Source organism: Hemiscyllium ocellatum, chromosome 16 (genome assembly GCF_020745735.1).
Source record: "Hemiscyllium ocellatum isolate sHemOce1 chromosome 16, sHemOce1.pat.X.cur, whole genome shotgun sequence".
Taxonomy (NCBI): domain Eukaryota; kingdom Metazoa; phylum Chordata; class Chondrichthyes; order Orectolobiformes; family Hemiscylliidae; genus Hemiscyllium; species Hemiscyllium ocellatum.
The window spans coordinates 53,512,457-53,656,635 of record NC_083416.1 but is presented as its reverse complement, the minus strand read 5'-3'; the positions used below and the strand labels follow the sequence as shown (position 1 = coordinate 53,656,635).

The 144,179-nt window shown below is 40.0% G+C and overlaps 3 protein-coding genes across 5 annotated transcripts in view; 2 read left to right on the top strand and 1 right to left on the bottom strand.

The window, feature by feature from the left end:
• Positions 1 to 7,377: 7,377 nt before the first annotated feature.
• On the bottom strand, positions 7,378 to 36,920 carry sar1b (secretion associated, Ras related GTPase 1B). The gene is made up of 7 exons (XM_060836830.1): positions 36,745 to 36,920; positions 23,571 to 23,658; positions 15,703 to 15,822; positions 13,733 to 13,798; positions 13,533 to 13,636; positions 10,656 to 10,787; positions 7,378 to 7,958 (listed from the first exon to the last, which is right to left on the bottom strand). The coding sequence occupies exons 2-7, from the start codon at positions 23,638 to 23,640 to the stop codon at positions 7,842 to 7,844; spliced, it is 609 nt and encodes a 202-aa protein (XP_060692813.1). The 5' UTR covers positions 23,641 to 23,658; positions 36,745 to 36,920; the 3' UTR covers positions 7,378 to 7,841.
• A 9,606-nt stretch (positions 36,921 to 46,526) lies between these two features.
• sec24a (SEC24 homolog A, COPII coat complex component) lies at positions 46,527 to 109,273 on the top strand. Its single transcript, XM_060837268.1, has 23 exons — positions 46,527 to 46,726; positions 55,255 to 55,800; positions 61,759 to 61,929; positions 67,636 to 67,710; positions 68,479 to 68,624; positions 70,397 to 70,578; positions 71,382 to 71,484; positions 71,821 to 71,947; positions 73,640 to 73,749; positions 78,876 to 78,988; positions 82,027 to 82,145; positions 83,908 to 83,963; positions 84,657 to 84,863; positions 85,751 to 85,874; positions 86,655 to 86,813; positions 87,007 to 87,180; positions 92,228 to 92,338; positions 93,197 to 93,381; positions 98,133 to 98,270; positions 98,355 to 98,459; positions 103,566 to 103,658; positions 104,304 to 104,407; positions 107,928 to 109,273. Exons 1-23 carry the CDS (start codon positions 46,639 to 46,641, stop codon positions 108,040 to 108,042), a joined length of 3,351 nt encoding a protein of 1,116 aa, XP_060693251.1. The 5' UTR covers positions 46,527 to 46,638; the 3' UTR covers positions 108,043 to 109,273.
• Positions 109,274 to 140,754: 31,481 nt separating this feature from the next.
• camlg (calcium modulating ligand) overlaps positions 140,755 to 144,179 on the top strand; it is an 8,679-nt gene continuing 5,254 nt past the window's right edge. The window contains exons 1-2 of one of the 3 annotated variants that reach the window (XM_060836829.1): positions 140,755 to 140,939; positions 144,083 to 144,179. The exon at positions 144,083 to 144,179 is cut by the window's right edge and continues 376 nt beyond it. In XM_060836829.1, coding sequence (XP_060692812.1) covers positions 140,801 to 140,939; positions 144,083 to 144,179 — 236 coding nt within the window. In that variant the 5' untranslated portion in view covers positions 140,755 to 140,800. Of the gene's footprint in view, positions 140,961 to 144,082 lie in introns of all 3 variants that reach the window. The other 2 variants (XM_060836828.1, XM_060836827.1) reach the window with 2 other exon arrangements.

Below are 144,179 nucleotides of genomic sequence, written 5' to 3'. Positions count from 1 at the left end.
GGTAAATAGGCAAAGTCTTTTCCCTGGGGTCAGGGAGTTTAGAGGTGAGAGGGGAAAGACATAAAGGAGACCTAAGGGGCAACATTTTCCACACTGAGGGTGGTATGTGCAGCCAGAGGATGTGGTGGAGGCTGGTACAATTGCAACATTTAAGAGGCATTTGGATGGATATGTGAATAGGAAGGGTTTGGAGGGATATGGGCCGAGTGCTGGCAAGTGGGACTAGATCAGGTTGGGATATCTGGTCGGCGTGGACAGGTTGGACCGAAGGGTCTGTTTCCATGCTGTACATCTCTATGGCTCTATAAGATGCATAGCCACCGCAGACTAAAAATCTGCCGAGACACCATCAGAACTATGCTAGCAGTTGGAGCAGGACCTGAAGCATAGATGACCATCATATCTGGGAGCTCCTGAAGGTGACAGCTGCACGGAATGTTTGTGCAACTGGTTGCCTCCAAGGATCTACTGGGGATTTGTGTGGAATCTCTCAGTCCTCAAATCCCCCCAAATGAGGCAAGGTTGTCACAGATGCCAATTGTGACAGATCAAACCACTGCATCTCATTTTGTCCATGATGAGGTCAGTGCTCAAACCCAGGCAGTTGGCTTTCTAACATAACTGCTTGTTCCCAGAGCATTATAGGATATACTCACGTTATGCTGCGAGTATCAATATCATCACATTGCAGACCTATCAACAGAAAAGTGCCAGATTTTAAATGTTTCTGTGCCTGGTACCCTGAATGCTGTCAAGATATCATTGAGAACCCTTACATTCCTGCTACATTTCAAGGGCTGAACGTCTTACAGAAATGATTACGGTGTCATAAGGCCAAGCCAGTGCTATCATGGCTGATAGTCCGTCATGCAACTGCCAAACTGGGGTTGAACATAGATACAATTGTTGAATATTGAAGTCCCTTAAAAACGGAATTTTCCCAGTGTGTACTACATCACACGGGATTTCATTTAAGAGCTATTATAGCAGAATGTAAATTTGCAAAAATCTAACATACAAAAGTAAAGGGAAGAATTATAAAAATGCCCAAAACTAGCACCAACAATTCATCTGGTGCCAAACATATCCTATTGTCAGTGTGTTATTTTTGAAAATAAGTTAAAAACAAACTGTAAACTAACCCTCAAGTGAAGGCAGACAATGATCATCTGATATCATGAGTGGCTGTCTCATGGCCATTGGCCAAAAGGGCTCCGACAATTGATTGACACTGTGTAAACTACCTGCTCATAGAAATATGAGATTACAATTAGTACCACTCAGAGAGGATTACTCAGGATAGAAGGCACCAGGGGAAACCTGTTGGGCTAGACCCCATCCTCAGCTGAAATAACTGTGCAGGGGTCAAAGAAGTGACAGAAGCCAAATCTGTATTGGAAAAGCCGCACAGAGAGAGAATTAAGGAGCCAGATTCTGTGCTGGATAACAAGGCCGGGGCTTGGACAAATCTGCACTGAGGATCAGTGCAGGAACCAAGAGTAATCTGGACTCAGAGCAGAGACAAGATCCTCTCAGAGAGTAGTTCTCATCAAGCAGAACTTGTAGGTAGCAATCTTCATCCAGTGGTTTTTTTTAGATTAGACTACTTAGGTTCCTTACAGTGTGGAAACAGGCCCTTTGGCCCACCAAGTCCCCAGCAACCCACTGAAGCACAACCCACCCAGACCTATTCCCCTACATTTACCCCTTCACCTAACACTACGGGCAATTTATCTATGGCTAATTCATCTAACCTGCACATTTTTGGATTGTGGGAGGAAACCAGAGCACCCAGAGGAAACCCACACAGACACAGGGAGAACATGCAAACTCCACATGCAACTGCGAGGCTGGAATTGAACCTAGGACCCTGGTGCAGTGAGGCAGCAGTGCTCACCACTGAACCACCATGCCACCCTAAGGGTTCTATTGGTTTATGCTGTTTTCAGATATTTCGAGATCATTCTAGTTAACATTTTCAGTGAGCCTCTGAATGAAGCACTGGTGGTATAGCCCACTTTCTATTTATATGTTTGGGTTTCCTTGGGTTGTTGATGTCATTTCCTATAGGGATGATATTTCCTGTTCATTTTCTCAGGGGGTGATAAATGGGATCCATGTCAATGTATTTGTTGATGGAGTTCCAGTTGGAATGCTATGCTTCTAGGAATTCTCATGCATGTCTCTGTTTGGTTTGTCCTAGGATGGATGTGTTGTCCAGTCAAAGTGGTGTCCTTCCTCATCCATATGTTAAGATACTAGTGAGAGTGGGTCATGTCTTTTTGTGGTTAGTTGATGTCCATGTATCCTGGTGGCTAATTTTCTGCTTGTTTGTCCAATGTCATGTTTGTTACAGTTCTAGGATATAATACCTTGTGAGAATTGTAACAAACACTACATTGGACAAACAGGCAGAAAACTAGCCACCAGAATACATGAGCATCAACTAGCCATAAATATACATGACCCACTCTCACTAGTATCTTTACATATGGATGAGGAAGGACACCACTTCGACTGAGACAACACATCCATCCTAGGACGAGACAAACAGAGACATGCAGGAGAATTCCTAGAAGCATGGCATTCCAACTGAAACTCTATCAACAAACACATTGACTTGGATCCCATTTACCACCCCCAGAGAAAAAGAACGGAAAATGACATCACCAACCCAAGGAAATCCAAACATATAAATAGAAAGCAGGTTATATCACCAGTGCTTCGTGTGGAGGCTCACTGAAGATGTTACCCAGTATGGTGACGAAACATCTGAAAACAAACTGTCCACCTCAGCGAGCAAACCTACATCCAGAGAAGGGACAGATATGTAGAATAATTCTAAAGAGGTTAGGTATAGATATACAAAAATGGCAGGGTGTCCTTAATAAGCCACTGAATGTTAACATGCATGTGCAGCAAGCAATTAGGAGTTATTAGAAGAGGATTTGATATCAGAAGTCTTGCTTCATTATATAGAACCTTGGTTAAACCATATCTGAAGTACTGTGTCAAGCTTTTGTCCCTTTACCTTAGGAAGGATATTATTTCATTTCAAAGAAAATTTATTGAAATCTACAAATCATTTCAAATGTAGATCGAGGGAAGATGGCTCTCCGGATTGTGGATTTTAGAAGCTGAGGACAGAATTCCAAAAAAAGGGGAGAGCCAGAGAACGGAAATGAGGATAAATTTGGTTTATGAATTCTTGGAATTATCTAACCCAGATGTCCGAGAGTTTTTGTCTACCACATTGAACAGACAATAAATACCTATGACATAAAGGAAATTAGTGACAATATAAAGCAAAAAGCATTGAAGTACATGATCAGCCACAATTATATTACAAGAAGGAGCAGTTCAATTCTTGCTACTAGGTTCCCATTAGTTATGTGTAAGATATTGGGCGGCACAGTGGTTAGCACTGCTGCCTCACAGTGCCAGGGACCTGGGTTCAATTCCCGCCTCAGGCGACTGACTGTGTGGAGTTTGCACGTTCTTCCCCGTGTCTGCGTGGGTTTCCTCCCACAGTCCAAAGATGTGCGGGTCAGGTGAATTGGCTATGCTAAATTGCCCGTAGTGTTAGGTAAGGGGTATATGTAGGGGTATGGGTGGGTTGCGCTTCGGCGGGTCGGTGTGGACTTGTTGGGCCGAAGGGCCTGTTTCCACACTGTAAGTAATCTAATCTAATATTGGGAGCCATGCCTATGTTAAAGTGTGTAGTAGACTCAATTTATTGTGATACGGTTATTATGTTATTTCACACAATGTTTCTCTTTATTGTTTATGTTTGTATCAAAGCAATATTATCATTTGCATTAAAATTAATGTCAATTTATTAGTTCCCTAGCCCTGCTGGCATTTCAGAGATAAATGTTAACCTTCCCTCATCAGGCAGAAATACATAGCTGGGCAGTCAAAAAAAACCCAATTGTTTTGCTTTCCTGTGGGACCCCAATGTGATAACACTGCCAAAAAGACAGGCCTGCTTCAAATGAGCAGATCAAGCTCTGACGGCATAACTTGGTTCAGTCTTTCTGGATATCCAGCCCATTCCTGTCAATCAGTCGGGGGCACAAGAGCCAGAAGGCAGATTTGCTGTTTTCTTTGCTCCTTTATAGACTAGAAGCAGCATCAGTGTTCTTCCAATCCTCAATGAAACCTGTCTCCTGTTCACCCTTGTGCCAAGAAACATTGCGATTTCTGACAAGTTTGGGCAAGTGACTATTGGAAGTTCAGAAATTTAAAATAAAGAGAGAGAATTTCCACCCACTTCACCCTCAATACCATGTATTGAGTCAATACTAACAAGATCGACTCCTTTGTACAAAGTACTTTCAACACACCTGTAGAAGCTGGGCAGGTCATAACTGCTGTGTTTTATATTTTTGCAGCTGAGAAGCAAGCTGCTTAATTACCTTAAAGCCTGGAAAATTCCACATTCGTAGTGCTTTAGGTAGATTAATAACAAAGCTTGTGTTAGTACATCTCAATACACTGCTTTACAAATGAGTAGTACAGTATTAGGGCGGCATGAAGTAGGTGCAACGGTATCAAAGTCATGAATCAGGGACAATGAAAAAATTCCTGTCAGTTTGTCTTGCAGTATTCTTGCACTGTAGTCATACTGAAGAATTATAAACATTATCCTAAACTCTGTTGTGGTCTACAGGTTATGCCCTTTTGTTCTTGATTTAACCATAAATGCTGTTTCTCCCTTTCAATTCTATGGAACACTTCTAACATTTTAAAAACCCACATTAGATCTCCCACCTCTCTTCCACCAAAAAATGCTTTAACTTGCTCAATGTTTTTTTTGATTGTTGCATTCTCTTCATTCTGGCAATATTTTATAAATAATTTCTCCCATTTGTCAATAATATTTCCATCAGCTGGAGACCAGAATTACACAAACTATGTTTTTTGTCAAGAGTCCACAAAAAAAGTAAATATTTTATGTTGACATTTTGTTATACAACTCTCTCAAAATGAACAGTCACTTTCTTCACTCATCTTGCACCAATACCTTTAAATGATTTACTATCTACATTTCCAGATTTCTTCCCTGCTATACTCCAATCAGGTGGGTGGGTGGAACTGGGAGAGAGTTTGAAGAGAATCTGATGGAGCATTGTAATAATGTCACTGAATAAATCTAGAACCAAATCTTGTGCTAATGTTTTGGGGACACTGGTTCAAATCCCACCTTAGTAAACTGGCTTAATTGCAATAAAAATGTGGAATTAAATGAAAGCTTAATGAGCATGTAACCGCAATGGATTCTAACCAAAAATAATCTGGCTCACTAATGCCCATTGAATAAGGAAATTTGCTATCCTATTCTGGCCCAGCCCAGGTGACTCCAAACCCGTAGCCATTTTGTTTCCTTAGCTTTCTTCTGCTCTCTGGGTAATTAGGAATGGACAATAAATGTTGGTCTAGCCAACAATGTCCACACCCCATAAAGGAATATTTTAAAATAAGTAACTGCACTGGTAAACCTGGTTAGTGCTCTGGGGACAGCAGCTTCAATTTAAATTCCATTATGTAATCTGGAATACAGGTATAAAGCCAGTCTCAGTAATGGGGACCATCACAATTATCATCAATTGTTCTATAAATTAATCTTGTTCACTGAAGAAATCAGCTATTTTCCTGTCTAGCCTACACATTTAACTCCAGGCTTGCAACAATATATTTGATTGCCCTCAAATATCCTTGCAGGTCACTCAGCTCAATGAGCAATTAACGATGGGTACCAAATGCTAGCTTTACCAGGAATGTCCACATCCCACAAAGCAAGAAAAAAATACTTCCACTAAATGAGTAACTCCTTTCCTCTTCTCACCAAGAAGTACACTCTCACTCCTTCCCATGCTGGAGATGTTTGCCAGTTTCTTCTGATAACCTTTTTGTAACCAAACTATCCTCAGAAGTTGCATGATAAGGTACAAAAGACCAGGATGTTGATGATTTAAAGCAAAATCTCAGCTGGAGTGATAGATTGGAAAATATCCCAATCTCCTAGATTAGGAAAGTGAATAAGATTCCAGTCTTGGTTGATATTCAACAACCACTACCAAAAACGTACATGACTATAGATGGCAGGCAAGGATAGAATCAACTTTGACTGTGACAGCTTTCACAAGAGGTTTGTAACAGTTAACAGTCCAAGCTTGAACATTTATAAATGGCCACTTGTGAGAGATATGAATGAACCCATTATTAGGTTTGTGTCTGTGTGCGTTGTCACCATATGTTTAAATTCAAAGTAATATTATAAAGATTTTGGCACTTTGTTCATTGCTACTCATCTGATTAAGCATGGAAAACACAATTTAGCAAGAGACTAGTTTCTTCAAATTTGGTTGAGGTTACCACAAATACTACTCAATGTTTCCTTATTCAGTCTGCCTTACTGCTTGCCACCTTCCAGTTGAAACTCCCTCACAGAGAAATTGCAATCCATCATTTGATATCGAAGTACATTAATTCATATGCATGCTATATGTACACACTTTACTTCCACCAATTCTTGAGCCCTCACGTTCCCCTCTTGCAGGTGATCACACAATAAAACATCCATAGTGACCATTCTTCAAGTGCATTTTGGTCACTGTTGTCAGGCTATTCAACCAAGAGGCTTCAGAATGTACATTTAAAAAATGATTTAAATTACACTCGGCACAGACAAGTGTCATTTATTTCTTTCTTTGTGTCATGATCAAGCGCTTTTTTTAAAAAATCAGCTAGCTAAAGGCTAGTTGGTGTTGTCATGCTGAATAAATCCTACTGTAAAAATAGACTAACTATGCCTTTATAGGTTATTCTCCCAACTAATTAGGCAAGAGTTGTTGATTATGTTTTACATTTCTAATATAGTCTGTCTTGGCAAATGAATGCAGGAACAGCTATATTTAAGAACATTTAAGAAATTGTTCCATTGCAAGTTTTTTTTTTCAATAAGTGACATTCTTACTCCACAGACAAAAAAAACATAGGAAATAACCAGAGTTAAAAATCAATTCCTTATTTAAACAAATTCTGATAAGCTTAAGGAAAATGCCTATGGGATTATTTCATGCATGTATAATTTATTGGTGCTTTCCATATTATTTTGTGAAGATGTATAATTTAAATCTTTGAATAAAAACTAGGCGTGCTTACATTTTGCACAATACTCTTTAGAAGAATAACACGGAAATTGATAAAGAATGAGCATTTGTTTCTTCTACTTTCAAGCGAGGAATAAATTTGGTTATAGTCTAATTAGAGGGTGCTCCGGGATACTCTTGAAAATGTTAACAGTATCATGAGCAAGTATTAACAAATTGAAATCTCTAAAAATATTTGTAATCTTCAGATACTAAAAGGATGGGTGGTTACATGTTCTAAATTTATTGAACCGAACAATTTAAAAATAGTACATAAAAATTTTTACATGATCATTAAATACCGCTCACATGTACGTTGCTTTCCTGTTAAAAAGTGCATTCAGATGCTATGTTGGTCTAAGTACACTCTGTCCAAAACTGTACAGATTGATGGTTTGGTTAATGTTGTAAATCAAAGTAAGGAAACAGATATCCACTGAAATTAGAGTGTTACCATATTGTAACTTTAAACATACAAACTCTTAAAGAATATTTTTTTTGAGGCCTCATACGTACAGATGATTTTTTTTTCTCTTTTAGCGCAGCCAATGCTATTGTTATTCTTCTAGAAAAAACATCAAACTTTTATAACCAAACATATACCCAGAAAATGTCTATTAGGTTCAAGTTGTTTTATGTTGGTAGCTGATCTTCAGCCTTTGACAGATAATCTTCCCAAAGTCAACTTCAGTCTATGTACTGAGCTAGCCAGCGGAAACCTTCTCCATAACCTTGTCTCTTCAGGACACTACACATGAAGACTTCTAGTGGTCGTGCATTAAGCTCTTTCATGGAAATATTTCCCTGTTTTGGAGAGATGGAGTAATGAAAGAGAAAAAAAAAGGGAAGTTTAATCGATTGTAACATCATTCCACAGATCTCCATTAATGCAGATCAAGATACTGTGTAAACAAGTCATGTAATATAAGTATCTGCATACAAAAAGAAATTCCAAAATAAAGTTACTTTGCTTCCAAACTACCCTACATTTCATGCATATCCAAGCATGAAATGCGCTGACAAACAACTTGCACTTAAAATCCATGTTTAATCATAATATCCCATTGCACTTCATAGGATTGTTATCGGACAAAATTTTTATCTTGAATTACATACTGAATTAGGTGACCAAAAGCATGATCAATGAATAAGTTTTACAAAGCAACGCAAGGAAGGGAGGAGCAGCCATTTGTGGACCAGCACTTAAGTTTCAGATAACTGAATGCATGGTCAAAGATGAGACAAACAAAGTCAGCTGGACAAGAGGCTAGAATTAAACAAACAAGGATCATTGAAGCATAGTGGAAACAGGCTATTTGGCCCAACAAGTCTACACTAACTCACCAAAAAGCAACACACCCAGACCCATTCCCCTATCCAATTACTCTACACTTCCCCTGACTAAGGCACCTAACCTACACACCCCTGAACAATATGGGCAATTTAACGTGGCCAATTTACACAACCTGCACATCTTTGCACTGTGGGAGGAAGCCCATGCAGTAGGGGGAGAATGTGCAAACTCCACATAGTCACCCAAGGCCAGAATCATACCGGTGTTGCTGGTGCTGTGAGACAGTAGAGCTAACTACTGAGTCACCGTGCCACCAAAATTGTCAAAGGGTTGTAGGTCTGAAAGAGGTTAGTGTGGGGGAAGGGCATGGTCACGGAAGTATCTGACTAAGAAAGAAAACGAGATAAGCTCCAGCAAAAAAAAATGTAGATCACCAAGATATAGTGCTCCAGAAGTTTTTCCCCTTCCTCTGAGACCAGACTTGTGTGAGAGAATAAAAAAGGTAATGTTGTGTGAATCTGTTGGCACTGGCTGAAGACATAGAAGTCAGACCATAACAGAAGGAATAATTGGATGGTAAATATTTTGAAATAAAACATAAAAGCTCCTCCTATCCCAGTTGCTTTATAGGCTTTAATATAATGGCAAAGTACAACCGCCCACCAGTTGAAAAATGATGGGCTAGTCACTCCACACACACACAAGTTATGGTTAATTACACCAAATCTCTCTAATACAACTGTTTTCCAGATTGGCAAGATTATATTCACAAGGTTTCACTCTTGCATATCAGATTTGAGCTAGTATATCCTGAATACCTCTTCCTACCTAGTCATCTTGACAACCCCTAAGTATTATCCTTCACTTCCACTTCTTCCTCATCTACATAATGTGACTTCTTGATAACACCTGAAAATTAAGGTTAGTTATCACAGTTTTCAAAAGGAACTGAGTTACCTTAGGGCTATCAGGCTGTAAAATGTTCAGCTTTCGACGAAGGATAGTTTCTCCAGTTAAAGAATGTGAAGACTGTCAAACCTTCTTATGCCCATCACTGAATTTACCCATACCCCAGGGTTATTTTTTGGTAAATCAACATTTGCAATCCTTCGCCATATTCAAACCCAAAGAAAGCTAGTCACACTGTACCCCCTTCAATACAATAACCACCTCTGCCTTATTTTAACCCATGATACAGGAATCCTTTTTTTTTAATATATTTATCTTCAAACTAAACTAATTTGGTCCTAATTGGGCTCCTTTCCTCCAAACTTTGGTTAACTGCAGTTCATTGAAAACACTGTCAAAGCTCATCCTGCATTGTTGTACTCAATCACCAACTTTGTACTCGCTGATCTACACTAGATTTTGGATCATAAGTATCTCAATTTTAAAATTCTCATCCTTATACGCGAGTTGCTTTGCTGTTGCGAAATCATGAGGATTCAGCTGGATTAAAAGGTACACTAGAAATTACTAAGGCCTCCAAACGTTGGGCCCAGAAATATAGGCGAGCAACACAGTAGTTACAAGAGCAGTAATCTAACACGATTGCTGCTTTGGGAAGATTCAGGTTTTATTTCCTTCCAAACTCTCTCTTCTTGTCAATCCAGTTTCTCATAAATTACCACCCATTTCACCCCACATAAACATTTGACCAACCATTAAGGCTACATGCGTAGCTAACTGTCTCCTGTTCCTTTTTGGAATCTGCAACCAATTTTGCATTTCTTGGTTTGATATCCAATTTCCTTTTTGCCTGTCCGCACTATGAGAGTTTTCTTATTTTAAAGTTCAAGGTAAATGTAAGGTGTTAGTGAAATTAAAAAAAAGATGCTGCAAATACTCAATTAACAAACAAATGAATGTATGACTTACTGTCATGTGTATTTTACAGATAGCATCTGCAGACAGGTTTTTCCAATCTTGATGAATGGCCACAGGCCTAAAAGTCAGTTCTGCTTCACTGTTTCTTTTTCTGCAGATGCTACCTGACCTGCTGCATGTTTCCAGCATTTTCTGCTTTTAACTTCAGATTACCAATTCTATTTTGTTTTCATACTGTTGTTCTTGAATTTGCACTGGTGCACAAATATATAGGGAACTATTTCCAGATTAATAAATAATTGCTTTAATAGATTTCAATCAGAAAGTTAAATTTTTGTCACTCTGAAGATTAATTAAGCAGTTGTAGGTTTGAGCCTTACCTTCCCTGTTGTTTGTCCATATAACCCAAACAGCTCTCGAAACCTCTCTTCACTGATTGCCTCAGGTCGGTCAATTTTGTTACCAAGGATAAGAATAGGCACATTTCCAACTGTTTCATCTGTCATTAGTGCCTACAGGAAGCAGTTAACCAAATTAATGGCTACATTCATCCATGTGCTGTGTACATATACATATGCCAGATTTTAGTCCAATAGGATTATTTGAAAGCTTGTACTTTCAAATAAACTGGTTGGACTATAACCTATTGTGCGATTTTTGACTTTGTCCACCCCAGTTCAACACCAGTTCCTCCACATCATATATATATATGCAGCATTTTTCTTGAAGTTTACTCTTTTTAATTGTTTTAATTAGGAAGTAAGACTTTCTTTAAAAGGTATCCAAATGCACATCATTAGTCTGACTCTTCGAAGTACCAGTTCTAAGAATCTTATCTTATACCTTCAAGTCAGATTCTGATCATTAATGTTGGGTGTGCACATGTTATCAACCACAGAATGCTATACATTGGTGTTTACACTATAAAATGGAAGAGAAAGATTTTACAGAAACTTACTTAAACATGAGATTTATTATAAATTTATTGCTGAACAGTTCTGTATTTCAAGATACTTAGCGATCTGTGATAGGGGGAATTCTACGCCATGGTGACCTTAATAGCCATGTATCAAAGATACAGAATACACTAGCTATTGCATGTTCAGATGAATTTTGCTAATCATTTTAGTGTTTTGATTGTAAAGTTCTTATTCTCATTTCCAAATCCCTCATTTGCCTTCCCCTCCTCTTCATCTCTAACCTCGTTCAATTTCGAGATATGCGGTCTCCTGTGCATTCCCAATCATAACTAGGGCAGGCCTTCAGTTTCCTAGGCCCCTAGCTCTGGAATTCCTTTGCAAAATCTCTGCCCCATCACGTCTATATTCTGCTTTTAACACTTCACAAAACCAGCTTTGACTAAGCTTTTGGTCATCTGACCTCATTTATCTTGTGGCATTATCTCAAGTCAAACTTTAGATCATGAGACCGAGGAACAGAAGCTTGCACCTCAGCCTGCTGAGACTGCTTCATCAACCAGCAAGATCATGGTTGATCTGACAAATCACAACAACTCGACTTTCCTGTCTTTTCCCCATAATCCTGGATTCCCTTCCTGATTAAAAAATCTGCCTATTTCAGCCGTAAATATACTTAATTATAGTCTCTACAGATTTCTGCAATCAAGAATTTCACAGATTCACAACCTTCAGAGATGAAATTCCACCGTATCTCTCTCAAATGTACAATCACTGACTCATTGTACACTTCCGCGTCCCAGACACCCTGCCAAGAACCTTGTGCACTTAAAAGGTGAAGATTTATAATTGTGTATATAAACATTTCACACATGATACAAACATATATAGTATTACATATAGTCTGTTGCTTCTGTACCAGAATTCATGGACTCTACCTATATAAACAGACTGAGTGAGAAACTCAGTCACCGTTTAGAGGACTCAAATTCCGTTTCAATTTATTACCTCTTCCTTTTTGCCCTCAAAGTCATCAGATATTTCAGCTAGGCCCTGGTAATTTGCTGTCTTTAGCTTAACCAGTTGTTCAGAGTCTTCATTTTTATTTATTTCTCTTTATAAAAGTATTTGCAAAGTTTCCCTGTCAAGTTCCATTTATCCATGAAAATTACTCCCCCTCCTGATTCCCACTTTGGCAAGAAGAAATCTTTGCAATGTATTTATGGAATCTTTCTCTCTTTCTAAAAGGATAACACTGAAATTCTTACTTTGTTTTCCTCAACTATTATGATGTGGAGGTGCTGGTTTTTAAACCCGGATTTCTCTTCACAGACATAGCCAGATGTGCTGAGCTTTTCCAGTAATTTCTGTTTTTGTTGCTGATTTACAGCATCTGCAGGTTTTTTTCAGGTTTCATAGTCCAACAGGTTTATCTGAAATCACAAGCTTTTGGAGCGCTGCTCCTTTGTCAGTTGAGGTGACTTCACCTGACAAAGGAGCACTGTCCTGAAAGCTTGTGATTTTGTGATATTCCTGTTGCATTATAACTTGGGTGTCGTGTTATTTTTTCATCACACACACACACACACACAGTGAATAACCTGATTCAATTTTAATTTCTCTTCTTGCTTTACCTACAGCATTTTTACACTTGAATAAGTCATTTTTAATTGGAACATACAATCATATTGGGTGCCATCTTATTTACAACTATCTTCCAATCATACTTCAATTGGCGTACAAATTTCTGCCTAAAAATGCCCCATTCCAAATATATTTTTTTTCTGGAATTCATTCATTCTCCTTGGACTTTATTATGGTTGTTGCTCTGAAGATCATCACCTACATTTAACTCTCACAAATGACTAACACAATAGGAGGCATTTGTCAATTGAAAATATTTAAAACACTGTCAATGAAACCATCCAAAATGTAAGAAAAATCACTCCTGTATATATATTTTACCAATTAAATATTCTTTACTGGTTTTCATTTGAAAAGTTCTGTTCCACATTCTCATCCTACTCCATATTCTCACTTTAGCAAAACTCCCATTTTTGAATTTGCCTTCAATCTGTTACCAATTCATTTGCTGGTATGGAGTCTTATTGTAATCTAGTTGTAATGTCCCTAGTCCAAATAGAAATTACTCCAATTTTCCCACTCCTTATCACTTCTGCTGAAAAAGGAACAAGTTATGGATGACGATAAATTGAGGCTTGCTTATACCTCAGTAGTCAAATTCTCCAGCAAAACTCATTGTTCAATACCACTGTACAGACAACTAAAATGCATGGGTTCTAGGTGACATGGAGATATTTGCATCAAAAGTTTACTTACATCAAGCTCTGCTTTGGATTCTGCCAGACGCTCACAGTCTGCACAGTCAACCAGGAAGACAATAGCATTGATAGCCGGGAGGTAGTTTTTCCAGACTCTTCGGGCTTTGAGAAAATGAGAGAAAATATTTGATGACGACAAAAAAAAAACGCCACTTTAAAAAAAAATCTTTTAAGATCCCAATAACAAAAGATCTATACCTTGCGTATGGCCACCTAGATCAAAAGTAGTAAAAGTCATCCCGGCAATCGTCAGCTCTTCTGAGGCTTTATTAGAAAAGAAAAGGTTATTTATTTGAAAAATTTCCAGTTCTCGTTAAATATTCATATACCAATATCTTTAAAATCATTGCACAGTATTTTTAAAATTTGTTATTACTGTTCTGCAATGGTAGGTCCAGCATTTATTTTATACAATATGCTCGCAATTTAAGAGCTGTTTATTTATTTAGCCGTTGATTTGAATTTATAATTACTAATATTGAAGTAGGTTACTATAGAAATATACAAAATAGGAGAAGTAGGCTATTTGGCTTTTTGAGCCTGCTTTGCCATTCAATATGATCATGGCTGATCATCCAATTCAGTACTCCGTCCTGCTTTCTCTGTTTTTGACTCTTTAGTCCCAAGCACCGCATCCACCTCCTTGAAAACATTCAATGTTTTGGACTCAATTGTTTTCTGTGGCAGAGAACTCCATAGGCTCACTACACTGAACAGAGATTTTTTTTACCTCAGACATAAATGCCCTCCCCAATATCCTAAAACAGGAATAGGACAAGGCCATTCAGTCCTTTGAGCCAACTCTGCCATTCAACAGAATCATGGCTGATCAGGCATTCCCCATATCCACTTTCCTGCGATTCTCTGTAATCCTTACTTCCCCTATAGTGCCATTCAACACGATGAATCAGAAAGTGTATGAGGTTATAAATATGCAAGGCATATAACAGGTGTAATCTGAGCCTAAGAATATTACAAAACAGCTTACACTTTATAATTTTATAATTCATATTTACTTCATACAAGTGAAGCACTTTGGGGTATTCAGAAATTTTGAACAGTGCTCTCTGATTGCATCCCTAACTATTATAAGTAAGCACAAACCTAGACTGGACTCAAAACATTAACTCTTAACTCTACTTTCTCTTTACAAACACTGCCAGACCTGCTGAGTTTCTCCAATGATTGTTTTTTTGTTTCAGATTTTCAGCAAAGTGCTTCGTTTTATTTTATTATAGTAATCCAATCAGTTTTCAGAAAACATGAGCTCAAAGCCAGTCATGGCAGTTGACTAATTATGAACTCAGTAAAAATCTAGAAATAAAAGAACTAGTCCAATGGCAACCATGTAACCACTGCCGATTGTCATAAAAATCTATGTGGTTCTCTTAAGAACTTATTACTTTTCAGGATGTAATTAGATGCCAAATAATTGATGAAATGGGACATTACATAAATGCAGGATTGTTTTTCCATTCACAAAATACAGGCTTTGTGGAGAAAGTTTAATGTAATCACAAATCATGCTGTCATTGGTAATTACATACTTGGAAATCAATGATTTAATTTTTACATTGAACTTTGCATAAAATTATAATCAGCATATAATTTTCAATACCCCACATGGTCTGGTTGGTTCACTCCACAAACTACATAGATACCAGACTAGAATGAAGGATTCTTCTTTCAAAGTCCGTATGAGTTCTAAGGGAAACAAACTAAGTGCACTAAGAGATAAGGATCCATAGCTGAAAGCTCTCCAACAAATAACAAAGATCAGCAATTGTATTTATACTTTCACAAAGAATTGACACAAGAATAGAAAAATTCAAAATTATTTCACATGAGATAACCTTTTGAAGTTAAGGAAAAGAGTTGTCAGAAAAGAGCAAAGGGAATTCTAATCTGCACCTAACAATTATACACATTTGGAACTTGTATTGACCTTGATTACCCACTCCCGTAACGTGAAAAAGTTAAAGAGAGAACTGTATAAATAGAGTTCAATACAAGAGTCCTATTGACTTAATGTTAACTCTGCTCCGCTCTCCATAGATATTGTCAGACCTGCTGGGTTTTTCCAGCACTTCCTGTTTTTATTATTTATACATTGATGGTTTCTTGCAATCATAATCAGAAGGATGAATCCTTGATGCCACACAACTTACTTGGATGTAGCGTTGGCACATGTTGTGCCAGTCTATCATCTTTGAGCATGTGCAACAGAGTAGTCTTCCCAGCATTGTCCAGTCCTAGAAATACTAATTTTCCTGATTTCTTGTACAGTCCTAGAATAAATATTTCAACAGTTAAACAAAATATGCTGCGATTAAGTAAAATCTAGCAGATAACAGATATCGCCATCTCATCAAAGCCAAAATTGTTCTGAAAATACTGTACTTTATACTTACCAAAACAGAAAGGTTCAAGATGACATAAGACATGGAGGGGGATTGGGAGGTTAGAAAGTGTGATGGACGCAGGAGAGGGGTAAACAGTCCCTCTGCCAAAACGCATTCCCTCCTGCATTCAACAAATGGGCTGCACCCGGGGAAAGAGCAAAAGGGTCATGGTGGATGGGGAGGGTCCTGTCTTCCAAGTCTTGATCAATCTCCTCACCAGAAAACCACGTGAAATGTGCATTCACGATTTAAAGCAGCACATAGTTCACGTGCTGAAAATGTTTTGCTGGAAAAGCACAGCAGGTCAGGCAGCATCCAAGGAATAGGAAATTCGACGTTTCGGGCATAAGCCCTTCATCAGGAATGAAGGGCTTATGCCCGAAACGTCGAATTTCCTATTCCTTGGATGCTGCCTGACCTGCTGTGCTTTTCCAGCAACACATTTTCAGCTCTGATCTCCAGCATCTGCAGACCTCACTTTCTCCTCATAGTTCACGTGCACTGGCATCAGAAAACAAGTTTTCTTTTCTTGATGTCACAAGTTCCCTTCATGTTTGACTTATGCATGGATATTCTTTGAATGATGCAAGATTTCTTTCCTGCAGAATGTTTCATTTTCGTTACATAGTACATGGTAAGGTAAATTTGTCTATAGTCCCATACAGTTACAACTTCAATCCAACCATATTTCAACGTATTGACTGGGTAACAGAAGCATGCGTTTAACGACCAAAAAAGCCTTTTTTTCATACTTTGTTTCTGTTTTACATACAAATATGGTCCAGATCTACTGTACAACCATAACAATTCATAGGGTTTGACACAGTGAATTTCAAACCAGACGTTTTGCTATATACCTTAGGAAGATCAGCTTTTTTAATAATAAATTTTGAACAGAAACAATCTATACAAGTAATGACTTTCACATAGACCCCTGCCAACTAGCTATACTACAGAATAACAAGTCAAAAGCAAAAATAATGCAGTGCAATTATGGAAAATAATTAAGCACTAGTAATGCACTTGTAATTTTCTCATATTAGTCACATATCATGTAAAAAAACCAAATTATTGTTTCTGTTGAGCTTGCTGCTTCCAGAATCGTTAGTATTCAGCAGTAATCACTATTATACTGGATTTACACCTGACACACCCAATCCACGTATATAAAGTTGTTGAACAAGTTTGGGTACAACATGGTAACAAAAACCAATCTACTAGCTGTCACACTCCAATGACGTATACAATGAATCAGGTTTCAGTGAATTGAATCAAATTTTAAGTGAACAGCGAGGAATGAGCTAACATGACCACAGTATCAAAGAAATCGGAGATCATCAATTTCACTGGTCAGAAAAAAAATCGTTTGACTAAGAGACAGGGAAAATAAGTCAGTTCTCTTTTGCTAAATCTAATGTTAAAAGTTTCAATTCTACTAAGGCATCAAACACACAGCGCGTTCAAATAACATTACACATCTTTCACACACTGCACAGTCACTGAGTATAATCACCATCTCCTTTGCCAATCCCTTAGAGTTAACACTTTGGCAGGGTGTAGGGGATTCTGTAATGGATGGATAATTCAATTCTGGAGCCTCAGACTCTACCACAATGGGCACAGGTGGTGTTTGACAAGGTGGGTAGGTGGCACTTATAATAATAATCATGCATAAATGTTCCAAACTTATTTGATGTTATTGTAGCCTGCACCAGCTGTGGCTCAGTGGTAGCAGTCTTGTTCTGAATTGTAAGATTCCAAGTTCAAGGCCTACCTTAGGGCTAAAACCCAAAATTCTAGGCTGGCACTCCAATGAAGTGCTGCGATAGTAAGGTTGTAACTTTGGTTGGAGACATATGGCTGCCCAGCACCAATCTAGCCCACCACTATTCTTTCACAGTTGGTCACCTTTAATCTCACAGCTTTCCCATCTCAAACAGTGAACTGACTCTTCAATATTCAATAAGATCATTAATAGTTGTTTGGTAGTACAGAGCTCACGTTTTGCAGATATTTTGTTGAATCTTATCATTTATCACTCATCAGGACTTTTTACAAGGATACAAATTCACAGGGAAAAACCAATATTCTTAGTGCATAAGAGGGCTAATTGGATGGCAAGTAAAATGGCTGACAGAGACATTACAACAGAGAATGCATCCACTACACTAGATGTACAGCTAACTGCCATATCTTGCTTCAGTTACTCTCAGGTGAAATAAAGTTTGGCAGTTAACTGTCAATCAACATTGAGCTCATTCTTCATTGCAACACCTCTACTAGAGTGTATTTACCAATATTGATAAATATTCTTCTCTCCTGCAGTACAAATTTTTTTCCCTTGAATTTGCATTCTTGTGATATGTTCTCATGACTGCAAGATGCAAAGCTTCAACAAAATGCATTTTTTTCAATATAGCCCAAATTGGATTATTTTTGATCAGTGAACAGCAATTTTCTAGTATCCTGAATTTAACTATGAAATTAAACTTAAAATAAATCAAAATATACATATTTATTTTAATGCTAAGCTTCTTTAACTTGAATGTTGCTTTAATTCCTGGAAGCTCCAGTGCAATCACGGAGAACTGACAATCTTCTGACACACTGCTGTAGTGTGGAAGATGCAATTTTTTGGATGCAACATCGTTTGAGGTCTTGTTCGCTCTCTTGGATAGACTTAAAGAGCTAATCATGCTACTTTGAAGAGCAGTGAAGTTATTCTATGTATCCTAGCTAATATTTATTAATGAAGCAACATCACAAACACACAGTCTCACATTGCTTTCTGTTGGAGTTTGCTGTGCGCGAATTGGTCGTTGCTTTAGGACTGCTGTTCATTCTATCATTCCAGTGTCTTCATGAGTCGATTGTAAAGATTTGATTTGATTGAGGTAAATAACAGTTTATAATTTCTTCAAAATTAACAGAATTACTTGAATTGCATGCACTTTAAGAACAGAATATTTTTAGTGGCATTTTGACTAGATAGAATATTACAGAAGGAAAGAAAGCATACCTGGATTAGTAACTGGAAAGTCAGTATTGCAAATGGAAACCAGCAGATTACTTACACAAAATGCAAAAGAAAATCTCAAGTTAGCTAAATGCATGTTTCCAAAAAGCATTATCTTGTAAAGGAGTGGTTTGATGAGCCTCTTGAACCATATGTGAAATCTTGCTGCCTCATACAAAATATGGCTCTTCAATTTATATCAAAAACAGAAATTGTTGGAGAACTTCTCAATTCTGAAGGGTCAATAGACTCAAAATATTAACTCTGCTTTTTCTTTACACATGCCGTCAAACCTTCTGAATTTCTCCAGCAATTTCTGTTTTTGTTCCAGATATCTAGCATCTGCAATTCTTTAGTATTCAATTTTAATACTGCACTTCATGTAAAACAAATCATCACACCTTTTCTCTTCCTTCAGTGCAACAATAAAACTTGTGCTGCATACATCTCAGAAGTCAAGTACCAAAACTGGCGCTACATGCTCACAATCCTCTACTTTGGAGAGACTAGTGCCAATCAGTTGGTTGCTTTGCTAATTTAGTTCAGTGTGTGATCCTGACCTTCCACACACTTGCCATTCAGGTTTTTACTTGATAGAATGGTGCTGGAAAAGCACAGGTCAGGCAACATTCGAGGAGCAGGAGAACCTACGTTTCAGACATAAGCATTCCTAATGAAGGCCTTATGCTCAAAACATTGATTCTCCTCAGATGGTGCCTGACCTGCTGTGTTTTTCCAGCACCACACACACTCAACTCCAATCTCCAGCATCTGCGAGTTGACCTCAGGTTTTTATCCCAGAGCTACTCTACTTTATACACTATTTTAATAAGGTTCACTACAAGTTCAATATACATCTTCTTAACTTTGGAAGAGGCATGTTACAGACTTTCAATATCAACACTGTATTTAACCACTTTAGAAAATAGTGACCTCTCAACTTTTCAAGATTCTGGAAATATTTTATTCCAATCATCTGGTCCCATTTTGTTTTTTCTTCACTGACAAATATTTTACCTTTCCTCCTCAAAGGAGTACTGCAACTAATCTCAAAACATTCTGGTGGACAGGTCAGTTTGACATGGTCTCCAACTGTTTCTCTTTCCACAGATGAGTCATGATCGGTCAAATTCCAGTCTTTGCCATTTTATATTTTCAGCATCTATTTCGCTTTTGTTTCAGTTGATAACTCATTGCTTTGATCAGATTTCATTCCAATATACCTTGTAAAATCTGGTTTGATTTAACACAATTAGGGATGAATAATGGATAACTGCTGATGGGAAGCTGAAGCAATTTTTAATAACAGAACATAGGCACCACAGATATAAAGAAAATACTGCAGATGCTAGAAATCTGAAACAAGCACAGAATGCTAGAGAAATCAGTAGGGCTGGCAGCATCTGCGAAGAGAGAAACAGTTAAACTTGAGTCCAGTGTGCCTCTTCTTCAGAATAGGTTCTCTGTGTTTTTCTCTCCACAGATGCTGCCAAACTTGACGGGTTTCTTGAGCAATCTCTGTGTTTGTTACAAACAACACAGGTACCTTACTTTTGGAGGAATCAATTTTCTCATCTCTAATTCAGTAATTTTTTTTCCCCATGAGTATTACATCTTTTCTGGGCCCAATATGTGTTTATCTGGAGACGACATTAGAGGTGGCAGGATAGGTAGAGACAGCTGTTAATAAAATATAGAATATTAGAGATTTCATTAATAGTGGCAAGAAGTACAAGCACCAGGAAATTACACTGGATTTGTATAGGATACTGGTTCAACACAACCTGGAGTGTTGTGTACAACTCTGTCCATCCACATCAAGAAGAATGTGGATGCATTGTAGAGGATGCTGAAGAGGTTTACAAAAATAGGATGAGAAACTTCAGTTCTGAAGATAAATCAAAGTGGGGATTTTTTTCTTAGAAAAAAAAGGTAAACAAAGATGTGACAAATTTTCAAAATTACGAAGTTTCGGAGCAGAGTAGATATAGAAAAACTGTTCTTGTTCTTAAAAGGTTTGAGAAACAGAGGTTGCAAAAGTAGTGAAAAAAAACTTTCACACTGCATGTTGTCTGGGTTTGGAAAACTGCTCAGAAGAGAAGTTTCAATTGAGGCTTTCAAGTGGACATTGAAAGATTGTTTAAAAGGAAACAATGTGCAGGATTATGAAGAAAATACATACATTTGGCACTAATTCAAAACACTCAGGCAGTCAGAGCACACAATAGGCCTGATGAAGAATCACTGGACTCTAAACATTAACTCTGCTTTCTTCCAACAGATGCTGAGAGACCTAACATTCGAGGATTTTCTGTTTTTGTTTCAGATCGCCAGCATTTGCAGTTCTGGGTGCTATTTTAGTGCTGAAAACAAAATGGGCCAAATGGTCTCCTCCTATACTGTGACTATTCTGTGAGTTTCTATTGCTTTACTCACTTTATTATCACAGCCTGTCATTGACGCACTTTGCATTTCACTATCATAACAATTGAGCAGTTTGCTAGTCTCCATGGAATATGGAGAGAACACTTTGTACTTCAACTATAAAATATATATCTAGAATAAAGGGGACCAATAGTTCCCAGTTACAACAGGAATTGCATGATTTGTCACAGTGGTCTTTAGTACAACAATTTGGATGTTTGAATATTGTGTAGTCAAAGGAACCTTTTTTAAAGTAAGATGGCACAAAACATATACAAGGAAACACAAGGTGATCGAGATGTTCACCTTAGAATTTAATCTGCGACAAGTGGCATCAAGTGCAGGTCAGTATTACTTAGTTAACAGAAAAAATAAAAATAAACAAAATAAGTCAGCAATAACAGAGAATGATTGTGTGATCAGGATACTTCCAATCCCATTACGGCTGACCATTTGTATCGAGAATCCATGAAGATAATACACGCTGAGAGGTCGCAGATACAAAGATGTCAAACATTAGAAAGTGAGATATGTACAAAAAGCAATAAAGGCAAATGGAATGTCTGCCTTAACCTTGAACTGTTTATTGTGAGATTTGCATTTAATTCATGTTCGTTGGAAATATTTCCCTGGAAGAGTTTGGGAAAAGGAAGGAGGAAAAGAAATCAGAGTGGGGATGCATATTACAAAATTTACTTGTAAATTATATATGGCATTATGTTTTAGTAAACCATCTGAAGTTTAGACTTTCAGATGCCGGAGGACTGGACAGTTGTTAATGCTATGTCTTTATTTGAGAAGGAGTATAAGGAGAAGCTGGGACATCATAGATCTGTGAGCCTAACATTCGTAGTGGATAAGTTGGAGGAGGTAATTCTGAAAGAGAGCTTTTACATGCACTTGGAAAAGCAAGGACTAATTAGGGATAGTCAGTGTAATTTTGTGCAAGGGAAATAAAATCTCACAAACTTGATTCAGCTTTTTGAGGGAGTATCCAAAAAGACTGATGAAGGAACAGCAGTAGACTTTGTTTACATGGACATTTGTATACCCTTTGACAAGGTTCTACAGGGTAGACTAAGTGGCAAAGTTACATCACATGACATTCAGGTTGAGTTTGCCAGTTGGATACAAATCATCTTGATTCCAGGAGACAGAAGGTGGTGGTGGTGGGCTTTATTTTCAGACTGGAGGCCTGTGACCAATGGTTTTCCACAGGGATCAGTACTGGATCCACTTTTGTTTTTCATTTCATTGGATGAGAATGTAGGGGGCAAAGTTAGCATGTTTGCAGATGACACCAAAATTGGAGATATAGTGAACAAAGAGGTGGTTATTTAAGATCAATTCAGCCAATGGGCAGAGGAGTGTCAGATGGAGTGTATGTTGGATAAATGCAAGGTATTGTATTTTGGTAAAACAAACAAGAGCAGGACTTATACAATTCATGTTAAGGCCCTGGGTATGTTGTAGAACAAAGAGACCTAGGGGTTTAGGTACATAATTCTTTGAACTTTGCTTCACAAGCAGACAGGGTGGTTAAGAAGACATTTAGCATGCTTGCCTTCATTGCTTACACTTTTGAGTATAGGAGTTGGGACATCATGTTGAGGTTGTATAGGACGTTGATGAGGTCTCTACAAGAAAACTGAGAGAAGTTCTGGTCACCCTGCTATAGGAGGGATAGTATTAAATTGAAAAGGATTCAGAAAAGATTTACCAGGAAAGGAGGGCTCGAGTTATAAAAACAGACTGGATAGCCTGGGACTTTGTTTACTTAAGCTTGGCAGATTGAGGGATGAGCTTATTGAGGTTTATAAAATCATGAGGGGTACAGATAAGGTGAATAGCAAGGCTCCTTTCCCTAGACTGGGACAGTTCAAAACTAGGGGAGTTTTTTTTTTAATAGGGTGAGGGCAAGAAAGTTTTGAAAAGGACACGAGAGGCAACGTTTTTTTGGAAAAACAGAGTGGTTAGTTTGTGGAATGAACAACCAAAGGAAGTGGAGGATGCAGGTACAGCTACAACATTTGAGAGACTTTTGGATAAGTACATGAATAGGAAAGGTTTCAAGAATATGGGCCAAGCGCAGACAGGTGGGACGTTGTTTGGGAACATAGTTGGCATGGACTAGTTGGATTGAAGGGTCTGTTTCCATACTGTATGACTCTATAGGATAAGCAGAAATTCTTACCTAGAAACTGAAGTGCACTACAGAAACTATTAGTGAAACCATTATAAATCCATTCAAAAAAGGAGGTCATATCCGAGTCTTACGGAATCTGAAACAGAAAAAGAAATGGACATGTATTTTACACAACAGAATATGTACAGCACAAAGTTTCGATAATAATCTTTCTCAGTTACAGTTGGGTAACACTCAAATTTCCAAATGACACTTTGGGAAAAAAAAATGGGGAGTTTAAAAATCTCTTCTGAAACTGGTTCAAAAACAAATGCAAAACTTTACTCAACCAGTACTTTTTCTGAGAAGCAAATTGTCAATTTCAAATTTCAGCAGATACCCCAAAAACATGGTTATTCTTTTTAAAATTGTTAACTGAGACTCAGTTTTAAATACTTATCACTCTTTTCTATCTTTTAAAAACATAATTTCAGTTCTTTCCCAATGATTCAGGCGTTAGCTTCCAAGCAGAAACATTAGATCCTGTTGCAAGCAAAATGTCAAACCCAATACCGTAATGAAAGCTGTAATCTGAAGGAGTAATATTTAATTCAATAAAAACAAGGAGAGATATTTGGCCTAACCCACTTCTTCCAAAAGAGCATCTACACTCAACTTCAATAAATCTCCCAAAGAATATATGTATATAAAACCTTCTTCTGAAACTTCAAAATGATCAGGGACCAGAAAGAGTTGATTTTGAGAAGCTTAACTGGAATGGTTAAAGTTCATGAAAGTCAGAATGGTTATATCGTCTGAACTACAATATGCCCTTAAGTGGACCAATTCAAACCCAGAGGGCAGCAAAGACTTCACAGCAATATTTAGGTACTGTAGTAGCTTTATAAAATGAAAATCTCTCATACTAAGGCAAAAAACCAAGATCATTCAAAGTCTGCCAAAGACCTCAATGCAAAAATTGTCACTCCCCAGCGGTCATTAGACAGTGGCAAAAATATGAATATCCATTCTGTCATATCATGAACATGAATGAAACAATTCTTAAAATGGTTTTATTTTGTTTAATGTATGCATGTAAAATCAATTCACTCTATAAAATGTATTACATTGAATTAACTTAAACTGATATCAAGCGTTATTCTAGGCCGTCTACAGCAATATTGGCAATTGATATTTTATAGTCCGTATGAGTCAAAACTGCATTTTTGGGAGGAAACTGATGCTTCAATGATCAACACACACATGATCTCTGGTAACCTGTGCTTCAATTATAGCACAATAGTACTTTACAAAGCTGAAGGTGAAATAATTTATGACTCTGCAACTAAAACGTGACGTTCACTGCAAATATTTTTGACAATATTCAGTGACATTGAGGGAGAATTAGCAAAGATACAGGCCTTTCTCAGTCATCAATAATATACAAAATGACAAGAAGAAAATACAAACCCTACGCTGGACATTTGCAGTATAAAACATTGCCACAACAGGTGCAAACAATATTTTCCAGATTTGTTTACAATGTGGACAGTGCACAGTGCCTAAAGACACTTGATAAGATTATGCAAATCTTATAAAGGGCTTTTTGTATATTTATCAAACTGTGATAAGTGTTGATTGGAGAGTCAGGATTCTGCCAAAAGGTGTGCTTCATAAAAAGTCTACTCATCTATGAAAGAAGCAATTATGTCCAATATGAAAACTGATCTCAGCAGGTAGGTCCGTTTATGGCTGAGAGAATTTGATTAGCGATTCCATTGCCCATCATAATTCTATAATATCAACGGGGAGTATGCTTATGGAAATGTTACACCAGTTCAAGATTGGATTCAATTCTGATAGCTACCATGTCCTTAGCCAGGGTGGTGGGGTAAAGCCAGTCTATGCTTGCAACACATTTCTCAGTTTACTGGAGGGGAAAACTGAAGTATGTTAATTGTCCTGCTGAATTATCATCACTTCGGAGGGACCCTTGAGAGAAATATTACAGTGCAAAAGAAAGATACTGATACTTTCACTGAATCAAGGTCAAAATTACAAAAAAAGTCAAGGAATTCCCTCAGCCACATTAAGCTACTTAATATAAGAGTCCACTGGGTTGGATCTGGTATATTAGCATGGAGAGAGAGTTGAAAGATGTTAAAGAGTTAATTTGCTCTGCTGATCTGCAAGATGGGGCAGGAAGGGATGTCTGTTCTACAGGGAGAATGTAAGGAATTTACATTCCCATCCCTTGCCATTCAAAGCCATTTACATGACCATCTCCTATTATTGAGATAATTTACATTGGCATCATCCTATTCAAAATCAATAAGAACATCATAGTTGGAATTTTGACTACTCCCTGTAGTTAAGAAATGACTCACAACAGATTTGACCATTAAGGGATGATTTACATCACACTGTTTCTCGAGATGATGTGGTCACTGCATTGTGTCTTGAGTGGCATGTGACTGAGGGGAAGTGGCTGGGGGTTGTCTTGTGGGCATTACTGACTGTAATGTAAAGATTTCATATAAAGGAAGAACTGTTTCCTTCGTTTAGAGAGATTTCTCTAAAAGCTTCGCAAGCATGACGAAGTGTTAACAGATTCTCCATAGCTTGTACTGTATTGGCTTAATATTTTGGTTATTCACAGAGGTTGGCACATTGCAGTTGCATTAAGTGTGTAAGAATCTCAGGAAAAAGAACTTTACAATCGGCTAACCAACAGGAGAGAGAGAGAGCTGGGATAAAGGGGCATTTTCAGGCTGACGTTGTGCAACCAGTTGAGTGCCACAAAGATCAGTCTTGGGGGCATGTTATTTTTATTCTATAATAAGTACTTAGTTGAGGAAAGTGAATATATTATAGCCAGGTTTGCAATGCCAAAAATTGGTAAGGTAAGTGATTAAGATGACCCAAACAGTCTACAGAGGCATATAGACAGGGTAAGCAAGTGGGCAAAAACTTAATGGAACATAATGTGGGAAAATGTGATCCTTTACAGTTTGGAAAGAGCAGGAGTAACTGAGCATTAGTTAAAATGGACAAGACTGCAGAAAGCTACAGAACAGGTGGTTTTGGGAACCCACATTCATACATCACAAAAAGTGAGCATAGAAGTTTAGCAAATAACAAGAAAGGCAAATGGAATGTGGACCTTTATTTAAAAGTAAATGAAGCGCACAATGGGTACATGTTTTGCTAAAAGTGTACAAGGCACTAATCAGAAAGTTTACTCAGTTGATACCAGATATGGAAGGATCGTCGCATGAGGAGAGTTGAGGAGGTTGGGTCTGTACGTCTTGGAATACGAAAGAATGAGAAGTAACTTTATTGAAACATGCACGATTCTTAGGGGACTTATCAGGTTGGATGTTGAAAAGTTGTTTTCCCACGTGGGAAAGACGAGGACTAAAGAACATAATATCAGACTATGGGTCACACATTTAAGACATAGAGGAGAAGGAATTTCTTCTCTCAGAGAGTAGTGAATCTGTGAAATTCTTTACCAAAGCTGGGTCATTAAGTGTTTTCAAAATTGAAGCAGACAAATTTTTAATCAGTATGGGAATGAAGGGAAAAGGCAGAGAAGTGGAGTTGAGAATTATCAGTTGAGCCATGATCTCACTGAATGGTGCAGCAGACACAATGGCTGAATGGGCTACTTCTATTCCTAGATCTTATGTTCTAGCCTGCACAAAGTTAAATTCTCACACATTCATTATTAGGTCAACCAACTTTCATTAAAGTTGTATTTTCATTTTAATTAACCTAACGGTGCTGTGTACAGAGCCTTAGAACTGAACAATAAGCATGACACCCGAACAGCTATGAAACATTAGTGATTAATGCATCCTCACCCATGCACGTAGGCAAATGTGTCAACAGTGTGATCTCAAGTGACATAAGTTAGGAACATTTTAATCCCTGGCCTGAACTGGATAAATCTCAGCCAAATGGGTGGGAACAGCTGGAGCTTTTGCTCCTGATTGACAGATGGGGATACCAGATGAAGTAGTACAAGTTTGTGGATGCTACAAGGTTAAGATTAGTCTCAATGATAATAACCCATGCTCTAACAGAATGTAGATGCTGCCTGTTGAGTCACATGAGGAACCATATTACAGCAATAGAGAAAGAGGCAAGGTAAAAAATAAATCCAAAAAAATGGCAGTCAAACAACTTGGTTGTAAATAATAGATTTACAACTCCAGATGGAAATACGAGATGTAAATTTTCACTTGAATATTGTAGGCTTGGAGAATCCAGACAGCAGATTCGATTTGCAATTTATGTTGCCCTTGCAACCAAGGGGATCAAACCTTTCAGTGCCCCAAAATTGTCAGCTTTGCTCACCTATCAACTGCTGTAGTACTCCAAACCACTAAAAGATGATAGCTTTCATATTTCAAAGCTTTCTATTTCAGCAACGGAGACAGGAATCAATCTCTGCAATATTTCAAGTTGCCGTTTATATTTTACTGAACTTTAGGTGGGCATCTTCAGCAAAGGGGCATCAACTTTTCCAATATCTCTTGTATACAACAAAATTACAAACAGCAGTGGAGTGAGTTGATAAACATATTCTAAACAGCAGTTTGTGCACACAAAGGATGCACCTTTTTCTTAAGATAGCAAAGTATGCTGATCCATGTACAAAAATTGATCACAAAATTAAAACTACAATAAATGTTTGTCCTTATGTGTTCGCTGGATCACAGACAATCCCCACAGAAACATTTTCACATCAATACTGCTACTTCTGCTGAATAGTTAGTGCACCAAAGACAGAATCGAGAGATAGTGGCTACAACCTCATAATTTTGGCTAAGGTAACAATTATAAGATCGAACATTGCTGCATGCATATTTAATGAATTTTCAATTTTATTCACAAGCTCCTCCATCCCAAAGATGGACGTTTTAATTTGACACTTCTTGCACAGCCTCCATATGTTCTCCTCAACCACAATCCAACTATACCCAGGTGGTGAACACACATGTAATACAATGATGCATGACAACCCGCCCTTCCAAAGCACCACAAATTTCCTCGTACAAGATGTGTTTGTGCCTGGAGCTTTCACTTGGTACAGCTTCATCTAAACATAAACCAGACTGGGAGTTTTGATGAGGTAGGAAGAATAAAGCTTCATATAGGTATTTGAGGAATAAAAGGATGACTAGGATAGGAATCAGGCCAGAAGTGATTAGATTAGATTAGATTAGATTTACAGTGTGGAAACAGGCCCTTCGGCCCAACAAGTCCACACCGACCCGAAACCCACCCATACCCCTACATTTACCCCTTACCTAACACTACGGACAATTTAGCATGGCCAATTCACCTGACCCGCACATCTTTGGACTGTGGGAGGAAACCGGAGTACCCGGAGGAAACCCACGCTGACACGGGGAGAACGTGCAAACTCCACACAGTCAGTCGCCTGAGTCGGGAATTGAACCCAGGTCTTCAGGCGCTGTGAGGCAGCAGTGCTAACCACTGTGCCACCGTGCCGCCCACGGCACGGGAAGTTGAGTGTGGACACTGAAGATCAGAGAGGTGCTAAATGAATATTTTTCATCCGTTTTCACTCGGAAAAAAAAAGGAGAATATTGTAGAGAAGGATGAAATACAAGATATGAAACTGAAAGGATTGAGATAGTTATGAACAGATGTTATCAATTCTGGAAGGAGTGAATGTAGACAAGTCCCCTAGGCCGGATGGGATTTATCCAATGATTCTCTGGGAAGCGATAGTGATGCCTTTGGCTTTGATATTTGAGTCACCATTGTCTATAGGTTTAATACCAGAAGACTGGAGGATTGAAAACGTTGTGCCCTTGTTCAAGCCCAGTGAGCCTTACATCTGTTGTAGGAAAGGTTTTGGAAAGGATTATAAGAGATAGGATTTATAATAATCTAGCAAGCAAGAATTGGATTTCACATAATCAACATGGTTTCGTCAAGGCAGGTCATGTCTCACAAACCTCCAAGTTTTTTGAGAACGTGACCAAGCATGTAGATGAGGGTACAGCAGTTGACATGGTGTACATGGACTTCAGGAAAGCTTTTGATAAGGTTCCATATGGTAAGCTGTTGTAGAAAATGCAGAGGCATGGGATCGAGGGTGATTTAGTAGTTTGGATTAGAAACTGGTTTTCTGAAAGAAGGTAGTGAGTGGTTGATGGAAAATATTCTGCATGGAGTCCGGTTACTAGTGGTGTGCCACAATTATTGTTTTGGGACCACTGCTGTTTGTCATCTTTATAAATGACTTAGACATAGGCATAGGTGGATGAATTAGTAAATTTGCAGATGAGACTGAAGTCAGTGGAATAGTGGACAGTTTGGGAGAATGTTACAAGTTGCAGGGGGACTTGGATAAACTGCAGAATTGGGCTGAGAGGTGGCAAATGGAGTTCAATGCAGCTAAATGTGAGGTGATTCACTTTGGGAAGAATAACAGGAAGGCAGAATACTGGGTCAATGGAAAGATTCTTGGTAGTGTGGATGTGCAGGGGAATCTTGGTGTCTGTGTACATAGATCCCTGAAAGTTACCACCCAGGTTAATAGTGCTGTTAAGAAGGCTTACGGTGTGTTAGGTTTCATTGGTAGAGGGATTGAGTTCCGGAGCCGCAATGTCATGCTGCAGCTATACAAAACGCTAGTGCGGCCTCACTTGGAATATTGTATATGGTTCTGGTCGCCCCATTACAGGAAGGATGTAGACGCATTGGAAAACGTACAGAGGAGATTTTCCAGGAAGTTGCCTGGTCTGGAGGGAAACTCTTATGAGGAAAGACTGAGAGACTTGGGTCTATTCTCATTGGAAAGAAGAAGGCTAAGAGGGGATTTGGTAGAGACATACAAGATGATCAGAGGATTAGATAGGGTAGACAGTGAAAGTCTTTTTCCTAGGATGATAATGTCACCTTGTACTAGAGGGTACAACTACAAATTGAGGGGTGATAGATTTAAGACCGATGTCAGAGGCAGATTCTTCACTCAGAGAGTGGTAAGGGTGTGGAATGCCCTACCTGCCAATGGAGTTAACTCAGCCACATTAGGGAGATTTAAGCAATTCTTGAATAAGCATATGGATGTTGATGGGATGAGCTTAGAATAGTTCACAGGTCAGTGCAACATCAAGGGCCTGTTCTGCGTTGTATTGCTCTATGTTCTAACACCACACATTAAAAATGCATTCTATTCCCACACTACACATTGTTCAAAACAAGATAGTATTTCATATGTACAATCTTAATTGTTTCAAATGATCCCTGATAAAAGATGCATATCTCTGGCTATGTTTCAAGTGCTCCTACAAACAAATTGTCTGCCATCATACCAAACTGTTGTGAACAACTGCTTTGGCAACATTTCATTAAAGTTATTGGTAACTATGAAAATGTAGCATTTGTTAATGGCTTCATAAAATCATACCAAAACTTGGAAGAAAACTAAATATATGAATTCCCATTCAAATGACCGAAAAGAACTTTATACAATAGATTTAAAAATCTCAAATATGCATACTCTTCCATTGTGAAGGAAGCAAAACCATATAGCGCAGGAACATTCCATACACCTAGGCAATGTTCTTGCCAAGTTATACACGTGCATCGTGACACAGCGCTAGCTACACCACCTATTAGGTATTATGATGCGTGCGTGCAGGGAAACAACACCATGCAAAAGAAAACCCTTGCAGGTACTAGTCATTGAAAAAACTAAAAGCACAGTGCCAAACTTTACAGATACTGCACCTAAATAGATTAAATTTTGAATGCATCAGAATTCAAATTCATTTGCATTGCTATCACTATAGATTTCAGTAATGATAATTCCATTTGGACAGACAGAGGGAGCCCTTCCTGTCCTAACCTGATGCCTAAACAACATGTTTGAAGCTCAGAAATTGAAACGTTGACTTCTCATTTTCTCAACCTGGGGATGCTGAGGTCAATTACACCATTGCCCCAATTGAGTTCAAATAATCTAATATGAATTAGAGCAAGATTTTATTTTTCACCAATTTTCTCATTTGTAGGCAGAGAAAAAAAAGGTCAGTCACCGCAGTCTCACAGCACCTTTGGGCTGTTCTCTCATTAGAAAGAGATAATTGCCGATGGTTTAACCTGAGTCACCATATCTCAGGCAAAGTGTAAAAGTAGTCAACGTGGGAAGTTAATTCACGATGTTGGCATTAGTCTGCATTGCAAACTAGCCATCCAGCCAACTTACTTGGCATGGTTGTCTGACCACAATGACTTTATACATTGTGTGAGCCTTAACTGGAAATGCTCATGCAACAAGAGAGTCACTGTGAAGCCCCATATTTTCCTGCCCCTTTGGTCCCTTGCCACAGATTCATGGTTAGCAATCAGAGGTCAGCACTGTTGCCTCAGTGCCAGGGACCCGAGTTCAATTCCAGCTTTGGGGACTATTTGTACACAGTTTACACATTCTGCCCATGTCTGTGTGGGATTCCTCTGGGTACTGTGGTTTCCTCCCACAAAGATGAACAAGTTTGGTGAATTGGCCATGCTAAATTGTCTAAAGTGTTCAGGGATGTGTAGGTTAGGTGCATTAGTCATGGGAAATGTTGGGTTGGGGAATGGGTCTGGATGGGATACACTTCAGAAGGTCGGTGTGGACTTGTTGGGCCAGGTGGCCTGTTTCCACATTGTAGGGATTCTATGATCTATGAGAACCTTTTTTAGGTTTTCTCCTTTCCAGCGAAGAATTACTGAGATCAACTACAAATCAACACAGGCGACAGATCGGATCCTGGAACCATCCTGATTTGCATGACTCAATAGTGATTGGTTACTGGGAGTAATCAAGGAAGAGCACAGCAAAGAGGGTGATCATTTAGTTCAATGAGTGTTCTTGGCATTATTAACTAGTTTTTTTTATCCAACATGTTACTACCAAGTCTGCAAAACATAATCACAAATTATGCCTAAAGTGCAACAAAATTAATAGTACAACAATTCCACCCAGAGAAATGCACATAGCATTTTAGAAATGATAAAAATGGATATACAACAAGCTGTAATCTATTCACTTACTAAAATTAAAAATAAATGCTCCAGGGTTAGAAACACACAAAATGTAACTTAGATGCTCAAGAATAGATTAGCAAATCTAATTAACTGAAACACTGATTTCATATAGTGATGACAATACAAATTGATATTTGTGTGTCAATAGTCCACATTTTAGGCAGTCATAAGAAAACCTTAACACTCAATACTTCACCCATGCCATTTTATGTTCAAGCCTGATAACTAGCTCTCAAAGTTCATTACCAGGAAACAAATTCCAAGATTTAAGTTCACTCAATTAAAATCTGGAACAATCAGCCACACCTCATGACAACTGTAGTGATAGACACACAATTTGCTGTTCATGGAGGACAAGGTATTTACTCTGTTCAAACATAATGTATCTATGGTTTATACATTCACGTGTAGATACTTTAACAGATTTCAAATACAGGAAGTACTAAGATTTCAAGCAATGACACGCAGAACTCCTCACAGAAATACACACGAAATATTTCTGTGCCATTGTGCATTTGACAGATTCTTGATCAAGAGCGGAATCACTGGTTACAGGGAATGTTAAAGGAAAATGCACTAAAGTGGACGCGAGGAGTGTCACAGACCAGCCATGATCTTACTGAATGGCGGAGCAGGCTCTAGGGGCCAAATGGCCTGCTCCTGTTCCTATTTCTTTTGCTTTTGATCTCATCTGCACCCTGTATTCTAAAATTTCTAACCTAAAATAGTTTATCCTCCAAAATTTCTGTTCTTAAAACCCATTTTTTAATCATTGCTGGCAACATCCCTTCTCATATGTCCTCCTCCAATTCAAAGTCCACTTTTGACGGATGACGTTGCTACCAAGCACCTTTAGCATTTTTTGAAAATGTTAAAAGGCATATTAATTGCAAGCATTTTTTAAAATTATTTTTGTGCTAATCTGTCCCACTGATTAAATTGAAATTTTCCTAACTAAACAAGTTTTGTTGCTGTTCTAACCCAGCAAAATATATATCTAGGTTTGTAATACTTGGACTCAAACTTTGGGATAAATAAAAGTTGTTAGAGGATCTATAACTACTACCTACTTAGAAATGGCCTTCGAAATGGTCACTCAGCACTGAAAGAGTTAATTAGAATGTTTGGATAACGGACTGATTTTTATTGCACAACACAGGACTAACAGCTGCCTATTGCATGTGAGCAACCAAAGGTCAAACAACATGCACACATGGCAGATTACACCACATGCCATTTGGGTCACTGACACCATTGGTATACTGGGGGAAAAATCCTTGGATTGTCCACGTCAAACCCTGTAAATCTGATATGCCTCAACAGCCAAAAAGGAAAATCACTGCCCCAGAGTAGTTTGCACTGTGTACACAGTTTTACATGTTTAAGGGATTAACCCTTGAGACAAATGTGATAATTCTGAACTGTGAAACATTCACCTTATACAGTGTGACATATAAACTGGTTCCTGGCATTAGCATCAAACAAGATGCCTGGATCAGCACAGATTAACATCACAATAATTTGTACTGTCTATCCACCGATTCCCTATCAAAAGCTATGATTTAACAATAGACTTTGACCCATCTTGTACTTTTATCAAGCAAACGTGCATGTTTATGCTTGATTACTAAAGAATCAAAAGATTACCTCAAGACACAAGCATAAAGTCACCCAAATTTCCTATTCATACTCACTAGCTAATGAATGGTTTGTTGGACAACTACTGAAGAGCTGCTGCAGTGGAACTTTAAAAAATCACAAATTCCAAACAAACAATGAGATAATTAGATTTACTTGAATGGATTTTGAGAAGGAGTGTTGGCAAGTGAAGCAGTTTCAATTGGGAATTCCACAGTGCCAGTGTCAGATGTGAAACGGCACACAAACACCAAGTGGTTTTCAAAAAAATAACTGAACTAGACATAAATAGTCCCACTGGATTAAAATGGTCTGTTTTTTTGGACAGAAGATCACTCATCCCTTATAAGTCTCCTATTAAGTACTCAAGAACTGAAAACCTAGAATTCTTATTTGGTCATGGGAATTTACTTAAAGTTTTTTTAAAAAAGAGACACCAATGGACTAGCTGGAAGAGTTCGTATTGCTGTTGATATGACAATAACAATTTTATAAAGTACAGGAAAATATTGGCAAACGCAGACTGCCGCCTTCAATAGTGTCCACTTATAAGTGACACCATATGTTAAACTAAATATTGCTCACATAAAATATAACTGATCACACTTTCCCTCAGCTGTATGATAAAAGGTGTGCACAACAAAAAGATGAAAGGGATGCTAGAAACATAAACAAACATGCAGTTGGATATTGTGCAGACTTAAATATGTTCAACCTCAAAAAGCACCAATTAAAAAAAAGACCTTTAACAATCACACCCTCCTAAAATAAATAGAACCAGCACAGGACCATAAAGCATAACAAGAATATTTTGGGACATATTTATTCCTTTCTTGGAAAGTCAGATAATCCCAAATTTCCTTAATAAGATGTTAACAGAATGTGGATATTTGTTAATTGTTCACAAACTAAAAAATATTTTAAAATAAATTTGTTTTATGAAAATAGCATTTCTATTTTCTCTTTTATATAACTCAGTTGCACAAAGTGTTGCTTAAACCTGCTAAACCAAGGAGGAAAGATTCAATTAAATTGGGTTTCAAAATGCAGTCAGAACTAAATGACTTGAATTTACTTCTGCTTAGTTCTGTTGTCAGTCAACTCTTAATTCACAACTAGCATCCAACCAGAGCACTCTGTATCAAAGGTGCTATATGAACTTCACTTCTTGTCAAGATCCAGCTCCTGTATCCTTCCTTAAGGTCAGAAACCGCTCCAAGATTGCCATTACCCAAACCGTTATTCTATTTCATCACTGCTATTCCAAAATTGTAGCTACTGCTACCTTGCATTAGTCATAGCTGATGAAGGGCCTATGCCTGAAATGTCGAATTTCCTGTTCCTTGGATGTTGCCTCACCTGCTGCGCTTTTCCAGCAACACATTTTCAGCTCTGATACTCCAGCATCTGCAGACCTCACTTTCTCCTCCTTAGTCATACCATATTCTAACATCCCCAACTCAAAATGTGATGCACCTGTTATACATGGAGCCTAGCTTGAATATTCAAAATCTGCAGGCCTCAGTCCTCACTGCAACCAATTATCAGTTTGAAATTTAAATATAACCTTCCCATGGATTTTACTGCACAGCAGCATTACCCTCCGGACATACAGTGCATTCATTAAATGCGATACACATTTGTTGATTAGCTAATTAAACACTGGATGACTGTCACTACTCAAAAAGAAGTTGGCGGGACATAGAGGCAACAATAGTAAACCAGGTAGCAAACGATTAACAGTAAAGTGATTGAACCAGCAAAGTAAGCAGCCAAGTCGCGTCGTATTCAAAACAAATGAACTATATCTTTACCTCTGAGATCTGAAACTCAGGAGGGAAAGAAACAAGGACGGGCACAACCCTTTGATAACAATGTTTTTTTGTAAACCTAAACAGAATGGAGGGTGATGAGATTTCATCTGTAGTGATGGGATAGTGTCGGGGGATAGGCTTAGATTAGTTCACAAGTCGATGCAACACTGAGGGCCGAAGGGCCTGTTCTGCGCTGTATTGTTCTATGTTCTACAATGCACCTGGGATTCGGTTAAAACGTATTGTGTAATATCGGGGTTATATTTCAATATTAAAATCCAAATGGGAGTGGGCCACAGCCGGGCAAGGTAGCAATTCATTAGTATCTAATCGGCGTCCCAGCCGCCGCATGCCCCCAGGTCCTGGGAGAGCGGCAGGAGAAGGGCAAAGGGAGGGGACGGGGGAGGGCAAAAGGTGGTCTCTACTCCGGGGATGGAGGTGGGAGCAAGAGGAGTCTCGGTTAAAAAAAATAGGGGAGGGGAGGCGGACAAAGATAGGTGGAAATCATCAGGGGGCTTCGGGGGCGGGGATGGGGGTTGGTAGCAGAGTCTCCGAGTGAGACGGGGGAGGGGTTGGTGGCAGAGAGTCTCGGGCTGTTGTTGGCAGGGAACCCCCTGGGAGGGAAGTCACCGGGAGATAGATGAACACAGCGGTACTCCGCTGCCCGTCCTCTCTCCTCCAGGACAGCTATCGTCAGGCGATGTGTAACTCACCGGGAAGTGTAAGCAGGAGGAGACCGTGGCTCAGCGCCGGGATGTTGTCCAAGGCTCAGACCGAGTTGGTTATCTCCTTTTTTTTCCCGCTGCTTACAATCACCTGAGCGCCGTCAAAGCCACGACACAACAATGGCTACTGCTTCACTTCCGCTAGGTGCAACTTGCTCACTCTTCCCCCGCTGGTCGCTGACTGCCACGAAACCAGTCCCTTGCTCCTCCTCCCCACGGCAGCGGCTCGGAGAGATTGGTCCGCCCACCAAATCACCCTGAGCAGACTTCACTCTCAGGAGAAGGCAAAGGGCATCCAACTACAAGATTTAATAATTTACCCGGGAGTGCAAATAACTCAAAATAGATATTTCAGTTGGGATCCAGTGACTGTGACTTAGAACATAGAACATAGAAGGATACAGCGCAGTACAGGCCCTTCGGCCCTCGATGTTGCGCCGACCGAATCCTACCTAACCTATACTAGCCCAATAACTTCCAAATGCCTATCCAATGCCTGCTTAAATGACCATAAAGAAGGAGAGTTCACCACTGATACGGGCAGGGCATTCCATGAACTCACAACCCGCTGTGTGAAGAATCTACCCCTAACATCTGTCCTATACCTACCACCCCTTAATTTAAAGCTATGTCCCCTCGTAACCCCTGACTCCATTAGCGGTAAAAGGTTCTTAGTATCTACCCTATCTAAACCCCTAATCATCTTATACACTTCTATCAGATCTCCCCTAAACCTTCTCTTCTCCAATGAGAACAGCCCCAAGTGCCTCAGCCTTTCCTCATAAGATTTTCCTACCATTCCAGGCAACATCCTGGTAAACCTCCTCTGCACTCGTTCTAAAGCTTCCACATCCTTCCTATAGTATGGCGACCAAAACTGCACACAATACTCCAGATGAGGCCGCACCAGAGTCTTATACAACTGCAACATGACCTCAGGACTCCGGAACTCAATTCCTCTGCCAATAAAGCCCAGTACACCATATGCCTTCCTCACAGCACTATTTACCTGGGTGGCAACTTTCAGAGATCTGTGTACATGGACACCAAGATCCCTCTGCTCATCCACACTACCAAGTAGCCTACCATTAGCCCAGTAATCCATCATCTTGTTATTCCTACCAAAGTGAACGACTTCGCACTTAGCTACATTGAATTCCATTTGCCACATTTCCGCCCAGCTCTGCAACTTATCTATATCCCGCTGTAACCTACCACTTCCTTCCTCACTATCCACAACTCCACCGACTTTTGTGTCATCCGCAAACTTGCTTACCCAGCTTTCAAGTCCTTCCTCTAGATCATTTATAAAGATAACAAAAAGCAATGGTCCCAAAACAGATCCTTGTGGTACACCGCTAGTAACTGCGCTCCAAGATGAACATAATCCATCAACTACTACCCTCTGTCTCCTTCCAGCCAGCCAATTCCTAATCCAAACCTCTAATGTATCCTCAATGCCATACCTCCGAAGTTTTAGCATTAGCCTACCATGGGGAACCTTATCGAACGCCTTACTAAAATCCATATACACATCTACTGCTTTACCCTCATCCACTTCCTTGGTCACCTTCTCAAAGAGCTCAATAAGGTTTGTGAGGCACGACCTGCCCTTCACAAAACCATGCTGGCTATCCCTGATCACGTTATTCCTACCCAGATGTTCATAAATCTTATCCCTTACCATTCTCTCTAAGACTTTGCCCACCACTGAAGTCAGACTCACTGGCCTATAGTTGCTAGGGCTATCCCTACTCCCTTTCTTGAACAATGGGACCACATTCGCTATCCTCCAGTCCTCTGGTACTATTCCTGTTGACAACGACGACATAAAAATCCAGGCCAATGGCTCTGCTATCTCCTCCCTAGCTTCCCATAGGATCCTGGGGTAAATGCCATCAGGCCCAGGAGACTTATCTATATTCATCCTTTCCAATATTCCCAAAACCTCTTCCCTGCATATTTCCAGGGCATCCATTCTAATTATTTGTGATTCCATATTCACATCAGCAACAGTGTCCTGTTCCTGAGTGAATACTGAGGAAAAGTACTGATTTAATGTCTCTCCAATCTCCTCCGCCTCCACACACAACTTCCCACTACTATCCTTGACTGGACCGATACCTACCCTAGTCATCCTTTTATTCTTGACATACCTATAGAAAGCCTTTGGGTTTTCCCTAATCCTACCAGCTAAAGACTTTTCATGTCCCCTTCTCGCTTCTCTTAGCTCCCTCTTTAGCTCCTTCCTGGCTACCTTATAACACTCAATCGCCCCTACTGAACCTTCACGCCTCATCTTTACATATGCCGCCTTCTTCCCTTTCACAAGGGACTCCAATTCCTTACTAAACCACGGCTGCCTCACAAGGCCCTTTACACCATGCCTGACTGGTACATACCTATCGAGGACACGCAGTAGCTGCTCCTTGAACACTCCCCACATCTCATTAGTGTTCTTCTCTTGAAGCCTGTTTTTCCAATCCACACATCCTAAGTCATGCCTCACTGCATCATAATTTCCCTGCCCCCAGCTATAGCTCTTGCCCTGCGGCACACGATTATCCCTCTCCATCACTAAAGTAAAAGTCACCGAGTTGTGGTCACTGTCCCCGAAGTGCTCACCTACCTCCAAGTCTAACACCTGGCCTGGTTCATTACCTAGAACCAAATCCAATATAGCCTCCCCTCTTGTTGGCCTGTCGACATATTGTGTCAGGAAACCCTCCTGCACACATTGTACAAACACCGACCCATCTAATGAACTCGAGCTATAGCTCTCCCAGTCAATATCTGGGAAGTTAAAGTCCCCCATAACAACCACCCTGCTACCTTCACTCTTTTCCTGAATCATCCTCGCAATATTATCCTCTACTTCTCTAGGACTTGACAGATAGCTTTTTTCCCCAGTGAAACTCATAACTTAGTTTAGTGAGAACATAAATCTCTGTTAACGATAATAACTTTGAGAGGGCTTTCAGTCTACGTTTTGCAATAAAACATGTGTCTCACAATATTTCCAGTGGAATTACCTTTACAGTAGTACATTTTGCATTATTACATTTCATGTTTCTGATGGTAATATATTTTGTCGGTTGCGTATATCTGTGGAAACCATAACAAGGTATTTATAATGGTTGTTGCATGTCATAAATGTTATTTATAGGTCAGACATGTTTGAGCTGTCCAGTGCCCAGAGAGATGTATTTTGTGGAAGGCTAGGGGACAAAAGCAGCCCTGGTATATCTATCATTCTATATATTACAAGGCATAAAGAGAATCCAGGCAATTCATTTTCATCATCCCATCTGGTTTGCATAGACAAGTTGGACAAAGGGTCTGTTTCCATGTTGTATATCTCTATGACAGAAAATCTATACTAGAATCAGGTATAAATATTGGCCACGACATTGAGGAAAACTCCCTCATTCAAAAGAAATCACGGGATATGTATGTCGTTGGCTGGGTCAACATTTCTTGCCCATCCCTACTTGCCCTAGAGAAGGTGACGGTGAAATGCCTTCTTAATCACTGTGAGTCATTGTGCTGTAAGTACACCCACAAGGACATCAGGGAGTGGGATCCAGGATTTTGACTAAATGATACTGGAGGCATGGCAATATATTTTCCAAGTTGGAATGGTGTACAGCTTGGAGGCGAACGTGCAGGTGATGGTGTTTCCATTATCTGCTGCCCTTATCCATCTAGTGGTCATGGTCATGGGCTTGAAGAGCTTCCGCAGTGCAAGTTGTAAATAGTATACCCAGCTGTTACTCAGAATCATGGTGGAGGGAGAGAATGTAGTACCAATCAAGTGGAAGGGTCACTCAACCCGAAACTCTGATTTCTCTCCACAGATGTTGCCAGATCTGCTGAGCTTTCCCAGCAATTTCTGATTTTGTTTTTGATTTACAATGACCACAGATCTTTTGGTTTTTATTAAGTGGATTGCTTTGTTGTGGATGGTGCTGAAAAATGTGTTGCTGGAAAAGCGCAGCAGGTCAGGCAGCATCCAAGGAGCAGGAGAATCGATGTTTCGGGCCTAAGCCCTTCTTCAGGAATGAGGAGGGTATGCCAAACATAGCCTGCTTGGCACACCCTACTCCTTCCTGAGAAAGGGCTTATGCCCAAAATGTTGATTCTCCTGCTTCTTGGATGTTGCCTGACCTGCTGCGCGTTTCCAGCAATATATTTTTCTGCTCTGATCTCCAGCATCTGCAGTCCTCACTTTCTCCTTGTTGTGGATGGTGTCAAACATCTTGAGTACTGGTGCAGCAGCACTCATCTGGGCTCTTGTCTTGTTCCTTGTGGACAGCCATGAGGAAATTAGGTGGTGAGTTACTCGCTGCAAGATTTCTAGCCTCTAATCTCCTCTTGTAGCCACAGTACCTATTTGGCCAGCTTTGTACAGTTTCTGGTCAATGGTAACCCTCAGGATGTTGATAGTCGATTCAGTGATGGTAATCCCATTGATTGTCAATGGGTTAGATCCTCTCTTGCAAGAGATGGTCATTGCCTGCCACTTGTGTGTAAAGTAGACAAGCAGGAGGCTGAAGGAACACAGCAAGCCAGGCAGAATCAGGTGGTACAGAAGTCGATGACAGTATATTGTGACAGAAATGTTAGATGTCACTTGCCAGCCCAAACCTGAATATTTTATATACAGTATACTCTTTAAATTAATGCCATAGCATCTTTTATATCCATACCCACAAGATCTTGATTTAACATATTGTTGAAAAGATAGCACCTTTGATAATGCAGTATCCCCTCAGTTCTGCACTGGAGTGCAGCCTTGATTTTCTGTGCTCCAGTCAAGTGGGAATTGAACCTGGAAGAGGTGAGTGCCAGCTTACTGAACTATAGCTGATGCACACACAGTTGCTATAGCTGATAAAAAGAAAAATTGCCCATTTTACTGTTAGTAAATGTGTCAAATTTTGTTTGATGATGTAAAGCACCTTAAATACAAGATAAAATTTTTGTTGAACTAACATTGTGCTAAATCAACTTTAAGTAGTTTTCATTTATCTCTGTAGATATTAACCCACAGCACAAATAATCCTTAAATTTAACTCTGAATGTGTTGGTTTTCCTGGTTGAATTGGCCCAGAAGATCATCTATGACCATATTTAATGTGGAGTATGTTCAAAAGGTCTAATTAATGCCCTTATTAGATCATAATCACAATTTTTATGGGAATGTTAACAGAATTACAGGATATGTTTAATCATTATGAAAAAGGCATTGCTCAAGTAGCATGATGAGAATTTTATTTTGAAGCAGCTTGTGTTATAGTTGATGTGCGAATCCTTCAGTTTGGTTTACAGTGTATGAAAATAATTGTTAAATTGGTCATGCTAAATTGCCCATAGTGTGAGGTGCATTAGTCAGAGGAAAATGGGTCTGGGTGGGTTAATTAACAGAAAAAGTGTCAAGAATCAGAGGCAGGGAGAGACTAGTCCCCCAGTTCTGATCATGAGAGAAAGGGATGGGGCTTGAGGCTGAGCCAGGCTGGGTTTAATAAGCACTGACCGTGTGTTCACCTCTACTGTGACCTGGTCTTGGTTCAATTTGTATACAAGTATGATCTTCTTTAAACTGGGTATTCTTCCTCTTGTCCCTAGTCTGCTTTGTGAATGGAGTTTTTGAGAGTAGGAGGAAGGAAAAGTGGGTGTGCCTGGCTCCAGCAGGCTCAGGACTCACACCAAACTCTCTCTTGCCCTACCCTCCATCCTGCACAAAGTCACCCCTCCTTTCCATCCATTTCTACTCTCTCATACACACACTCTCTCTCTAGTTTCCTCTTTTCCACACTCATGGACACAACTTTTACTCTTCCCCTCACTCTCTCATCCCCCTTACACACTTTCTTCCATCTCAACCTTCCATTACACACAGCCTTTCTCACTCTCATACATTATCATAGAAATCAGAGAATCCCTATAGTGTGGAAACAGGCCATTTGGCCCAACAATTTCACACCAATCCTCTGAAGACCCATTTCCCTATCCCAATTATTCTACATTTACCTCAACTAATGCACCTAGACTACACATCTCTGAACACTATGGGCAATTTAGCATGGCCAATTCACCTAACTTGCACATCTTTGAACTGTGGGATGAAACCAGAGCACCCGGAGGAAACCCACACAGACACGGAGATAATGTACAAACTCCACAAAGACACTCGCCCGAGACAGGATTCCAACCCAAATCCCTGGTGTTGTGAGGCAGCAGTGCTAAGCATTAAGCCATAATGTCGCTCCAAGACAGACACTAATGTTGCAACTGTGAATCCACTATTTGCGAAACACGACTCCACACTAAAAGCACTGAACACACAACCTTGGTGTTATTAGCATCATGCTCCAACCACCGAGCTAGCCGCCAGACTGACCTACCCCACTGTTCTGACTGGTGTCTTTCAGAATGCTGTGTTCTCGGCTGAAATACAGAGTTTCCTGATCCATTTGGAGACTCATCCCCTGATGTCTTCTTGAGTTGATACAAAGTATGTTTTGGTTGCCCATACCATTCTCCTCCAAGGCCTCTCAATTATTACCCAGCAACTATGGACTGTTCTCCCCTAGTTCTTTCCTTAGCTATCTAATAAAGCCAAAGAATCGCTTGAAAAGATTTTGCTTCCTGTACCATAATGTTACCTATGGTGTCTCTGCCTCCTTTGGTTCCTCTACTGTTACAAAATTATCAAACATCCTATACTGAATGAATAAAAATTTCTGAAGCCAGCTTTTTTGGTCCCTGCTCTGAACTCTGTTCCTTAGTTACCAAATTCTGGATTAGTGGTGCTGGAAGAGCACAGCAGTTCAGGCGGCATCCAAAGTGCAGCGAAATCGACATTTTGGGCAAATGCCCTTCAACAGGAATAAAGGCAGTGAGCCTGAAGCGTGGAGAGATAAGCTAGAGGAGGGTGGAGGTGGGGAGAAAGTAGCATAGAGTACAATGGGTGAGTGGGGGAGGGGATGAAGGTGATAGGTCAGGGAGGAGAGGGTGGAGTGGATAGGTGGAAAAGAAGATAGGCAGATAGGACAAGTCCGGACAAGTCATGGGGACAGTGCTGAGCTGGAAGTTTGGAACTAGGGTGAGGTGGGGGAAGGGGAAATGAGGAAACTGTTGAAGTCCACATTGATGCCCTGGGGTTAAAGTGTTCCGAGGCGGAAGATGAGGCGTTCTTCCTCCAGGCGCCTGGTGGTGAGGGAGCGACGGTGAAGGAGGCCCAGGACCTCCATGTCCTTAGCAGAGTGGGAGGGGGAGTTGAAATGTTGGGTCACAGAGGCGGTGTGGTTGATTGGTGCGGGTGTCCTGGAGATGTTCCCTAAAGCGCTCTGCTAGGAGGCGCCCAGTCTCCCCAATGTAGAGGAGACCGCATTGGGAGCAACAGATACAATAAATGATATTAGTGGATGTGCAGGTAAAACTTTGATGGATGTGGAAGGCTCCTTGATGGCCTTGGATAGAGGTGAGGGAGGAGGTGTGGGCACAGGTTTTACAGTTCCTGTGGTGGCAGGGGAAAGTGCCAGGACAGGAGTGTGGGTTGTATGGGGGCGTGGACCTGACCAAGTAGTCACTGAGGGAACGGTCTTTGCGAAAGGCGGAAAGGGTGGTCTCCTTGACACCTTGAGATTCAGGCAGTCTATTGTCAACTTTGATTCCTAAGAAAGGTTCCAATCTCATACTTGCAGAAAGGAACAGCTATTTCCACCTCCAAGAAATCACCCAATTTAACTGTCTCAGCTCAAACATTCACTGAAACACTCATTCAGGTCTTAGTTACATTTAGATGCAAATATTCCAATACAATTGTGGCATTCTATCCTCTGCGAACATGAGGGTTTTTAAAACTCTGCAAGTCATAACTTTCAGCAGGTTCCTGTCACCTGTCACCCCTTTGCTCACTGATCTACATTTGTCCCAAGTCAAGCAATAGCTTGATTTCGAAATACTCAACCTTGTTTTGAACTCTCCAAATAGCCTTGCCCCTCCCTAATTTTGGATTAGTGGTGCTGGAAGAGCACAGCAGTTCAGTTAGCATCTGAGGAGCAGTCTAGTTGATTTGTGCCTCTCGCTAACTCTAATCTCTGTAAATGCCATAATTCTGAGATATTTGCATTCATCTGTATCTGGTATATTAGCATTCCTAGTCATAATTATTTCACTAGTAATAGCAGTGTCTTCAGTTACTAGGTCTCTATGAAATTTCCTCCCTACCTTCTTGCCTCTGCACTGCACATTTCTGCATTGATCCATTACTTATAATTCTTCAATCAAGTTGTTGGTTATCTTCAAAATTCAACATCACGATGCATTTTACAGTGCTCCTGTGAAGTCCATGGGATGTTTGACTACGTGAAACATACTGTATAAATGTCAGATACTGTGCTTTATTTAATAATAAATGACATCTTTGAAGGAATTCCAAACAATTGACAAAAGGGAACTAGAGTCAAGTGTGGTGCTGGAAAAGCACAGCAGGTCAGGCAGCATCCGAGGAGCAGGAGAATTGACATCTCAACCATTCCCAAAACATCGAATCTCCTGCTCCTCAGATGCTGCCTGACCTGCTGTGTTTTTCTAGCACCACACTCTCAACTCTGATCTCCAGCATCTGCAGTCCTCACTTTCTTCACAAAAGGGAACTAACCTAATTGAGCCAACAAGTACATCTTTGTGTTCCAAATTAACTGACTTAAATTAATGGGCTTCTTCTGTTCCCATATCTCTTTCTTCTTTTATCATCGTACTAAGATATTCTTATATATGGTCACAGTCTGTTTCAATTATTTATTCCATTGTGTATTCCATACCTTTGATGTACATGTCTTCTAACCTCTAAGTTCCATTCACACTGTATCTATGCTGCTTCATTATTAACCCTTCAATCTGTGATCCAATATATTTCCATTTGCTAATTGTAAGCAAGCCTTAAAAACAGTTAATCCCTAACTGAAAGAAAAGTCACAAATTTTCAAGCCTTTCTTCAGCTTTGAATGGGCTTACTTTGAGGTCATGGGCCAATAGCTTTCTACAGTTCTCCCATAACTGGCTTAATTATAATGTGTAATCCAGCCAGTCAAGTATAGGCAATCTGTTTAACACATCTGTCTGGTCATAGCACCAGGATCAACTTAAAAATTAATATAGTCTGCAGAAAGTATTTCCTAATCAACTTGTTCAAGGATACTATGACACTGCTGCAGAAAAAAAAACTCAGTTTCCAATTGGAACGAAAGGACAGTAAGATCACCTGTAATTTTCAGTCACCTGACTAATTTTAGGCACCCTAATAAAGCTGTGAGGACTGGGTAAATGAATAGAGGCTTTATTTTAACTTGAGTGTCTTCGGTACTCTACAGCTCAGAGCTAGATATTTTCTAATCAACTTATTCAGAGTACTTTTACACAAGTGAGACTTGAACCTTGGCCTCCTGGCACAGAGATAGAGTCACTACCATTGAGCCATAATGACCCTTAACTATTGCTATAACGGTTCTGTACATCACTGTCGCCCTTTACATGAGACTGAGTTACATTTTATCCGGAATTTAACGCTTAAGAATAGCTCTCTTTTTTAAAAAGCAGCTTTTGAAGTCAGTGTAGGTCACATATGCAGACGTGGTGTTCCATAGGTTTCCGTCCCTTCACTTTAAGGTGTCACACCGGAAGTGCCACGTGTATTGAGTGCGCATGTGCGGGCTCTCCGGGCCGCTTTGGTTTCCGCTGGCGACTTTCCCTCGGGTCGGGCGGCAGCGACGTGTGCGCGCGCGCGCGGTGGAGGCAGCGTCACAATCGGAGGCGGGGGCTGGAGGCTGTTTGATAGGGGGAGGGTCACAGAGCCGGTCCCGTTCCGGTGCGGCCATGTCTGGGGGCAGCGGCGGTTACAGCGTTGGCGGTGGGCCCCCCCTCATTAACGCCGGGCCTGGGGCCCCGCCAGCCTGCCACAACGGTAAGCAGGGGAAAAGCCGGAGTGTGGGGCGGGGGAAAGCGCTGAAGAAACGGGGTAGGTGTCGTGAGGCGATCCTCCTGGCGGTCCCGGGAGCCGCCGTGTGCCTGTTCCCCTCCCCCTCCCCCCGAGTCGATCGGACCGTTAGGTGGGTTGGGAGGGCGTCGTCCTCCCCGGTTGAAGTGGTTTGCTGACGGCGCCCCGGCTCTTGTAAACGTGTCAGTGAGACTCGGTGACGCCCCGAGCGACTCTCCCTCCTACCCCCCCCCCCCCCCCCCCCCTTCAGCTGCCGCTCTTTCGAAACCATGGAGCTGAAGTCACCCGATCCTCCCCTCCCCTCCCCTCCCTCCATGTTGTAACTCAGTGAGGAGTTGTGTTCGTTTCTTACTATCACTCGCTTCACTGTGCTAATTTCGTGCCGCTGGTGTCCGATTTCCGGTTTTTTTAAAGAAATCATGGTGTGATAAATGTTTCATTCAGTATTTTTTTCTGCGGGCCCCCACTTCTAGTGTTGTGTGGCTCGTACCTTGCCTACAACTGTCACGGTTTATATTTTCCAATGAATAAGGTCTTGGCGGGCTGGCCTAAGGTATTCACTTCCCCATCTGGACCTGCGGGCTCAACGGTTTATTTGTGATTAGGGTGGAGGGGTAACAATTCATTTGGAAGCTCCTCTCAGTGATCCCAGAAGGGATATTGAAGGCAGATGTGTCTATGTCTGTTGGACGTCAGTTTCAGTTTTCGTGCCACGTCTCTTCCTGACTCACCAGAGGGGCACCCATTTAAAATGATAGGCAAAATAATCCCTGTCTAGGTGCGTGTTGGGGAGGGGGTGGTGGTGTGGAGGAGTAAAAGGTCAAGCAGCGAGCAATCACGACCTGGAATAGACTGCATGAGAGTGTGGTGGGGATAAATTAGTTGTGGCATTTAGAGGGAAAATGGACACTTTCAGAAGAAGGATTTACAGGACCCATAGGAAAAGGCAGTGCAGTGGCATGAGATTATTTGCTCGAGCAGAGAGCTGGGATTAACACGATGGACTGATCGGCTGTCCATGTTCTTGTAACCATTCTTACATCCTCTATATGTGAGGAAAAAAAGTAGGGGATACTTTGGATTTGTCTCATCAACAACTGCACAGTTTGAGTGGCTCCAATTTGGAGATTCTTCTGTCGGAACGTATTAAATAGTTAATCAGGCCCATGACTTGCTGACCAAAGCAAAGCCCCCTTGAAAGCCAAAAGTATAACTTTCCAAAATTTTTTTTTGCTTTTACAATATTGATATACCAGGAAGGATCAGACTCTTCTCTAATTCATCTTGTTCTATTCAGATCAAGAATAGAGATGAATCAATTTTTTTGTCTTGAGTTGCAATAATAGTATGTTTTGTTTTGAGGGGGTCAACAAGAGACAGCATTGTTGCAGAACTAAAACTGAACTGTACTCAATGGATAAAACAGCACTTGTAAAGATGATTTTAGTTTTGAATATGTAATGGCAGTGATATAAGAACTTGATTTACAGCATTTGTGTACAATCCTTTCTACCATAAAGCCATAAATGACCAGAATTTTTGATTTCTCAAGACTTGGAATCTTCACCTCTCATTGTCTAATCCAGCAATAGAACCAATAAGTTCTGACACCTAGCTGTCAATTGATGGCATGGAGAATATGTAGACAGGAGCTGAAAATGCCTTTATTTTGTACCAGTTAACAAAATGCTCTGCATTGTGGTAACTCTTTGTGGTGAACTAAAATTCTCAACATTTTTCCCCCAATTTTGTCATCTCACTTTGAGGGTCAAGATCCCAGCATTAAAAATGTAGTTTTATGAGGGTTTCAAAGACGATGGTCATGTTATCAACAAGAATTGGCTGTATTAATAATCAAACTTGAAATAAGGTTGAGAGAGATTAGATGGGGTTAGCAGGATTATAATAATATCAATCGAATCAGTGCTGTTTTGACAACATAAATTACAGGACAAGATGAACTGCTATTTATTTCTAAATTGATGCAGTAAGAATGATTAAAATGTGCTGACACCTTTGAATGCTGTAGGACGCAACGTGGGAATGTTGGCTCACATGTAGTCCTCGCTTACTCTTGTAAAGTGTAAACCTCAAAGTTTACTAAAAATCATCTTAGTAAATATGATGAAGAAATCAAAGAAAAATGTTACAGTAGCACAACATTGCAGCTATATACTGTTTTCAGGGGAAGTGATAGCCTAGCGGTATTATTGCTGGACTGTTAATCCCAAAACCAGGGAAAGGTATGAGGACTTAAGTTCAAATCCTGCTGTGGCAGATGGTGGAATTTGAATTCAATAAAAATCTAGAATTAAGTGTCTAATGATAACCATGAATCCATTGTCGATTTTAAGGAAAAATGTATCTGATTTGCTGATGCCCTTTAGGGAAGGAAGCTAATATCCTTACATGGTCTGGACTGCCTGACTCTAAATGGGAATAAATGCTGCCCTAAAATAAAAATGAAATGAGTCTTCTGTGACAAAAATCAGGTGTATTTGTGTACTTTGTTTATGTACCTGACAAAAGATTTCCAAGCCTAGAGGCATTCATATAAGAGAAACCTTAAATTATCTGTGTCGACTTCAGCATTTGAAGTGCTGGCAGGGAAGCTTTGGTTAAAACGGTAGTGGCAGCTAGTATAAGGCTAAATTACAGGCAATTAGCCTGTGCACTTCATTTGTGGAAATAGCTTCCGACAGCATTTAATAATCAAACTTGTATTATTTTCATATTGATGTACATTTTGATTGTTGTGGAGGGAATGAGAAATTCAAAATTTCAGATTTACTTCTGTGACTCAGTTGGTCCACACTATCAGTTGCTAAGCCTACCAGCTTTGACTCTTAATGAGGGTTTGCAGCTGTTTTCAGCCATGACAGATTTGGAGGAAAAGTTGGTTTATGCTTCTGATTGTATTTCAGTCGTCTGTGACAGAATTAAGTTTGTTTGGCTAACAATGGAGGACCACATTACTCTAGACAGTATATCGTATCTATGTTCAGTAATTTGCTAACGTCCATTATGTAGGGCAGAAATGAAGATAGGCTAATTGGGTGAGGACCTAACAGTGACTGGAGCCTTTCCTGAGCGTAGAATCAAACTCCTGTCTCAGTGGCACACTCCTTGGATTCAGGTCCCACCTTGCTATAGATATGTATCACAGTATGTTTGAGCAGGTTGATCAAATCAGCCGATTTTTAAGTGAGGGAAGAAAATTGATGAAAGTAATACAAAGAAAAGCTGCTTCTGAGTCTCGAAGCTCTTTTGACTTAAGTTGATTAACTTAGTCCAGATGCACATGGTGCTTTGTACAGACATCTCTGAAGAGAATGACACACATCCAGATTGTTAGATGGTGAAGTCAGACTGGCTTGATGATCGTTAGCATTCCATATATATTCAGAGGGAGACAAGTAAATATTCAATTCTTTTGCTTCATCGTATTGCGTAAATAACATCGATTTGATAAAACTTTCAATATACACTTTGTGTGATATATGTTTAAGTATTTCATAACTAAAAACTATAATCAAGCAATTTTCTTTGGTATGTAGTCGTTTCTTCCTTGCTTAGAATAATTAGAGACCATCTTGTTTTGAATGTAGCTATGTTAATGTCATATTTACTGTTGAGAATTTTCTCAATTTCCAAAGCTTTTGGATTCCAGTTTCTCATTACTGTTTCTGAGAGAACCGATTTTAAACCGCAGTTTAAATCCTCATTCTTGGCTGATCAAGTCTTGAAGGCTCCCAAGAATTTTGTCAGGACTGGAGTCTTTGAGTTATAAGGAAAGGCTGGGGCTTTTTTCCCTATAGCATCGGACCTGAGGGGTCACCTTAGAGACAGTTATGAAATCATGAAAGGCATAGATAAGGTGAGTAGCCAAGGTCTTTTTCCAAAGGTAGGAAGTCCAAAACTAGAGGGCGTATTTTTAAAACAAGAGGACTACAGATGCTGGAGAAATGAGACAAAAAGTGTGGTGCTGGAAAGCATCTGAGGAGAGTCGGTGTTTCAGGCATAAGCCCTTCATCAGAAGTGTGTGGAGGGGGGTTGGCCTGAGATAAATAGGAGGGTAGGTTTGCGGGGGAAGGTAGTTGAGAGGGCGATAGATCCAGATGCGGGCGAGGGGGTGGATTGATAGGGTGGAACAGATAGGTGGGAAGGTAGATGGACAGGTAGGACCTGCATGGGCTTCAGCTCTGCCTGCCTCTTCTTTGGATACGTGGAGCAGTCCATATTCCACAGTTGCACTGGCACCATCCCCCACTTTTTCCTCCGCTACATTTACTGTATGGGTGCCACTCATGCTCCCACGGGGAGATTGAACAGTTCATCGAATTCATGAACACCTTCCACCTTGACCCTTAAGTTCAGTTGGACCATCTCGGACACCACCTTCCCTCTCCTACCTGGACCTCTCCATCTCCATTTCTAGCACGTGACTCAAACACTGACATCTACTTCAAAACTACTGATTCCCACAGCTACCTGGACCTCTAGCTGTGGTCCAGCTAGCCAAAGCTATCTCATGTCCCCTTTTTGCCCTCCTGATTTCCCTCTTAAGTATACTCCTACTTCCTTTCTGCTCTTGCAATGTTTTTAAAAAAAACATTTGGACGTTACGTGGATAGGAAAGGTTTACAGGAAATGGGCCAAACACATGCAAATGGGATAAGTTCAGTTTAGGATACCTCGTCAGCATGGGTATGTTGGGCCGAAGATTCTGTTGCTGTGCTGCATGGCCCTAAGGTACCCAAGAATATTGTCATAGTGTTCTATTGTTATTTTAATGAAACATCGTATGGAGGCTGTCTGGTCTCTCTCAAGATTATCAATTCAGTTGCTAACTGGTAAATTATATTTCTGCTCAGACCATTTTCTCAGATGACAAGTTTAAATCCCTGCTGTCTCCTTGAAATAGTAAACTTGTCTGAGTATTTTCAGGTTTTAGCGTAGGAATTGTGGGTTATCGTAAGCTGGTCGTGTTTGGAAACATTGATTATAATAATTCAAAATTTCCTGTATGTGGGAAAGGTTTCACTGGATGGAAAAAATGTCTAATATAATGCCTTTATGCAAAAAGAGAGGGAGCTGGAAGGTATACTGGAGACCTGTTAGTTTACCGCATCATTGGAACTTGTTAGAATCCATCATTCAAGGAAGTAAGAACAAGACATTTGGAAAGCCAGACTGCAATCCATCTGAATTAGCATTGTTTTATGAAGGGTAAGAGTCTTTTAGGTAGTTAATGGAGGTCCTGCAGATGTAGTCTATCTAGATTTCGAGAAGGCATTTGTTAAGGTGCCACAAGTAACTTAACACCGAAGGTATGATCCCATGAGGTGGTTAGGTTCTTTTACTTGAGTGTCTTATACACTTATTGCAACTGCAATATGCCAATTTTTGTGAACAGCCAAAATTTATTAAGCAAGTGCAAGTTTGGAGGATTAATTAACACACTTCGCAATGCTTGTGACGCATGTCAAGAGAAGCTCTCTCAACAAGGGAACAGTTTTTTTTCCTTTATACAAAATCTTAGACCATAGTCAGTAATGCCCATAAGACAAACCCCAGCCACACCCCCGCAGTCATATACCATCCAAGATACAATACAATGACCTGATCATCTCCAGAAACAATGTCATGTAAATCATCCCATAATGGTAAGATCTGTTGTAAATCTTTTTTTAAATGACAGGACGTAGTCAGAATTTTAACTACACTGCTCCTAATGATTCTGAATAGCAGATGATGATGTAATTTTCTTTACTCTGAATAGTAGGAGAGTAATCTTTTTTTGTACACTGTACCTGCAAGACACAAACATACCACCCTACTCCCGGGTGATATTCTTGAACATCGGCAGAACAAATTAACCCCTTAACATCTTTAAAAGCTTGAACAAAGCAATGGCTAACTGACAGTATCTGGTTGGCAAGATTAACCAGTGGGGTGTTAGTGTTTGGTCCCCAAGGCCCCAACTATTTGCAATCTTTATTAATGTCTTGGCTGCAGGATAGGAAGTACTATAGCCACATCTGCAGATGCCACTAAAATAGTTGGAAAATAAGTTGGAATGAAAAAATATAAAGTTTACAAATGGATAGTGAATGGGTCAGAATCTTAAAGATGAAGTTTGCCATGAATAAGTGTAAGGCTATCGATTTTGGTCAGGAATAGAAAGGTAACTTGTTATCTAAGTAGAGAACCTGCAGAATACTTTGATGCTAGAGGAATCTAGGTACCCTTGTGTATGAATCACAGAAAACTAGAACGTATGCAGATATCATGGGTAATAAGGAAGGCAAACAAAATTTTGGCATTTATTGCTAAAGAAATCGAGCATAAAAATGGGGAAATGTTGCAAAAGCATTAGTGAGTCTGCACCTGCAGTATGGTATACATTTTGGTCCCCTTACTTGACTAGGGATGCAGTGGAAGTAGTTCAGAGGAGATTCACTAGATTGATTACAGAAATGCGGAATTTTTCTTATGAAGAGGGATTGAACGGTTTAGACTTATGCTGTCTGGAGTTTAGGTGACTGTGAGGAGGTCTAACTGAGGTAAGGCGTTAAAGGGTTCGACAAAGCCGACGTAGAGAGAATGTTTCTCATAGAACAATCTTGAATGAGAGGTCATAGTTTTAGGATAAGATTTAGCATATTTAGGATTAGATTTATTGTCACTTGTACTCAAGTACAGGGATATATGAGTACAGCAAAAAGTGTATAAAGTTGCCATCTTAGGTACAAAGATGCTCAAGTATAAAATTGCCGGTAGAAGTTGGAAAAATCAAGAATTAAAGGTAAAAGTTAAACATCAGCCTCTTGAAAACAGGGAGTCCGTTTTGGGCTTCCTTGAAGCTGGGAGTTTGAGTCCATACTGGCTCAACTCTCCTCCACCGATGCCAAAGAAATAAGAAAGAAGAGAGGAAAAAGAAACAAAAAGGGGGAAAAAAAGGATGGAGTGGACGAGATCTGTCTTAGGAGCCTACTCTGTTGCCATCTTGGAATGCAGTACAGGAAATATTTAAAACCAATGAGAACAAACCTCTCTCAAAGGATTGCGAACCTGTTGAATTCATTATTTCAGTGTGGTGGATGCAGGGACAAAAGTTTGAGGAGATAGACGGATTTTTAATTCGTAATGGGTTAAAAAGTTGTGAAGAGCGGGCAGAAAAGTGGAGTTGAGGCAGAGATGAGATCAACAATGATATTAAATGGTGAGCAGGCTCAAGGGGCTCCTAGTTCTTGTGTTAAATACATTAGGCTTGGGAGGAAATGGAGGCCATTCAGCCTAAAGGGACTGCTCAGATATACAATCATATCTGATAATGCTCAACTTCATTTTGGTGCTTTCCCTCCATAATCCTTAATTCACTTCGTGGTTAGAAATCTGTCTAAACATTGAATCTTGACAACTATTTGCAGTGGAGAATTTCATAGATTCAACACCCTATGAAAGCTTGAATCTTGGTGATTTCTGAATGAGGATTTGAAATTCTGTGCTGTAGCTTTCAGTAGTCTTTAACCATTTTAAATAATTTTCATCTCTCCTATTCTTCCTGTCAAAGTGTAATACCTCACACTTTCCCGCGTCAGCTACTTGGCAAGTTTTTGCCACCCATTTAACCTATCTATAATTATCTGCATGCTATGTCATCTTTGGCACTTGCTTCTTGTCTATTGTTGTCATCTGCAAACAGTGCTAAATACATTCACTTCCCTATCCAAGCCATTAATATATGTAGTTACATGCCAATATGACAATTGTGTTGAGATTTGCAAGAATATGCTTGGAGAGTAAATAGAGTGCTCAATATGTCTCCTTTTTTACCACTTAATTGGTATAGATTTGATTTACTTAAGTATTATCATTTGTCTTGTTATGTTTTTTAAGTTGTGATCAGTGTTCTGCAGAGCTGTTAACTGACTTTAAAATCTGAAACACTATCCTCAACTTCATTAAAAATGCTAAATTAATATTGTCCAATTTTTGAGAAGAATTGTGTTTTGCATCTTGGCAGTTAAGTGACAATGGGGTAGTGATAATGTCTCTGGACTATAATCCAGAGCATAAACTCATGGAAACATGGATTCAAATCCCACTACAACAGCAGAGTAATTTCTGGAACAGAAAGCTGGTCATGATGATTGTGACCATGACAGCTTGCATCAATTATTGTTAAAAAACCCACCTGGTTTACTGAAGTATGTTGTGAAGGAAATCTGGCACTCTTGCCTGATCTGGTCTACATGTGATTTCCATCAACAGCAATGACCGACTGGGCCATTGAAGGAGGCAGCAAGCTGCTGCGTTACAGGACAGTTTGTGATGGGCCTTGCCATTAATATCCACATCCCATGCAAGCTTTTCTTTTTCAAAACATTAGTTTTAATACAAGCATAAATGCCAGAAAAAGATTTGCTTGTTTTCTGTAAATCTGATATGTTATGGCAATTGTGGTTTGACAGTGTGATTGTTGTTCCTAGGCCCTTTGATGAATCAACACCCTGCAGTCCCTGGTGAGCAAGGATATAGAATGGCTCCACCAGCACCATATTCACAGCAACAACCAGCAAAGAACTTTCCACAACCTGGTAGTGAACAGCATCTTGGTAATTTTCAGACCTTTGGGCAGACTGCCAGCAGACCTCTATTAAATGCTGTCCAATTACAGAAGGGTACTTCTGATGGGCAAAGTGTACCTATGGCTGCATATCCAGGTTCTTATTCAAGAATGCCACTGCCTTCTCAAGGTTCATTTACACCTGCAACATCTAGCAGTGTTCTCCCTGGAGCCTCAGTACTTCCACAACCCAGCTGGCAATATGGTCCTTTGCAACAGTCACATCCTGTCAGCCAGCTTCCAGGAGTGCAAGCAAACCATGTTATTTCAGCTGCAGGGACTGGTCAGAGCCGATCACCTTCAGAGCCCTTGACCAATGCCTATGGAATTGTTGGTCCAAAGCCAGCTATGGGTAATCAATATGAAAGTACACTTGGAGGAACATTTGGACAGAACTACACAAACCAAGGTAAGTCAAAATTTATTCTGTTTCCCTGATATTTCAATATAAAAAAATACAAAAGTGTTGGGTATTGATATTGTTATTGTAAGGGTTAGGTTAGTTAAGTTGGCTGCACAGCTAGTTTGAACAGTGACAACGGCAAGGGTTCGATTCCTGAGATGATCATGAAGATCGTGCCTTCGCAAACTCGTCCTTGACTGAGGTGACCCTCCAGTTAAACTCATTACTAGTTGTCTGTCTCTGTCTATTAAGAACACAGCTCTGTGGTCCTCTGGAAATATGGTCACTCGTGTTCATCTGCTTATTTGTAAAAAGTCAAAAAAAACATTGGTAGAAAGCAAAATTCCAGTTTTTCTCACTGAAGTGGTATTCATTACAGCGAATAGGAAAATGGTCCAGTTTTAAAGCAATGGTATGAATGAATTAGAAAATTCAAGAGCAGGAATAATAGCAGAACTGAGGTTAACCATCAGGAAAAGTTAAACATGCTAGGATTCTTTGTACAAATTGGCTAAGACGTAACTTGGGGATCTTCAGACACTATGAAGAGTTTGGTCGGGTAGGTGAAAAGATGATTCCATTTATGGGAAAACCGAAATTTGAGGTCATATATATACAATGGATGCTAAATTCAAGAGAAATTGCTCTATTTAGAGGGTGGTTGGCACGTGGAATTCACGTGCAAGGAGTAGCTGTAGTGATCAGAATAAAATGCATTGACAGAAAACTAGATGAATGTATAAGGGAGAAAGGATTAGAAGGATATTCTGATCAAGGTCTGGAAGAAGATTAAATGGAATATAAATACTTGCATTGACCGTTGGCTTGATTGGCCTGTTTCACTTGTGTAAGTACTATGTAAATCTGAGCTTAAAATTGCGGCCCTCCATGCCCCACAGCTGAGCAGCAAGGTTGGAATTCTAGTACAAGTGTGGTATGTTTGATTTTTGCATCATGTTGATGGCCTGCTGATTACTTTTAGAAATTAACATTGTGCATTTCAAGCGTTTTCCATTTTGGACTTAATGTTTTTAAACATTTCACTTAATTTTTCTATTTTTTTTGTAATGGGATTTTGGTGTGACTGTTCTCCTGGATATTTTGTGTAATGGCTTGTCATTGCCTCAGCTGAACTTTCATATAATGTATGAATATATGAATTAAGAACAAAATTTGGCCCTTTGGCCTTGGAGTTAAGTTTCCTGCTTTTGTATTGAACAATATGTTGAATTGATTTTGCCTTCCATTTGGAATATCTGATTTTTCTTTTTCCCCTAGCCCAATCCAGTTTTTGGCTTTGCTGAAGTGTTTAGACCCTAGAGTTGGCCTGTCTTTCACTTGCTGATAGGCATGATATAATTCTCCAGCAGATATAGTTCTGTCTGTGTAGTACCTAAAGTTGTTTTCACCTGGAACTGAACTTACTGTAGTGGCAAGCTTAATATCTTGAACTCTGTGGACATTTTCAACAAAGATTTAATTCTGTATTTTCATGCTACTCCATTTTCCTTGTAACATATTTTGAAAGATTAGGCATGGCTTGCAAGTGACCATGTTTGTAGGACAAATCACAGGCAATATAAGAAAATGAAGTGTTAGCAAATATAGACTAATTTAATCTATCTAATTTCTTTGACTTTAATTTCAAGTAACAAAGTATTAGCTCTTTAACAGAGTGCAGAACCATTTAAATTATTTTACTAAAAGAAAGTGTTAACCACCACAAAGGTTGAATCGGGATCTGGCTATACAAACAAATTTTTTAAAAAGTAGGGCTACATAGTTTGCAAACAGTTGATTGCTGTCAAAAGTGAATCTGTCTGAGAAATTGTATGTGATTGGTATCTGCAGGGTACACAAATCTCAGTTGATGAGAATGTACCACTTTTGCTCTTATTGTAACTGACTAAAACTGATCTCATCTCTGTATTTTGTCATGTAATTTTGTCCAGTGTTGTACTGTGCAGTAGGTTGCCCAAGCCTGCTTAAGCATTGAAATGCAAGAAATTGGAACATGCATCAGCTTGGGCCTGTTCTGCCATTCAACTTGATCTTCGCCCTCAGCCATTTTCCTGCACTCTGTATATCCTTTGTCATCAGTATCTGAAATTCTCAGTTTCTGTTTTGAAAATGTTCAGTAGTTGAGTTTCCACTTTTTTTTGGAGTAGTGTTTCAGGTATTGGGTGAAGAAATAGCTTATCTCCGTGCTTACATGGCTTATCCTGTGTTTTGAGGATGTCCCCACACCAGCTTCAGCTATCCTGTTGAGCCCTGTAAGAATTTTGTATGCTTGAGATTGACTCTGCATTCTCTGGACTTTAAGAATAGACAATCTTGGAATAATTCCACAATCAGTCTCTTAAACCTTTCTTGAACTCCCTCTATGGCGAGTATATCCTACCGTGGGTAAGGAAATGAAAATTATAAGCAGTATTAATCAGGTATAGCCTCACCAAAGCTCTCGACAATTGGAGATGAATTATTGCATTTGATTCTTTGATCAGGAGTGCTGATGTTGGAGCTGTACATTGACCTTCGTTCTGTTGAACATTAGATAACCAACTTCGCCTGGATTAGTCTTTATACTGAGTCTTTTCACAAACCCTGAACATAACTAAATTGCAAGTGCCCTTTGGCTTAATTATTTAGTAACTTGAATTATTGACTAGGGGATAAAGTAAGTGCACACCTGCTGAGTTGATATACTTATCCACGTTTGAAATGTAGCTAGCATACTTGTTATTTTTGAGAAAATTCCATTTTTGACCTGATTTGAGTATTATTGTCCACATGTTTTTGAGAGTTCCATTTGAAATAAAGATGCTTCATTGGGTGGTAATGTTGGACAAATATGACGTTAGTCAGGTTAATTGATTCTGTTTGGATTTTTAGACCTTTTTTCCTCTATCTCTATCTCTTTCTCTCGCTCGTGTGTGCTCTCTTTTTCTCCCCCCCCCACCCCCAACAGACACACAAACCCCACCACCACGCAATAAACTCATGGCCTATCACACTATACTCCACTTTCCCACCTGTTCCCACAACACTCTTGCAGGTTTCCTAGGAAGTGATTGAGTGCCATAGACAAATTAGTGAGTACAGCTCTGATTCTGAAGTATGGTTTCCTGGACATTTTCATTTTTATTAGTCAAGAAACTAATGCATGTTTGGAAGTCATTCAATTCGTCTTGTAGGATGAGCACTAAAACCAGTTTTTCAACAGGGCATGTTTACTTCGGATCATGGCACAGCAACATGTTTGTGCCAAATCTCTGATTTCATATGAAGCGATTCTTTAAGATGAGATTCAGACATGGTTCCTTGGGTATTACATTAGTTAAACCAAAATATCTATTCATGAATATCCATACTACTTCTATCAAGACAGAATACAATAGAGTCTACATTTTCTAGGACTTCTCTTATAAAATTGAAGCTTGTTTGCATATCAGCAAAAGAGATTTTTAAACATGTTCACATCTTCCATGCAAACACACCTTCTGATTTAATCTTGCTTTAGTATGATATTTCACGTAATTTCGAAGCAGTTGAATAATGCTTAAATATCTATGTTTACTGATTGCATTCACACATGAGAAGAAGTAATTTATCTCTTCTATTATACTTCGTAAGTTTAAATTTAGCAGTTGCTTTTCCTGTTCAGAAAAAATGGTGCAAATCCTCTGATCAGTGTTGACCACTGTCCAATTCCTGACTAGGAAGAATACTGCATACTTACCTGGTAACTTTTAGTCAAGTCTAACTTTTTATGCTGCACCCTGAACAATGTCTTCAGCCTAGAAATAGATGCAGAGGCCTGCAAAAGAATTGGTGCAGGACCTGTGCCCCATTTTATGGCACCATAGTATACAGGAACAGAATTAGGCCATTTAGCTCATCAAGTCTGCTCTGCTCTTTGGTCTTGGCTGATATAGTTCTCAACTCCTGCATTCTTCCTTTTAACCTTTTGATCCCCTTACCAGTCAAGAATCTATCTCCATCTTAAATAAATGCAATAACGACAGCAATTGCAGTAAGGACTGTTGAAATGGTCCCAGGTGAATAAGTGGTGAGTCTGTTGGATGTAAATAATGTGACAATTAGGTCCTACTTTTGTCTTTCAAAATGATTATGTTCTAAAGTCATTTTGAATTGCAATTGAGTCAGGTGGAATAGCAAGTCTTCACAGAAACTAAGATAACATTTTTCATGTTGCTTTTTCCCTTATACCATATCTAAAATCATCTCACCGTCCATTCCATGCCTTCAACAATAAGAACGAGGCATTCTCTGATTTCTTCGTAAATAAGTTTGAGATCCACTAATTTGTGGCCTCTGCCACGTCACTCTGTCCCAGAAGATGGCCTGGTCAAACTTTCTATAAGTTGCTTCCTACTGCCGTCTCACTGAACTCATTTTTTTCTCTGTCCTATCTCTTCTGTGACCTCATCTTATCCATCACCACCTGTCTCAGTTCTATATTTGTTGAGGTACTCAATGTTACGTTCTTTTTTCTTGAGATTCTTGGACACTTGATGCAACTGCAATGCATCAACCTCTGAACAATGAAAATTTTACTGAGCAAATACAGAACAAGCTTTCTGGCGGAACCTTTAACACAGGGCTCGTGGAATCATCTCCAAGGTCTACCTGAACAAAGAGACAGTCCTTTTCTTTATACAAAATCTTTACATCAGTCATAATGCCCACAAGACAACCACTAGCCGCCCCCCACAGTCACAGGCTACTCGACACAATGTAGTGATCACATTTGCCGAAACAATATAATGTAAGTCATCCCTTAATGGTCAAATTTGTTGTGAATCTATTTTTAACTGCAGGGAGTAGTCAGAATTCCAATCGTATTGTTTATATTGAATTCTAAAAAGGGATGATGGATATAATTCTTTTATTCTAAATAACTAGGAAATGGGCCATGCAAATGGCTCTGAATGGCTAGAGGTGGGAATGTAAATTCCTTACATTGTACCTGTAAGACAGGGACATCCCACCCTTGCCTTGGGACATCAAATTTCCTGTGACTGCAGAGCAAATTAACCATTTAATATCCCACTTATCACCAATTTGTATCCTATTTTATAATCAATTAACTGTAAAAGTAGAAAATTGATCTATGAGATGGCATGAAAGCGAAGTCTCTTAGCAAACAGGTAATGAGCCATTTGTGTGCTGATTCCTGTTAGCCAGTCAATTGTCTATTTGTGACAATGTTACCTGTACTCTGCAAGCTTTTATTTTCTGCAGTAGCCATTGTAGCACTTTATTAAATACTTTCTGAAAAAGTACATCCAACTGTTGCCCTTGATTGATCATGCACTTACTACTTTAAAGGACTGTAGCAGTCAGTTATAAGTGCTTTCTGTTTCACAAAACCAATTTTTTGGAGGCTTATAAAAACATTGATATTGGCATCTCAAGGCTGGCAATGTTGAGTTATCCAGATGATGGAGTGAAGAGAAATGAAATGTATTGCAACAAAATAAACCTATTATCCTGAATATTTTCCTTGTATAACTTGTCAAATTTTTAATTCATTTGGAAAGCCCAGTGACTTGAAGAAGCAATTAATTTTGGTGTCTGACAATTTTTTATTTATGTCATGATCATTTTAAATTTTTCAAAACAATTTTTAGCGTACAATGCAACCTCTGTTAGAAGAGCTTGTTTGAATTTGACAATGCATTTCTCGTAAAGGTGCAGTTTCGCATAACCTGTCCTGTGATGTTACAATGCTGTGGTTCTATTCTCTATATTTAAATGCATGTTTCATTGAAACTTTAAGTTTTTAATGGAGTATTGTATATGAAGCTTGTTTAAAGGTGTTCCTTGTAAGAATTTATTTCTTCCACAATTCTGATAATTAATTGCATTTCAAGTTGTGTAAAATAGGTTATAAGTTTGTATGTGGATTCAAAATTCTTCTGTGATTTCATTTAATTTCAGTTGCTTCAAGTCATCCATCAGTCAACCAGATGGTAAATCAGATATATCAGCCTGGCAGGACGCCTTTGGGTCCCCCACCAAATGCAGGTCCTCCTTTGAGACCAACTCAACCTCTGATCACCACTAACCATGATCCACCACTGGCTCAAAACCTTTTGAGACACTCAACAGGTAATGTTTCTATTGGCCAAAATCTTGAGTTTCCGTTTGAAATGTAGAATGCTGATTAAATCAGAACATCCAGAGCCTATTTATTCTGCAATACTAACCTGCATGGATCTTAAATGTACACCAACGATAAATAGGTGGTAATGCTGTTCACAATACTGTGTACCTCAGGACAGAAATGTTTAAAATGTGTCAATATGTTAAGTGATATACTTTTATCATTTTGGAAAGTATGATGTATTTCTGGCTTGGCAATAATGTAGTGGAAAAACAGCTGTTTTACTTGTAGAATATTACTTTTTGATAACATTTTACTGTTATATTTTAGCCCATGTTGTGAATCAGAGGATATTTAAACTTTGGTCCGAGGCAATCAACTTTATCCCTGACCCATGGAACAGTTCTGAGATTGAACCAGTCTGCTGATCCCACAATGAGCATTTAGACTGATACTTATCACATCATGAAGATCACCAGTGATTACTTGATTTTTGCTGCTGTCTTTTCTCGTCTGTTGAAATGTTCTTTCGTGCTGCAGACTAGTCTTTTGACACTACATTTTCATATTTGAGGGTATCTGAAACTCTGGGGAACATCTCATTCCCCATCACACCCTGTGCATTCTGAACTAGCTTGACTGTATGTCAAGCAACAAGTTGCTTTTAAAACACTCATTCTTGATTTTATTTCCTTCCCTGCCCTCTCATTTCCCTAACACCATTTTCTCCAGTATAACAAACCCCCTAAGACTTCTGTGTTCTTCTAATTCTGGCCTCCTGTGCACTCTCGTTTAGCTAGTTGTTTTTGTTTATGGGATTTGTTACCACACTTGTTGGGAAGGGGTCCCAGTATTTTCACTCAGTGACAATGGAATGGTGATACAGTTTCATGTCAGGATTGTTTCCCCTGGGAGGGGAGCTTGCAGGCAGTTCTGTTCACATGCATTGCTGGTGAAGTTGAGTGTTGAAAGTTGCAGCAGGGCTGCCAATCAAGTGAGCTACTTTATCTTGTACACACCTGCCGGGGAGAATATATTATCATGCTTCTGATTTGTACCTTGTCGATGACAAACGGGTGGTGTGTTCATTACTTGCTGCAGTATTCCTAGCACCAGATCAGATTTTGCAGCTACAGTATTTACATAGTTGACCTAGTTTAGTTTTTGATTAATGTCAATATCCTGGGGATTTATGGTGGGAGATTCAATGATGGTAATGTCATCAAATGTCAAGGGGTGTTACTAAATTCTTGGTTGTTGGAGATGGCCAATTCCCACACTGTATGATGTGAGTGCTACTTAGTATTTATCAGCCTAAACCTGGATGGTGTTGAGCCTGTAAATGAGCTTGGATGACATCAGTAGCCGAGGGTTCGCAAATGGTTTTGAACGTTTCAATGGTTCAACTATCAACGATTGTCTCTACTTCTGACCTTACAATGGAAGAAAGGTAATTGATGAGACAGCCAAAGATTTTGGGGCCCAGGACATGGTCCTGAGGAACTCCTGTAGAGATGTGTTTGGACTGAGAGAATCGATCTCCAACAATCTTTCTTTGGGTATGATTGCAACTAAGTGAGAGTTTTCTCCATGTTTCCCATTGCTAAGGATTCTTGGCCAAATGCTGCTTTGATTTGAACGGCAGTCTCCCTCAAGTCACCTTTGGAGTTCACGTTTTTTTTTATCCAAGGCTGTAATGAAGTCAGGAGCTGAATGGCTCTAGCAGAACCTAAACAGAGTTCAGTAATCGGGATATTCTTTTGCAAGTAACACATTTTAGCCTTATCAATAACCCCTAGCATCACCTTAGAATAGGCCAATTGTGTGGTAATTAACCGCAGTTAAATCTGTCCTGCTTTTGCAAACCAGACATACCTGGACAAGTTTCCACATGGCCAAGGATGTCCCTGTGTTGTAGCTGCCCCAGAAAGGTCAGTCCAAGGCCCTGGCTTGTTTTTGAGCACAGATCTTCAATACCATTGCCAGAATATTGAGAGTACCTGTAGTCATTGCAGTATCCTGTTTGGCATAAGTGAGGCTAGGGACTTCAGAGGTAGTTGAGATGGGTCATCCACTTAGCATTTCTGGCTGTTGATGGTTGCAGTTGTTTCAGCCTTGTCTTTGGTAGCCATAGTTTCAATTGTCTGACTCCAAGATTTGGAATTTTCTCTCCATGCATACTTGCCAATCTCTCTGTACTTTTTGTGTTTTACAACTCTCCTTAAAACCTAATTCTGGACCGAAATTTTGATTGACTAAATGTCTCCCTGTAACATTGACTGTTGTGCATAGTTTTCTAATGCTTGTGTGAAATGTTTTGGTACAATTGTTACATTAATGAGTCTGTATAAATACGCGTTGTTTAAACTGAAAGGAACAATCTGCAATGGAAGGCAAATTGTTTGTCAATTCATGCGTTACCAGAGAGTAGAGATAAAAGACCATTTCACTGAAGCATGTGATAAAATCTCAAAATAACTAATTGAACTTGAGCTGGTTATTGATGCAGTACAGTTCTAAGAAGGATCTGCTTCAAAGAACTGAGGATGGGAAACAATTGTCAATGTAATTTTATGCAGGAAAATCAAAATTCTGTTAATTATGTTGTGCATTGACAAAACAACTGTGGTACTTGGACAGTGAACTGGTAAATGGTGCATTATTACATTTTGAAGCAGGAATGAGGTAACTGGAAAATGTTTCTGTGGCACAAATGTTAACATGTCATGTCAACTGGTTCTGTCACAGCACCTTACACTTGCCGTTAAATCTAAAAGTTAGGATCTGGACAGTCTCCTTTTATAAAACTTTTGTTTTCGGGGTGGGGGAGAGAGGTGGTGGGGTCTGGTCTGATAGATAACGCAGTGATTGCAGGGCTTTAAGACACAGATGATCTGGCTGTCCTAATACATTAATTGGAAACTGTTAGTATGTAGGCATGACTACTAACTAGGAAAGCTCATAGAATGTTTATTGCAAGGAATGTTAAATGTAAAAGTGAAGGTCATGTAACACTTTTTTGAATGTAGACTATCAGTGGGGTAAAACAATGTGAATTGAACAAGTTGAAATATACTAGTATAAAGTTGAAGACACTAAGATGTAAGATGAATAGAATTTGCAGTCTTGACTAACTAGTCAGTTTAATCAGTCTTGTTAATAAGAGTTGTAACCTTTTCATTAGAGTCTTTTTAAATGACAACATTTCAGTTCCAAAGGTTACTTTTATTTTCAGGAGGTGCCTTGTCTTGGTGATTTTTATTTTACATGGAAATAACTGATGATCAAAAATCAAAAGTGAAACCTCTTACCTGCTTGTGATTTTAGAGCGCGCCCTTATCATTTGATAGTCATTATTTGGTGTAATGCTGAACTGTAACTAAAGCATGCTGCTGTGAATTAAACGCGACAACTACAAACATTTATTTGTTACTTAACCTGAAAGATTAGTAACACCCCACCAGGCGTGGCTCCGTAGTAGTACTAGTGATTTGAACTAGTCGGGTCCTAAAGGATGTGACTGCTAGACTGGGCCTGCAGTTGATGGTGAGGGAGCCAACAAGAGGGAGAAACATATTTCATCTTACCAATCTGCCAACTGCAAATGTATCTGTCCATGACAGTACCGATAATGTGACCACTGGACTGTTCTTTTGGAGATGAAGTCTTGACTTCACATTGAGAATCACCTCCATTGTGTTGAGTGGCACTATCACTGCTAAAGGGGATAGTCTTCATACAGATGTAGCAACTCAAGACTGGGCATCCACGAGATACTGTGGGCTATCAACAGCAGAATTGTACTCTAGCACAATCTGTGACCTAATAACCCAGCATATTCCCCCACTCAACCATTAGCATCAAGCTAGGGGGTCAACCTTGGCTCAGTGGAGATTGCTGGAGGGCATGCCAGGAGCAGCACCAGCATACCTGAAGATGAGGTGTCAACCTGATGAAGCCACCAAACAGGACTGCTTGCATGCCAGTAGCATAAGCAGCAAGTGATTGACAAAGCTAAGCAACCCCACAATCAATGGATCAGATCTAAACTCTGCAGTTCTGCCACATCCATTTGTGAATGGTGATGGACAATTAAGCAACTCACTGGAAGAAGAGGCTCCACAAATATTCCCATCCCAAATAATGGAAGAGCCCAGTACATCAGTGCAAAAAATAAGGCTGAAACTTTCACAGTAATCTACAACCAGAAATGCCAAATGGATGATCTATCTTTGCCGCCTCCGTTGCAGACATCAACTTCAATCAATTCAATTCACCCCACGTAATATCAAGAAATGGTTGGAGACACTAGAATTGGGAATGCTTGCCGATCATTGATTGTTCAATGTTCGGCACCATTCATGATTCCTCAGATAATGAAGCAGTCCATGTCCAAATGCAGCAAATCTATGACTTTATCTGGACAATATCCAAGCTTGGTGTGGCAAGTAATGTTTGCTCCAAACAAATGCAAGGTTATGACCATCTCCAGGAAGAGACTGTCTGGCCATTGCTCCATGACATTCAATGGTGTTACCATCACCAAATCCCTAATGAACACCGGCGTCTCTAAATCATGAATCCCTATTAACATCCTAGGGGTTGTCATTGACCTGGGCTCTCCACATAAACACTAACTACGAGAGCAGGTCAGAGACTAGGAATACTGCAACGAGCAACGCACCACCTCACTCTTCAAATCCTGCCTACCCTCTACAAGGCAAGTCCAGAAGTGTGATGGAATCTACCCCACTGGTCTGGATGAGTGCAGCCCGAGTAACGCTGAAGAAGCTTGACGCCATCCAACACAAAGCAGCCTGGTTTAATGCCACTACATCCATGTGCATCCACTCCCCCCTCTCCACTGATGCTCAGCAGCAGCCACGTGTACAATCAACGCGATGCAACTGAAATTTCACCAACAATCCTCAGTCACCATCTTCCAAACCCATGGCCACTTCTGTCTAGAAAGACAAGGGCAGCAGATAGATGGAAACACTTACCACTTTCAAGTTCCCCTCCAAGCCACTTGCCATCCTGATCTGGAAATATATCACCATTCCTTCGCTATCACTGGGTCAAAATCCTGGAATTCCTTCCCCCTGTGGGTCAGTCCATAGTGAGTGAACACCTGCATTTCAAGAGAAGCTCACCATCGCCTTCTCAAGGACAACTAGGGATGGGCAGTAAATGCTGGTCAGTAGCAATGCCCATATCCCACAAATGAATAAATTTTAAAAAACGCTGTTCATTTCTGATATACTTAGTGAATTTCATTTTCTTTTTCTAAACTCATTTGTCTTTTGAAGTAATTGCATTCATGTAGTGTTTTAACATACCAAAACATCCCAAGTTATTTCCTAGGAGCATAGGCAAACCAATTTTAAGAGTTATGTAAGGTAGTGATAGGGCAGACCAGGTGCAGTTTAAGGAGGTTTTAAGGAAGGAAGCACTTGAAAATGGAATTCCAGCCCTGAGGGCCTCGGTAACTGAAAGCACAGCTGCAGTTTAAAATCAGGCATGTACAAGATGTTTAACACTGGAGGAAGATAAATAATTTGGATGGACTGGTGCAGAGGTGAAGTAGTTGAAAGATATGTAAATTATAGAAATGAGTTTTTAAAGTGACACTGCAATAGTTATACAACGTAGAGCAATTTGTTTCCAACTAAATATACTTGATGCAAGTTTTTTTAAAAAATCTTTTTAAGGAATCAACACTGGGTCATCTGGTGATCAGTCAACAATTGACCATTATGATAGTCTGGAAGGAGGAGGTGAAATTAGTAAGTACTGCACTTACAAAATTTGTAATCTTTGTTGCTAGATGTTAGGAGAAAATAAATTGTGTTGCAACTGGACTAAAAATTAGGCTTGTCCTTTTTCTCTGTGGTCAGCATAACTACTTTGTGGGATGAAAGATCATTTTTAATAAAGCTTCTTATATTGTTTAAATGCATGGCTATAATCTGAATTGCTCTAAAGTCTGGTTGAAGATTTGTAGCTCGGGTGTCCGTTGTTGTGGTTCTGTTCGCCGAGCTAGAAGTTTTTGCTGCAAACGTTTCGTTCCCTGGCTAGGGAACATCATCAGTGCTATTGGAGCCTCCTGTGAAGCGCTGCTTTGATGTTTCTTCCGGTATTTATAGTGGTTTGTTCTAGCGGCAAGAACAAACCACTATAAATACCGGAAGAAACATCAAAGCAGCGCTTCACAGGAGGCTCCAATAGCACTGATGATGTTCCCTAGCCAGGGAACGAAACGTTTGCAGCAAAAACTTCCAGCTCGGCGAACAGAACCACAACAACTGAATTGCTCTTTTCAAGTCTGCATAGAAATAGGTCCATAATTATGCATGAGGCGGTGGTGTAATGTGAACAGGGCCATGATTTTAAAAAAACGATTTTAGACTACAAATTTTTTTCTTTACTCTAATGGACATCTGGACTAGTGCTTGCAGCTTTCAATGAGGCAGGCTTGTAACGCTGAAAAGAATGTTACTTTGTTCAAATCAACTTTTAAGTAAGCTTTTGACTCTCTTCTATTTGCACTACAGTGCAGCCAATTCAACAAGGTCTCCACACTAGAAGGACACTTGGCTACTCTTATCCCACCTTACCACCTGGCTACCAAAGCATGGCTAGCTCTGGAATTCCAGGTGGTCAGCTGGTAAATACAGAAGGACCACAGCAACCCTCTCAGGTATGTGAGGTGCTAATGTTTTCTGTGTTGATACGAGGAAACTTCAAATTTTCTATGAAAAGCTGATGCAAACCCTTACCAGTCATGGATTTGAATGACCCAGTTTCCTGTTGGTCATGTCTTAAAACCAATAGAAACTCAAATTAAGACCAAGCAGTCACTTAGAGTCATAGAGATGTACAGCATGAAAACAGACCCTTCAGTCCAACCCATCCGTGCCGATCAGATATTCCAACCCAATCTAGTCCCACCTGCCAGCACCCGGCCCATATCCCTCCAAACCCTTCCTATTCATATATCCATCCAAATACCTCTTAAATGTTGCAATTGTACCAGCCACCACCACTTCCTCTGGCAACTCATTCCATACATGTACCACCCTCTGCGTGAAAGCGTTTCCCCTTAGCTCTCTTTTTTATCTTTCCCCTCTTACCCTAAACCTATGCCCTCTAGTTCTGGACTCCCTGACCCCAGGGAAAAGACTTTGCTTATTTATCCTATCCATGCCCCTCATAATTTTGTAAACCTCTATAAGGTCATCCCTCAGCCTCCGATGCTCCAGGGAAAACAGCCCCAGCCTGTTCAGCCTCTCCCTGTAGCACAAATCCTCCAACCCTGCCAACTTCCTTGTAAATCTTTTCTGAACCTTTTCAAGTTTCACAACATCTTTCCCATAGGAAGGAGACCAGAATTGCACGCAATAATTTGTTCCCAGTTTTTTTTGTTGCTGTTGATTGTGGAGTCATGTTACTGAAGATGTGGGTTCAAGTTGTTTGTGATTTTGTGAAGGGATACCAGAGAGAAGAAAATGTTTATTTTTGAAGAAAATCTGTAATTTTTTTAAGATGTGCATTCTAATCAGTAAGAATTGTGAACTTTCCATCACATGCAAGTGTTAAAATATTTTGGAAAGTCTTCTATTTATGACCCCACTTTTATTGAATTTATGTAATAGCCTGTTTATTAGTTGAGCCTTCACAGTTGTTTTTGCTAAAGTATGGTCCTGTTCTTGTGTAACAGCCTTTCATCGACAATCTTCAAAAGTATATTTTATCTGCCAGTTTTTTTTTGCTACCCAACATATTTTTTCTGTTCTTTGTAAAGCCAAGCCTTTCAAACAGTGGTATCAGTCTGTCCTTGTATTAATTCAGAAATCTTGCAGCACCCTTTTCCGTTTATACAAACAACACCCTATCACTAACCCTTGAAAAGCCACTCCTTATTTAGTGAAGGATACCTGCTGAGATGTTAAATTGAAACGCATTTCATTGCATGATGCAAAGATAATCCCAAAATTTTCCTTCTACCTCATTTGTAACAGCACGTTCAGCTCCTCTAGACCTATAACAATTCCATAGTGCGACTGCTGCTTTGAGACTGAGCTTCAATAATCTCATTACAGTGGCACTCTTGAGGTTTATTCTCACAGCCAGTTTAAGAACAGATGGTGCACATCTGAGAATTTTAAAGGAATTGAGTCAATATGTTTGACAATTTTCAGTGGCTCTCATGGATAACTCCATTAGATGGACATTTGTCTATATTCAGAAAAAAAACATTGTGCATCATGGTAATTATGCAAAAATCTTAAATGTAGATTGGTGTAAAATGTTTTACAACATGATGCATGCAAAATCTATTACAACAGTCTATAGCATGCTGTTTTCAAAAACAGTAGTGCCTGTTTCAAATACCTCTGGAGATGGTGATTTATCTATGTCCTATCTGTTTTTGCAACAGTTTTTCCTCACAGTAAAACTTACTTTCTTCAGGTTCCACATTTTAATCAACTAATGGCTGGCATGGGTGGACTTAGCTTGCAGCAGGGTCAACAATCAGAGGCAATGCGACCAATAAATCTCCTGCAGGAGAGAAACATTCTGCCTTCAACTCCAGTCAAAGCCCCGCATGCAAATCTACACAAGGAACTGCAGAAACTAAACTGCAATCCAGAGTAAGTTGTAAAGTGTTCGAATGTTTCTTGACCAATCAAACGTTGTGATTTTTGAAATGGAGAACTTTGTAAACCAAACCAAATCAAATCCCAGTAATAAATTGATGTTTGCTTCCTGCTCTTTTATCTACCCTCCCATTTGACCCAGTTCTAGTGCTGTTGTTTGAAACGTGTCCTTCGTCAAATGAGGCAGTATTTGTGATAGCTTGCTTACTGAAGAAGTTCTTCAGGATCTGTTTTCAAATCTTACTTTTCCCTTTGCTGAATCAGGAATTTCAATTCCCTTTTAAATGTTTCAGCAATTCATTTGGCAGTGAATAACAAAGTTCAAAAGCTGAATATTTATGTCCTCTCCTGTGCTACTTTCTTGAATTTTTCAGTTTTGTTCCAATTTCTTCCCTCCTGAAGGGGGCTATCTTTCAGTGGGTACTAACAATTCACTGTTGCTTTGCCTAAAAAGGGTTTGTCCTAAAATGGTACAGGTGACTAGCATGTAAAATGTAGCAATAATCTTTCCAACACTTTGGTAGCCTTTGCCAAACACCTAGTAATCCTTACAAATTTCCCGCAGTTTTTCTTTCTTTTATTTCACATACCTTGGGATGCAATTCTGTAATGTCCATGTTTACACTCTAAGGGTTACTTGCTGGAAACAGGAATATGGAATAACTTCTTCCAAGCCTTCATTGTAACATCAAGTATTAGATTACAGCATTCTGACCAATTCCTCGTCTCAGCTAAAAAGAAATAAAATCTGATCTCTTCCTGTTTAATTTTGCTGAAGTGAAATATTTTTGTTTCAGTGTGTTCCGGTGTACGTTAACCAACATCCCTCAAACTCAGTCTTTATTGAGCAAAGCTAAGCTTCCTTTAGGATTACAGCTGCATCCATTCAGAGACCTGTCAGTAAGTGATAACTAATATTTCTGTGGTGCAAACAATTCATGTTTTACAATAATATGTGCCTTGATTCAACCATCAAAGCCTTGTCAGGTTTGGAGCAGCCTGCTCTCAGCTTGGCCTCTCCACTTGCTAATCTGATTGTGATTAGCAGCACGGTGATCAGAGGAAAGGGGAGTATCTGAGGCTGTGTGCGAACATTGGTTGATTATGCTGCACTAACCTAATTTATGCGCGTTGACTTTTATTTTAAAATGCACACCTTCTAAAGTAAATCCTTTGTCACTTAAAAAATGGTATGACTATATTACTACTGCTTAGTGTATATGCATCATGTTGCAGCAATTGCCTGTGGTTACATCGAGTACCATTGTGAGATGTCGTTCTTGCAGAACTTACATAAACCCTTTTGTCAATTTTCTGGACCAAAGAAGATGGAAATGTAACTTGTGCTATCGAGTTAATGATGGTAAGTTCACCAAAAAGTATAAAAATGTTTATGAAACATGAAATTTGGTTAAAGCTTAAGTTTCAGAAAATAAATGAAAGAGGAGTGGTTGCAAAACCACATTGGGAAACTTGAGTGTTAAGATGGGTTTTAAAAAGGCATTTGACAAAGTGGGACCGAGGTGACTGAAGATTCTATTCCCATCCATGGAACAGAATTAGGGGAATGCATGGGAAAGGGCAAAGAGCTAAACAGTGATGGTTGTAGAAGTTGTGAAAGAAGTGGCAATAATATGGCTCTATATGAAAGTCACAATGTATCACATTTAGAAATTCACTCTCTGTTCTGCAGGTACACATGGTTTCAGTTTTTATCCAAGAGGGTTTCTTGAATAACAAATCATTTCACCAGGTCACTGACATTTGCTGCTAGTTGGGGAATAAATATTGGAAAAAATGTGTGCTGCTCTTCAAGTAGAGTTATGAAGTAGTGTCACCTTTTAACATGCAGGTTTAATGAATCCAAAAGACAGCATCTCCTGTAGAATAGACATCCTCCAGTAATGAAAATGAGTTCAGTGGCACTTTAATTAGCGACTACAGACACTGATGCACAATTCCATTTGTTAAGCTTAGCTGAAATTTAGTTCGTGGTGATGTCATGGAACAATTTGCAGATGAGAATGGTTAATTCTTAAATTTTTTGTTTCCTCTGTTGTTGACTAGAGTACTTGGTAGTGAGGGGTCATTAAAGGAGTAAAAGCTTAAAATTAACACACACGAATATTTCCTCCAAGTAAAACAACACAAGTGGATAGGTAGCATTTGAGCACTACTTGCACAAACTACCACTTAGAGGCTTTTGCTGTTTATGCCAGTATGTTTTGTGGTGTGCACAGCTCCTTTCCTGGAGAGAGCCTTACACATTTAAATCAGGCTTGTTGATGAATTTCACTGGAATAGAAAAATTCAAGATATGATTTAGAGACACTTTTACACCAGCACCAGTGCAAACCAGGTTCACTTCGCCCTGTTACTGAATTTACAGCAGTTGGCTGGGAGGCAGGAGTTTGATCTTTCCCATGTGCAAGTTATTTGACCTTTTGTATCCAATTTTCCTACAGGTGTGTTGTGTGAAGGTGCCAAATAATTCTACCTATGTAACCTACAGTGCTATTTCCGTCCAATAGAATTGTTGAAAATTTCAAAATATTGGTAACAAAGTGCATAGGTTTAGGACTTCTAGAAAATGAGGCCTCTGTATTAGCACTTGGTTAGTGGAGTGACATTGAATTATTGAGAGATTAAACTACAAGAAAAATGACTTACCTTTTAAAACAGCTGGGAAATTAAATTCAAGTAGTTCCATGGTGACATCCGTAAGCAGTTAAATGGGCTGTTTTTGTGGTGTCCTCCTAATTCAGGACTGAGCTGCCTAGTAATAGGTTAATAATGATTTGATATGGTAAATGCAAACATGGCACACAGTAAAGATACTCTAAGTTGATATGACCCATTCATTCCAGGAAATGTGTGTAACAACTGATCAGACTACATTCTTCAGGCACTTAAAAGTATGAGATTTTCCATGATCTAGAACCAACATCTTCATCCAGATGAGTTCAAGTATACAAAAATGCAGATGTAAAAGACAGTTTGCACTGACTTGCGCATTATGTATGTAAGCATCTGAAACTGTTGTATTGATATTTAGTTCCTGAAGAATTCATGTACAACCCTGTGACTCGATCCTATGGAGAGCCACACAAGAGACCTGAAGTTCAGAGTGCTACTATAGAATTTATTGCTCCTTCAGAGTACATGGTGAGTCTAGCTCTTTTAATTTTTAAACGAATATAAATCTCTATCTTATGCTAAACTCTTTCATTGATGCAGAATTGTCCTTTCAGTTGGCAAAACAATTCGTGTGAGAAACAGTTGAATTCCATGAGATTCTAAATTAGAGCTTTAACGTTGCAATTGAGTAATGTTTCGTACAGGAAATTTGTGTGCTCATGTGAAAACTGGCACCTTTGACGGTGCAGCACTCTGTTCACACTCCAGTGGAGTGTCTGCTTAGATTCTGTTCTCCGGTCTCTGGACTGGAAGAAATTTAAAATCATCTAACTCCCATAGGTGGGTATGCTATCACTGAACCAATAATGACACCCATAAATACTTGGAAAGTGTTATGTATTCATTCTAGATAGTTTGCACCTGGGTTAAATTATAAATATACTGGTGGAGCTGTGCTATACTGAAATGAAGAGTTAGTTGTTATAAAACCATGTACGATGCACCAGTTGTCACAACGTTATAAGTCTAAATAGGAACAGGCTTAAAAGATTAGTGTTTTGTCTTTCTATAGCAAGCAAGTTGGTTACCAGGAAGAGAGAGGTTTAGATTAGATTAGATTACTTAGTGTGGAAACAGGTCCTTCAGCCCAACAAGTCCACACCGACCCACCGAAGTGCAACCCGCTCATGCCCCTACATTTACCCCTTACCTAACACTACGGGCAATTTAGCATGGCCAATTCACCTGACCCGCACATCTTTGGACTGTGGGAGGAAACCGGAGCACCCGGAGGAAACCCACACAGACATGGGGAGAACGTGCAAACTCCACACAATCAGTCGCCTGAGTTGGGAATTGAACCCGGGTCTCAGGCTCTGTGAGGCAGCAGTGCTAACCACTGTGCCACCGTGCCGCCCACAAACTGGTACCTTGTGCATTTTCCTAATACCTCACAGTCATAACAACAGAAATTTCTGGTGAAACTCAATGGGTCTGCCAGCATCTGTGGAAAGAAAGCAGAGTCAACATTTTGGATCCACTGACCCTTCAGAACTAGTAGCGGATGGAAAAGATGGTATAAAGGAATGAGAGGATAGGTGAAGACAGAACCTGGATGGAGAGAAAAACAAGCAAGCAAAGAAGTGGAGAAAAAACTGACGGGAACCATAACTGGGTGAATATGGTTTGACTGTACCTGAAAGCAGCCCATGTGTTGACCACTCTTGGGGTGTGGGGTTTGGTAAAGGACATGGAAGGTGGTGTTGAGGCCCTAAAACTATTGAACTTGATATTGAATCTTGGTGCATTGTTCCCAGGCAGAAAATGAGGTAATCTACACATGCTTACATTTGAGCCTTGCTGGAGCACTGTCACAAGCCTGACACAGATGTTGGCAAGGGAAAATATTGGTGCGTTGTTTGGCACGCAACTAGAAACTCTGGTTCTTTTTGAAGATATGTTGCTCTGCAAAATGGTTCCCTAGCCGTTTTTCCTCTTATGTAGAGGAGACCATATTGTGAGTGGTACATATTATGAGAGTAGATGGAAAGAAGTATAGGTAGATCACTGCTTCACCTAAAGATGTGCCTGAAGCCTTGCGAGGGAGAAGGCACCATGGGCGTATGGAGGAGGAATGGACCATGATGTCCTGAAGAGAACAATCCTTGCACAATGCTGACAAGGGAAGAGAGGGCAATGTGTATCTAGAGGTGACATCCCACGGGAGGTGTGGGAAAAGGTGGCTTAATGATATTTTGGATGCAGATGGCAAGTAACAGCCAGGGAGACCTTTATCGGTGTAGTGGGAGGGATGAGAAAGGGTGAGGATAAAAGTATGGGAAATGGGTCGAGCATAGCTGAGGGCCTTGTCAACCACTTAAGAAATTAGAAGCAAAATAGATAAACTGCTCCAAATCCAGACAGGCGAGGGAAGCAGCACCGATTATGTTAGCGATGCAATAGAGATGTGGGGACGGGCATTTGGAGAGTTGAGGATTGGAACAAGGAACGTTCCATGTAACCCACAGAGACCAGCATAATTGGGTTCTATGCACGCATGGCGAAACTGATTTGAAAAAAGTAAAGAGTTAAAAGAAAAGTTGTTCAAAATGAGGATGAGCTTGGCCAGTTGGAGTAGGGTGGTGGTGGATGGGAGCATTTCAGACCTTTTTTCCACCTTTTTTTCCAGGAACAGGTAGAGAGCCCTCTAACAATCCTGATGGGGGGTGAATGTGAAAACAGTTGCATGTCCAGGCTTAACAGGAAGTGGCTGTTGCCTATGAACTGGAAATTCTGACACTGATGTAAAATGTTTGAAGAATCATTCATGTAATTGAGAAGGGACTGGACAAAGAAAAATTGAGTCATGATAGGAAGGCAAAAATTCTGAGAGGCAAGAAAAGGCAGAAATGGGTCTATCTGGGCAGTCTTACTTAGGAAGAAAGTAGAAGCAGATTGTACAAAGTTGGGAGCTATGAACTTGGCAGTTATGTATATTTTGGTGGGGGAGGACAGGGGGTGGAGAAACTGAGTTGGATAATTGCTACTGGATCCCCAGAGATGATGAGATTAGTGACTGTTACATCATGGTACAAGGGGAGACCGGAGGAGGTGACCACAATGGGAGAAAGTGAGGACTGCAGATGCTGGAGATCAGAGCTGAAAAATGTGTTGCTGGAAAAACGCAGCAGGTCAGGCAGCATCCAAGGAGCTGGAGATTCGACATTTCGGGCATAAGCTTATGCCCAAAACGTCGATTTCCCTGCTCCTTGGATGCTGCCTGACCTGCGCTTTTCCAGCAACACATTTTTCAGCTCGGAGGTGACCACAATGTAGAGATTAATATGCTAGAATACTGCAACAGCACCACCCTTGTTGGGAGGCTTAATCACCAAGTCAAGGTTGGATCTGAGAGCACTGCAGTCAGTTCAGAGGGAAGAGGTCTAATTGGAGAGAGCTGAAAATGTGTTGCTGGAAAAGCGCAGCAGGTCAGGCAGCATCCAAGGAACAGGAAATTCGATGTTTCGGGCATAAGCCCTTCATCAGGAATTGGGGAGAGGTTTGGGGACATGGAAAGTAAGGCACCTCACGTTATGCCAATAGTTCTCAATGAACAGGAGAACTGCAGGTAAAGGTTCAGAGGGAGGGATCTGGATGAAGGGGTCTTTTCCAGCACTACACTGAGTCTGTATAACCAGGTGAGGACTCTTGCCTAAAGAAATGGGCATGGAGGTGAAGGTGATGGAAGAGGATGCTTGAAATTCAATAAGATGTGAACACAGATAAAACTGAATCTCGGAGTCCCTCTCCCACTGCAACTCCCAGGTCATTTCCTCTGCCCTGAAGACTCTGTGCTACTTTCCCCCCACCCCCATCCTCCTATAGCTTATCTCTCCACGCTTCAGGCTCTCTGCCTTTATTCCTGATGAAGGACTTTTGCCCGGAACGTCAATTTTGCTGCTCCTTGGATGCTGCCTGAACTGCTGTGCTCTTCCAGCACCACTAATCCAAAAACAGATAAAAACGAGACCTATGTTGAGTACAGAACATTTAGCACTGGAGAGCAAAAGATCAGAAGGGACAGTAAATACCCGACAAGAAGATTATGCCATGGCAAGGAATGAGCAAGGGAGGAAGGTTCCAGAGGGGCGCAGGGTACCTCCTGAGTTGATTCAACTTGTATTCCCTAATGCCAGAAGTGGAACTGGGGGACATGTCAGCTCTGAAATAGTGTGACGCAATGCTAATGAAAGGGAGAGCGAGATCAAGACCGTGCAAATGGCTGTGCATGACCCAAAGTGTGGAATCTTGAGATGTAGCAAGAACATCTAAGGTTAAAAATCTCAACGTCAGGTTATAGTCCAGCAAGTTTATTTGGAAGCACTTCATTGTACATTGTGGAGATACCCATGTGATCCTGGGTAGATTGGAAACACATGAAACTTCAGTTGGAATCCACATGGATTGAGTCTGAGCCACAGGCAGTCACTGTAGCATGCCATGGGGCTCTGGAAGCGAGTTTTGGCAAATAACTTGTCAACACTCCCAATGACAATGAAGCTATTGATGGTGAACAAGAAACAAGATGAGAATGGAAATTCTGTTGGAGAGAGGAGCAGAACTTCAAGATGGGCATTTCTGGAAGAGATGAGTAATGAGTTAAACACCAAAAATAAAACAAAGAACTGCAGATGCTGGAAAGCTGAAATGACGAGATTGCCGGATAAAATCAAGTCAAGCAGCATCTGTGGAGGGAAGGCATGGTCAACTTTTGGGCCCAGTGAGCCTCTTTCAGAACTATCAGTAGCTGGATAAAGCTACATACCCATTCTTCTCCCTTTTTTCGAAGGTTTTAATTCAGGGATATCCACATATTTATGCTATTAGCAGGACATGAAGTTACAAAGCCTACTTGAGGAAATGGTTTCTCAGTCGATCGTGACTGCTGAAATTTAAGCTGCTCCTTCCACAGAGACGGTGTGTTGAACTATGAATTAGAATGGGAGTTGTACTTCTGTCCGTAAGCTAGTTCTACACCACAGCAACTATGTGCTGATATGGAATGTCCATCTCAAGTAATGATAAAAATGATTTATTGGGCAGGAAAAGTGCAGTAAATTATTATTTCATTTGGTTTATTAAGATTTCGACATCTTGAAAAGTCAAAATAATGCTCATTAGGTGTGAAAATTTAACCTTTTTTTACAATTGTCAGAGTCTGGGGATATTTCCAGAAACAAACCTATGCTGTTTTCAATTGCATTTAGATATTTTACCAGTCTGGTTTAAACAGACCATGATTTGCATTATTTTAAAAATCATTCACGATAAGTGGGCCAAGCCAGCCAGTATTTATTGCCCATTCCTAATTGCCCAGAGGATTTTTACTGACAATGAACAATCGATTCATGTCATCGTTCGGTTCTTAGACTTTTATTGAATTTATATTCTCCCATTTGCCACAGCAGGATATGAACCCAGGTCCCCAGAATGTTACCTGGCTGTCAGGATTAACAGTCCAGAAATAATAACACTAGGCCGTCACTTCCCTCCAGTGCTTTACAAGTGTTTCCACTTGTTTGTTGCATGGTAACATTTTGTAACACTCCATTACGGATAGCAGACACGCTTGATCAATATTTGTTGTTTTCTAGCTGCGACCACCACAGCCTGCAGTTTATCTTTACATCTTGGATGTGTCCCATAACGCTATAGAGTCTGGATACTTAAATGCTGTCTGCCAGTCGCTGTTGGATAATTTGGAAGCGTAAGTTTGTTTTTTGTACAATGTGAAGAGTTTTTAAAGTAAAGTTTTCCCTTTCACGTGACTGCAATGAATCTTTGATATTAAATTATATTTGCTTAAATATCTAGTCATATGGTATATGTTCAGCTGGAGAAAATGGCATGTTTTGGGCCAGAGAAGCACAGCAAATGGAACTTAGCAAGTTTGTTTGAGTGCAGATAGTTCTGTCTTGGACTTTGAAACAAAACTGTGACCTCTCAGATTCACTACTGTATTGCAAAAAAAATGTTTTGTAGTCGACCTTCTTGGACTCATTCTGACATGGCTTTGTGGCAGAGAGTACCCGCGTCTGGATCTTTTTGTTCAGTGGTAGGGACACTACCACTGCACCATTACATGTTCACAGGCTCATTGTTCTGAATTTATTTGGCTCACCTGTTTCACTTGAAGTGTAGACTCATTGTGGACAAGTTTTAACAACAGATCTGGTATAAGCACAGCTCTGAAAAGTGACCAATCATGTGTGACATACTGTAATTTATATACACAATTTAGCCTTGGGTCTATCCACATTCACCTCTGAAGTTACTTAAGCAGATATATAATTTCCAGTGCTTTTTTTCACTTGGAATGAAGTTTGGAACTGACTGGTGTTAAAATATTTTATAATTATTTAAACTTAGATATGCTCATACAATCAGACTCCTTTTTTTTTTGAGGGGATGTTAAGGAAAGTGGAAAACTGGTTATGCCTTTTTTTTTATTGTAACGTTCTATCACGAATTGAATAATCATTCCATGATCGTGTAGAGTGCATGCAATTTGCTCAAGGAGCAATCATGTATTTTATTCAGTCAATTAACCCTATGTCTTATGGTCTTACTTGCTCATGGTCTTATCAACCACATTTGCTGTTGATCAGTCACCTCCTCTAAAATATATTAGTGAACCAGATGGACTTCTATGACCAATGCCATCACTGAGACAATTTCCAATAGCAGATTTACTAAATGAATTTAAACTCCATGGCTTGTTGCAGTCTGATTTCAACTTGTATGCTCAGACAATTCAATTGAATCCCTAGATAAAACTCAAAATGACTGTGGATGCTATAAATCTGAAACAAAAACAGAAATTGCTGGAAAAGTTCAGCAGGTCTAGCAGCATCTTTGAAGAGAATTTAGGCTTAATGTTTCAGTTCCAATAACCCTTCCTCAGAATTGATGGTAGCTCGGAAAATGTCAAATTTAAATGCAGATGGTGTGGAGGGGAGGGGAAGGAGGTGAAGGAATAAACAATAGGTGGGGATAGAGCCCAAAGAGAGAGAGAAGAACAGTTGAACAGACAAATGAGTGGATGATAATCTGGCAAGCAGGGTGAATAACTGTTAACAGAAACTGTGTTAGTGGCTAATAATAGATACTGTGTAACAGCAGACTGTGATAACAAGGCTTGGTATGTGGGGAAAGGGGATAAGGTGAGTTCAGGCCGTAAAATAGTTGGACTTGCTATTGTGTCTGGAGGGCTGCAGGGTCCCGAAGCAGACTTCTGGATAGCTGGTCCAGTGTTAGATTCATTCTGCCATCATCTCCCTTTAATTGAGGACTGAGCCAGTAGAACCTTTTATCCATGGTATGCAAAGTTGAACCGATACCATTTTCACAGCTCTGTTTGATTATTTTCTTATCTCAATCAGCAAATTTCATCAAGCTTGTTTTTGCTGCACACGTCAAATTGCTATTTTATCTGGCCAATCCATATATACCTAGTTTCTGCAAAATTTTTATTCTAGTTTGAAGATTGCTAATTTTGTCAATTGTTTCTTGCAAAATATTGCAAGCAATCATTTCATTAAAGTTCCTAACTGCTATATCTTGTCCACACCTTGGCTTTTTCCAACCAACCAAGATCAAAACAATCCCTTGAGGTAGTGTTGCATCTCTACATGCATTCCCTGTTGAAAGGATCTTATTTCAGCTTGTTTGTTTTTGGCATCCCCTCTGAATTTCTTTTGCTCCTAAGTGATCATGTGACATGTATTGAATGAAGTGAAGTGGTTCATAAATATACCATAGTTACATGGTGAATTAAGTATATGTGTGCAATAATGACTTGTATATCATGGACAGTTCAGTGATAAACACTTAGAAAAAGGAAAATGTAGGAAATGTACGATACCAAGGACTCTTTTAAGAAAAAGGTGTTGGCATCCTGTTAAATATTTGACAGGATTGAACAGATAAAATTTGCCCTTTTTTTCAACTTGTTGGGAGCAACAAAATAAAATTGTTTCAACTTGGGTGGGAAACAAAAATCACCATTTCCTTTGTCATTGAGTACGGTTTTCTGTTATCTGGAACTCTAATAAAAATAAACGTTTGCATACAGCAGCATGCCTGAACATTAAACATACAGCATCTTGAAAATTTGGCTTTTGACTGGATGTGAAGAGTATTTTTTTAGGTCCCAGACTATCTTCTGAAATTATTTGACACCGGAATGGCTGGAAAGGCAAGCAGGTTACTCCTCATGGATACTGTCTTCCAGATTAGTATCTTTCAGATCAACAGCATTTGAGTGTTGTTATAGGAGTAATTTTTCTTTGATTCTAATTTCTGAAAGCAGTGAGAGCATGTGTTTGGAAGCTAGCATTTCTTGTAGGGAATAAATTCCAGCTAGGTTCTTTTCAGGATCCTTCCTTCATGCTCAGTCATGGGTTTAATCCTCCCTCTACTTTGGTATACTTGGATCAGTTAGCCTGAAATTCCTTGACCATAATTGAATCTAAGTGATTTGATTTATAATTAGTTACTAACTTTAGAGTTTAAGGTCCTTAAGGCAGTTTTGCAATCATTCTTTAGTCGGTGGCCTGATATACAGCGTAGTGTCTTCAAATTGGTTTGTATGGGTTTGAATTTTCACATGCCATGGAGTTAAAATATGACCACCTTGATATTTCTGTCAAAGACAATATAGATTGCCTTCAACTGATTAAAGCTTCAAGGAGTGTATTTGATACTCAGATCTAGAACATTTCCAATTTGTTTTGAAATTTTCAGGTTACCTGGTGATTCTCGTACAAGGATAGGTTTTATTACCTTTGATAGTACCATTCATTTCTACAGTCTTCAGGAAGGTCTGTCTCAGCCTCAGATGATGGTGGTTTCAGATATAGAAGGTATGTGTAAACACGCAAGTTTTCACAGTCTGGTGTACAAAAATCTTTGTTACAAAGAATGAATATTTTAGGTGGAAAAGCTTGGGAGACAACAGTAAAGGGCTATCCTGTGATGAGTGACTCATTGCCAATTGTATCACCTGAGATATAAATAGCATGTTTTACAGCTGCAAAACCCCTCAAAGCTTTGCAAAATCAATTTGAACGAGATTTGTTTTTATCAATCCTCCTCAAATCAAATGTAGGATGAGTAGCCAGTTGCATTCTGTAATTTTTTGGAAAGGAGAAGACATTGTCTTTCTGCTGCATAATGTGCTCTTTACCCATGTCACTTGATCCTTCCCCATCGTCAGCCGCAGTTTCTGGCTAAATCAGATTGTTTGCAACCTCAAAGTGTGATTTCATTCCTATCCCTATCAACTGACTGAATCTAAACCAGACTGTGTATGCCTTTGATATATTTGACCTCGCAATTGAGACCACCTATTTCCACCTTGACAGCATTGTCCAAGGTGCCTTGGTTCATTTAATTTGTGTTGAAGCCTTCATTTTTATCATGGTTCTTAGGCTGAACAGTAACACAAAAGTCAACTTATCTTCTCCCCTCCAAATCCGAGCTTGTTCAAAATTCTGCCTGTACCCTTACTATGCACCTAGTCCTAGTTTTGTAAACTCTTTCCCCAACCTGTGTCCACTGAACCCTGGTTTGTGTCTGGTTAAGCAACACCTTTTTTTGGAAAACACTCACTCTTGTTTTCAAATTTGGCTATGATGTCTCACCTGGCTCTTCTCACCCTAATTCCCTGTAACAAATCTTTATCTTCTCTAATTCCAGTTTCTTCACCGTCCAGAGTTTTGACTGCTCCACCCTAGTGGCCATGCCTTCAGCTGTCCATCTCTGAAGTGCCTCCCCATAGCCTCTCCACTCCTTTACCTCCTTTTTTTCTTTCCTTCCCTAAAATGTAATTTAAAATCCACCTCTTTGGCCAGGTTTTTGGGTCACGTGCTAAAATCTGCTTATGTAATTCATTGTCAAATTTTGCTTTATAGCTCTCCTGTGAATCTTGTTGTTTTAAAGGCTGTACCAGAATACTATGTTTTAGTTTTGCTTCTGTAATCCTCATTCACATCTTCAGACTCCATTGTTCCAAAATAGGATAGCCTTCCAGTATTTATTCTTTAAACTTCAACTTATCCCATATACTGCAGTCTGTTTCCTATCCTGCACCAATTCCCATTCATACCTGTGCCATAGCTCATGTGCACTGATTTTCAACCATTTCAACATGTACACTTTTTATTCTTTTGTTAACTCCTAACGAAGCCTTACCCTTAGCATGTAACACTCAACCCTCCACTGCAACATTTTCTCTGAACTTTCTTGTTCTCTGCCTTCAACCTCCTGTCTCTCCCCTCACCAGTCCCCAAAAATAAACCAGAATCAAACCTCTCCTTTTGCTCTATCACTGGCTATTTGGGTCTTGAACACTGAAATTTGTTTTTGACATCTGACTGTCTAGCCTGCTCTTACTTTCATACCCTCCTTTGTAATGTGTTACTTTGACCAAGCTTTTGACCATCCTTACTGTGCTTTAGAAAGTGTGAAGTCAATTTGGGCATGCCTTCCCACAAACAACAACATGAGAATGATTGGATAATGTATTCTAAGTATTGCTGAAAACATTGTTCAAATGTACAGTCGGGAAATTGCTTCAAATTGAAGATCCCAACTTGAGCTGAAGTAATGTTCATCTTTTGGCAGATATTTTCATACCAACGCCAGACAACTTGTTGGTTAACTTGAATGAAAGCAAAGAGGTAAGCATTTAAATATGTAGTATTTATATTCAACCATGAATTACAGTAATCTTTTTCACAGATGCTGCTAGACCTGCTGAGTTTTTCCAGCAGTTTGTTTTTGTTGATTTACTGGTCAGTTTTTCACTTGGCTTTCAAAGCTCTCACTCAACTCCAGGTAATAAACCAACCTTCTAAACCAGTACCCTAATGGTCAAGCAGCAGGAATGCGTTGTGCTAACAAGCTATGTTTATAGTTGGCCCAAGCCCTCTGCTTTAGTGCTCTTGCCAACCTAAGCAAAACAGTCTGCCCTTTGGTCAATGAAATATGTCCTCATAGTAAGGAAGTATGTCCACTACACTGAGCAAACAAGAACATTAATGTTGTGCATTACTTGATTGGCTAATTTGGATTACATTAATTACATTGGCACCCGACTAAACAAAATAAAAATCTTGCGCAGACGCATGACATATGTATAAAACTTCCAACTTTCTCTCATGTTGAAAATGTAGAGTAATTTGTGACAGGAGCTGCTTGCTTCCATATTTGAGTTGTGATATTTGACAGATTCAGACTAATTTCCACGTATTAATGCTTTATTTAAAAAGAAGCAATTGGTTTCTTACAGGAAAGTAGAGCCACATCAAGCTAGTTCATGTTAAGCATGTAATCTTAAACTAAAGCAGTAGTTTGCTTTTCTATGATTTCAGTTAATTCAAGACTTGCTGAGAAGTCTGCCACAAATGTTTCACAATACGTTGGAGACTCAGAGTGCCCTAGGTCCTGCATTACAGGCTGCGTTCAAGTTGATGTCTCCCACTGGTGGTCGTGCGTCTGTCTTCCAAACGCAGTTACCTTCATTAGGCGTAGGTGCTTTAAAGTCGAGGGAGGATCCCAACCAGAGATCCAGCTTAAAGGTAGGATCTGCTCTTTTCAATGTTGGAGCAATACTGTAACTGTACTTTATCCAAAGGGAATTAGTTTTGTTTTTTTTTGTGGCCGGTTACTTTCCGTTATTGTTTTTGAAGGCAAATTGTGGGTTTCTTAATTGATCAGATCTTACTGATTGGTCTTTCCAGAAACCTGTGTGATATGTACTTGTGATGTGATGTTTTTTTTTTGCTTTGTTAACATGTTTAATTCTCTTTGAGACTAGCCTGTTGGTTAAATTGGCTAATTCAAAGCAATTGAAGTATCATTTAAATATCTCAGTTCAAAGAGGAAAAATATCCTTGTGATCTTTTATTTTTATAGTCTTAAGTTTCAAATGTTAAAGTACCTCTGCATTGTTAATAGGATGTGCAGAAATTGTCTCCTGCATTAGCTTGAAGTAGCTTAGGTCAACTTTTCAGAAAGCCAACGTATCATATTTCAAAACAAATGGTTTCAGGTAATTTTAATTTTTATCAATTCTTAATTATGTTCCCTCTTCATAACTGAGTCGTCCATAGCCCAAGTAGAAAATTGATCTTCAGGGGCATATTTTTGATGGTAAATATGAGCTATTTCTGTGAATTTAAAAATGCAAGTTTCTGTTGTTTCCCTGTCCCATGTAAACCTGAATGAGAACTTTGGAGTCCTCACATTAGCTACATTGTATTTCTTCCAATGATTTTCTTGAATATGGTATGCAGTAACTTAAATTATTGGAAGATTACAGATAAAACATATTAATGACTCACTTTGCAGAGTGGCTGTTTAGATTATTTCTGAAGCTGGTAGCTCTTATTAAATTAATTTGATAATGCAAGCATTAAGTGCATTTCTTTTTAAAGTACTTTTTTTTTTCTTTTAAAAAAATTAGGATGTTCAGCACCTTTCTCCAGCCATTGATTTCTACAAGAAGCTTGCCCTGGACTGTTCAGGACAGCAGATAGCAGTGGACCTCTTCATGTTGAATGGTCAATACTCTGATTTAGCATCACTAAGTAAGTAAGAAAGACTAGAGTTTACAGTATGCGAATTAACAATTAAACTACGTTGTATTGTAACTGTATTAACAAGGAAGTTTTGTTAAAGTTTTGTTTAATTCTAAAAATACATTCTGCCACTCCTGCCACCTGTATAACTACAGTGCCCTGTTTGACCTTGATTTGAGATTCTGAATCCATTTCCACTGTCACTGACTACAGTAGAGTATGCATTGCTATCCCCTCCCACTTCTGTGCTTTTGATACCCTCATCTGTGCTTACATTATCTCCAAATTTAACAAGATCTCCATGGCTAACAATTCATTTTGCACCCCCTCTAACCTTAAACTTGTCCAAGTCTCATGAGTGTTCTATTCCCCAGAGTTCACAGATTGCTGCAGTGTTTGCTCAGCAGTTTTGACATCCTGTCTATCAGTTGTAAAATTTTTATCTTGTTAACATGTTTAATTCTCTTATCAAATTTTTATCTTATCCAAATCTGTACTTGGCTTTTCTTCCCCCTTCACAGCTCTTGACCTCATTAGGTTCTGCATTCCTCTAATTCTAGACTCTTGTGCACTCATTGTCCTAGCAATGTCAACCATGTCTTAATCTGTTAAGGCCCTCACTGTAGAATTCTCTGCAAAAGTTTTTTTTTCTTATTTATTTCTGTGCTCTTTTTAAAGTCCATGTTAATGGCCAAGCTTTTAATCACCCACTCTAATCTTGTACTTAATCCTCATTTTCAAAAGCCATTTTAACAAAATTTGAAAAACAGATTGTTCATGTTTTCTCAGCTTGCATTTCAAAGTACTCGGCTGGTTGCATTTACTCTTATCCATCCTATCATCACAAACACAATCCTGTCCTGGTGGAGAAGTTTGAGAAAGACCTGAAGCGTTACTTGACTCGAAAGATTGGTTTTGAAGCAGTTATGAGGATACGATGCACTAAAGGTCAGTCCCACTTATCAATGTTGTCTTGCTGCTAGCAGCCGTCAGTCTACAATTAAAACTGCAATAGAGTGATCATAGAGTGATAAAGAAACCTCTATTGAACTTAGCCTGACAGTTTGTTAATTTCAGTAACTGTTACATGATGCCATATTTACCATACTAAAATCAAAGTATTTATACTTTTTTTCATCAGGTCTCGCCATCCATACTTTCCATGGGAACTTCTTTGTGCGTTCTACAGACTTGCTGTCCTTGCCGAATATAAATCCTGATGCAGGGTTTGCAGTGCAGATGTCAATAGAGGAGAATCTGGTAGATGTGCAGCTAGTCTCATTTCAAGCTGCCCTATTGTATACTTCAAGTAAAGGTAAAGATAAGCAAGAATACTGGCTGTAAATGCCTTTGTGTTTGACTTAAGCTTTGCTGTCTAGAAATTCATACAAGTTACATCCCAGACCAATTATTTTCTTGTGTTTAATCTAGCATCTTAAATATATATATTTCTTTCACCTCAACTACTCTTTAGTATTGAGTTCTGCATTTTTACTATTCTTCAGGTAGAGGTTTCTTTTGAATTCTCTATTGAATATATCAGTGACTTTTTAACATTTTGTGGGTTATATTTTTTGTGTGCATCCCCTCGCCTGTGAGAGCTGGAGCATTTGTGGAGGGAAAAGCAAGTGACTGCTTTTGGCCTTTTGACCTTTCATCTGAATTCCATTTAAGTTTTTTTCTCTCTCCACAGAATACATGAGGTTGAGTATTTCCAGCAGTTTTCTTTTCCTTGCTCTCTGGTTGCCATGTCATGTCCCTTAAACTTTGAAGTCTACTTGCTCACCATTGTTCTTCTCTCTTCTGAGGAACAATCTCAGCTTGTTAGTTTTTACAATTATATTTAATCTCTCAGTTCTGGTATCAAAATTAATTTTCTTTGCCTTTTCCTTCATGCTCCCATAGCTGCCTACATAACTGCAAAATTATGTAGCACAACCAAGGTTTGATTTAAGTTTAACTGAACTTATAATTTCCGTCCTATTTATCTGGAAATGAACCCAATGCTTATTTGTTTTATTTTTGCATGCTATCGTTCATCTCCATCGCTGTTTTAAGTGATTTGCATATCTGTATTGCTATATCATTTTGCTCCTTTCCCGTTGAGATGCTGCTGTACAATTGTTTGTATTTTCAGGCAGTTAACGAACTGTCATCAGTGGAGGCTGCAAGTGCAAGCCTAGTAGCTCCTCAAAGTTAGTATATCTAGTTTGAGTGCATACATTCACTGCAAATACCTTTTTGTTGACAACAGGAATATCTAACCCCAAATCAGTCAGACTTGTAATGCAAAATGGCGTGTTTTGCTGAGGCAGCATGACTCTTTGGTCTAAAATAGGTGTAAAGCAGCACCTGCGAGATGCTGTTCCAATTCGACAAGAGGCGGCTCAGAATGCTGATCATTGATAAGCGAGTGATTACATCTTCACCTAGTAGTACCCAGTGTGCCTATGCAGCCGACTTGAAGGATAACACGGCTTGCTTCTGAGTTGGAAAGGGGTCTAAACCATTCCTCATCTCATCACCCAGTTAGTTTGCCTTGGTGATTTGGCATTTCTTAATGTGGCCAAACTACAACAGAAGAAAGCACAAAGTCCAAGCACACTTGAAATGGTGGAAAAACAAGAAAGATTCTGAAACTTGCCTGCTGGAATGCAAAAATAATACTTGACCCTGGTAACAATGGTTGTCCCAAAAAACACACCGCGCTTGTAGCCCATGCTCTAACCATCCAGATTAAACATTGAACAAATAAAACTGAGTGAGGTTCACTTCTCTGTAATAAAAAAAGAAAATCTTACAAAACCCACTGCATCATGTATTTGTCAAGTAAGCTTTTAAAGTGAAGACCATCCCTTGGTATATGCTTTATGATAAAGAAAACCTGCTGCTAAACTTCCAATTCTGGCCATTATGAATACCTCATGTACAAAGGCCTTCCTCTCCAAGACTAGCAGCATGCAACTTTCAATGTTATGCGCCAACCATGAAGGCTGACTCAGCTGATGAAGACATTTCCTTGAACACTTCCAGGATGAATTTTTTTTATCCTTCATGATTTCAGTGTCAGAGTTGACTGTGATAGACTGGCATGGGAAGGACTGCATTGAAACCATGAGTTTGGATAGAGCAATGCAATGGGGCAGCCTACTCTTGTAACACTGCAGCAAAGCAGCTTCAAGATCCAATCCCTTTCTTGAACAAAGATCAAATCTGGCCAATTGTGGATGTATCAAAACATTGGTATCTGATCAGGTATGTGTTATTGCACCAGTATTGCCTGAAGGACATCTTATATACGATAATCAATGTCCAGAGCTAACGGTTATACTACCTGATGTTCACTTGAAGCTGAAGATGTATTCCAAGTTTAAACTCAAGGACAAACCTAGAGACAATCCATCACTAACCAGACTGGAACACCAATACCAGCTGCATGCAACTTTCAACATAATGCTCCAAATCCTAACTGCTGATTTCACTCCAGAAAAGGTCTGGCAGAACAGCAATTGTGGATACTTCCAAAGACATAATGGGATTTAGGGATTGGTTTGAGGGAAATGACCAGGAAATCCAGGATCACCTAGCATTAAAAAGGTCCATTTTTAGCGTGTAGGTTTGCTCACTAAGCTGTAGGTTTGATATCCAGACGTTTCATTACCTGGCTAGGTAACATCACCAGTGGCGACCTCCAAGTGAAGCGAAGCTGTTGTCTTATGTTTTCTATTTGTATTTTTCTCCTGGATGGGGTTCCTGGGGCTTGTGGTGATGTCGGTTCCTGTTCATTTTCTGAGGGGTTGATAGATGGCATCTAGACCTATGCGTTTGTTTATGGCATTGTGGTTGGACTGGCAGGCCCCTAGGAATTCGCTGGCATGTCTTTGCCTAGCCTGTCCCAGGATAGATGTGTTGTCCCAGTCGAAATGGTTTTTTTCATCCGTGTGTAGGGCCACGAGGGAGAGAGGGTCGTGTCTTTTTGTGACAGCCAGACTAAACCCACCAACACACTCAAACAAAAACTAACAAACTTAAAAGACCCAGTACAACCCACGGACAAAATCAATGTCATCTACAAAATTCCATGCAAGGACTGCCACAAACACTACGTAGGACAAACAGGAAGAAAGTTAGTCACTAGGATACACGAACACCAGCTAGCCACAAAAAGACACCACCATCTCTCCCTTGTAGCCCTACACAGATGAAAAAAAAACACCATTTTCGCCTGGGACAACATCTCTATCCTGGGACAGGCTAAGCAAAGACGTGCCAGGGAATTCCTAGAGGCCTGGCACTCCAACCACGATGCCATAAGCAAACGTGTAGATCTAGATGCCATCTATCAACCCCTCAGAAAACGAACAGGAAATGACATTACCACAAATCCCAGGAATCCCATCCAGGAGAAAGATATCAACAGAAAGCAGGAGACAACAGCTTCGCTTCACTTGGAGGTCGCCACTGATGATGTTACCTAGCCAGGTAATGAAATGTCTGGATATCAAACCTACAGCCCAGCGAGCAAGCCTACACCCTAAACCTCAAGCTGAGCTACAAACCTTGCAAAAAAGGTCCACTTATCAGGCTCACCTCAGTGAGCCACAGGAAAAAAGCAGCCTCAGCAAGCATGTGGAACCTTTCGTGTCAGCTGAAGAACATCCAAAATTACTGATGGATTGTATTTGTAGAAAAGAATGAACTGTATACTGATGATGGTGACATAAACTGTTATGAAGCACTGAAGTTTGTGTCTTTGAATCAGTATGTTGAATTAGAAAACCTTTAGTGGGCGGCACGGTGGCACAGTGGTTAGCACTGCTGCCTCACAGCGCCTGAAGACCCGGGTTCAATTCCCGACTCAGGCGACTGACTGTGTGGAGTTTGCACGTTCTCCCCGTGTCTGCGTGGGTTTCCTCCGGGTGCTCCGGTTTCCTCCCACAGTCCAAAGATGTGCGGGTCAGGTGAATTGGCCATGCTAAATTGCCCGTAGTGTTAGGTAAGGGGTAATGTAGGGGTATGGGTGGGTTTCGCTTCGGCGGGTCGGTGTGGACTTGTTGGGCCGAAGGGCCTGTTTCCACACTGTAAGTCTAATCTAATCTTTTAAGGAGGTCCACTGGTGACTGGTGAGGCACTGCATGCTCCCAGGAGTTAAGCCTTGGTTGCTGGTCAGAACACTTTATCCCTTTTCAACACCAAATGCACAGTATGTGATAATTCCATTAAACACATCGAACAACAGCCTATCATGGAAGAACTGGATAAATGCCCTCTTTCAGTGGAAATTGTCCTCTAATAGATGAAGAGCAGCAAAGCCGCTAGAGTCAATGGAACTTCACCTCATGCCTTGAAGCATAATATTCCTACCCAGCACACAAATCTCCATAAGTTTTTCTTAGCCTGCTCTGGAGTGATTCCATCAGTGCTAACTCGATAGTATCCTCAAGTTATGTTTACAGAACTGTATTGTAAACATAGAAGCCCTTGAAAACTGCCAACATCACAAGCTTCACTTCAATTCTGTTTTGTGCAGGTCATAAGGAGATTGCCTGTCCAAAGTCAATTTTGCAGCGAGTTGGCTATTGGTAAATAGAATGGAGGTGCCTTTTGCAAGTGCTTTCTATGTGAAGAAATCTGCCTTTCTCTACCAAACACCAGTAGAAAGTGCAGGTTGTGATCTAAACATTGATTGTGATGCTTGGAGATGCTACTTTTGGAATTTTGCAGACTTTCTTTTGAATGAACTAAAAATCAGCATGAAATGAGAAAGGAGGCAAGGATAGATCTAAGTGTATCCAGCAGTGATTGCACCTCCACATACACCTGCTGTGGGCGAATGTACTAGTGATTGCAGGCCTAATTAACCATTGGTGGACCTGCAGTTAATGAGTACAATCTTCCTATAATTGTCAGCAAGGAAGAAATGTCGAGAGTGCACAACATATTCAAATCACTAGTGTATAGAAGCTGTCCCAAAGAAATCCCCCTTGAAAAACTGCAGTTAAGATCAAAACACACACACTTTTCTTTTCATCTGGTTTTCAGTTCCACTTTGTGTCTTCCATAATTCATATCTTTAAACTCTGTTAGGCTCCCTGATGCTGCTTTGTTTGGACCTTGTAAGTTTTCTAAGTATTGTTTTAAAGTCTACTTCTAACATCTTAGACTCCACATTATTCTCATGGTCAGGTTTCTTATCCGTACCTCTGTACCCTAGTCTCCACACTGCTATCAAATGGTCAGTCATATAGCAAATTGGGTGCAAGAGGAAGAGAGTGAAGTTTAATCACTTTTTTTGGTCTAATGTCCACAGCATGGAAGTAACTCAAATTTGTATTTAAAAATAAAACTCAGCTGTTTTGCAGGTGAACGTCGTATTCGTGTTCATACCATGTGTCTACCTGTTGTGAACTCCTTGTCAGACATTTACGCAGGAGCTGATGTTCAGGCTGTAACATGCCTGCTGGCCAGCATGGGTATGTTTCAATTCTGACCAAACTTCTGCAAAATTTTATTTTTAATGTGCATGTAAATAAAGATGGTGTCAAATATTCTAATTTGGGTAAGCTGTAATAATACCTTTTTTACAGGATGTTAACATTTTGGGAGTTAAGATTGAATAAATTCTCACATTTAATAGTATTCAAGTTTTTCAAATGTTACATTAGATTTTCAGTACCATAGTTATACTGTACAGACTACCTACTTCCCTGACCAGTAACATCATAACATTTAAGGCTAAGGGCCTAAAACTGGAAAATGGGACTAATGTAGATTTTTCTTTGTAGCTTTGGTCCATTGAGTCTGGACTGCCAAAGAACCTCTTCTGTGCTAAATGATTCTAAGCATCATACGTGGATTAGTGGCTTGTTCTTGTATTTTTGAGAGTATGTGGATACTAGTGAGTCTGTGCATAGATAATACTGTGAATTATATTGTTTCCCATTCAAAAGTTAGTAGTTGCTTGTCTTATGAAATTAGTGCAGTTTTTTTTTCCTTCTAGCAGAAGTTGAAGATCTTTTTCATGATCCTAATGTTAACACTGAGGTATTTTTGTAAACTTCATACTTACTGCGACTGTTTTAAATATTTGCTTAAGGAGTAAATATACTAAAAGCAGAGCAGTTCTGACAGTGTACTGGCTTGTTGTCCAACACCGCTATTTGTGTCTTTATGTGAAATCGTAGGGGGAGGTTTGTTTGAATGTTTTTTTGAAATTGCATTTGCAGTTTACTGTTTGCGAACAAACTAGAATAGTGTTTCTACTGTTTGTGTAGGATGATGAAAGATATCTGCTTTGACTCCAATACTGTCTTGCCTCCTCCTTCATTTAGCTGTGGATCGATCAATTTCATCAAGTTTGAGTGATGCAAGAGATGCTCTGGTTAATGCTGTGATTGATTCGCTTTCTACTTATCGTACGTCAGTTTTAAGCCAACAGCAGCAGCAACAGCCAGGTGTAATGACTCCCTCTTCATTGCGGTTGTTTCCCCTCTATGTGCTAGCCCTACTGAAACAGGTATGGCATACCTCGATTTCTTGCAATATTTTCTTCCCTGCAATAGCATGCCTAAATGTTTCTTTAAACTCCTTGCGGTGTGTTTACTGTCATGGACTTCTGATTGGGCCAATAGAAGTGCTCCATCGATTTTGGGTCAAGCCTAGTCTTTTCCATGACGCTACCTTTTTCCCCTTTCACCCCAACATCTCCTACCTATCAAGAAGACAAATACTGCCCCTACTGATTCAGATCTGATGGCTGTCTCAGTCATAACTACACTTGCGTAGCAAATTGAAAAGAATCCCGTGACTCTTGAATGTGAGAAGAAATTAAACAATAAATAGTGAAGATATATATTGCATTGATGGCAGAAACATTATGGGAATTGATTGAAAACTTGATTGAATCAAGAAAATGGTTTTTCAGAAATCTTCTCAAAAATAGCTAGGCAGAAAGAGCAATTTGTTTTCCAGCGATAGTTGTCAGTTGTGCATTAGTTGAATGTTTAATTGCATGCACATGGCACAAGGATTTCATTTGTACTCCTGTACTAGGAATAGACAAACTGAGATGCTTAGGGTTCAGAGGAGCATTTTCATAGTATGTATCTCCATCATTAAAAGTGTAAAAATATGTATAAAGATGCTACTTCAATTCCTTAACTAATTCAGAGAATATGCTGAGGGTTCCAAGTCTTGGATTTAAAGCAAGAGATGGTGTGCAAATTTTAGACACTGAAGATAGAATGGATGAGAGCGATGTTAATCTGAGGCGAGGCTGTGGCCGGAAATGGGTTGCCTTAGGCTTTGAAGGAATTTGAAAGTGTGAATCAAGATTTAACATTCTGTGCACTGGGATCAATGTAGGTCGGTGAAGGTGGTGAGTAGCACTTGGCTGTTTAGGGCAACTTTATATATTTCTGCATGGAAGATAGAGAGTGGGAGACTTCTAGAGAAATTGAAGCTTGAAACCAATCAAAGCTTTTAGGCAGTGCTTACGTGTTTGCTGTTTTCAGTGGTTGTAAAATGTGAAAGCAAATAATCTTAGTAGAGGATAGAATGCAAGTGTTAAAGCTCTGGCCCAGGTTGAATATTGCGGGATCCAGTATGGTCAGTGACAAAGGTTGGCACTGAAGACTTAATTATTTAATGGAAACTACTTGCTTTTTAAATATTTCTTTGTTCCCAAGTCCTTCATGATGTGTTACGTATAGTGCAAGTTAGAGAAAGTGAACGCTGAGGGTGCTGGAGAGTTAGTTGAAAGATGTGGTGCTGCAAAAAACAGATCAGGCAGCAGCTGCAAAGCAGGGAGAGTCAACATTTCAGGCATAAACCCTTCATCAGAAATGTGAAGGGGACTGAGAGATAAATGGTTGGGGAGTTTGGTGCTGGGGGGAAAGTAGATGGGATGGCGATAGGTGGACGCAGGTAGGAAGTGACTGTGATTGGATGGGGGAAAGAAATATGGACAGGGAGGGCAGTGTCAAGTTAGAGGATTTAATCTGCGATGAGGTGGAGTTGGGGAGATTTGGAAACTGGTGAAGTCAGTGTTGATGCCATGTGGTTGGGTCCCGAGGCAGGAAATGAGGTGTTCTCCCTCTAGATGGTGGATGGTTTTGATTTGGAGGTGGAGGTGGCCCAGGATTTGCATGTCCTTGGGGGGGGGGGGGGGGGGGAAAGAGTTGATGTGGTTGGCCATAGGACGGTGGGGTTTGTTGATGTGTGCGGACCAGGGACGTTCCCTGCACTGCACCGTGAGTTGGCGCTTGGTCTAGTCAATGTAGACGAGACCACGTCGAGAGCAGCCGATATGGTAAATGAGGTCGGAGAATGTGCAGGAAAATCTCCACCTAATTTTAAAAAGATCCTTTCAAAAGGGTTTAAAATTCAGAATGAAACAGCAGAGAATGTATTCAAAGTTTGTGAGAAGAAAATGTATCTTCACTGACTTCTATTGAACTCAAAATGCCTATTGTCTGTATTCTGACTTGCAAATCTACAATAACTTGCCATGACAATAAATAGTTAGTGTATAAATTGTGATTAAATAGAATTGTTTGGGAACACTTTAAGGGCAATTCTGCATGCGTTATGGAAGTGAACGTGGGTGCTGGCAAGTGGGACTAGTTTGAGTTGGGCCAAAGGGTCTGTTTCTATGCTGTGCATCTCTATGGCCCTACGACTCTATGGCCTTAGATGGAGATGTGGGCACAGGGCAAGTTGCCAGGTGTTGGTCGTGGGTTGGTGGGGAGTGTGGACCTAATGAGGTAGTCTCAGAGGGAATGATCTTTGTGGAACGCAGGTAGGGGTGGGGAAGGAAATATATTTTTGGTGGTGGGTCTGACTGTAGGTGGCGAAAACGGCAGAGGATAAAGTGCTGTACCTGGAGATTCACTAGGTGGAATGTGAGTACGAAGAGGGTTCTATCTTTTGTTGCAGTTGGGGGGTGGGGTCCAAGGGCAGAGGTGCGGGAAGTAGAGATGATGTGCTGGAGGGCAATGATGATCACCTGAGGGGGGAAATTGCAGTTCTTGAAATAGGAGGCTATCTGGGATGTCTTGAAGTGGAATTGCTCCTCCTGGGAGCAGATATGGCTGAGGAGTTGGGGAAAAAGGATCACATTTTTACAGGAAGTGGGGTTGGAGGAGGTGCCAATGTTGAGTTGGTCACCAGAGACAGTGTTCCAGGAAAGGGAGGGAGGTTTCTGAGATGGTCCATGTGAACTTGAGATTAGGGTGGAAAGTGTCGAAGTTGGTGAACTGTTCAACCTCTTCGTGGGAACACGAACTGAAGCCAATATAATCATCAAAGTAGCCAAAGAAAAGGTTTGGGATGGTGCTGGTGTAACCAAATAGACTGTTCCACATAGCCTACGTGGAGGCAGGCATAGCTGGGGCCTATGCGGGTGCCCATTGCTGCTCCTCTTGTCTGTAGGAAGTGGAATGACTCGAAGAAGTTGTTCAGGGTGAGGACCAATTTCGACAATTGAATGTGTCAGTGGAGGGGGCCTGGCTGGGTCAGTGGGAGAGGAAGAAACAGAGGGCTTGTACGCCTTTGTCATGGGGGATGGAGGTTTATAAGGACTGGATGTCTGTGGTGCAGATGAGGTGTTGGGGGCTGGAGAATCAAAAGTCATGGAGGAGGTAGAGGGTCTGGTTGGTGTTCCAGATGTATGTGGGGAGATCATGGATCAAGGGGGACAAGACAAAGTTGAGACATGAGGAGATGAGTTCGGTGGGGCAGGAGCAGGTGGAGACAGTCAACTGGGGCAGTCAAGTTTATTGATCTTGAGTAAGAGGTAAAACCAGGCATTGTGGGGTTGGGGAACTGAGGCTGCAGCCTGTGAATGGGAGGTACCCTGGAATGATGAGGTTGTGGATGGTCTGGGAGGTGATGGCATGATGGTTGGGGTCGAGGGGATGGTAGTAGGAAGAGATGTCAGTGAGTTGGCAACTGGCTTCGGCCAATTCAGCACAAATCAATATATTGTGATTCACTTTATAGTATGGGGATTTCATGGCACAGCTCTGCTACTTGGAGCATGTATCCACTCTTTTTATAATGTCCTCTCAATTGTTGGTCATGGTGGCATGTTACAATAGACTTTCATTTTACTGATGAAATGTAGGCAATTTATTTGTGTAAAGCAAGTTCCCATTAAAAAGTAATGCAATAAAGATCAGATGCTGTGCTTCTTAATGGGGTCATTGGATTAGGAAACAGGACCTCACTCATTTGGGATTTGTAGGAAGCCTTTTGCTATCAAGCCACATCAAGAAGCGATCATCTGCATTTGATTGGGAAGGAGCTCTTTGCAAGCTTTAGTAGTCTCAACACAGCAGTCCCCAACGTGAGGCATACCCATAGTTGTGGACATTCTCCATTTTGTTACAGTGCTGAAGAGAGCTTGTAGTAAATTGATGCTTATAATCAGTAGACCCATACCTGTCAAATATTTAGGAGCTCAATCAGCTCTTGAGATATCTAAACATTTACAGTTTTAGGAAATCTATTTGCTGATTGTCAGATGTTGCAAAAGGAAATGGAGGAAATTTTTTTTCCTTCTCAAGGATATGAACAAACTTTTTAAAATATTCTGGCAGTACATGAGGATGTTAATTTCAGAATAAAGACCTTTCTCCTCTTTTGGTCTTTTATGCATTCGTCTTGCAGCTGTATCTTCAAGGTTGAATATATATTTGTGTTGGAAATAGTACACCTGTGTATAAAGTTAGCCCCTTTAAACTACTGCAAGACTTGTCCACTGAAATGGAATACAGTGATAAATCTGATTAGATTGAATTCATGCAATAATGAATGTTACTGTGCATTACTGAAGATGATTGCATTGATTTTCCTCTTAAGAAAAACTTTTTGCAAAAATGCAAATATGTAGGACATGGTAAAAAATGAATTTTCCAAAGCTGAACATGCAAATATATTTGAGAAAATGCTAAATTACAGTCAACTTGGAGCATTGCTGTCACCAATTCTGTTAACTGCCATGTCAAAGATTAATGATGCAACTGTTCTTCCTGCTTGTGTTTCAAATCACTTTGCATCAGGGTGCTAACTTTGACCAAATTTACAGCATGACTGCCTGAGTTTCATGTTTTTTTGTAGTGATTAGAACATGACTTTCCATGATATTAAGTTATAATTTTATGCAATGGGAAGTTGAAATGTTGCTTATCAAGATGTTTCCTTTTCTAAAATTTTTATTTACCACCCATGCCTAAAATAGTTAACAACTGTCTGTCTTTATTACAGAAAGCTTTCAGAACTGGAACTAGTACAAGGCTAGATGACCGAGTGTTTTCCATGTGTGAAGTTAAATACCAGCCTGTGTCTTACCTCATGCTTATGATTCATCCAAATCTGTATAGGATTGACAATCTGTCAGATGAGGTAGTACCTTTGTACAGAACCATTTGTTAAACTCTTAAAATATTGAGTTTGTACTGCATTTTAATGTATTGTTTTTTATTGCAGGGATCCATTAACATTAATGATAAAACCATACCTCAGCCACCAATTCTCCAGCTGTCTGTAGAGAAACTAAGCAGGGATGGTGCCTTCTTAATGGATGCTGGCACTGTAAGTGATATTGTTATATTGTTCTTTCTCCAATTTCATTTGTGTTCTATTCAACAAACATGATTGGTTTTAAGAATTTGCTGTTATGATTTTCCAAAGGTAATACAGCACTTGAAGTAGTTGTCTTATTGAGGCCAGGCATTAAAAGTCACAGATTTTAAGGAATCTTGATCATTACTTTCTTCCAGGCTTCCTGGGTATAGCTGACACAGTATATGGTTTCAATGATGTGTTAAGTCAACCATAGATGATTGTTGTTATAATCATAGTGTTTGGCATAGAAACTGATTTGGGTCTGAGAGTGTTGTGGGTGGTGATGGCAATAACATTTTTACTGGCATGCTGGACAGTTTCCATCAGTCTGCTTGTGCTGCTGAGCGGTTTCTTTGATTTGTGCCATCAGCTAAACACGAGTGTTAATGGAAGATTAACCAAATACTATTGCTTAGAAGTACTGAAGGAATCAAAAGTTTTCACTTTTTTTAATTCTGTTGAATAAGTATTGCCTGAGCATTTACAGGATCCAAGTGACTTGGCCTGTTTTATAAGCCAATTAGCCCCCCCCCCCCCCCCCCCCCCCCCCCCCCCCCAACTTGTTTAGCCATTCAAGTAAATCTGTACCCAAATTCCATTCAGTCTTACTAAGCAAAATTCAATTGACTGGAGTATTGACATCAATTAGGCCACCATTCAAGTCAGATGTATGAAAATATGATGCCTGAATTCACGCCTAAATATCCTAATAGTAACGACAAGTTAAGCCCTCTTGTTTTGGCTTATCCCAACAGATAAAATTATTTGACTGTATCTGTAGTACTAAAGACTTTGGCATGATCCAATTGCAGAATTTATGATCATTCTCCGGCATACCAACCAATTTTGTGCAACCTGATCTAATATTTTAAGCCTTTAAAATCCTGAAAATTTGAGTGAATTTGTACTCTGCTAATACTTCTTGAGATTCTGTGCTCAAATTGGATAGTACCTCGATAGTACCTCTCAGCACTTGATAAGGTGTGACTACGATTTACCATAGAAGCATCTCACTTCCTTTTTTTTGTACTCCAGTACTCTTGAGATAATCAATATGACAGTACTGGATCTTTTTGTTTACTCTGTAATTCTGCACACATTTATAATTATATGGGTGCCAACAAAATACTTTTGCATCCCCACAACTCCAAGTCAATTGTCACATTTGGCTCAAATCAAAAGTGGAAAATCTTTCAGTTTCCAACACTGAAATCTATCTAACTTTGTTTTCCCACTCATTTGGGTTCCTTTGCAATTTCCTGATCCTTTCAACATAATTTGATTACTTATTGTAGTATCATTACATTTGCAAATGGATCTCTGTCCATGCAAGTCACTGAAGTACATGGTGAGAAGCTGGACTTAGGTTTGAATCCCACTATGAATGCTATGAAGAGAAGGAAACGTGGTCCAACTCGCATTCGGCACCAGATAGATCAATGGCAAACTTGAGTAAACCCTTTCACCCAGGCCAAAATTAGGTAGCTGTCTTTTAGATTACAATTTCACCATAATTATTGTCAGAAATCAATTCCCAGACAACAACATCACTGTCCCTATTCCAGCATAGGTGGCAGCATAGTTTGGCAAGTCTGGTGGGAGTTGCCCTGGGAGTTCTCAGCATTGATTCTGGGCCCCTGATGATGTCTTGGGCCATCAGGTCAAATGTGTGGAAAGAAATCTGCTAATGACTATGTACTGCTGCCCCTCATCTGATGAGTCAGTACTCCTCCTTGTTCAGCATCACTTAGAGGAAGCATTGAGGGTGACAAGGATACAGAATATACTCTGGGCAACAGTGTTCCAGTGTCTATCATAGAGTAGCTTGTTGGCAGCACAACTGACTGACTTTTTCTGAATCCTAAAGGACCTTCTTGCTAGACTGGATCTGCACCAGGTGGTGAAGGAACAGACAAGAGAAAAAGTAATCTGGTCTCACACTTGTCAATCAGCCTGCAATAGAATCTCTTTGTGGAGTTGAAATCCCGACTTCTGATTTAAGTATATCTTTCCATTGTGTTGTGGCATTATTACCTGACAAATTTGTAGACTTCAAATAGATTTAGCAACTCAACTGGGCATCCATGAGATACTGTTTGCCATCAGCACAATTGTGCAGACTGTTTGTAATGTCATGGCGTGGCGAGTCCCACTCTGCCCAAGACGGGATCAACTCTAGGTCAGTGAAAAGTGCAGGAAGGTACATCAGCGGTGCCAGACAAACCTGAAAATGAATTGTTGTCATTTTGAAGCTACAGATACGGCTAAAGGATTCCACAACCAACTGATCAGATCTAAGCTCTGCAATCTTGGCCCTATCATGAAGAGTGGTGGACAATTAAATATCCATTCTTAAAGTTGGAGATGCCCAGCACAACCTCACCATAATTATGCTCAAAACTTTACCTTGTGACCAATTTTCCAAGCGACGACAACACTGCCATCCCTGTCCCAGCATAGATGGCGACACAGTGTTACACATCTGGGACTTGCCCTGGGAGTTCTCAACATTGACTCTGGATCTTCGCAATGTCTCAGGCCAACTGAGTTGGATGTTCCACCTCTGCTTTCTCTGGAGATCCTCCGCTTTGCAGATGCCAGTCTTCAGCCAATTCACTCCATATGTTAGTAGAAACAACTAAAAGCATTAAATACTGGCAATAGTACTGAAGACTTGTGCCTGAGGACTTGCCATGCCCATAGCCAAGTTGTTTCAGTATAGCTACACATTGATATCTACCTGACAGTATGGAAAGTCGTGCAGTTATGCCCTGGAAACATACAGCAGGAAAAATCCAACCTGGCCAATTACTGTCCCATCAGTCTGTTTTCAATTATCAGTCAGGACAGGGAAGAGGTTATTGATAGTGCTGTCAAGCAGTAGCTGCTTAGCAGTAACCTGCTTACAGATACTCTGTTTGGGTTCCGCCAGGGCCACTGCAGCCTTGGATCAAACATGGGCAAAAGAGCTGAATTCCCAGCGGTGGGGTGAGTGTGATTGCCTGAGTATGTTATCATGGATCGCTAGCAGAATTGGAGTCCATGGGAATTCAGGTCGGTAAAGGAGTCTCATCTGGTTAGAATCCTATCCAGCACAAAAAGATGATTGTCATCTCAGCTCCAGAATATCTCTGCAGGAGTTCCTTCTGGTAGTGTTGTAGGCCCAACCTCCTTCAGGTGCTTCAGCAATAATCTTCCCATGGTCGTAATGTCAGAAGTTATAATGTTGATTGTACAGTATTCAGCACATTTGTGACCCATCAGCTGCCCATCTTCAAATGCTGCAAAAACCTGGACAATATTGAGGTTCAGGCCGACAACAAGCCACATTTGTGACATATAAGAGCCAGGCAATGACCATCTCCTCCAACAAGAGAGAATCTAGCTATCAACATTGACATTGGATGGCAATGCACTTTATTGAATGTCCACTATCAACATTCTGGGAGTTACTATTGATGAAAAACTGTATTTGCTATGTAAATACTGTGGCTACAAGAACAGGTCAGAAGCTGAAACACTTCCAGAGAGTAACTCACCAACTGGCCCCCCAAAGCCTCTCCACTGTCTCCAATGCACAAGCCTGGAATATGACTGAATTCTCCCCGCTTATCTAGATGGGATGCAACTGCACTGAAGTAGTTTGATGCCATAAGGAAGCAGCCCAATTTGCACCATGTTTCACAAAAATTCACTCCCTGCTCCACTACTACTCAGTAGCAGTAGTGTGTATCATATCCAAAATGCACTGTAATCATTCACCAGAGCTCCTTAGACAACACTTTTCAAACTCATGATCTCCACCATCCAAACAGACTACACATCTGTGGGGACATCACCACCTATAAGTTCCCCTCAAAGCCATTCACCATCCTGGCTTGGAAATATACTCCTTTTTCATAAAATCCATCCCCAGCAGCCCAGTGGGTGGACCAATACCAAATGGACTAATACCACTGATTCAAGAAGATAGCTGAAGAAAGAAGACCAATGCCACTCTATCAAGAAGATAGCTGAACACCACCTGCTGGGCAAGCTGGGATGGACAATAAACACTGAACCAGCAAGTGATGCCCACAATTTGCAAATGCATTTTATTGAAAACGTCGCACATTTATTAAATACCTTTTATATACCACAACCCTACGTACCTCCAAGCCACTTTGAAGTGATCTCAAAAGCGAAACTCATGCAGATTTTGCATATGCGACCCTTCATAAAGCAACAATTATCTGATATTTGTTTGTGTTACTATTTGGTGTGTTTCATTTTGGAAGTGCTTTACATTGTAGTTGCACTGTAAAGAATTACAGACTTTTGGTTCCATATTGAGAGTTTAGACCAGAATTGAGCCATGTTATACATGTGATTTGAGAGGGATTCTAAACTAAATAGTGTTGGCTTGAAGGGTTACTTGTTGATCCTAAGTGCACTGAAAACTGTTGCTAAAATTTCAGATCCATATTGAAATCCGTACTTTTCACCAAATTGCAAATTTGTTTTGAATAATTATGCTTGGGGAAGTTGTTATATTTGGATAGTATTAAATATGCTGTCAGCGAAAATGTTCTAGTAGTAAAACTGATCTTAAGCATTTTGTGTTTCAGCTTGCACAGTTTTACAGTACAGAGCATTGTAGAAAGATCAGTAGGCTTTTTTTTTAGAAAGCATTTTTGTACTGGTTAAAGTGGAGAAAGCACTAACTAAATAGATTTCACCTGGTCAGTCGAGTTTTGTCCTGTGGAAAATTAGACTTTCTATCAAGTAACGTGTCTCTAATGAAATCTCATGCACTCTGTTGCTTAGGTGGGAGTATTTCCATTTTCTGTTTGTGCATCTGAGCAAGCTGTGTTTATCAAGATTCATGTCACTTGAAAGTCTTCATCTAAAATTGGTCTAGACAAACTTCATCAAGAACTCTTTATCTGATATTAGTTTTATCAGCCAGTGTTGGGCACTCTCTTGAATTTAGGTCAAGAATGATGAGATCGCTCACACTGCTGCATTTGTAGCTTGAAGTTAATTTTCAATCGGTATCTTTTTCTTTTTAAAAAAAATACTTGTCTCTTTCAGGCTTTCTATCTTTGGCTTGGAAAGAAATGTTGTCCAAACTTTGTGAGCAAAGTTCTTGGCGCTTCCAGTTACCTTTCCATACCACAAAACATGGTAGGTGTAGTACATAATAAACTTTACAGATAAAATGTCTTCCTTGTGTGCCTGTGGTGCTTAATTATTTGTTTCTAAGTTGAAGATGTGGTATAATTGCAAGTATCTTAAATTGAAAGTACCTCTTTCATAACATGTAACTCTTGATTGCCTAGGTTTGAACTGTTGTCAGAATGTCAATGTATCTTTCCAAATTTTAAGTTTTGTGGGATTTAGTAGCACTGGCTATGTCAGCATTTCTTGCCTATCCAATGTCCAATGGTCCTCTTGAGCTGTGGTAACTTTGCCTTTGCAACCTGTAATTGCCCTTGAGCTGATTTGACTTGCTGTAAGCTATTTCGGAGGATCATTTTGAGTGAACTGCATTTTTAGTGTGTCTGGGGTTGCGTGTAGGCCAGACTAGGTAAGGATACAGTTTTCCTTCCCTAATATACAGTCGTGAACCAAATAGTTACTTATGAGAATCCGCAATGGTCCCATGGTCTCCATTAGGCTACCTTTTAATTCCAGATTTTTACTGAATTCATATTTCACTATCTGCCACAATGAGTTTCATTTTCATTAATTCTTTCATGTTTAAATATGTCATTAGTGTTATTTTTGGTATGATTTTTAAAAATTTATCTGTTTATCTCTACTGAACAGATACAGCTTCCAGAGCTGGACACTGCTGAATCTGAGCGAACTAGAGCTTTCATCTCCTGGTTGCGAGAGCAAAGGCCATTTTTTCCTATACTCCATGTAATTAAGTAAGTTATGTATTTTATTACAAGTTGACAAGTGTTTACAGACCAAACATATTTAGTGAACATGTTAATGTTGGTCCACACGAGTTTGTTGCAATCCTCCTAAATGCATCAACATTTTTCTTTATCTCTCTTGTACTTATCTAGCTTCCCTTTACATATATCTTTGCTAATAATCAATGGCTCAATTGTGAATTTCACATGCTAACCACCATTCAAATCTTGAAGTTTCTGCTGAATTCCCATTGTGTTTATTAATGGTTCGTAAACCTACGGCCCCTTAGTTCTATCCTCCTCCAGTGGAAATGTATTCCATGTAGCTACCTTATCAAACTCTTTCATTTTCTAAAAGATTGCTGTCAAGTTACACCATCATTTTTTTTTAACTAAAGCTGTTCAGTTTATTTTCTGACTTTGATCTATATTCTGAAGTATAACCTCCCAATTCTGATACCTTCCCAGCTTTTTGTTGATCAGTTTTTCATGGCACCTCATTAATTTTAAAGAAATGTGCAATACTCAAATTGGCCAACACCCACGTTAAGTATCTGACTTGATTAGCATCTGTAACTCCTCTATCGCTGTCACTCTGGCTGCAGTGTGTACTACCTGTTGCAGCAGTTCACCCATGCTATGATAGCACCTGCCAAACTGATTGCATCCTAATGCATTGAATAGCAAAGGAACAGATGTGTAAGTATGTGGGCAGGTTTCCCTTTTAAATAAACACCATTTTTAGACTGTGAACTCGAGTGAGAGTCAGATGATAAAATGGCTTTCGGTTGCCTTTATTCCGAGAACTTGCTGTTACAGGTTTCTGAGCTGAAATTACAACAGGTTTGAGCTACAAGCTACAGCAATGAGTGGAAGGGGCTTTCTTAGACTGTATCTTAACATGATGTGGAGGTGCCAGCTTTGGACTGGGATGGACAAAGTTAAAAATCACACGACGTCAGGTTATATCCAATAGGTTTATTTGGAAGCACTGACTTTCAGAGCGCTGCTCCTTTTGTCAGGTTGCTAGCTTGCGAAGGAGCAGTCCTCCGAAAGCTTGTATTTCCAATAAACCTGTTGGACTATATTGTGTTGTGTGATTTTTAACTATATCTTAACAAACAACTCATTAATATGATGAATATTTTCAGGATGCAATTTTCAATACATTAAAAGGTTTAACATTTAAGGGATGCAATTATCAGTTCATTGAAATGTCTAGAATTTGTAGGGTGTGGTTATCAATTCATTGCAAAGTACTTGAAACTAACTGATTCAGATAGGTACTTGAGAATTGTCTGTTCAGTCAAATAGTTTAGTCCCACTGTGAACACTGGTTACCTCAGGCTGTACGCTCAAAGGCTTTTACTGTGGTAAACGGTCACAGTAGTTGCCAATAAAAACTTTGATTCTGATCAAATGAAATTTCCCTGATTTCAAATACCTTTCTCCCCCCGCCCCCACCCCCTGCCAATTCCAGGCCTTGAAATCACTGTGCTTTAATCATTTGAGTCAGTAATGGGGAAGTCTTCCCCATAACAGTGCTGAGGAGGTATCTGTGTCACAGCCTGCAGTAGTTAAGTTAGTAACTTAGCTCTACCCTCTCAAGGGCAATTCAGGCTGAGAGATAAAGTGCTGGACTTACCAGCAACATTTTTAAAAAATATATAAAGGATAGGTTTATTTGGGATAATTGACTTAGCAAAGTTGCTTGTATGTTTTATATTCCAAAGTATGTGACTTTCCTCTAGCCCCTCTCAGCCCTCCAGACTGGTGCTGCAAATAATGCTTGGCAGTGTTGAGATCTTGGTACAGAACAGATCATAGTTTGCAAATGCCACTGAGGAATAGGAGAAAGCTAAGAGTAGGACTTAAATTATTCTTGGTAATCCTAGCTGCAGGAAAGGAAATTATTGCAGCCTGTGCTGTGGTTATGTTCATATTGGTGCACGTAAAATTGATGCAATGGAAGATGTTGAAAATTGGTTGTGTTGAAAACCACAGAAAGATGAAGGGAATTTAGGGAGAGTAGTAACTACTATCACAAACCTTCATGGTAAGTTTTACCAGGCAGCCTTTGTGCAATGAGTAGGCTAGGGTTGGTGAAGTGTTGACAATATTTTCAGAAAGGGATATTCACAGGACTGGGGATTCGACTCACTAATCATCCTCTGTTTCACCATTCTATAAGGCATAAGTGAAAAGAGTGAGGAATTAACTGATTGAAAACAGTTGTCTCCAGCAGTAGCTACACAGAACTGGATGCCATTCAAGACTAAGCAGTTTGCTTAATTGGCACCCACCAAGTCTAAACGTCTCCCTTTGTCTATCAACAGTGGCTACATTGTATACCTTTGCAGAATCTGTTGCTTCAGCCCATTACCCTCCCCTACCTATGACCTCTATTATATTAGAAAGCAATGGCAGTGAGTGCATGGGAGCCTCCAAAGTTGTATGCACTCTTACCTGATCTTTCATTCTTCCCATGATCATCTTCCTGCCTTCCTTACAGGATTATGGAATACCTCAACACACGAATTGCAGCAATTTAAGGTGAGACCACTGTGGTCTCATTAAGAGCAACTAGGAATGGGCAATTATTTAAATGTCTTTTCCAGGAGGGGAAAAGAACAGAATTCCTATTCAAATTGCCAGCGAAAGTCAAATGTATGTAAGACCTATGTATACAATCATTTGTGTTAAATACAGAAGGTTCCTCCGAGCCGCAAAAGAAATTGACACCTGGTACATTAAATGTAAAGAACTTTTCAGGAATACAAAAATTTAAACCTTGATGTGTTCTCTTGACACTAAAATGCTTTCTACATTTTGGGTGTTTTATAACAACAACTCTAAAGTGAGTAATTGATAATGTTTTGAACAAAATTCCCACTTCTGTTTTAGCATATCTTGCACTAAACTGGAATATAAAAAAAGTACTATTTAATATGCCATTTACAGCTTTGTTTCAAAGAAAGCGACAGCTGGATAAAGCTTTTGAAGAGTTTTGAGTAAAGCCAAGGGGTGTCATGTCTTGAGATTTACGAGGTTTGAATTTCGAAAAGAAGCAATGTTGTGTGCTCTGAATGCATCTTCGAAGCATACAGTACATACACTGTTGAATTCAGATAGTTAAGGATACTTGCAATTCTTTTATTACAGCAGAAAATTTCTGAAACGACAAAATGTCACAAATTTGCATCTTATGCCAATTTAGAGTTCAAATTTTAATTTATTTTGTCCTCCTGAAATGCAACAGCTCATTTTGATTTTGCCGATGGCCTACAGCACTGAATAAGAAATAATACGTGTTTTGTACATACTGAAATGGTAGAAGGTGAACAGAGACCTTTTTCATTTTTTTTGTTCCAATCTAACTATTAAGATGCCTATATTTTTTAAGCTGATGTTTGAAACGTTATTTGCTTATGTCTTAACACATCCCTAAATTCTATATAAGTGTTAACATGTATAAAAAGTTCAAAATACCATTAGTAATGGAGATGTTGCACTTGTTTCCTTGGCACAGGGATGAAAGTCCTCTTAAAGCCAGCTTCCTACAGAACATGGTCGAAGATCGGACAGAGTCAGCATTGTCTTATTATGAGTTCCTACTTCATGTACAACAGCAAGTGAACAAATGATCCACAAAAGAAATGCAAGCTTCTGCTGGGTGGAGACAGCTCATGTTGGTACAAGGGTACCAGTATTTATAAATGCTTAATAAAATAATTAAATATTGGTATCCTTGTAAATCAAGCATATTCTAGCTTTCATTGAGCCAATCTACAATTTCCACACAGTATGGAAACTTTTAATAGGTTGGATGAAAAAAGCATTATAAATAGAATGAAGCCATTTTATGTTAAATCTAGCTGCGTACAGTTGTGAAAACCTAGGTGTACCAGTTCTGTTCATGAGATTTTTGGGTTTCTACTTTTGGGAGTGTGGGCTTTTTAATGTCACACACGGATGTAAGCATGGTTCAAATATTCTGTAGTAAAAGCTGTGGAAACTAGAGGAAATCATCACTGTCTAATTTGGTGTAAACTTTTGATTTCAAATCAAGCAATGGTTCAATGTCTGCTCCTCTTCCCCGCCCTCCAAAGAACAGACAGTACGACAAGAAATGCTTGTGAAGGACACACCATGTAACAGTGACATTTTATCACTATTTCTGTACATGTGGTCTTTACACCTGGCAATTTAGGATGATAGGGCAGACTTGAAGTCATTGTTTGTAATCTTATATGCTGATGGAGCCGTTTATAGATTCTGGTCTTGTCATCTGTAATTGCTTCTCCTGTATCATTGTGCCTGGTCTTGAATCAGCTAAATATGACCATGTTCAATGTAACATTATCTTAAATTTGCTATATTTTTCTAGTTTCTCCTTTTTTTACTAGGAAAATACAGATTTATGCAAAAGTGACTTATTTATGTAATTCACAACATATGGTAAAGTGTGATTTATATTGTTGTTGCTGTATTGCTAATATTACCACATCTTTGTGCTTGGGGTATCATGTGCATCACCTTTTTAAATTTGTCTTGATATTTAAGTTTGAATGATTCTAATATGCTAATAGGCAGAGTCTGTAACATTGCCTGCCATGTCTGGTATTTCTACTTGAAGAGACAAAAACTTTTGAAATCATTGGGACATATGTATTTTACAGACATGCTTTTTAATACAAAATTGTTTAAATTAGTGAACAAGTTGATGCTGCAAAACCTGCTGTAACAGTATCTGGGACCACAAATATTCATTTGAAAGTCCATACACTATGAAATGTAATCTGTAAATAGTAAATTGCATTTTGTAAAGTAGTGTATAAAATTGTAACAAATTAAATCCTAATTCTCTTAAAAGTTTCTAATACTGAGGCCTTGAATATTGATGTGCTGTGCAATTCCTTAGCTTTTTGGGGGTGTGCGAATGGGGCTGTATTTCTAGCATGTGATTATAAAATAACATTGCACTCAGCAGTATTGTAGCTACTGTGTTGAAATGAATGAAAAGATGACTGTTTGTGATGGTCACTGGACCTCAAGTTTTTCTTTGTGGGAATAATTTGCAATTGGAAACCATCTATAAACTAAATGTCTTTAATGTATGGCTGAATTTGGTAGTACAGAAAATGACTGTTTGAATGACAGAAGTTGAATAAGAAAACACTTTGGAGACTAGCTGTTTCTGTATTTGAAATGGCTCAAATCAAAAGGTTCAATTGCATTTCTCATTTGCCTATTTAATACTGTTTTCTGACTCTGTTTTCCAAATAAATACTTATTCAGATTGGAGTTAAATATCCCAGCTGATGGACCTTTGTCTTAGTAAGCACATTGGTATTTTGGGCTAGTTTTAATGGAATGTTGGCAGCTGTTCTATTGAGGTCAGAAATTTCATGACATTAACCAGAGTTATTGACAGTAAATACAGTGTTGAATAAATTATACTGAACTAATAATCTAAAGTTAGATTTGAGAGGGTGCAGAATGTTCTCAAGGGGGAGCGGGGCCCCCAGGAGGTCATTGTGCACATTGGAACCAACAACATAGGAAGGGGAAAGGGTTGAGATTCTGAAGGAGATTTGAGTTAGACAGGAATTTAAAAAGGAGGTCCTCGCGAGTAGTACTATCTGGATTTCACCCGGTGCTACAAGCTAGTGAGGGCAGGAATAGGAGGATAGAGCAGATGAATGCATGGCCTGAGGAGCCATGGGAGAAGGATAATTGGAATCATTTTTTTTGGATCATTGGAATCTTTTTCTGGGGTAGAAGTGATCTGTACAAAAAGGACGGATTGCACCTAAATTGGAAGGGGACTAATATACTGGCAGGGAAATTTGCTAGAGCTGCTCAGGAGGATGTAAACTTGTAAAAATGCGTGTGTGTGGGGGGGGGTGCGTTTGAGTGCGGTAGCCTAAGGAGGGAGATCAATCGGAGACTGGTATAGTTGAGAATAGAAGAGAATCAAACAGTCAGGGCAGGCAGTGACCAAGCAGAGAACAAGGTAAGACTGATAAATTAAACTGCATTTATTTCAATGCAAGAGGCCTAACAGGGAAGGCAGATGAACTCAGGGTATGGTTAGGAACACGTGACTAGGATATCGTAGCAATTACAGACCTATGGCTCAGAGATGGACAGGACTAGCATCTTAATGTTCCAGGATAGAAAGGGAGGCAAGAGAGGAGGGGGATTGTGGCGTTTTTGATAAGGGATAGCATTACAGCTGTACTGAGGGAGGGTATTCCTGGAAATTTATCTAGGGAAGTTATTTGGGTGGAACTGAGAAATAAAGGGATGATCACCTTTATTGGGATTGTATTTTAGACCCCCTAATAGTCAGAGAAATTGAGAAACAAATTTGTAAGGAGATCTCCGTTATGTGTCAGAATAATAGCTGAAAATGTGTTGCTGGTCAAAGCACAGCAGGCCAGGCAGCATCTCAGGAATAGAGAATTCGACGTTTCGAGCATAAGCCCTTCATCAGGATAATAGGGTGGTTATGGCAGGGGATTTTAACTTTCCAAACATTGGCAGTCTCAGTCTTAGTGTTAAGGGTTTAGATGGAGAGGAATTTAAATATGTACAAGACCATTTTCCAATTCAGTATGTGGATGTACCTACTAGAGAAGGTGCAAAACTTTGACCTACTCGTGGGAAATAAGGCAGGGCAGGTGACAGTATTAGGCAAGAACTTTCAAAAGCTGATTGGGTGCAGATGTTCACAGGTAAAGGGACAGCTGGAAAATGGGAAGCCTTCAGAAGTGAGATAATAAGTCCACAGGAACCTCAATTATCCAAGGAGATCTCGAGGCCCAATGGAAACATTACATCAAAGATGTGTTTCCAACAGTGATCATCTCTCTTGTTTCCAGCTGCCCCGGTGGGGGGGATTGGTGTGGGGTGTGCTGTTGGACAATGTGGGGGATGGGGCTGGGGCAATCTCCTGAACAGGAGCAGACTTTTTAAAGCTCCAAGCCGCGGAGGAAAGGCATTTAATCGATTAACTGAATAATCAATTCACTGAACAAAATGATGCCTACCCATCACGTTCGGATGATCGAGGTTCCCCTGTTATATTCCTGTTACGGTGAAAGGAAAGGCTGGTAGATCTAGGAAATGTTGGATGACTAAAGAAATTGAGGGTTTGATTAAGAAAAAGAAGGAAGCATATATAAGGTGTGGACAGGATAAATCAAGTGAATCCTTAGAACAGTATAAAGGCAGTACTTAATTGGGAAATCAGGAGGGCAAAAAGGGGACATGAGAAAGTTAAGGAGAATCCATAGGGTTTTACAAATGCATGAAGGACAAACAAGTAACTAGGGAGCAAATAGAGCCCCTCATAGCTCAGCAAGGTGGCCTTTGTATGCAGCTGCAGGAGATAGGGGAGGTGCTAAATGATCATTTTGCATCAGTATTTAATGTGGAAAAGGACACGAAAGATATAGAATGTATGGAATTGGATTGTGCCATCTTGAAAAATGTCCATATTACAGAGGAGGGAATGCTGGATGTTGTGAAACGCATAAGTGGTTAAATCCCTAGGAACTGATCAGGCGTACCCGCAGAACTTGGTGGGAAGCTAGGGAAGTGATTGGGCCTCTAAAATATTTTATCATTGATAGTCACAGGTGAGATGCCAGAAGACTGGAGGTTGGCTAATGTGGTGCCCCCTTTTAAGAAAAATGGGAAGGACAAGCCAAGAACTATAGACCAGTGCTCCTGACATTAGTGGTGGGCAAATTGTTGGAGGCAATCCTTAGGGACAGGATGTACGTGTATTTGGAAAGGCAAGAACTAATCAGGGATACTCAACACGGCTTTGTGTGGGAAATCGTGTCTCACAAACTTGATTGAGTGTTTTAAGGTAACCAAGAGCATTGACCCCTGCCTCCCCTTCACTGTTTGATCATGCAGCATTGCCCTCTCATCGAAGGACACTGCCTGTCACTGGCCACTCAGGTGTTTCCTTTCTTCCTGGTGGTGGAAATGGAATAAAGATTTGTGAACCTTGTGTCTTTTACTGTGTCTCACCCAAAAAAAAGTGTCAGACATCTTATTCACTCTGAGGGAGTTGGACCAGTGTCAAGGACTCTCCCTTGTTTGTGTCAGAGGAGGGGACTGATTCTGGAACTGGCTGGTACATAACCAGTGCATTAGAAGAGAAAAAAAGAAACAGAGGAGTGATGAGGGTAGTGTGGTAAATGTAATTTATATGGACTTCAGTAAGACGTTCGATAAGGTTCCCCATGGGAGACTGGTTAGCAAGGTTAGATCTCATAGAATACAGGGAGAACTAGCTATTTGGCAACAGAACTGGCTCAAAGGTAAAAGGGTGGTGGTGGAGGACTGCTTTTCAGACTGGAGGCCTGTGAGCAGTGGAGTGCCACCAGGATCCATGTTCGGTCCATTACCTTTCATCATTTATATAAATAATTTGGATGTGAGCACGAAATATAGTTTGCAAGTTTGCTGATAATGCCAAAATTGGAGGTGTAGGCGACAGTGAAATAGACTACCTCATTACAACAGGATCTTGATCAGATAGGCCTATGGGCTGAGAAATGGCAGATTGAGTTTAATTCCGATAAATGCGAGGTGCTGCATTTTGGGAAAGCAAATCTTAGCAGGATTTACAGAGGAACCTCTATTATCCGAGTATCGGATTATCTGAATGGATTCTCAAGATCCCAATAAAAACCTTATGTCAAAGAGCTGTTTCAACCTTGATTCGTGTCTTTTGTTTACAGGTACAATGATTAAAAACAAACACGGCTCACTGAAATGCTGTCGAGAACAGTCCTGGACGGTTCAGGCACTGTAATAAAAATGAGGACGACAGATGCTGAAAACCTAAGTCTGGATTAGAGTGGTGCTGGAGAAGCACAGCAGGTCAGGCAGCATCCAAGGAACAGGAAAATCGACGTTTCGGACAAAAGCCCTTCATCAGGAATAGAGACAGAGAGCCTGCAGGGTGGAGAGATAAATGAGAGGGGAGTGGGTGTGGGGAGAAAGTAGCATAGAGTACAATGGGGGTTGGGATGAAGGTGATAGGTCAGAGAGGCGGGTGGAGCGGATAGTTGGGAAGGAAGATAGGCAGGTAGGACAGGTCCAGGTGTCGGGTGGTGAGGGAGCGGCGGTGGAGGAGGCGGCCCAGGACCTGCATGTCCTCGGTGGAGTGAGAGGGGGAGTTGAAATGATGTGCCACAGGGCAGTGGGGTTGATTGGTGCGGGTGTCCTAGAGATGTTCCCTAAAGCACTCTGTGAGGAGGCGTACAGTCTCCTCAATGTAGAGGAGATCGCATCAGGAGCAACGAATACAATAAATGACATTGGTGGATGTGCAGGTAAAATTTTGATGGATGTGGAAGGCTCCTGCAGGCCTAGTCTCCTGCACGGGGAGCAAACTTCACAGAGAACTCTGAGCCCCAGAGGAAATCAATTGACTGAATAGTCGATTATCCAAACAAAATAGTGCCCACCCATCTCGATAGGATAATCGAGATTCCTCTGTATACGCTTAATTTCTAGGGAGTGTTGCTTAACAAAGACCTTGGATTGCAGGTTCATAACTTCTTGAAAGTGGAGTCACAGGTAAATAGGATAGTGAAGAATGTGTTTGGTATGCTTTCCTTTATTGGACAGAGTATTGAGTACAGGAGTTGGGAGGTTATGTTGCGGCTGTACAGGACATTGGTTAGGCCACTGTTGGAATATTGCGTGCAATTCTTGTCTCTTTCCTATCGGAAAGATGTTGTGAAACTTGAAAGGTGCAAGGCTAAAGGAAAAAGTTTTAAGTATAAATGCATCAATAACTTAAAGTTGTGCCTCAGGTCAGCTAATTCATTTTTAAAGAAAACAACTTCTTTTTGTTTTCAGAAGCATAGAATTGCCAAGTGTGAAATTATGCTAAACCTGTATCAAACCTAGGTTGCACCCACTTGGAGTACAGCATCCAGGATAGAGAAGCATCAGACGATGGAGAGAAGTTTTACACACAATGCCAGAAAAGCATTGTCAGAAATATCAGAAAAAAGATGGGTCGGAGGGGTGGGTGTTTGTGGGGGGTGGGGCGCAAGGCTAAATGGCGATATATGTAGATATATTAAAGATGATTGACAAGTGGAAACTGCTTTTGCACTTTTTTAACATCAGTGAAACTTACCTCCAACTCTTTCTTTACTCAGGGCTAACCTACCCTGTAGCATTTGGTCTGGGACAGTGCCAAACTTAGTGTGCTGTAAGTGTATACCACAATCTCAGCAAGAAAAGACAAGCACACAGTGATAGGCATTTTTCATTTTGAACTAATTATTGATTGTTGGATTGAAGCTTCCTTTTAGATTAAAAAATACTATCTTTCACTATGTTGTTCTACATTTCCATGTAAAGTGTGTTGGTCATTCTAAACTGAAAGCTTCCTGCATGCCTTTGAGCAGAATTCTAAGTCTCTCATCCTCCCCCAATAGGTACATGAAGAGATTAAAACTTGGTTTGTAGCATGTGTCCATTAAAGTCTATTTAAGTAGAACCATCAAGAGACTAGCTAATTTCATGTACAGAATTGTAATCTGAATCAGTTGTAATGTTGAAATGCTTTTTCAGGGCATTTATCTTGCAACATGGAAGCTTTACTCACTGACCTTTTATCATGTGCATAAGAATATGCAAGTAGAAATGGAAAGGAATTATACTATGTTTCAGCTGACTTTCTCAGTTTGCAACCATAGTGGATTTGAATTCGTAAATTGTAATGGTGTGGCCGCAAAAGAAATTTCATCCAAACATACTTTGCTGTGTAATAAGTGTAATTCCGAATCAACACTTAAATTGGTTCATCTCAGCATCTTGATAGACTGCAGAATCTCGCACATAGGTTAAATGTTTAACCTATCTCTCCACTTACCTATTGGGGGAGGGGGAGGAATTTGGAATGCTACTCAAAGGAATGCAGGAATCTTTTAGTCTAGAGTGATCAACTTTTTTTAACAGAAAAATATAGCAATGTGGTGAAAGATAATTTTAAAGAAAATCGAAAAGAAAACTTCAACCCAACAATCAATAACATTTTCAAATGAAAAATACATCACTTTATGCTTGTCTTCAGATTGTGGTACACATGCAGCTTTGCATTACAAATTTTGTACAAGCACACTAAGTTTGGCACAGTACCAAACTAAAAGTTGCAGGGTAGGTTAGCTGTGTGTGATAGAACAAATTAAGAGTTCGAGGCTAGCTTCACAAACTTAATTGGAAACTGGTTTTGCACTTTTTAAAATCAATCACCTTTAATATATAAGGAAAACCTCACAAAGATGATGAAAAAAAGGAAGCCTGCAGTAAAAGAAATTGTAAAGTGGTCAAAAGCCTGATTTTAAAACAAAAATCCACATTCAAATAAAGATTGGTCACCAGATATGGATAGGAAATTTGAGAATCTGATTTGGCAGATTAAGTTTTTGTTGCCTGTACTGTAACTGAGGAAAGGATTTGGTGAACCTCACACTGGCCTTTGTTATGCTCTTTAACGAAGAAAGGAAGCAATCTGCATATTCGCTTTTTCAAAACCTATAAACTGCCAGAGGTGGATGCAGGTACAGCTACAATATTTAAAAAACATTGGATAAGTTAATGAATAGAAATTGTTTGGAGGGATATGGGTCAATTGCAGGCAGGTGATTTTCGTTTGGTTTGTGACTGTGGTTGATGTGGACTAGTTGGACCGAAGCATCTGTCTCAATGCTGGTAGTTGGTGGGATATAATAATAATTATCAGGATTGTGCAACTTCAACACCAGAATTACTTTAAATTTATAGTTAAAAATCACACAACACTATGTTATAGTCCAACAGGCTTATTTGGAGGCACCAGCTTTCGAAGCACTGCTCCTTCAGGTAGTTGTGAAGCAGAGCTATAAGACACAGAAATTATAGCAAAAGATTACAGTATCATGCAGCTGAAATGATAAACTTAAATTAAGTCTTTCATTGTTTAGAATGGGTTTGCTTGTTTCGATTCTTTAATATGTAAATCCCAGAACTTCTTTCAAGTCACATTCTCAAGATAACTTCAGGTTATCTAACAAAAGGTACTCTCTCAGTTCAGACAATGCATTAAAGGTGTGAGGTTAAAGTCTGTCTCTGTCTTTTCCCCCTATGCCCTCGGATTAATGAGTTCCCCTACGCCCTCGGATTAATGAGTTCAACACGCGGCGAGATATTGAACAATTCTTCCGCCGCCTTCGCCTCCGTGCCTACTTTCACAACCAACACTCCCGCCCACCCTCTGACGACCCCTTCTCCTGCCTCCAACACACCCCATCCACCTGGACACCCCGTGCTGGCCTCCTACCCACCCTCGACCTCTTTATAGCCAACTGCCGCCGTGACATTAACCGACTCAACCTGTCCACCCCTCTCACCCACTCCAACCTCTCACCCTCAGAACGTGCAGCCCTCCACTCCCTCCGCTCCAATCCCAACCTCACCATCAAACCCGCAGACAAGGGAGGCGCGGTGGTAGTTTGGCGCACTGACCTGTATACCGCTGAAGCCAAACGCCAGCTCGCGGACGCCTCCTCTTATCGCCCCCTTGACCACGACCCCACCTCCCACCACCAAACCATCATCTCCCAGACCATCCAGGACCTCATCACCTCAGGGGATCTCCCATCCACTGCCTCCAACCTCATCGTCCCACAACCCCGCACCGCCCGTTTCTACCTCCTGCCCAAAATCCACAAACCTGCCTGCCCCGGCCGACCCATTGTCTCAGCCTGCTCCTGCCCCACCGAACTCATCTCCCAATACCTCGACACAGTCCTGTCCCCTTTAGTCCAAGAACTCCCCACCTACGTTCGGGACACCACCCACGCCCTCCACCTCCTCCAGGATTTTCGCTTCCCCGGTCCCCAACGCCTTATTTTCACTATGGACATCCAGTCCCTGTACACCTCCATCCCCCATCACGAAGGACTCAAAGCCCTCCGCTTCTTCCTTTCCCGCCGCACCAACCAGTACCCTTCCACTGACACCCTCCTTCGACTGACTGAACTGGTCCTCACCCTGAATAACTTCTCTTTTCAATCCTCCCACTTCCTCCAAACTAAAGGAGTTGCCATGGGCACCCGCATGGGCCCCAGCTATGCCTGCCTCTTCGTAGGATATGTGGAACAGTCCATCTTCCGCAACTACACTGGCACCACCCCCCACCTTTTCCTCCGCTACATCGATGACTGTATCGGCGCTGCCTCGTGCTCCCATGAGGAGGTTGAACAGTTCATCAACTTTACTAACACCTTCCATCCCGACCTGAAATTCACCTGGACTGTCTCAGACTCCTCCCTCCCCTTCCTAGACCTTTCCATTTCTATCTCGGGCGACCGACTCAACACAGACATCTATTATAAACCAACTGACTCCCACAGCTACCTGGACTACACCTCCTCCCACCCTGCCCCCTGTAAAAACGCCATCCCATATTCCCAATTCCTTCGTCTCCGCCGCATCTGCTCCCAGGAGAACCAATTCCAACACCGCACAGCCCAGATGGCCTCCTTCTTCAAGGACCGCAAATTCCCCCCAGACGTGATCGACGATGCCCTCCACCGCATCTCTTCCACTTCCCGCTCCTCCGCCCTTGAGCCCCGCTCCTCCAACCGCCACCAAGACAGAACCCCACTGGTTCTCACCTATCACCCCACCAACCTCCGCATACAACGTATCATCCGCCGCCATTTCCGCCACCTCCAAACGGACCCCACCACCAAGGATATATTTCCCTCCCCTCCCCTATCAGCGTTCCGCAAGGACCACTCCCTTCGTGACTCCCTCGTCAGATCCACACCCCCCACCAACCCAACCTCCACCCCCGGCACCTTCCCCTGCAACCGCAGGAAATGTAAAACTTGCGCCCACACCTCCACACTCACTTCCCTCCAAGGCCCCAAGGGATCCTTCCATATCCGCCACAAGTTCACCTGTACCTCCACACACATCATCTATTGCATCCGCTGCACCCGATGTGGCCTCCTCTATATTGGTGAGACAGGCCGCTTACTTGCGGAACGCTTCAGAGAACGCCTCCGGGCCGCCCGAACCAACCAACCCAATCACCCCGTGGCTCAACACTTTAACTCTCCCTCCCACTCCACCGAGGACATGCAGGTCCTTGGACTCCTCCACCGGCAGAACATAACAACACGACGGCTGGAGGAGGAGCGCCTCATCTTCCGCCTGGGAACCCTCCAACCACAAGGTATGAATTCAGATTTCTCCAGTTTCCTCATTTCCCCTCCCCCCACCTTGTCTCAGTCGGTTCCCTCAACTCAGCACCGCCCTCCTAACCTGCAATCCTCTTCCTGACCTCTCCGCCCCCACCCCACTCCGGCCTATCACCCTCACCTTGACCTCCTTCCACCTATCCCACCTCCATCGCCCCTCCCCCTAGTCCCTCCTCCCTACCTTTTATCTTAGCCTGCTTGGCTACTCTCTCTTATTCCTGATGAAGGGCTTATGCTCGAAACGTCGAATTCTCTATTCCTGAGATGCTGCCTGGCCTGCTGTGCTTTGACCAGCAACACATTTGCAGCTGTGATCTCCAGCATCTGCAGACCTCATTTTTTACTCCAATCTTGGGTCAGACTGGTTCTATTTCTAAAGTGGGGGATTTATAGATATTGCGCTTCGCAAGCTAGTGCCACCAAATAAGCCTGTTGGACTATAACCTGGCATTGTGATTTTTAACTTAGTCCAATATTCTATAAATCCCACTTTAGAAATAGAACCAGTCTGACTTAAGATTAGATTGACTTAACGTTATATATGTTTGGAGCAAAATAGAACATATTTGCAAACAGAACTGAAAAAAGCAAATCCATTCTAAAAGATGAAAGACTTAATCTAGGTTTTTCATTTCAGCTGCTATAAATTCTGTGTCTTATTCTATATGGTCTTATTCTATCTTCTATGTCTTATGGTCCTGCTTCACAATGAGCTGATGAAGAAGCAGCGCTTCAAAAGCTAGTGCCACCAGATAAGCCTGTTGGACTATAACCTGGTGTTTTGTGATTTTTAACCTTGTCCACCCAAGTCCGATATCACCTCCTCTAAATTAAAATCTATATAATGAGTAGAAAACGTTACTCCAGGTAAATGTGTGACTGGGCAATTTTCAGGGTATCAAAAGCAATTCATTTTATTTCCATTTCACATTGAAATCCAACAGTTGTGTGTGGTGTCTGCCTTGCGTTAGTAATATTTTGCTTATGCCTAATTAATTTTTAATTTGACAACACTGGTGACCATCTGTTGCACAAATATTTGAATAAGCCCATGACAATCTGAAGCAATATTTTGCAGCATTTTGTTTTAAACCATAGTGAGTGACAGCCCTTGACTTCTGAGGCACATTCGACTGAGTATGGCATCAGAGTCCTCACAAAGCTAAAGTCATTGGGTATTGGGAGCAAATCGTTAGAAGCTTCTTTGGCACATAGGAAGATGGTTGTGTTTTTTGGAGGTCTATCTTTTTGATTTCTCTGCAGGAGTTCCTCCGGATAATGGCATTAGCCCAAATATCTTCAGCTGTTTCATCAATGATCTTCCCCCTTCATAAAGTCAAAAGTGGGGATGTTTGCCGATTGCACAATGTGTAGTACCATTCACAACTCCTCCAATATTGAAGCAGTCTATGTTTAAATGCAAGTTCTGGACAATATCTAGATTTGATTTGACAAGTGATAAGTAACATACATGCCACACAAATGCCAGCCAAAGACTGTCTCCAATAGGAGACAATCTAGCCATTTTCCCTTGACATTCAGTGCTGCCACCATCACTGAATCCCTTACTTTCAACTTCATGGGAGTTTCAAATGGATTCACCACATAAACACAATGGCTACAAGAATCGGTCAGAAGCTAGTAACACTGCAGTGACTAACTCACCCCCTGAAGTGGTAGTCCACCATCTACAAGGCTAAAGCTAGATGTGTGATAGAATACTCCCTATTTGCCTGGATGGCTGCAGCTCCAACAATACTTGAGAAGCTTGACCTCATCCAGGTTAAACATGATTGGCACCACATTAGCAAGAATTCGCTCCTTCCTCCGCCAATACTCAGTAGCAGCAGTATGGACTAGCTCCAAGACACAGTGCAGAAATTCACCAAAGATCCTTAGCCAGCACCTTCCAAACCCACATCACTTCTTTCTAGAAAGACAAGGACAGCAGTTATATGGAAACGCCATCACCTTTCAAGCTGCTCACAGTCCTGATTTGAAAATGTATTGCCATTCCTTTACTGTCACTGGGTCAAAATCTTGAAATTCACTCCCTAAGGGCATTGTCAGCCAATCTACAGATCGTGTAGTTTACCACCACTTCCTGAAGGGCAGCTAGGAATAGGCAATCAATGCTGGGATGTCATGCCCTACGATCGAAAGAGAAAAGCATTTGGCTGGCAGTATCTAGAACAGAATTTTGTTTTTAATTTTGCCACTCACTTGTCATTAGAACATTATTTGAGAATAATATTGACCCTCTTCTGAAATTTTTACCTCATTCCCCATTATAGCCATCTCATGGTTATATGATAAACAAAATTTTCTTTGCTGCAGTTTTAAAGTCAGCCAGCTAATGGGAAGTACCTGATATTCCTTCCAGGTTCATTTTAGAAGAACAAATTGGAAGACCAGACCTATATAGAAGATTAGTTTGATCACAGTTGGAACACTATCACAAAAATTATATTGAAGCACTGGAGGATATTTAAATAAAATTTGCTCAGACATCACTAATTTTGACAGGTTATATCTATCAGGAATTGTCAACAGGCTGAAGCACTTTTCTCAAGAAAAGAGAAGATTAAGATGACCTCGGGATCTTCAAGAGTTGAATAAGGTAAATGTAAGGATACATTTCTATGTCCAGGCTAATAGGACCCATAATATAAGATATTCTAATTATTCCAACAGAAAATACAGGACAAACCTTCCTCACTAAGTTGCTAGAATGTGGAGCTTGCTATCGCAGGACGTAGAGGTGACAAATGTAGATGCCTAAAAGAAGTAGTTAGATGGGCGAACAAGGAAGGAATAGAAAGAAGGCTATGCTGATGGTGTAAGCTGAAAAGATCTGTGAATAACAATATGTGAACACCTATATGGACCTGCTGGACCAATCGGTCTGTTTCTGTACCATAACTAGTTAATAATACACTATCAATGTATGTCCATTTAGGGAAGGCAACTGTACAATGAACATAATGTTCCAGTGCAATTGCTGCATGATATCAGGTTTCTTGAGTGAAACTAATAAAATGTGATCAATTTTGCACATGAACTTAACTAATGAAAATGGGTCAGATTTAAATTAGAACATAGAACATTACAGCCTACACTATTCCATTTTCATCCATATGTCTATCCAATGACCATTTAAATACCCTTAAAGTTGGTGAGTCTACTATTTTTGCAGACAGGAAATTCCATGCCCTTACTACTCTCTGAATAAAGAAACTACCTCTGACATGTTTTCTTTATCTATCACCCCTCGATTTAAAGCTATGTCCCCTTGTACTAGCCATTCTAGAGGAACCTTGCAGCTAGCAAAGGGAAGATATGTTACCCCCTTAGAGTTTGGTTGAACTTGCAGCACAAAAGCACCTACAGATCTCCACAATATTCTCATTCCAGTCCAACATTACAACACTAGTAACTATCTAGCAATTTGGAAAACCACCCATGACCAGTATCTGAAAAACAAATTAGGAACAGGAGTAAGCCAATTTTTCCCCTTAGCCTACTCTGCTATTCAATAACATTATAGCTGATGATTGTGGCCTCAACTGTATATGCCTGCTTACTCTGATAATCTTTGATCACTTGTTACTAAAGAATCTAGTCATTTCTGTTTCAAGAATATGCAATGACAAGGAAGAAAGTTCAGGGCTATGGGGGATGACATGGCAGTGGCATTAGGTGGATTAAATGCTGGCCTTGCCCACAATGCCCACACACCATGACTAAGCTAGAAAAAGTGACTTGTAAGAATGAGGAAGTAACCATAGTGCAATTGTTACTTTAATTACTGTTGTCATAAGCAAGAAAGACCTTTAACTTGAATCTAACCTGCACATTACCTGAATGAGAAGTCCTTTCTCGGAAATCTCTGAAAAGAAATTGTTTCATTTCACATTGAACAAATGGAAAAGAAATGATAAATATCTTTGAAAATGTTGTTTTACTTGTCAGTAACCCTTGTCATAAATTACTTAGCCACAAGGTGGTATATTTTCCCTCACAGGGAGAAACATCCCACTCATAAACAGATCAAAAACAAGGGGACATGGATTTATAATGATTTGCAAAACAAGATACAAGAAAAAAAATTATATGAGTGTTTCAGGTCTGGAATGCATTGTGTGGAAATGGTGGAAGCAGGTTCAATGAGACATTCAAGAGCATAGTGGCTGTTTGTTTTTATTCAAATAATATGCAAGGGTATTTAAATTCTGAAAAACTCCTTGAGGAAGTCCACTTTGCTGATGATTGGACCACAATAGCTCACCAAACAGGAGATTTTCAGATTATGACAGATTTTCAGAAGCTTCAAAGCTGTTTGGATTGACTACCAGTTTAATAGATTCATACAGCATAGATAAGGCCCTTCAGCCCACCAAGTTTGCACTGACATCAAAAGTGCGCTAATCCCAATTTCCTGCACCAGTCCCATTTTCTTGAATGTTATGATAGCTGAAGTGCTCATCCAAACATTTTTATAAAGGTTGTAAGGTTACCAGTCTCCACAACCGTCCCAGGCAGGACATTCCAGATTCCTACCACCTGCTGAGTGAAAAAGATTTTTCCCAAAATCCCCTCTGAAACTCCTGCCCCATACTCTAGAACTACGTTGTTTCGTGATTGGCCCCTCAGGCAAGGGGAACAGCTGTTCTCTATTTACGCTGTCTGTACCCTTCATATAATCTCATACACCTCAATCATGCCCCCTTTCAGTCTTTTCTGCCTATCTAAGCCTATCTACTCTCTTCTTATTGGTCAATTTCTCCATCCCAGGCAACATCTTGATGAACCTCCTCTGTAACCCCTCTAGAGCTATCACGTCTTTCATGTAGTGAGGAGACCAAGTTTCCCTTAATTCCATGTGCTTTAACTTTCTCAGTCTCCCATCTGAGACCTTGTGAGAAGCTTTGCTAAAATCCATATAATTTACATTCACTTCCCTCATGTGAGAAACTAAGCTCACACACTTCAATAATTTCAGTCCGAGACAAAATCAGACTCAGTAGTGTCCTTTATTTTACTCTTGCAAGAGGGTGTGATGTCCACTGTCTACAAGGCAAGGGACACACACACCGAATTCAACGAATACTCAATATTTATATAATTTGGTTTCTATTTTTTTTATTTCATTGCTCCTCCCCTGTTTACATCTTGCACTTCCCTAAGACCAGAACCCATTACTCCTGTTTATCTCTTGCCTTATCCGGCCTTGTCCATGACAAAATGCTTATTTCTGGCCTCACAAGGCCATTTGACCTCATCCTGCTGTGCGTCATTGTTAGGCATATCCTTTCCCTACCATTATCTACTCCCTCCATCTGTGCCTCCCCTCTCATATTGATCGTTAAGACCCTTTTAACTGGGGTTTGTTCCTGTGTTTCTGTAAAAGTGGGAAACAGATGTTTATACCTACTGTTTGTACAGGTGTATCTAGCTTAACTGCCTCCCCTCACAGCATCTTATCTATTCGTCTGTAACATCTACCATTGTTTTGCAGTCACGTTTCATTCTTGCATACAATTTTAGCTAATACAAAAAATGATTATGTACTTCCTCCACATAGTTTCCATTCTTGTTGACTCAGCTCTTGGCTGAAACAATTACACACTGGTTTTAGTTCAGTTACTTTGTATAAGTAATTATAATTGCAGAAGTAACACTACTTTACCTATATCCCACACCTCATTCACAAACACTTGATTGCATTTTCAAAAAATTCTGAAAAGTCTTTTAAACGTGACCTTCCTGTGACAGAGCCGTACTGACTATCGTTAATTAACCCATGCCTTTCCAAGTGAGTATTTATTCACTCATTCAGAATTTTCTCCAATAGTTTCCCTACCACTGACATGAAACTCACTGGTCTGTAACTCCTGGTTTATCTCTATCACCCCTCTTGAAACATGGAACCACATTAGCCATCCTCCAATCCTCTGGCATTTCTCCCATGGCCGGAGAGGAATTAAAAATCTGTATCAGAGCATTTTCCTGCCTTGCCTCCTACAGCAGCTTGAGATGTAATTCATTTGAGCCAGAGGATTTATCTGTTTTTAAGTCCAACAGAACCTTCAATACCTCCCCCATTTCCCATGTCAAGTTCCCCTGTGGCAAATTCCTCACAGTCCCTTTTCCTGAGCTCCATACCTATGTTCTCCTTTTCCAGAATGAAGACCGAAGAAAAGTATTCATTTAACATCCTTCCAAAATCCTGTGGTTTCACAGACAGGTTGCCCCCTTGGTCTCTAATAGGCCATAATCTTTCTCTGGTTAATCCCTTCCCTTTAATATATTTATAAAATATCTCAGGATTCTCTCTCATCCCATTTGCAAGTCCTTTTTCATGCCCGTTTTTGCTCTTCTAATTGCTTTCTTAAGTTCCCTCCTTTACTTCCTGTATTCCTCTAGCAGCAGCTGAATTGCCACCTTTGGGATTGTTTTAAGCACTACTCTTTGTCCTTATCCAGTCCTGAATTGTCCTAGACATCCAGGGTTCTCTGAACTTATTGCTCCTATATTTCTCTCTAAAGGGTACATGTTGGACCTGTACCCTTCTCCAGCTCCTTTCTGAATGCCCTCCCTTGCTCCACTGTGTAGACTTACCTGCAAGGAGTTGTTCCCAGTCAACTGTGGCCAAATCCTGTTTTATTTTAATAATACCTACCTTCCCCCAATCCAAAGTCATCTTTTGCAGGCCATCATTTTCCTTATCCACAAAACATTTGAACCGTACTGTGTTGTGGTCTCTACCACCTAAATATTCTGCCACTGCCATATCAAACACTTGTCCGGCTTCTTTCCTCAGAATCAACTTTGCACTGCATCATCCCTTGCTGGGCCTTCTACATATTGATACAAAAAAACTTCCCTGAATACATTTGAAGAAATCTGACCCCCTGAACCTTTAACATTATGACTATCCCAATTCAGAACAAAGAATGTAGAACATAGAACAATACAGTGCAAAACAAGTCCTCTGGCCTCGATGCTGCACCAAATTGTGAACTAATCTAAGCCCATCCCCCTACATTATCCCATCATCATCCATATGCTTATCCAAGGATTGTTTAAATGCCCCTACTGTGGCTGAGTTAACTACATTGGCAGGTAGGGCATTCCATGCCCTTATCACTCTATGAGTAAAGAACCTGCCTCTGACATCTGTCAAATCTATCACCCCTCAATTTGCAGCTATGCTCCCTCGTACAAGCCTACATCATCATTCTAGGAAAAATACTCTCACTGTCCACCCTATCTAATCCTCTGATAATCTTGTATGTCTCTATTAAATCCCCTCTTAGCCTTCTTCTCTCTAATGAGAATATATTCTAATCCCTCACAAGACCTTCCCTCCAGACCAGGCAACATCCTGCTAAATCTCTACTGGACCTTTTCCAATGCTTCCACATCCTTCCTGTAATGGGTCGACCAGAACTGTACACAATATTCCAAGTGAGGCCGTATTAGTGCTTTGTACAATTGCAGCATGACATCACGGCTCCAGAACTCAATCCCTCTACCAATAAAAACCTAACACACCGTATGTCTTTTTAACAACACTATCAAACTGGGTGGTAACTATGGAAAATAAAGAGTATGAAAGCATGGGAAGGGTTAAAACATGAAGACTACTGGCAATCTGTGTTCTGTGGAAGGCAAGATGGGATAAGAATAGTGGAATGCTCTTACACCAATTAGCAAAGTAAGGTTAAGGCTGAAAGGTCACTATGGCAAGATGAGATAACAGTAGTAGAGGTAGTTTTCTATTAACATGCTTGGTCACCTTCTCAAAAAACTCAATGAGGTTTGTGAGACCCAATCTGCCCTTGACAAATCTATGTTGACTATCTTCAATCAAACTGTTGCTAGCTGGATGAATATAAGTCCTATCTCTTATAATCCTTTCCAAAACTTTTCCTACAACAAATGTAAGGCTCACTGGTCTATAATTACCTGGGTCATCTCTGCTGCCCTTCTTGAACAAGGGCACAACATTTGAAATCCTCCACTCCTCTGGTACTAAACCTGTAAACAATGACGATTCAAAGGTCAAGGCCAAAGGCTCCGCCATCTTCTCCCTAGCTTCCCAGAGAATCCTCAGGTAACTCCCATCGGGCCCAGGGGATTTATCTACTTTCACACATTCTAGAATTTATAACACCTCCTCCTTATTAACCTCAATCCTTTCTGGTCTAAAAGCTTGTATTTCAGTCTTCCCCTCTACAATATGCTCCTTTTCTTGAGTGAAAACAGATGAGAAATATTTGTTGAGCACTTCTCCGATTTCCACAGGGTCCACACACAGCTTCCCACTTCTGTCTTTGACTGGACCTATTCCTACCCTAGTCATCCTTTTATTCTTCACCTACCTATAGAAAGCTTTAGGGTTCTCCTTTATTCTACCTGCTAAAAACTGCACATTTCCCATCCTTGCTCTTCTTAACTTTGTCTCTAAATCCTTACTAGCTAATCTGTAACTCTTCATCACTTCATCTGAACCATCTTGTCTCAACATCACATAAGCCTCCCTCTTCCACTTAACAAGATATACAATTTCATTAGTAAACCATGGTTCCCCTACCTTATCACTTCCTACTGCTTGACAGGGACATACCTATCAAGGACACACAATATCTGTTCCTTAAAACAGCTCCACATTTCAATTGTCCCCATTCCCTGAATTGTTTATTATGGAAAAATTGAAATCCACTAATATAATTATCCGTATATTATTCTGACACACCTCTGTGAACTGTCTACATATTTGCTCCTCTATTTCCCGCTGACTCTTTGGGGGTCTATAATACACTCCCAGTAAACTGACAGAGTCGTAGCTCCACCCCCACTGTGTCAGAAGAGGCCTAGATACTATGGATTAGAGTGGTGCTGGAAAAGCACAGCAGGTCAGGCAACATCCAAGGAGCAGGAAAAGCGATGTTTCGGGCAAAAGCCCTTCATCAGGAATCCTCGTTTTTACCTAGATACTATGCTATTCACCAAGTAAACTCCTGATTAGTTGGGATTTGAACCCAGGCCTCTACACCTGAAAGGTATGGACGCTACCACTATACTACAGGAGCCTTAAGTATTTTCTGATCATTCTTTTAGTTACTGCACACCTCTGGAGCTGGTGAGTCATAACCCCAGGCCTCGTAATCCAGAAGTAGAGACACTACCACCAAACCACAAAACCCCTTGGATTTTTTTTAATCATCATATTCAGATGTGTTATTATATGCATCTGAAGCAGGTGGGAATTGAAACCAGGCTTCCTAGCTCAGAGGTAAGGACAATACTTCAGTTCCACAGGAGCCCTAGACATTTTCTGATCAATCTGTTCGGAGATGTTAGTGTTTATGCACTTCTGAAGCTATGAAGCAGGGAGAGTGGAGTCAAATAAATGTTGTGAAAGGTGCTGATGAATAAACATTTTGCAAGGTTGGTGGTTCATGCTCTTTCTCTTAATGACATGGAGGCCTCCCTGACTTGTATTCCCTGAGCAACATTTTGCTCCCTCTGCTGGCTGTGCAGTCACTTAGCAGCTGACTGGCTGCACATTGCCAATACAATGTTGTGTTTGTTGTAAGGGGTTTATTCAATTATTCCCTCCCATGTCGGTTCAATCAAGGATGTTGAAACATGCTCATTTTGAGGAGTTGTCATTTAAAAGATGAATTTGGGCCATGGGGAAGTGTAATGCAGTGAAACCAATTAACCAGGTCTTTCAAAGAACTCACTTGAGCCCACTTGGCTGATGATGTGCAGGAGTCAGTGTTGCACTGGGGTGGACAAAGTTAAAAATCATACAACACCAGGTTTTAGTCCAACAGATTTAATTGAAATCACTAGCTTTCGGTGCACTGCTGCTTCATCAGGCGGTTGTGATGAAGGAGCAGCGCTCCAAAAGCTAGTGCTTCCAAATAATCCTGTTAGACTGTAACCTTGTGTTGTGTGAATTGGCTGATAGATCTACTCCATATAATTCTGAAAGATGGAGAGCAACAGTGGTCAGGTGGATAGGATGCATATCAATGCATCCAAATTATAACAATTTTTCATTAAAGTGTAATTTGTTATTCCTGCTTTTATAATGCCTACAGTCTTCCTTAGTAGAAGGTGTTGATATCATTGTTTTGAACACTTAGTTATCCATAAACTGGATTCTATTGCATTTATAAATATCAATGCTTTCAACATGTAACCCACCACTGGTTTGCCAGCTTTTCTCATTTATGTATTTACTACAGTAAATATAGAAAGACTATCTAAGCATTAAGACAAACAGTCTCAAATTATGGAGATCAATGGCATTTTCTGCCCTTCTCTTGCTGCCCTGGATAGTTGGTGGTGATCCTTCTCTTTTAAGTACTGCGTAAAGATTTAACACAACCGAGTGACTTGCCAGGCCACTTCAGAAGATATTTCAGAGGATAGGCATGGATGACAAATTTATCCCCTAAAGGTTTAGTGAATCAGTTAGGCTTTTACAACAATCCAACAGCCTCATTTACCTTTTAAGTGGCCCAAAACTCTAGCTCTGCTTTCTCTATGCAGATGCTACCTGCTGAGTTTCTCCAAAACATTTTTTTTACTTGTGATCAGGATCATGGACTTGGTTGAGTACAGATTTCAGAAGCCTACCTCATTTCTTCCAGAGATTAGTTGTTTATTTGGCTGCCTTGGAAGTCTTTCATTATTAGATTGATGCGAATTCAATGAATCATGAATAATCCCTGGAAAGAACACCTTAAGTTAAAAGTCACATTCCATCTATATATTCCAATGACAAAAATAATTTGATTTATGAAGGTCATTGAGAAAAATAACAAATAATTTCTGAACTCTACAAATTTGGTGGAAATCTGAGGACTTTTAGGATTGCTGTACTGTTTGTGTTCTACCATAGCTGAGCAGTGAACCGGTCACCAGTCTCTGAATTCACTACATACCTTCATAGGATCACTCTCATCTTTTAAGTGAATATATTAACAAAATAACTTGTATTTACATAACACCTTTAACATAGCCAAGTGTCCAAAGTAATTCACAGGCATGTTATCAAGCAAAATTTGGTGTCAAGTCACAATATGAAGTATGAGAGCAAATAGTCAAAGGATTGGTTTTAATGAGTATCTTAAAGGAGGAAAGCAAGTTTGAGACACTTAAGGTAAGGAATACGTTCTAGAGCACAGGGCAAACACCGGTACTGACACAATTTATTCTGATGGTGCTTATGTCTCTGTATGACACATAACCTACTGTGAAAAGTCACTGGAAATTTATTTGCTACTGCAATTCATGCTTGAAGCTGCACACTATTACAAATGCCCTGTTTCTTCCTGTTAAAATGCATTCTTTCTTCTTCATTGCTGGCTGGTTAAGTCTTCAGCTAGATGTTAACAGGAGTTTGTTGTCAGTGTTGCAGATTCTTTTAAACCTCTTCAAATGAAAAAAAATGTGTTGTACTTCAACATAAAGCATGGGTAATGCAGCTGATTTATAAAACATAGAACATAGAACATTTATGAGACATTTTTCTTATTATTCATTTGCAGGCTTACCGTCAATAACTTGCAAATATAAAACATGAAGGCCCTGTGATATGTCTTCCATTTCTCAGATGTGAAGTGGAAATTGAAATAACTTCACCAAGGTCGGTATCCCATCACCACGTCACTCTTTATTTACATGTGGAGAATCCTGGACTCTGATCCAGCTCGCTCAGAGGCAGCTCCCAGAGTGAGCCTTATCTGTCAGCCAGGGCTCCCTGATTGGATCAGAAAAACAGTCCCAATCACGGAATTCATATTCTATGAGGTCCATCTGGCTGATCTCATTACAAACAGTAATGAAATACCGTTAATCTTTCTTTGTAAGTCTCTGGACTGTCAAGGTCAGTTTTGCACACTTCATGTGATGTTTAAGTGCAAACTTGGTCTATCCCTTATGGGGTACCTAGTCTGAAAAGTTAATGAAGCTGCTTAGCTCTTTAAAGATGACTTTTTGGGAAGCAAATATTTCACCAAGTTATTAACAGCATGCCTTCAGTTCTGGAAATTCAAATTTTGTGTTTTTCAAAAAAAACTTTATGGTTTTCATTTCAGTAAATATTTGAAAAAAAAACCTAGAGCGAGGAGAATAATTCTCGATGCAATCAATCTGCAAGTGAAGCCACTTTGAAAAAGATGGTTCTCACAAGAAAGATTATTTTGGATTCTTTATTACAGCTAGTGTTTATTTTAGAAATGGAAGAGAAACACAATTAAAAGGGTATAAGCCATTTTGATTTGGAAAAAAGGTTTGGATTTCATGACGTTTCTTAGAATTGTTAGAGATGTGATGTTGGCAAGTTAAATTCAACTAATATAAATGTAGTTTAGTGCTCAGAAAGACTGATATTTGCTCAATTGTTTAATGATAAAATAAATCAATGATGAAGTGGAAATGTGTGATTTGTATGAACCATGTCCTTTTTAATTTTTTGTCTATAAAAACTGTGGTCTACAAGGAGAAACCTGTTCTTAAAAGCACTGCTTTACCAGGATGGCTGCAAGATTTCACAACAAGGAATTCAATACCAGTTGTGAAATCTATTTTGCTGGTTATGGCATCCTGGAATGATCAGGAGCTCAGGAGTTGTTTACAAATGAAACTGATTGGTTCTCAGCTAACTGAGCAGGTTACAACTAGAAATAAGTTACAGAGACTCAGACAGGAAGAGAGAAAGAGAGAGAGAAAGACATGGAGTTGTGCAATTGTTCACCCCAACAGAAATTACCTGTTCTTTGCAATTAAGAGGAGAAAGTGAGGACTGCAGATGCTGGAGTTTTTCCTGAAGAAGGGCTCATGCCCGAAACGTCGACTCTCCTGCTCCTTGGATGCTGCCTGACCTGTTGCACTTTTCCAGCCACACATTTTCAGCTTTGCAGTTAAGAAACTTGGAAAAAAAAAATCAGTGATGTTTCCTTCACCAATTGCTGTGAGTTGTGACTTTTGATTTGATAAATCAAAACATTTTCTAATGAATCAGTTACTCTTCTTACAAAGCAATGAAAGCTTCTAGAGAAAGACAACTATACACCAAGGGACTGGTTAGCCAAAGTATGATCATCTCAACATTGGACAAAGGATGCAGAGATCATTGAAGTAACTTTCCAGTTCCTTCTACTTCCACTGTGAATCAGTTGTTATTTGTTTATGTGTGTGTGTTTAGAGACAAGTTTATAAAGGGATTAATGTTTTAGCAGTGACATATGCCAATGGTTTATATCTGTTTACTTGCATCTATCATCTAATTGTTTATAATAAATAATAACTTTTGTTCATTTCACAAACATGGACAGTATTTCTTATCAATCTTGGTCTACAAACTGGGGTACTGTGTATGCCTTAGAAGAAAATCTTTAACATTTGGTATGTCTCCAGAAATAGCAGGGCAATTTACAGTGAACTACATCAATGAGTTCAGAATGCATTCACAAAATTGAATTACAATCCCTGATTTGCTATTTATTGTTCAACATTTGGAGGTGAAATTGATCTTTAGTGATTGGTCAAACAAGCCAATAATGAATCAGCAGCATTTGATTTTCCATTGAAGCCAAATTAAAGGACAATTGAATGGAGTGTAAAGATGGCTGCAAAGTCATTGGCTCCCACAAATCACAGTGTAATCCAAGCAGGTACCCATTTCTGCTCAATCTCAATCAGTACACTTATTAAACCTAACTCTTTCATCCTTTCACCTGAGTTCTGATCTTTTAAAATAATCAGTAAATTACTTATCCATGAAGCCCAAGCACCATAAAATTATGTATTATTAGGTTATGTACTAATTTTAATACTTTAATAAGTGGAACAACTATATTAAAGCATTATATTTTAGAACAATGATATTAACCTTATTCCATAATAGAGTCATAGAGTCATAGAGATGTACAGCATGGAAACAGACCCTTCGGTCCAACCTGTCCACGCCAACCAGATATCCCAACCCAATCTGGTCCCACCTGCCAGCACCCGGCCTATATCCCACCAAACCCTTCCTATTCATATACCCATCCAAATGCCTCTTTAATGTTCCAATTGTACCAGCCTCCACCACTTCCTCTGGCAGCTCATTCCATACATGTATCACCCTCTGCATGAAAAGGTTGCCCCTTAGGTCTCTTTTATATCTTTCCCCATTCACCCTAAACCTATGCCCTCTAGTCTGGACTCCTCGATCCCTCATAATTTTGTAAACCTCTATAAGGTCACCCCTCAGCCTTTGACGCTCCAGGGAAGACAGCTCCAGCCTGTTCAGACTCTCTCTATAGCTCAAATCCTCCAACCCTGGCAACATTCTTGTAAATCTTTTCTGAACCCTTTCAAGTTTCACAACATCTTTCCAATAGGAAGGAGACAAGAATTGCACGCAATATTTCAACAGTGGCCTAACCAATGTCCTGTGTGGCCGCAACATGACCTCCCAATCCTGTACTCAATACTCTGACCAATAAAGGAAAGCATACCAAACACCTTCTTCACTATCCTATCTACCTGTGACTCCACTTTCAAGGAGTTATGAACCTGCACTCCAAGGTCTCTTTGTTCAGCAGCACCTCCTAGGACCTTACCATTAAGTGTATAAATCCTGCTAAGATTTGCTTTCTCAAAATGCAGCACCTCGCATTTATCTGAATTGAACTCCATCTGCCACTTCTCAGCCCATTGGCCCATCTGGTCCAGATCCTGTTGTAATCTGAGGTAACCCTCTTCGCTGTCCACTACACCTCCAATTTTGGTGTCATCTGCAAACTTACTAACTGTACCTCTTATGCTAGCGTCCAAATCATTTATGTAAATGACAAAAAGTAGAGGACCCAGCACCATATCCTTGTGGCACTCCCCTGGTCACAGGCCTCCAGTCTGAAAAACAACCCTCCACCACCAGTCTGTCTTCTACCTTTGAGTCAGTTCTGTATCCAAATGGCTAGTTCTCCCTTTATTCCATGAGACCTAACCTTGCTAATCAGTCTCCTATGGGGAACCTTGTCAAATGCCTTACTGAAGTCCTTATAGATCACATCTACTGCTCTGCCCTCGTCAATCTTCTTCAAAAAACTCAATCAAGTTCGTGAGACATGATTTCCCACGCACAAAGCCATGTTGAATATTCCTAATCAGTCCTTGTCTTTCCAAATACATGTACATCCTGTCCCTCAGGATACCCTCCAACAACTTGCCCACCACTGAGGTCAGGCTCACTGGTCTATAGTTCCCTGGCTTGTCTTTACCGCCCTTCTTAAACAATAAAATCACTAATGTCAGATTAATTTTAATGTTTCATTGCTGTGATTTTTTTTTCAGCCTGTGAACACTGACACACCTGAAAAGGTTCACATTGTGCATGTGGAAGGTTCTGCACATATATACTTTTTGAAATTTGCCAGTAAAGAACATTGCAGCACCCAAATAAGCACAATGAATATGAACTAACAGGCCAGAATGACAGCACTGGCAGTACTGGTAGAGATACGATGCACGCACATTTGTGCATGTGCACTGGAAGTATTTTGATGGTGTCAACAAGCATTCTCTTTTTTTAATGGGACGTCAGAATTGCTGTCTCAGTCAGTATTTATTGCCCATCTCTAATTACCCTTGAGAAGTGGTGGTGAGCTGCCTTCTTAACCCATTGCCAGCCTATTGGGATATGTATACTGACAATGTTATTGGGAAAGGACTTGTAGGATTTTTACCTAGCAACACTATATGGGATAGTGATGTTTGCAAGTCAGCATGATGAATGACCTGGAGGGGAACTTACATGTGATGATATTCCCAGGAATCCACTGTCCTGTCCTTCAAGATAGTTGTGCTAGTGTGTTTGGAAAGTGCTGTCTGAGGAGCCTTGGTGAATTTCATGATGGGTAACATATTATAACAATATTATTTTTATTTGGAAACTTGCATTCTGACATGGAGGAATGCAGATATGGGAGGCCTGAGGGCTCAGTGGTTGGTGCTGCATCAGGAACCTGGGTTTGATTCCAGCTTTAAGTTACTGCCTATGTGGAGTTTGTACAATCTCTGTGTGTCTGCATGGGTTTCTTGCAGATGCTGTGGTTTCCTCCTACAACCCAATGATGTGCAGGTTAGAAATCACACAACACGAGAGGTTATAGTCCAACAGGTTTAATGGGAAGCATTAGCTTTCTGAGCACCACTCCTTCATCAGCTGGCTGTGGAGTACACAATTGCAAGAGACAGGATTTATAGCAAAAGTTGACAGTGTGATGTAACTGAAATTATACATTGAAAAGTACCTTGATTGTTTGTTAAGCCTCTCATCTGTTAGAATGACCATGATAGTTTCACTTCTTTCATATGTAAATCACAAAACCTTTTTAAAAAGTTACATTCTCAGGTTAACTGTTACAATTGGTGTCAGCCCAGATAAGATGTAAGACGTCGAAGGCATTAGCCTCCTGTGTTCCCTAGAAATTAAACTAACATGGTCATTCTAATAGATGAGAGACTTAACAAACAATGTATAATTTCAGTTACATCACACTGTCAACTTTTGCTATAAATTCTGTCTTTTATAATTGTGTACTTCACAACCACCTGATGAAGGAGTGGCACTCTGAAAGCTAATGCATCCAGTTATAACCTGGTATTGTGGGATTTTTAACTTTGTACACTCCAGTCCAACACCAGCATCTCCATATCATCTGCAGGTTAGGTGGACTTACCATGCTCAATTGCCCATAGTGTCTAAGAATATACAGGCTAGATGGATTAGCCATGGGAAATGTTGGCTACACGGATAGGGTTGGTCTGGGTGGGATGCTCTTTAGAGGTTGATGTGAACCTGATGGGCCAAATGGCCTGCTTCCAGATTGTAGAGATTCTTTAACTTTGATATTATGTGTATTAAGAAAGTGGAAAACATAGGAAAGAATTTTCCCCTCTCTGGTGTGGTAAGAGCAATGTGGAGAAAAATGGGAAAATATAGGAAAGAAGGAACAGATTATATTATTAATGTTGAGAAGGCACTTTTGTAATTTTCCTTTCTGGCTTTAAGTGACAAAGTTCAGAATCTTACCAATGAGCAGTGACTACCTTATTTCCCTGCATTTTCATCTTATTAAGGCTTACCACATCTTACTTATTCATCACATCCAATTCTCCTCCTTTTTCCCAACAAACTAAATGGCACAAATCCCTGACGTGTATGTCATGGTGTACCTGGTGGTGATAACTCACTGACTGCTTGTCCTTGTCATTATGCAAATGCTTCTTCTGTACAATGTCCCAGCATGCTCCATGGCCATCGTCTTCCTCAACCCTTTTTTCATGCAACTTGACATCAATAAAACATCAGATTCACAACATCATTATGATTATTTTTGGATCCACTCACCCACCATTTCAGCCTGTCAATATGAATGAAATGGAGTTCAGGGCCACTTAGCATTTTTCTGCTATGTCACTTTAGTGCACATTCACTGGCTTCAGCACTGACTATAATCACTGTGTGGGTTACATTGCTTTCTTATTGAATGGCTCATCTTCCTCATTGAGTCCTTCTTGTGGACCAGGATAAACTTTTGCTGAGCTTCTCTGAACTGATTCTAATGTAACGATGTCCTTTCTTCAATAAGAACTCCAAAACTATATGCAATGCTCCAGGTGTGGTCTCACCAATACTCATGTACAATGGTTGTAAAACATTTTTATACTCCATTTCTCTTGCAATAAACAACACATTATGGTTTTTCTTTTCAATCACTTATTTAACACATTAACGTTTTGTGATACATGTACTGGGGTTCTTTATTGGAGTGTTCTTTCACCATTTAAATTATGCACTTCATAAAATTTCTCCCTGCCAAATTGTACAAATTCACATTTTTACACATTATACTCCATCTAACAACTTTTTGCCTCACTTTATCTGTATCATTTGTTGAGTTCTCATATCTTTCTCACATCTTACTCATATATCTATCTTGCTGCTGTCAGCAATTTGAGCAATCATAAATTCAGTTCCTTCATCCAAATAGTTTATTTAGATGTTAAGTAGCTGAGGACCTTCAGCACTGCTGATTGTAGCCAACTCAAAAATTACCCTTTAAAGTCTGTTCTCTGCCTTGGGTTGGCTAACCAATCCTCTATCTGTACTAGTACCTTGCCCTTTGTATTATGAACTTTTATTTTGTATAGTGAACTTTGATGTATCATTTTGCCTTCTGGAATTCAAGTGAGTGGCATGGTGGCACAGTGGTTAGCACTGCTGCCTCACAGCGCCAGAGACCCAGGTTCAATTCCTGCCTCAGGTGACTGCCTGTGTGGAGTTTGCACATTCTCCCCGTGTCTGCGTGGGTTTCCTCCGGGTGCTCCGGTTTCCTCCCACAATCCAAAAAATGTGCAGGTTAGGTGAATTGGCCATGCTAAATTGCCCGTAGTGTTAGGTGTGGGGGAATGGTTGCGGGTCGGTGTGGACTTGTTGGGCTGAAGGGCCTGTTTCCACACTGTAAGTATCTAATCTGAACATCATCTATGTCCTAGCATTTGTCATATGACAGGTATTTTGTTAACTGGTTTGTAGTTTCCTATTTTCCATCTGTCTCCTTCCTTGAATTGAAGGGCTACATTTACTTAATACAAGAGCAATAACTTTTCTGAGATATAACTTTTCTTTTTTTGTATGGATCCTGTCCACCCACCCCCAGATCTTGCATTGTTCATTCTGCCTCTCTTGACTTTTGTGTGGTCTGTTTGTCACTCTCAGCTCTCATGCTGCACATTCTTCTTTATCAAATAATAATCCAAACCCCTCTTGAACTGCTTAGTCCACCATAATTTCAGGCAATGCTTTCCAGATCTTGACCCTCTTAAGAATTTTACCCAATATTTTATATCACCTCTCTTATTCTTGCTCCTAAAATATATCACTTCACATTTCTCTGCATTAAATTGCATGCCTATTGTAGTCTGTCTCTGTTCTCATGATTCACAATATTTCCATGATTGCTGTCATTGTATTGTTTGAAAATATGCACTGCATATCCAGGTCTTCCCATTAATATATGTAGAAATGTACAGACCTCCATGCACTCCATTATATTCCTTTATTCAATCTGAAAAACAATGGTTCACTACTATGGTCTCTGTTGCTGTTACTCATGCAGGAACAATAGGAAGAGAGCCTCTGTCCTGTCCAAAACAAAACCATGCCCAAGCAAGTGGAAAGTGATGGGTGCTAAAATGTTGACCCTGTCAGCAAAATCCACATCTCTGAATGACTTAAAAAAAATTAATGGATCCAGAAAAGAGGTAAGAAATAAAGTCTGTTATTTATTGTTTGCTTTTCCTAACTCCAGGATATCCCAGAGAATGTTGATTATGATGCCACTGTAGACCACCCCTGTTCTTCTTTGAAATAGCACTGTGGGATCATTAACATCCATCAAGAGCGCTGGTTGTGTGACAAAATGTTTCATAATAAATATTTATTTGAGAACTTAAGGCCTGAAGAATTGTAAGAAGTTGATTTATTTCATGTTGTGTGAGAGCATATGAAGTGTTTTCTATAAAAATGAACGTTGAAAAGTTACACTGATATTGGAGTTTTTTACAAAGCTTCCTAGAGATCATGTGACAAGTGATAACTACTTGTTTTGCTGGGGCTTTTTGAAAATTGACTGGTAAAAGGGTGCTTTGATACCTGAAATTAATTGGAGGACAAGAAGCCTGAGAGAAAGGGCTGTTCACCTGATCACTTCTTTTTCTGAGAAGTACCATTTGTTGAGTTCAGGGTAAATTCGCTTTGATCTTCTAAAGGAGTGATTGAAGGAACTTTTCAATATTGTATCACTATCACCTGATGAAGGAGCGTCACTCCGAAAGCTAGTGTGCTTCCAATTAAACCTGTTGGACTATAACCTGGTGTTGTGTGATTTTTAACTCAATATTGTAGTTCTTGACAAACTGTATCTGGCAAGACCCCAGAGACACCCTTGTGTGATTAGTGACTTTATCATGTGCACATTAAGTGGAAGTGCCAGTGTTGGACTGGGTTGGACAAGGTTAAAAATCACACAACACCAGGTTATAGTCCAACAGGTTTATTTGAAAACATGGGGTTTCGGAACCTCACTTCTTCTTCAGGTGCTATTGAGAGAGGAGACATCAGGCACAGATTTTACAAGGAAAAGATCAAAGGGTCAAACAACTGATGCAAAGGTATTGAACAAATCTAAGATGGCTGTTAAATCTTTAATCAGTTAGAATGAAGTTGCAGGTTTCACTTGATTAATTGTGTGATTTTTGACCATATGCACATTAGCATCAGGCAAACAGATGTCTGAACATTTCATGGCTGATCTTTTTTTGCCTTCACAAACAACCTGAATAGCTAGAAAATAGTTTTTTCTTTTATTTTATTAAAGAGAATCTTCACAAAGAGATATCTGTTTTCTTAACCTGTACCTTTTATATGTGAATGTGTGTGTTTTGTGTATGTATTTTAGCATTACTCAGAAAGATAAACATTTATTCTTCCAGTGTATGTCAATGAGTTATTGTATCTTCATTTAATAAGTTTTTCTTTGATTATAAACCAATAATTGCATTTAATAAAGAAAAGTAGTTGATAGTTTTTTTTATTTAAAAACTGAAATTAATTAGATATTTTATAGGCCATCCTGTTAACAGCGATATGTATTTTTATTTTGCACTGTGACCTGTAGAATAGTGGGAGCAGAGTGACAGTTCACTCCTACAACTTTTGCTGTAACAATATGACCTCAGTTTAACATCTAATCTATAAAATGACATCTCCAAAACGAATGTGCTGGAGTATCCCTTAAATATCTGGAATTAAATCCGCACAATGGGACTTGAAGCAACCATTTCTTGACTAAGAGTCATAGATGCAGTCAACTGAACTGAGGCTGTCATCTGGGGACCTGAGTCAAACTGCAACAAAGAATTTTCCACATATTCATCACAACAAAAACAATGTACCATTAGGTTTTTCTTTCAGAACACATTTTATTTGGAGAAAGCAAGGGAACCAAATAAAGAGTCAGTCTATTAGTGAATAAGTTAATACATTGAGGAGAGTGGTGGTTAATGGAGGCTGATTTGTACACTTTTCAAGGACAGAGAACCCTGACACCATCCAGGTGGAGGATAAATGTGAAGGAATTGGATAGCCCTGCTGAAAAATCAATGGTCAGAACAAGGAAACAACAAACTGTTAAATTGATAGATGGTGCTATCAATTACAGAGATGGTTAAATACTAGCAAGGGAGAAGAAATGGATTGAAGAAAAATGTTCCACAAGGCAAGAACAGGCTCAAATTGTGGGTCAGCTACATAGCAGTTCCTCTTTTGCAGTTCCTAGAAAGAACTTGTGTGATGTCGGGGGTATAAGTGACATTAGGAGATCACAAAAACTAAGTCTCCAAAGGAGATGAGGTCCATGATAGTCCTGGAAATAATTACTTATTGTTCAGTGATAAGGTCTGACATATAGAGGGGGAGGATGAGGTATCAGAGAATTGTCCCTCAACCTAGACAAGGTCAATATTTGTTCGCTAATAACCATATTGGGCAGGTTCAATGCATCATTTATTACTTGTCTAATTACCATCCCCATTTGCCCTTACAACACCAGCCCTTTTGCCATTAATGCTGCATTTCCAACAATGCAGGGCACACATTTGCTTCACACAATGCCAAATGGGCCAGCTGCCTGCATTAAGCAGTGTCTGATATTTAATTGCATTGACGGCAATGGATCTGAACATGGTCAGTTTGATATTGCCCATTCTGGGCCCCAGCATCCACAACACATTTCCAGCCCTTTCTGCATTATTTTAAATTTCAGGCAGAGTTTTGCTTTACTGAACTCTGATTCAGGGTTTGCTAAAATAATTTTTAAAAGGTGAAGTATTTTGTGAAGATGTGATTGTGATTCCCTCTGCCAGTGAACAATGACAACATTGGGCTTGGTGACATCATCAGAGTGCGCCCGGCGGTTGTGTGCTTTGGGGGCTCCACCCGTGACTGTCTCTGTCAGCGGGAGGGATGGAGAGCGGCGGCGAACAGGAGGATCAGCAACAACAACAGAAGAAGAAAATGAGCTCGGAGCGGAGGAGAGCCGAGCTCCGCCGGAGGAAGTTGCTGCTGAACTCGGAGGAGCGGCTGAACCGGATCATGGGTTTCAGTAAGAGCGGGCCGGGCCCGGGTGAGTGGGAGTAGGGATTGCGGCCTGGTCCTCCTCTCTGCCTTCAGCCCCTTAGCAACCGGCAGAGCAGGAGACTCAGTCCCGGGCAGGGTTTGAAAGAGCGGCTGTAAACACCCGGCGGGAAGGACACGATAATTCTCCCACCCCCACATCACCCCTTTTTATTCCACCAGCAACATGAGTCAAAATCAATTCTTCTCCCATTCTCTCCCCCCCCCCCCAAAGCAACAGAGCCCACTCTTACTGAAAGCAAATACAGCGCACTTCCAGGGCACAGTGGGAGCGAGCCTGACCAAGAGTGTGGTTGTGAAAATATGATACGTTCTTTTACTAGCAAGTCATGCGTGAGAGGAGGGGTGTGGCGGCGATGGTTGGTTTAAAAATCACCCTTTTAGCCTTTATTCTGAAGGATTGATCTCCCGATGTTTGGCTGATTAGCTTAACCAAGTCTTAAAATACGGTTTAAATCAAGGGTTTCAGGGTTGATTTGTCTTAACGAGTTTTGAGAAGATTTGTGTGCAAACCAGAGAGAGAAACCCTTATTTGTTTGTGGAGTTGAGGGAAAGGAGGGAGAGAGGGTGGAGAAATATTTATTTCCTACCTTCACTGGGTGTAGGATGAGAGTCTGAACGAGACATTCTAAAATAGCAAAATCAAAATGATTGTCTCTCTGATTAGTGTTAATTAAAATTGGGCTTAAGCTGTATTTTCTACAGTTAGTGATATTTACAGCTATCACTTTAGGAAGAGTGTGTATTCTATTTTAGCAGTAGATAAATTATACCCATGAGGGTCTGATTTTTTATTTGCAAATATCATGCAGTACATGCTGACGAATTGTAGTAATTTTGTGCTGAAAATATTTTGCTGGCCAGCATAAACATTTTTGATCTGACTTCTGTTAGAAGAGTGGATTGATATATCACTTCTATTATGGTCTTCAATTGTGCTAAATGTTATAATGGAACTTCCTTAGAGAAAAAAACTAGAACCCATTGCTTTGGCCTATCTAATTTAAATAACCATTCTTCCAGATTGCTGAAAATTGTAAGTTATCATATGTATATATGAGCACTTAATTAAAAATTTATTCTTTTCACTTTAATAGTATAAATTATTAAAATTGAGAACTGTTGACTAGAAAAATGGTATCAGCCTCTGACTGCTTAGAAAGGTACAGGCAATAAAGGTAGCATCCTGGGTCACATTTGTCCTCACATTTTGCAGATGATGCCTCCACTCAAATCCTGGATCTTTCTCATATTCTCAGATACCAGGGAAACAGTGAATGCTTCCACACCTTGAGACTGTATCCAGTGTTGCTTGTTTTCAAAACTGCTCACGATTCTTCGCTCAATCTACTAAGTCCCTCTTCGAGGGTATCTGAAACCCTCTACACAGTCATGCCACACACTGGATTCCTTTATTGTGCATCTAGATTCCAAATTGACCTAATGTCGCAAAAGTCAATGTCCCAAAAATAGAATAACGTCTTTGTTCTTTATAAAACCCCTGATCCATTGTGACCAATGCAATGAGGTATCAGCTATTCGGTGAATTCTCTTTGTATCTAGCACTTGTTTCTTCTAACGGTCATTATCTGTATTTCGAGTGCCCAGCAATTATACAGTGTCTGTTTGTTACTTTAAATATTGTAAGATAAGCTTTGTTTGTTAATAAAGGGTAAATTATTGGAAATCTGATAAAGAAAAGGGAATGTTAAGAGCACAGAAGGTCAATCAGCATTTACAGGTTATAAAATTCAATCTAATTTAAATATATACACCAAGAAAGCATACTTGAAACATTATAATCTGTTTTTCCTTTGCTAACTGACTTGCACATTACCACATTTTTATACACTTGCTGTTACACCTTTGTTACTCCTAAAGTCAAGTAGTAATTGCACAGCTTGGTTCAGCTATGTAGTAACTTCTGTGTGGGTTTAATCCTACTCAGGAGCAGCAATCTTAATCTCATTTGTTCACTATATTTGAATATTCTGTTATCGCATTTTCTTTAACCACTCGTATAACATTTTTAAAAACAAATCTGGCATGGTATCGGTTCTAATCGCTAACCCAGAAGTTCATTTTGCATATTTAATTCTGAAACAGCATTGAAAATTGTCTTAGCCAGGTTGTCCCATTGGAAATATTTGTGGTTCAAATGTTTAGTTTGAGCCAACTGATTTTCAGGTTCCCAATATTGTTTTAATTATCTGAGAGGAATATTTTTGCATATTTTTCTCTCATTGAAACAAAACTTCAGAATATTGATTCTTGGATCCCCACCAATTATGACTGATTGCACTATGATTTCAGAGAGATCATTTATAATTCTGATCTGAAGGCTCCTGCTGACATATACTGATGAACTGATTTAGACCTAGATTGGTGGTTCATGATTTGTACTTTTAAAACATGAAGACAAGAATATAGTAACAATGGCAGCGTAAAACAATTGAGAATGATCAGGAATACATAAACCACTTGCACTTCTGCTTTACCATTTTTATTGTGGGATATGGGAGAGCAGATGTTGTTAGTGAGTCCATGATAGATGGGGCAACTATCATATTGTTGTTTTTACTCGATCACTAAACAGATATGTGGCCAATTAACATGTGAATGCCTGCATCATTTTTGCTAGTACTTGCAATGCCTTTGCATCCGAAATATCCTTCAAAAATACTGTGGTAATAATCAGAGGTTCACTTTTTTTCTAGTAGCAAGTAATACATTAAGTTAGCATATTCCTCACTTAATTGGGGATATTTGTTAGAATCAATCCCAGGCTGATAATATGAAAATCTCTTTGATAACCAACAAGTCCCTCTGTAAAACTAATGTAGTGCGGAGTGTTTTTTTTTAGGTTAACATGAAAGTATATGATACAAGGAATTACACACTTTTTACATGCGCAGAGTCTAATCTGACTTGGAATTAAGCATTGTTGAAGAAGAAATTACCTGAGCTTCCAATAATGTGCATCACTGTAAAGAATTCAGAAATGTCCTGCTGGCATTTTAAAAAAAAACCCGGATTAATGTTTCCATAAATTTTAAATGCCGTTAATAAGAAAGACAAATATAATTTTTCCCATTTTTCTTTGTCTTTCAGAAGAGGAGAACAGAATAGATTCTCTTCCACCCTATGAACTGGAGAAAACAGAGTCATTGCAAAATTCTAGCCTTCCCAAAAGAACCCCAGGAATTAC

Bases quoted from the DNA above. Each gene is read 5' to 3' on its own strand.
- sar1b (XM_060836830.1), bottom strand. From the start codon at position 23,640: ATGACCTCCTTTTTTGAATGGATTTATAATGGTTTCACTAATAGTTTC. The intron at 15,823-23,570 runs GTAAGAATTTCT...TATTTATTCTAG, and splicing joins TAGTGCACTTCAGTTTCTAG to GACTGTACAAGAAATCAGGA. The intron at 10,788-13,532 runs GTAAGTAAACTT...TGCTTCCTGTAG, and splicing joins AATCCAAAGCAGAGCTTGAT to GCACTAATGACAGATGAAAC.
- sec24a (XM_060837268.1), top strand. From the start codon at position 46,639: ATGTCTGGGGGCAGCGGCGGTTACAGCGTTGGCGGTGGGCCCCCCCTC. The intron at 71,948-73,639 runs GTAAGTTCACCA...ATTGATATTTAG, and splicing joins GTGCTATCGAGTTAATGATG to TTCCTGAAGAATTCATGTAC. The intron at 86,814-87,006 runs GTCAGTCCCACT...TTTTTTCATCAG, and splicing joins GAGGATACGATGCACTAAAG to GTCTCGCCATCCATACTTTC.